This window comes from Hibiscus syriacus, unplaced genomic scaffold (genome assembly GCF_006381635.1).
Source record: "Hibiscus syriacus cultivar Baekdansim isolate YM2019G1 unplaced genomic scaffold, ASM638163v2 tig00116962_pilon, whole genome shotgun sequence".
In the NCBI taxonomy this organism is placed as follows: Eukaryota; Viridiplantae; Streptophyta; class Magnoliopsida; order Malvales; family Malvaceae; genus Hibiscus; species Hibiscus syriacus.
Genome location: NW_024063488.1, coordinates 478035 through 619133, shown reverse-complemented (window position 1 = coordinate 619133; position 141099 = coordinate 478035). Strand labels below are relative to the sequence as shown.

General features: G+C 34.3%; 5 protein-coding genes and 1 long non-coding RNA gene across 11 annotated transcripts; 3 read left to right on the top strand and 3 right to left on the bottom strand.

The window, feature by feature from the left end:
* Nucleotides 1-47529: 47529 nt before the first annotated feature.
* Nucleotides 47530-66098, top strand: LOC120189931 (SUPPRESSOR OF ABI3-5-like). 5 transcript variants are annotated; one of them, XM_039193060.1, is made up of 16 exons: nt 47530-47674; nt 47914-48012; nt 48187-48264; nt 48494-49226; nt 49315-49386; nt 49472-49564; nt 49645-49724; nt 50787-50940; nt 51363-51450; nt 51529-51620; nt 51703-51771; nt 52453-52632; nt 60635-60827; nt 63933-64880; nt 65073-65224; nt 65890-66098. In XM_039193060.1, exons 2-16 carry the CDS (start codon nt 47993-47995, stop codon nt 66067-66069), a joined length of 3132 nt encoding a protein of 1043 aa, XP_039048991.1. In that variant the 5' UTR covers nt 47530-47674; nt 47914-47992; the 3' UTR covers nt 66070-66098. The 5 variants fall into 5 exon arrangements, with proteins under 5 accessions (XP_039048991.1, XP_039048989.1, XP_039048992.1 ...); XM_039193058.1 differs by having other exon boundaries at nt 47531-47674; nt 48187-48227; nt 65040-65224; nt 65890-66069; XM_039193061.1 differs by having other exon boundaries at nt 47532-47674; nt 48187-48227; nt 50790-50940; nt 65040-65224.
* A 20124-nt stretch (nt 66099-86222) lies between these two features.
* Nucleotides 86223-89404, bottom strand: LOC120189932 (protein SET DOMAIN GROUP 40-like). Its single transcript, XM_039193062.1, has 5 exons — nt 89028-89404; nt 88794-88925; nt 88548-88688; nt 88055-88300; nt 86223-86295 (listed from the first exon to the last, which is right to left on the bottom strand). The coding sequence occupies exons 1-5, from the start codon at nt 89343-89345 to the stop codon at nt 86245-86247; spliced, it is 888 nt and encodes a 295-aa protein (XP_039048993.1). The 5' UTR covers nt 89346-89404; the 3' UTR covers nt 86223-86244.
* LOC120189933 lies at nt 87543-90555 on the top strand. The gene is made up of 3 exons (XR_005522584.1): nt 87543-87668; nt 88392-88394; nt 90535-90555. It is a non-coding gene; the product is annotated as an uncharacterized LOC120189933 (long non-coding RNA).
* A 26-nt stretch (nt 90556-90581) lies between these two features.
* Nucleotides 90582-95290, bottom strand: LOC120190129. Its single transcript, XM_039193258.1, has 10 exons — nt 95265-95290; nt 94713-94797; nt 94520-94591; nt 94120-94209; nt 93960-93998; nt 93780-93884; nt 92047-92155; nt 91613-91690; nt 91409-91518; nt 90582-90793 (listed from the first exon to the last, which is right to left on the bottom strand). Exons 1-10 carry the CDS (start codon nt 95288-95290, stop codon nt 90707-90709), a joined length of 801 nt encoding a protein of 266 aa, XP_039049189.1. The 3' UTR covers nt 90582-90706.
* Nucleotides 95291-107364: 12074 nt separating this feature from the next.
* On the bottom strand, nt 107365-111730 carry LOC120190746 (nicotinamide adenine dinucleotide transporter 1, chloroplastic-like). Its single transcript, XM_039193781.1, has 9 exons — nt 111399-111730; nt 111079-111174; nt 110398-110504; nt 109685-109733; nt 109477-109589; nt 108403-108497; nt 108209-108297; nt 108008-108102; nt 107365-107848 (listed from the first exon to the last, which is right to left on the bottom strand). The coding sequence occupies exons 1-9, from the start codon at nt 111487-111489 to the stop codon at nt 107507-107509; spliced, it is 1077 nt and encodes a 358-aa protein (XP_039049712.1). The 5' UTR covers nt 111490-111730; the 3' UTR covers nt 107365-107506.
* A 2530-nt stretch (nt 111731-114260) lies between these two features.
* Nucleotides 114261-117748, top strand: LOC120190747 (lipid phosphate phosphatase 2-like). 2 transcript variants are annotated; one of them, XM_039193783.1, is made up of 8 exons: nt 114261-114386; nt 115058-115278; nt 115395-115482; nt 115580-115689; nt 115797-115890; nt 116429-116617; nt 116730-116789; nt 117490-117748. In XM_039193783.1, exons 2-8 carry the CDS (start codon nt 115063-115065, stop codon nt 117666-117668), a joined length of 936 nt encoding a protein of 311 aa, XP_039049714.1. In that variant the 5' UTR covers nt 114261-114386; nt 115058-115062; the 3' UTR covers nt 117669-117748. The 2 variants fall into 2 exon arrangements, with proteins under 2 accessions (XP_039049714.1, XP_039049713.1); XM_039193782.1 differs by lacking the exon at nt 114261-114386 and adding an exon at nt 114409-114494.
* Nucleotides 117749-141099: the final 23351 nt, after the last annotated feature.

Here is a 141099-nt window from a genome sequence, read left to right as displayed (position 1 = left end):
TGAAAATAATTTGGGAGTCGCCATCGGCCTTTTGGGTCAGGTAGGTCGAATACCTAAAAAAATATCTTTTAAAAGAGTTTTTAAGAAAACATCAATTAAAAGATAAACTGATCTGCATTTTAACCAAAAATTTGTCTTTTTAATAATAAAAAGGGATTCGTTGTCGGTTATGTTTAGGGAAGGATTAGCACCCCTACAACGCCCAAAATTGGTATTTTTTAATTATAAATTGTCTCTATTATTAAAAATTCAAAATATATTTAATTTAAATTTATATTATTTCAAAATTAAAATATATTTAGAAATATTGGAAAAGAACTTCTAGGTATCTTAAGACAGCTCTCTTCTTTGATATTAATAAATAAAAATATATTAAAATTTTAATATTTTAAATAAAACTAAATTATAATTTTTATAATATTTAATCATTTAAAATACCAGAATAGGACATCCAGTTATATTAAGACTGCCCTTTTCTTTGATATCGAAAATAAATAAACATTATTATTTAAAATATATATATATATTTATATGACTAAGATAATAATAATAATTAAAGCAATAAAAATATAAAAGTAATAACAAAATAATATTGTAATTAAATAATGATCAAAATAAAAGAAATTCAAAAATTATAAAACTAAATATAAAGTATTAAAAATAAAGGTAATAATTCGAAATATTATGAAAGATAATGATTAATAGTGTAATTTAACCTAATTAATTAATACGTGATTAAAATAATAATTAATAAACTATGAGGGACTAAATTTGATATTTTCCTAAATATATATAAATACAGTTAATGGTTAAAATATAATAAAATAAAATTTAAACACTAAATTAAAATGATTAAAAGTTAATTTCAGTGACTAAATTGCAAAGTTACAGAACTATAAGGGTTGCAGAAAGGGTTTACCCTTTCTTAAATTACACAGATACCCTCCCCAGAACGACGTCGTTCGGGGAGGGTTTTAAATACCCTAAATGCCTGGCCCGAAGGGCCAAGCTTCTCATTTGCCTCATTTCTTTCTCTCTCAAAACGAGAGAACCAGAGTTCTCTCTGGTTTCTCTCTAGTTTCCCTCGCCGGAGGGAAACCGGCAGCCATAGGCCACCGTACTCCGCCGCCGGCCACCGTAACGGTGGTCGAAATTTACCAAAAACACCCCCAAAGCGTAGATCTAAACGCTCTAAGACCGATTCAGGTCTTTGTTTTCCCTAAAAGACTCCTAATCGGAGTAAATCTATGAAAATACCTTCGGTATTTTCTGTTCTCCGGCGATGTTTAGTGCTTCCGACGGTGGTCAAAGCTCCAAGGGTAAGTTTCTTTCTTCTTTCTTTGTTTTCTGTTTTGGTTTTATGTTGGTTGTGGGTTCGTTTCTGTTCGGTTCTTTCCTCTCTGTTTTTTTTTTCGTTCTATTTTTTTTTTGTCGTTCTCTGCTGTGTGTGGCTGTCTCATTTCTTTCTTGCAGGTGGGGTGGCTTTTATAGCCACCAACGAAGCTCTCGTTGGACCGGTTCCAGAGATGAGTTCTGGTGAGTCACCAAACTATGTGGTGACTCACCCCATAGCTGCGACGTGGACGGCCGGCGTGGTGTTTCTGGAGTCTTCGAAGAGGCGGTGGTGTCGTGGCTACAGCGGGGTGGAACACCTGAAGGCGGCAGCTAGGGTTTGAAAACCCTAGGATTTTCAATCTGGAACCCTTTTGGGCCGTTGGATCTTGCCAGATCCAACGGCTGATGATGCTGACGGCGGCTGGCCTTCTGGGATCTTGGAAACAGCTGGGGGCTAGGGTTTAAAAACCCTAGATGAAACCCTAAATCAGTTTAGGGTTTCCATTTGGGGTATGAGTCGGTTCTGGTTGGGCCTGGGATTTGGGCTTGTAAAACGGGCTTCAAGTTTTGTAATTATTTATTAAATAATAATATATAATATTAATAATAATAAATAATAATAATAATAATTATTATAATAATAATAATACTAATAATAATAATAATACTACTAATAATAATAATAATAATAATTTTAATAATAATAACTTTAAATGAAAAAAATTGATGTCTACAGCTGCCCCTCTTTGCTCATCCTTGTGTTAACAAGAATAGAGCAAAGACGAAAAAGACAATAATTTTTTCATTTGGCTTTTGTTTGAGCAGGATGGAAATGTTGAAAACATCATGCACTGAAGGACTTACAGATGACCCGAAGGCTTTGAAAACATCAAAAAGCTCCCGAAGGCTTTTTTGGAAACATCATGCACTGTAGGACTTACAGATGACCCGAAGGATTTGAAAACATCAAAAAGCTCCCGAAGGCTTTTTGGAAACATCATGCACTGAAGGACTTACAGATGACCCGAAGGCTTTGAAAACATCAAAAAGCTCCCGAAGGCTTTTTGGAAACATCATGCACTGAAGGACTTACAGATGACCCGAAGGATTTGAAAACATCAAAAAGCTCCCGAAGGCTTTTTGGAAACATCATGCACTGAAGGGCTTACAGATGACCCGAAGGATTTGAAAACATCAAAAAGCTCCCGAAGGCTTTTTGGAAACATCATGCACTGAAGGGCTTACAGATGACCCGAAGGATTTGAAAACATCAAAAAGCTCCCGAAGGCTTTTTGGAAACATCATGCACTGAAGGACTTACAGATGACCCGAAGGATTTGAAAACATCAAAAAGCTCCCGAAGGCTTTTTAGAAACATCATGCACTGAAGGACTTACAGATGACCCGAAGGATTTGAAAACATCAAAAAGCTCCCGAAGGCTTTTTAGAAACATCATGCACTGAAGGACTTACAGATGACCCGAAGGATTTGAAAACATCAAAAAGCTCCCGAAGGCTTTTTGGAAACATCATGCACTGAAGGACTTACAGATGACCCGAAGGATTTGAAAACATCAAAAAGCTCCCGAAGGCTTTTTGGAAACATGATGCACTGAAGGACTTACAGATGTGAGAAATAGTTTACTAAGTAAGAAACTATGGAAATTGTTTTCTTACTATTCAACAATTTCATTTTCAGAAAAGATTGAATGAGAAACTATGGAAATCGTTTTCTCATTATTTTTCAAAATAACATGTTGATTGGGTAACATGCCCCAATTCTCAAGATACTACTCATTCTTGTGGATTGCGTCCATCTCTTCTTCAGATGTTTGCGTGATTCCTATATTTTTGGTTTTGAATACCTTCTTCTTGTAAGGTATTTTTTACGTTCTTCGTTCTTCCGAAGATCTGTAAAACTTCATGTTTGAATGCACTCATATGTATCAATGTAATGCATTGTTTATTGTGTAAATGATGTTTTTATGAATGCATGAATGTTGATGCAATTTTTATTTGACTTTAAAGTGGTGAACTTGGTCTTCATTCACTTCATCATTTATTGCCAGGATTACCTCTAGATATCAGTGTAGAAACTTATGCTATCAAGCTTGCATTCATGCAGAATCATCTGATCAACTTATATCTTTGCTGTCTTCTTTGCTTCATGAAAGTCTCAGAAGAAATGTTTCATTTGTGGAACTCTTGCTGTAGTCAGTGCTATGACTTTGATGCCCCATCTTGTCTTGGATAAAACCAACTTTCTTTGCTTGAACTTGTGTAGAAATCCCATAAAATTTTCATCTTTGGAAAGAGAATCTGTCATCTTTAAAAAGAGAATCCATCATCTTTGAAGAGTGTAGATGTAGATATGCCTGACTCAGCAGGGATTAATTAGGAGAGTAGAGTCTGATCTGATTTAATTCTTGAAACATATCACAAGGAGGATTTATTCTAATTCCTTTCATGTCTCCACATCTAATTGGATCTCGAACAAAACAACTTAAACCATATCATGTAAAGATGTTTAACAACAACCTATTATTTGATCTTATTTGGCTCAACTAGTTTCTTGTTATCAAAATTTTCAGCTTTCCTTGGAAAGGAATCTTCATTATATCCCACTTTTAATCTTGGGGTTGAAGAAGACTAACTTCATCTTGGATCAATAAATGGAAACCATATGATCGTAACATTGGTTCGGCATCAGAATAGCAGGTTCGTAAAACATTTGATAGTGCATTCATCCTTTACTGTGGCTTCTGCTCAGATGTTCGTAAAACATTTGACAATACATTCATCCTTTCCTGTGGTTTCTGTTTAGATGTTCGTAAAACATTTGACAACATATTCATTTTTTTGTGGCTTCTGCTCAGATGTTCTCAAACATTGAATCTCTTTGCCTAGTGTCCAAAGCTTTTGAATGATGTCACAAGACCATTTGAGAACAAAAAACTCAGTGGGGATTCAAGTGTAATGTTGGTATGACCAAAAAGTTGGTCAAATTCACAAGATATGCTGGTGTTGAATTGAATAGGAGACACTAACTGATCTTGATATCATCTCGGGTAAAGACAAATGTGATACTGATCACATTTTCTTCTATAATGATCTTTGTAGGAAGTAGAAACACATCAACTGTAGGATCAATGTACAGAAAGATATCCGTGGAATTTTTGCAGCTGGGGATGAAATACAAATGATAAAACCAAAATAGATGAAAACTCAGTTCATCTTGGCTAGCAATGATGATCCCAAATAACAACGGGAATAATAGTAATATAAGTGAGAGTCGAGTCTCCCTTTTCAATGTCATCAAGGAAGCAAAAACTGATGTGAAAAACAGCTTCATAATCTCAATAGTATGGTTGAAACTATTTGCTAGGAATCTCAAAGAAATATTTTCAATTATCACCGACACACAGAAGGCCAAATTCAATGCTGAGATCTTAAGGAACTGAACCCTGGATCAAGTAGTCTACCTGGGGATCATCTTTATTCATGCAACTGTAATGTAGTTTATCAAAGAACACACTGTCATGTGACATACGGTTAAGAAGATTAGGTATTTGAAAACATACTTGCTGAATAAACATTTATTCAACATCATGATCATAATGTAATTGCCTGATGAACGAAGCAATTATGTATAGTCAGCTCGACTGTCACTGTTTCACCATTTTCATTCTTCATATCTTTCTGTCTCATTGGAAATATTTGTTCAAGTCAATGATCTTTACACAGGATATTGTGGGCCTTCAGCATGCCCCAACATTGGCTAGTACAAGTGTTCAAAATGCATCAACAGTTCTGATTCTGATTGAAATGGGTTTTCAGCATGCCCCAGCATTTTGCTGATAAATATTCAGAATATTTCAACATTTCTGATTCTGTTTGAAAAGGGTTTTCAGCATGCCCCAATATTTGCTTCTTATTAATCTGAGTCTTCAAAATACCCCACATGGATCTGTCTGAAGTGAGCTTTAAAATGCCCCAATATTTGCTGATACAGATGTTAAAAGTGTGCTCAACATTACTTCTTGTTGAGATGAGCCTCCAAGAATGCGCAAATATTCTGCTTCTGGTTTACTCTCAATGTCTATTTGACTTGAATATCATGATCCCAAGAGGTCTAATTTTGACAATACACTATTGTAGGTACTTGTGACTTTATTCGTGCCCCAAATCTGTTTATCTTGAATGTTCTCATTATGGTGTTACTAAACAGCAGTGTTGTCTAGTAACTGGAGGAAATCTCTTCATGTTGTCACAAACTTAAGAAGTATTCCATCATTCTAACAGAAACGTCTGAGATATGTGTCTTCTGAATGAGGTGATCATTTTCTGTATCTGGAGGGATTTAGTCAGACAGAGCAGTATAAATAGTTTGGTAATACTTTCCAAGCTGACACAGTGGCTTGTCATCTTTCAGTGAAAGCCATCTCTGAAATATACTTTTATGTGGTAATCAAATGACTAAGGTTATTGACGCACTTCTTATGGTAGAAGATAAGAAGCCATTATGCAATGATCCCAATTACAAGTAAAGGCGAAACTTGGGCTTATGATTTGTGGAAAAGGAAGAAGCAGAGGAAGCTTGAAAAGAAGCTTCTTAATGAAGATGATCATGCGGTTTATCTTTCAATTCCAATAATCGATTCTGGGGTTCCTACCGAATCAGATCATATAACTCAAAGAACACTTCCAGAAGATGCTATTGGGTCTCCTTATTTCTAATATGAGCAAAATTCATCTTTCAAATCCAATGATTGATTTTGGAGTTCATACCAAATCATATCAGATAATTCAAAGAACACTTCCCAAAAGATGTTATGAGCACATTCATCTTCCAAATTCAATAACAGGTTCTGTGGTTCATACCAAACCAGATCAGATAACTCAAAGAACACTTCCAGAAGATGCTATGGGCACCTTATTTCTACTATGAGAACGTGGCACTTGCTCCAGTTAATGTTTGGACTGGAATATCACAGTACTTATTCGATGTATAGCCAGAATTTGTAGATTCGAAGCATTTTCATGCTGTTACACTGAAAATAGGCTATATTCATAATTCTGCCAATTAAGAACAGATTTTCTCTTATTCTGCTTCCTCCATATGCCATACATGATGCTTTTCCATTGACAAAGAAAAGATGGCCTTCCTTCGAGTGTCCAGAAGTATGTTCTTGATGAGTGCTGAAAATGGGATCTGGTATGGGTTGGAAGGAATAAAATTGTTCCACTTGAACCTGATGAGGTGGAAATGCTTCTAGGTTTCCCTAAAAACCATACATGAGGATCTGTTATAGAGACATGTTCCATGGTGGTATCAATGTCATGTCTCTTTTCTCTGGGATCAATGATGCAGAAGTTGCCTTTTACTGTCTTGGCATACTTTTGAAAACAGATGTGCAAGAACTGAATGATGATCGGTTGGAGCAATTGATGAGTAGATTTGTCGAATTCGACCTTGTTGTCGGTGACATCCAGTGTAACAACCTTACTGGAAGAAATAAACATCATCAGGATAAAATAGAAGATTTTTGCTGGTGCATTTTCTTGCAATGACTACCACAATGACTGTCTCTTCTGTTGCTCCAAAATACACACTGTCTTATCCCACTCTTCCCTAACCATGGAAAGGTTTAATTGATGGTAAAACTGGTTATCTCAACTTTTGGAATCCTGTACGGCATACAAATGTAGAATTTGTTCCAATGTCTTATTCTGTGCCATAAGTCCTCAAATTCAAATTCAGCAATCTTCTGAAGGACATAATGGGTATCATCTTGACAAAGAAAGTGATCGGCATAGAAGAAGTATCAATGATGTATCAAGACTTGAGCCAGCGTCACAGTATAACCAGAGTGCAGGTAGTGACTTGTTCATGGTTATAATGTGATCTTCTAGAGAACATAAATTGATAGTTTGGGAAAATAATCTGTCTGGTGATGCTTATCGCCCTCAGCATGAGATAATCTTTCTTGATGAGTTGATAATAATGTCATAGGGAAGTGTCACAAGTTCAATTATCCAGACTTTCTGGCTTCTTGGACCATTTGCCTTCAGAAATGTGAAGTGCTTCATTATTCTGGCCTCGTTCATTCTTTTTCTACTACAGAGGTAAAATAAGCAACAATTACTTCAAGGACTTTCCTCATTTGAGACTGTCCTGTTTGAAAATGTTTTTTCCTCCTTTGTTTATTGAAGAATGAAAGACTTTTACAAAGTATTGCCCTTCTTAGGTTCACAATAGAATCAGATCATAAACAATGAGTTTAATAAATATCAAATAAATCAACTACACTTTTAAATCATTCAAAAATCATAGTCCTATGGCAAGTGTCAAAATTATTGACTGATTTGAGGTGTGGGTGGATTTTGGTAAAGTAGGTTCTTTCAAGTTGGTTCAGTATGTCGCTTCGGGCTTCCACTAACTTGAAGAAATGGTTGTTATGCTCATCTTGTAGAGATGCTTCTCGTTTCCAGAATCTCAGGAACGTTTTTGAGATGTGTGGTACTTCATTAAGAGCTTAAGATCGTCTCTTATGTCGTTGTTGCACCATTCAATATTCGAGCCGCCTTTTCAGGTTTTCAACTCGAATCCTCCTTTGGTTTCAAAGATGTTTTTTTTTTAATTTTATATCTTGAACCCTCCTTTTATCATTTTTCATAACATGCATTAAAGATTTTAAAAACCAATTTTTGCAAATAAAAATCAATCTTGAGAGGCGGAATGAATTCTGAAGATATTCTCTTTTACTTAGAAATCCATGTACGATTAAAATGGACTTTTCAGGTACGTAACGTAGGCCATGGCTTATGGTTATGAAAAAAAGGGATAAAAAGGCCCAAATAAGTGTTTAAGGATCATCAAACCAAGGATCAATTCATTCTGATGCCATCAATCTTGTTTTGTTTGACTTGGATCTGCCTTGCTGGCGAATTTTCCATCAACTGGATCCCTCAAGACTGCCAAATTTTGGATTCATTTCCATTTTCTCATATCTCCAGCATTTCTTGCTCTTTTTGTTTGTACTTGATCAACCTTGTAACTTGAGGCTCAATAAATCACCCATCTTGATTCAATTTTCCTTTTTTTTTCTTTTTTTTTCTTTTTTTTTCTTCTTTCTTTGCTGGATGAGTATAATACTTCAATTGCTTTGATCACCTCCTTTTCCTTTTGCATTTTGGAGGTTTTCCATTATTCTTGATTGGATTGATATTCAAGCACCCTGTATTTGACATACTTTGTAGTTCAAAACTTTCATGACTTCATGGAAACTTGTCTTCGTAAAAAATGTATTGACAATCTTTATTCTTGTGAGCCAATATCCTTTACCTTGCCCCCAATGTAGAGGGTGATCCTTGGTTAGGGTTGAATCAGAAGAAAAATCATTCAGGCTCAAGTGGGGATAACAAATGATATATATATATATATATTAAAGGATAAATGAAACAATGCCGTTCATCATCTCATACACAGAAACCTTTGTAAAAAGAGGTATCCACAGAGGGATGAATATTCAAGATTAACTTTATTTACATGAAAAATGTAATTAATGCATGATATATTTATTTCAATCAATCACTTTCCCCTTCTTCTTTGAGTATGCCCTAATCACTCGAAATTATCATCAATGAGTTGGTCCATGATGCCTCATCTCGTCTCTTCTTGCAATAAGATTCATGGATAATTGAAAGTTTGGTTCTTTTGAGGTCTTTTGGTTTATGATGGTTTTGGAAGGACAAATGTGTGACTTTTGAAGTCGTATATATGGTGGAATGTAGTATCATCAATCAACTCTACCCGAAAAGGTAAACATCTGGAGTAGGTGTCTCAAAAATAGGTGGAGACATTTCTTCGGAATCTTTGTAGTGTCAAGATTTAGTTTGAGTAATTGGCATTGGATGGGATATTGAAGATATAATTTTACCACTTGCCAATAGATCTATAACTCTTGAAAAATTAAAAGAATATTTAATCTACTTGATACTCAATAATTTCAAGATTAAAATTTGATTCCTTGCTCATAATCATAAAAGCAATACATATTTATTTATTGCACAAAAGCGGAGAAAGGAACAAAAAACAAGCTCAAACAAGATGCTGAAAATAGAAAGTACTACAGTGGTAGATAACACTTCCACTTATTTATTTTATTATGCCTCATTACTCCTATAATGGTATGTAATAGGATCAGGGTTCTTTTCTTCATTTGCCCCCCATTTCTTGATCATTTCTTGTGTTAGGACTCTTTTGTCAACAAGTATCTCTATTTCTTTCAACAGTGGCCTACAATTGCTTGTAGAATGCCCTTTTACCCCCAAATGGAAATTACAAACACTATTTTGATCATAGCTATGAGCAAAAGGGTTTAATGTCACTTTAGTTGGTCTTGGTGTGATGTATTGACCTTTAACCAAATGAGGATACAAAACTGAAATGGAAGTTTGGAACACTTCCAAAGTTTTTCTTGATCGCATGACTTTCTTTGGTCGATCCGAACAATTACTTTCTCTTTTTCTTTTGCAGTTGCGGGGATTTTGGATGCGACATACATTTACATCATCAGCTTTTGTTTTCTGATCAGTTGGGCTCTTGGATATGACTTTTGGGTTTTCTTCATTGATTACATTCTTAATTAAATCTCCAGTTGTCACAAGATTCTCGAATTCCTTTGTCGGATTTGCATGCATCAACTCGCGGAAAGGAGCGAGAAGGGAATCACGAAACATACGTGATATCTCTTCTTCTAACATGGGAGGTTGAACTTGTGCTGCCACTCCTCTCCATCTTAGGGCATATTCTTGAAATCTTTCATTGGTTTTCTTCTTTACTCTTCGAAGATCCATACGTGTTGGAGCTAAGCCTTTAACATATCGATATTGTCTCAAAAATGCATCAGCTAGATCTACCCATCTCTTGATCTATTCTTGGGTCAACTGATTGTACCATACTACTGTTGGGCCAACAAGACTATCATGGAAAGAGTGAATTAATAAATCATTAGAACTCAAATATCCTTCCATTTTTCTGCAAAACATTCTCAAATGGATTAAGGGACAACTGGTGCCATCATATTTCTCAAAATCAGGCATTTTGAATTCATGGGGAATAATCAAATCTGGAATCAAGCTGAGCTCTCTTGCTTCTAATTCTTTGTGGTAGGCACTAACAGCTTTCATGTTTCTGATTGCTTTCTCTGTTCTCTTGACTTTCTCCTCATATTGTGAATAATTAATGAGGCTATTCTTTGAGTTTGAGTGGGATGCCCCAGGGTATGTTATCTTTCTCGACTCTTCAATCTGATAGCACGATTTCTCTATAGCAGTTGTATCTTCTTTATCAGATTCCATTCTCTGGATAATTTGATCTGATCCATCTGGTACTGAATCTGAAACTTCTTTCCTTGTATCCCGAGGTAACCCTGTCAATGGTTCTGGCCCATGGTCTCGTAGTCCCTCATAAGATTGCTCCATTGTTTTCATGATGATGGTACAGTAAAATAAATGAATGATCTTGGTTTTTACTGTTACAGAAACCTTTCATGAATTATTTATATGTTTTTATAATTAAAGTACATGACAGTACTTAAATAAAAATGTGAAAAATGCATAAATGAAAAATAAGAATGCAAAATGTGCAATTCAAAGATATAAACATACAAAATGAAAATGCACAGATACAAAATGTAAATGCATGTATGAAAAGGTGTTACTTAAGAGTGATCATCTTAGAACAGATTTCATTGAACACAAAAGCTTCAGTACATCAAACAAAACTTTTACATGTAGGGGACAACTTTTAATCCTAACTTCAACAAAACTTTACATATAGGGAATAACTTTCCCATTTTCTTCTCTAAAACCAAGTTAGATTATCAGCTTATGGGCCATATTGCTTGTCTGGACTGCAGCTTCTTCCATGACATTCTGGGGTTCTTTCATCTCCTATGTTAATTCTTGGAGTTGATCATTTTCCTTTGTGAGAGAACATTTGTGTTCAAAAAGTTTTTGGAGAAGATCTTCATGTATGTTGCAACTCTTTTTCAATTTGGTAACCCCTGATATCCATTCTTCTGGGGTATTTCCTATACCAGCATTTTGAAAGGCTTGACTGACCTTCTGGAAATCTTCATGTATGGTTTCCATTTTGGTGTTCAATTTATCGTTTTCAATCTTCAAATGATGTATTTGAGCTTCAAATCTCAGCAAATCTTCTTCTCTCTGAGCGCCCCTCCTGATATTCTTACCTTTGAAGACTTTTGGTATTAATCTATCAGGACCCTCGGTTACCAAACTAGGTCGATCATTTACCATAAATTGTAAGGTTCCATGATCCAAAAGACTTTGGACTCGGCGTTTGAAGGCAAGACAATTCTCGATGGTATGTCCTTGAGCTCTAGCATGATATTCACAATGAACGTTGATGTCATACCAATTTGGATACGGAGGTTGGAACGGTTTTATATAATATGGATCCACTTCTCGTGCTTCAAATAGCTTCTCATACAACTCTTTATATGATATGGGGATAGTATCAAGATGAGAGCAACCTTTTGTCTTGAATTGAACCTGAGTTTTAGATATCGGGAGCATACTAAACTTTGATGATTTCAAATTACATGATTTCTTCTCTTCTCTGGGAGCTTTTACAGTGGTCACCATTTCTTTGGTATTTCCAGACGATTTGTGAATACGAATGATGACTGTCTGTAATTTCTCAAGTTGGTTAGGATCAGAATTCCCTTGCATATATGAAATTGCAGGATTATCTTTAATAAGCTTTCTCTCTTTCTGTGCAGGAATCTCTTCTCTTTTGGCCAAAACAGATATTCTTTCCATCATCTTGGACATCTGCTCTCTTATCTCACGTATCTCCTTTTGATCTTTAATGGGCATACAATCTTTGGGTGCATAGCTCTCCTCTATCCTTGGAGTTCCCTGAGGATGGCTTTTCTTGGCCGCATCATATTTTGTTTGATCATAGAACTTTTTGTCCATTTATGATTTCTTTCTAATTTGATGAACAGTCTTTTCAGTTAACACCTTTTGTTCATGATCATGCAATGCAAACAAAAGAAAACAATATAAACAAATTAGAACAAAAATAACATGCATATGAAAATAAGAAAAAATATTATGGTTAACCAACTAATTGAAAGAACAAATTTATTTATCATGGTATACAATAAATCCTAACCTCATGCTTTCTAATTCCATGCTTTGTTTGGAAAAATTAACCTAACTGCATGATTTCTAGTTCGCATGCATTTATTCAGGAAAAAAGAAAAGGAAATAAAATAAATTAAAAGCTAGAGCTTATTTCTCCTTTGTGTATACCTATGAACAGAGGTTCAGTATTGTCTTAGATCAGAAGAATTTCTAGGGTTCCTTATATGCAGAGTTTCAGTTCTAGGAGTAAAGGTACTCGAATTGTTCTTGTTGATGCCCCCTTGGGCTGTCAAACCCACAATCCTAGTCCACTACAGACTTTAGCGGATCGAGTTCAATTCGAGGGGATACATTTCTCTATACCTGACACGGAGAATAAATTCTCACGAAGACATAAAGCATATGAACCCCGAAAGTTACTTGCTAGGTCTGACACGGAGAATAAATTCCCACGAAGACGTCGCTTTCACTCCCACTTAAAAGGGACAAACTCAATTATAGAGCTTTATGTTATGCAATGCAAGTGTTGTGTGTGAGGAAAAATATTCAAACCTTTAACAAATAAATAAAATAATTAATACCTAAAAAAACAATATTAATATAAAATAATAAATAATAAAAATTTAAAAGAAAAGAATTAAAAATTAAATAAATGAATTTTTAATTTCTAATTAATAGAGACAATTTATAATTGATTTTAAAGTTTGACAGATCCCCAGCGGAGTCGCCAAGCTGTCGTAACCGGTTTTCGTCCGGGCACGAAATATTATACTTGGCGGGTAAATGGATGTGAATAAATGGTTTTGAAAATAATTTGGGAGTCGCCATCGGCCTTTTGGGTCAGGTAGGTCGAATACCTAAAAAAATATCTTTTAAAAGAGTTTTTAAGAAAACATCAATTAAAAGATAAACTGATCTGCGTTTTAACCAAAAATTTGTCTTTTTAATAATAAAAAGGGATTCGTTGTCGGTTACGTTTAGGGAATGATTAGCACCCCTACAACGCCCAAAATTGGTACTTTTTAATTATAAATTGTCTCTATTATTAAAAATTCAAAATATATTTAATTTAAATTTATATTATTTCAAAATTAAAATATATTTAGAAATATCGGAAAAGAACTTCTAGGTATCTTAAGACAGCTCTCTTCTTTGATATTAATAAATAAAAATATATTAAAATTTTAATATTTTAAATAAAACTAAATTATAATTTTTATAATATTTAATCATTTAAAATACCAGAATAGGACATCCAGTTATATTAAGACTGCCCTTTTCTTTGATATCGAAAATAAATAAACATTATTATTTAAAATATATATATATTTATATGACTAAGATAATAATAATAATTAAAGCAATAATTAAAATATAAAAGTAATAACAAAATAATATTGTAATTAAATAATGATCAAAATAAAAGAAATTCAAAAATTATAAAACTAAATATAAAGTATTAAAAATAAAGGTAATAATTCGAAATATTATGAAAGATAATGATTAATAGTGTAATTTAACCTAATTAATTAATACGTGATTAAAATAATAATTAATAAACTATGAGGGACTAAATTTGATATTTTCCTAAATATATATAAATACAGTTAATGGTTAAAATATAATAAAATAAAATTTAAACACTAAATTAAAATGATTAAAAGTTAATTTCAGTGACTAAATTGCAAAGTTACAGAACTATAAGGGTTGCAGAAAGGGTTTACCCTTTCTTAAATTACACAGATACCCTCCCCAGAACGACGTCGTTCGGGGAGGGTTTTAAATACCCTAAATGCCTGGCCCGAAGGGCCAAGCTTCTCATTTGCCTCATTTCTTTCTCTCTCAAAACGAGAGAACCAGAGTTCTCTCTGGTTTCTCTCTAGTTTCCCTCGCCGGAGGGAAACCGGCAGCCATAGGCCACCGTACTCCGCCGCCGGCCACCGCCGCCGGCCACCGTAACGGTGGTCGGAATTTACCAAAAACACCCCCAAAGCGTAGATCTAAACGCTCTAAGACTGATTCCGGTCTTTGTTTTCCCTAAAAGACTCCTAATCGGAGTAAATCTACGAAAATACCTTCGGTATTTTCTGTTCTCCGGTGATGTTTAGTGCTTCCGACGATGGTCAAAGCTCCAAGGGTAAGTTTCTTTCTTCTTTCTTTGTTTTCTGTTTTGGTTTTATGTTGGTTGTGGGTTCGTTTCTGTTCGGTTCTTTCCTCTCTGTTTTTTTTTTCGTTCTGTTTTTTTTTGTCGTTCTCTGCTGTGTGTGGCTGTCTCCTTTCTTTCTTGCAGGTGGGGTGGCTTTTATAGCCACCACCGAAGCTCTCGTTGGACCGGTTCCAGAGATGAGTTCTGGTGAGTCACCAAACTATGTGGTGACTCACCCCATAGCTGCGACGTGGACGGCCGGCGTGGTGTTTCTGGAGTCTTCGAAGAGGCGGTGGTATCGTGGCTACAGCGGGGTGGAACACCTGAAGGCGGCAGCTAGGGTTTGAAAACCCTAGGGTTTTCAATCTGGAACCCTTTTGGGCCGTTGGATCTTGCCAGATCCAACGGCTGATGATGCTGACGGCGGCTGGCCTTCTGGGATCTTGGAAATAGCTGGGGGCTAGGGTTTAAAAACCTTAGATGAAACCCTAAATCAGTTTAGGGTTTCCATTTGGGGTATGGGTCGGTTCTGGTTGGGCCTGGGATTTGGGCTTGTAAAATGGGCTTCAAGTTTTGTAATTATTTATTAAATAATAATATATAATATTAATAATAATAAATAATAATAATAATAATTATTATTATAATAATAATAATACTAATAATAATAATAATACTAATAATAATAATAATAATAATAATAATAATTTTAATAATAATAACTTTAAATGAAAAAAATTGATGTCTACAATGATCATATAATTATTTATGTGGTTTTAATATAGCTACTTGTCGTTACAAAACAAACACGTAGTTGATGTGATTGTTATTGACTAACGGTGAGTCAGAGGTCTACATTAGTTATCCCGTTTGTTTTATAACAAGTGTCTACATTAAAATCACTTAAATAGTTATGTGATTATATTGCCAAAATTGAATGTATGGTGATCATGTTGACACCAATCTTATAGTTAAATGGTCATTGGAGCAATTTACTCATTTGATAATTGTGTTATAAAAAAATACTAGCAACTAGTTGGTTTAGTGAGATGAGGTACTAAATCCCTTAAGCAATTCTAGAGGTTCGAATCTTGACGTTTGCGAATGGAGCAAATTGGATTGGGAGGGTCACCCTCGCCTCTACAGTATCCGATTCATATTAGTCGATCAATAGATTAAATATAAGAAATTATAATATATAGCTACTTGTCGTTACAAAACAAACACGTAGTTGATGTGATTGTTATTGACTAACGGCGAGTCAGAGGTCTACATCAGTTATCCCGTTTGTTTTATAACAAGTGTCTACATTAAAATCACTTAAATAGTTATGTGATTATATTGCCAAAATTGAAAGTATAGTGATCATGTTGACACCAATCTTATAGTTAAATGGTCATTGGAGCAATTTACTCATTTGATAATTGTGTTATAAAAAAATACTAACAACTAGTTGGTTTAGTGAGATGAGATACTAAATCCCTTAAGCAATTCTAAAGGTTCGAATCTTGACGTTTGCGAATGGAGCACATTGGATTGGGAGTGTCGCCCTCGCCTCTACAATATCCGATTCATATTAGTCGATCAATAGATTAGATATCGAAAGTTATGATATATATATATATATATATATATATATATATATATATATATATATATATATATATATATATATATAAACATAATAAGCTTGGGCTCCAAAATTGTATAATTTTATAATGTATTATTTTAGGCATAAGTTAAATTTAGTCCATAATATTTATACATTTTATTAATTTGATCTTTATTTTAAAAAAATTAATTTTTAGATAGACATAAGTTAAATTTAGGTTAAATTACAAATATCATCATTAAACTTTACTCTTTTTCTTATTTTGTTCATTGAACTTTAAAAGTTTTCGATTTCCTCATTAAACTTAATGCATTGAGTTTTTTTGTCACGAACATTACTCTCTCTCCAATTTTGGTCACTCCGACGTTAACTATTTCACGACATTAAAAACGAAGCCTTTTTTTGAAAACAAAATTTTCATCAAAACGACGTTGTTTTGTATCTATATAACACCCCATTTTAACGCCTTTAACTATTTAACAATTGAGTGACCAAAAAAAACTTAATGTATTAAGTTAAGAGAAGAAATTGAAAAGCTTTAAAATACAATAAGTGAAATAGGAGAGAGAGTAAAATTTAATTACCAAATTTGTAATTTACTCGTTAAATTTATCCATTGTCACTCTTTTAAAGAGTATAATCATTTCTCTTTTAGTAGAAATACAAGCTAAAATATTAAATTTTCACGATGTTAACGTAACAGTTTAGATGAAGTCAATTTGCTATTCATATTATTTTTTATTTTCCTTATAATTTATTGATTTAAGTGTTTAAATTTAAAAAATAATAATATTAAAACCAAGGGTAAACTATGTGAATAGTCTTTTATGTTTTCAGTCTGACAACTTTGGTCATCAATTTAAAAATTAAGGAGAAATTATCCCTAACGTTATTGATTCGTTCAATTTTTGTCCCTCAGTCGTTAACTCCTATTAGATTATAGCCCCTCGACCATGTTAGGGACTTCAACAAAAAAGATTTAAACAAAAGGGAGTTAATGACAAATTAATAGCAGAAAGACTTAAATTAGACTGACCGATAATGTGAAGGACCATTTACCCTTAATTTTTAAATTGATGACCATTTAATGAATTGTCAGAAGTCATGATTTATTGTCAAAGTAAATTGGTTGATGTATAGAATTTTACTATAACACCTTTATCTTGATATAGTTATAAATTGAATCAATGATGTCACATTGATCGTTCAAAATAATAACAATGATTTTATTAATCCTAATTTATTTATTGGATAATCAATTAGTTCAATTGCGACTATTATAAAATATAAAAGTTAAATTTAAGAAGAGTTATGACAGCAATTCCGTTACCGATTTAAAAATGATTACTTTTATACAATTTTATAATGTTTGTGACTAAATTAGCAATTTTTTTTAATTTGATGACTAATGGGTAGTTTCCCTTTTTTATTTTTAATAGTTTTTTTAAAAACTTTTTATATATAATTTTTTAAAAATTCTATCAAATGATACATCAATACTTCATAAAAAAAATAATGAAAATTTGAACGGATGCGTTAATTTATTTGTTTGGAAATCTATAGGATCAATTTATTATATTTTAAATAAAAGATAAAAAATAAGGTAGATGAATTAAGGTGAGTATTTGATCGAGTCGAGTTAAAAAAAATTTGAGTTATTCGAATTGACAAATCATATCTTTTAACTCAAACTTAACTTTAAATTTTTTTGAGTTGAGTCGAATTGTTCGTGTAACACCCCCAACTCATACCCGACCCGGATACGGATCCAAGGTGTCACATTAACTTTTAAAACCATTCACTATTAAAAAGTAGTTGAAAATTTTAAAATTTATTTGTTTAAATGGTGGAACCCGTAATTAAAAAGGAGATATGGAAAATTCAAACTCAAATTGATAATAAAACTTACTAATTTACATAAATACGATAAAGTGTGTTTACAAAAACTGATCAGAGCATATACAATTTAAACATTTATTTACATGCCAACTACATTTAATATAACAAAATGACATACTGTATAAATCGTTTCTGACCTGATCTTTGGTAGAGATATGTTGTCTTGACTGGTTCTAGCTTTGATATTCTTGCTTCTTTGAACCTACGTGCAAAACATTCACATGCTACGTCTTTGACTTAGTGAGGCATATAATACATAAATAAAACATTAAAACATTTAAACTTACTCTTAGCTCTTATAAAATAAAAGCATAGAATAAAGAAACTATAACACATTTCATTTAAAAAAAACATATATTTGTAACACCCTCAACCCGTACCCGATCCGGATTCGAGTCCGATGTGTCACATTGACTTTTCAAAACATTTACTTGTATAAAATAGTGAGTAATTTAAAAATTTTATACATGTAACTTATTCAAAAGATTTCCAGAACTATTCAGAGCTTAAATGATTTTGCAAAACCGATCAGACCATATACTATTCAAAACATTAATTACATGCCAACTATTTTCAATGTACATAATACATCTAATTCAAAACATCTTTTCTGATCTGATATTCGGTAAGAATTAACTGACATGTCTTGCTCCACTTTGCTATTTACTCTTCTCACTTCTGTAACCTATGTGTGAAACAATCACACGCTAAGTCTATGACTTAGTGAGGCAAATAAGCATATAATATAAACTATAGCTTGTAATCATGCATGAACAATTACTGCTATCACTCATACCCTTATTCATGTAACAAATCCCTATAACATCTATGCAATATATCATTACATGTAAGAACATATACACACACATATACTCATTACCCATCATTAGCCTTATTTCGTTATCAATATTATTATCGTTTATATCACTTAATACATATCCTCTTATACCTAGCCTTTTAACCAACATTTGACTCATTTAATCATACAATCCCCATATCATCATATAAATCATATAATATCATTCATAGCATAAAAGCATAAGGGTCACATGTACTATATGTTTGTTGTTATTTCTTTATTAGCCCATGTACAAATGTGAGAACTATAGATATGTGAGTCTATAGAGGTTGTGCACTAATGTTGTCACCACAGCTCGTATAAATGCACCAAAGTGCCACGTAGAATTGCACCGTAGTGCCGCGTAGAAATGCACCAAAGTGCCATATAAGGTTGTCCCTAAGGACCACGTAGAAAATTCCTTAAGAATCATATACATATGCCAAGGATCAAATATGTGTCTTAAAAGACCTCACACATGTTCCAAAGAATACATATATGTCCCGAAGGACCGCGTAGACCCTCGACTCTTGGCATGCCAACTATACCCTAGCTCTCATGACACATAACATGGGCGTTATCATTTATGTCATTTCACATTTTCACATAAACACGTAGTTCACTTTCACATAGCACATAGATTATGTCACATAAGTTGAATAACATATATGTATAATCACGTAGATCACTTTCACATATCACGTAGCTCATATCAACTTTTCATGCTATTTCACATTTCTTGTCACATTGCTTATATCTTATTTTTATGTCTTATCATATATATATATATATATATATAGATATTCACATGTTCATATAATCCTTCATTTCATCACCTAAATGTGTATTCATATAATTCATCTTCCTATATATATATATATATATATCATTTTTCCTATACTTGTATTCACATCATTTATATTCTCCTTCTCATAATCTCATATGTCCTGATTAATAACTTATATCATATATGTATAAAATAACTTATATCATATCATATAACTTATACCTCATTCTATGATATTCACCTAGATCATATCACCTCTGTCATACTTATAAACATATATCACTTCTATTATTTCATTTATATACTAATCTAATCTATTTACCTAATTCAATTCATATAGTACCTATAACTTTTTAATATGACTCCGTAGATTTCTATCATACAACCCATATATCATAATTTTATTTAAATATATGTATCTTTCCCATTTAGCTCATCTTATATGTTCCTATTATCACTTATGTTCAAGTCTCCTATTTGATATACTATTCTTGTATCATCATATAGGTCAATATTATCTATCTTGTTTCAATTCTCATTCAATAATATTATTCTATTTTACTATTTCACATAAATGATCATACTACTATGTACTTGCCCAACTCACATTCTTATTGTTTATATAACCTTTACATTTGATTACTTCATTCATATCATTTCTTCTAAACTTGCTTTTTACCATATTCTCATATTATTACCTAATGTATCCCATATCATGTATTCCTGTAGTCTTATATTCCATTTCTATATATGTAACATCCCAAAAATTCGGGTTAGTGCCTAAAATGAGAAATTTTGGAATTTGAGGATCAATTTAAGGAAATTGATAAGTTCAAGAATTTAAATAGGACTATTTTACTATTGGATTAAATCATAATTATGGAATAAGTAAAGGGCATTATGGTAATTAGTTTAAAAAGATATTTTCTTTCCCTTATTAAGAGTAGACACGTGGGATGTGAAGAGTTATCTAGAACTCTTCTTTTCCTTTTTCATTTATTCTTCCCATGGGTTCAAGCTCAAACCTCAAAGTTGAGTTTTAATTTTTATGATTAATTCTTGAATGTTTAAGTTAGGGTTTATTCCTTGAGTGTTATATAAGCTTAAGGAAAGCTTATAGCTTAAAACACCAAAAGAAGATAATTAAAAAGGATATTTGATTAAGGGTTGAGAAATGAATTTTTGTTATGGAAAGGTTTTTGAAGTTCTAAAGATGGATTTGACTTGTCAAAGGGTTAATTAAGAAGTTAGAGGGGATATAATTGAATTAAGAACACATGTAAAAATTAGATGCAATTCTTTGATTCAAGAACTATGGTGAATTATGTGAGATGATGAAGTGTTATAGTGTTATAAGAATGTTTATACATGTATAGATAAGTTTTAAGGCATAAGGAGGGGTTAATAAGTAGAATTTGAGGTCAAAGTAAGATTTTTTGGGCTCAAAATGTATTTCTGGGTTGTGTGCATCGATGCATCTTCAATGTGAATCGATGCACTCTCAAGTAAATAAATATTGAGTACTGTTGGTGCATCGATGCATGAGGAGTGCATCGATGCATCCCCTTAAAATGAAAACATCGAATGTAAATTGTGTATCGATGCATGGTAGTGCATCAATGCACCTGTTAAAGAATGCATCGATGCACTGTAGAATGCACCGATGCACTTCAATGGGAAATGAAATAAATTGTTATTCAGTCTAAGAAATGATAGATTAAAGTATATTAATTGGATACTGATAGTATATATATATGATTGTTAAGACATCGATCGAAAGTAAAGTTCGGATAGGTCGACAGAGTAAGATACGCAACGGAAACAAGAGTTTAAGAGGGTTCATTGAGACCAGATGAGTACATGATCATAAGTGTATGTTATGTTAAGGAATTAAGACTTACGATGAGTCTAATTCCGATATTATATGATATAAGTATTAAAGCATAAACATGTAGTGATGTGATGTTAGATGTATCATATATGAGAAAATGCATATGTCTAATTGTTGAATGCATCTATATGTGTGAACTATGTAAATGCATGTATTTATGATAATAGGTAATGTAATCATGATATATTGATAATAAGTCATAAGATTACATGCATAGGTAATATGAGTTAAAAGATAATAAATAATATGTTATATACATATGAGAAAAAGGTATATGTGAACTATATGAAATGGAATAAAGAACTATGTGATGTGACCATGTGTGAAAAAGATGAATAATGTGAATTTCATGGGAAAATGCTACGTGAAAGTAAACTACGTGACTGTGTAATTATATGAAATGTGATAAAGAGCTATGTGAAAGAACTATGTGATGTGAATATGTAAATGTGTAATGAGGTAAAAGATAAGGCCTATGTCATGTGTTATGAGAGCTATAGGTATAGTTGGCATGCCAAAAGTCGAGGGTCTACGTGGTCCTTCGGGACATAGTGGTCTTTCGGGATATATGTGTTATATGTGGTCCTTCGAGACATCTACGTTGTCCTTCTGGACAAATTCTACGCGCCCCTGGTGGGATTTATACGACCTGTGGTGATAACATTGTGCACAACCTCTATGTACTCACATACCTTAAGTTCTCAATAGTGTGCATGGGCTTTGAAAAGAAACCATAATTTGATATAATGATATGTGTGTTTCTCGTGAAATGGTACTTGTGATATGTGATATGTATAAGTGATAAGTTAAGATCATATGATAATAATGGTAACAAGTGTATATGGGTAATAGTGATATGAGATGTGATATGGTTATGTATGATACGATCATAGTAATTATTCATGTATTGTTGTGTTTGAAGACATATTATATGTTTATGTTCAATATATGCTTATATGATGGAATTGAATCAATGACAAGAAAATAAGTAAGGATAAATCGGTAAGTGATGGGTTTAATAGATATATAAGTATAATATGTGTTACATGGGATGTTCGTGCATTTGTTAGTTTACTTTATGTATTTACATGTCTCACTAAGTCTATGACTTAACGTGTAAGTGTTTTACACGTAGGTGTGGATAAGTAAGAAGATCAAGCTTCGGATCCGTAGAGCAGCATATCTCCGCACAAAGTTCATATCAGAAATATTTTGTAAAGTATGTTTTGTTATATAATTCGATATGTTGGCATGTAATTAAGTCATTAAATATGTACGCTATGATGGAGTCAGTTAAGGTTTTAAACATGTTTATGTAAAAGAATTACCCTATAAAATAGAAGTTTTAAATTTTCTATGGTTTCTTTTATAAAAGTATGTGATTTGACTAGTCAATGTGACACCTCAGATTCGTATTCGGGTCGGATACGGGTTGAGGATGTTATATTTAATTGTATCAGAGCTAAGGTTTAGCCGATTCTAGGCTTAAACCAAAGTCAAGAGTATTTTGAAAAGGTGTACATGCCAACAAAAAGTGAAAGTTTCTGGTCTGATAGAGTTATGAGTATGTTGTCTTCTAATAAAGTTATATGGTTATGTATTAGATGTCTGATCATGAAAGTTCTCGAAGTGAAAGAAGAAGTAATAGACCTGAGGGTAGTAGCAATTCACCTGCCCTGGCCAGGCATGGTGAAGAGCGAACACCTCCAGTAGTACTAGTGAGAGATCAAGGGATATTTTTCGGGACGTTAAATGTTGTTTTGTCACATTTTCAACCCTCTGCGCCCTCAGCTCCTCGAATGAATATAGCTAAAGAATTGAAAGGTTTAAGAGCACCTGAGTTTAAGGGTGAAGCTGAGAAAGATCCTATTGCTGCGGATCTTTGGTTGAACGATGTTAAGATTATGTTGGATGGGCTCCACTGTTCTGATGTGGAGAAATTAGATGGAATAGTTTCTTTGTTAAGGGACAAACTAGAATATGGTGGACCAATGTCACCATGAGATTAAAAAGTGATCAAGTGACCTGGTTATTCTTCTTGGAAGAATTTAATCGTAAGTATATTGGTGACCAATATATTAGACAGATGAAACAAGAATTTCTGAATTTGAAGCAAGGGAATTATACAGTGTATGAATACGAATGCGAGTTTAATAAGTTAAGTCGTTTTGTTGCTGAGCTTATTACAACTGAGAAGGATGTATGTGACTGGTTTGTAGAGGGTTTGCGCCCTAGGCTAAGAGAGTTGCTGATAGCCTTGAATTTTTCATCGTTTCAAGAAGTGGTTAATCGAGCTAAAGCTCTAGAGAGAGCTCAGAATGAAAGATTTAAAGAACAGAGAGTTCAGAAGTCTAAAAGGATGGGTGCTTCGTCGAGCTTCTTTCTATTCAAGAAAAATAGGGAATGGGATTTTCCAACTCATGATATGTTGGAATCAGATGTTTTTATTTTTAGAAGATCAAATCTCAGTCAAGTCAGACAATGTTCATATTGTGGAAAGAATCATACAGGGGTATGTAGAGTAATCTTCGGAGCTTGTTTTAGATGTGGGGATGTTGGACATTTTATTCGAGATTGTCCACTTATGACTGAAGAGATAGTACATAGAGAAATATCTATAGCGGTATCTCATAGAAATAGAGGTAGAGGTCGTAGAAGAAATCGATCGGAGTCATTCACTCAACATGATATGTAACCAACTGCACAAGTTTCTAATTTAAGGACTGATGAAGATTTCGATGATCCTGAGATGTTGGCAGGTAAATTTCAACTTCGTGGTAAAATAGTTTGATATTAATAGATTTGGGAAGCAGCATAGTATTTAGTAAGCGGTAATTAAAGAGATAATTGAAAGATTTGAATTGAATCAATAAGTAATTATTGTTAAGAGTTGTTGAGTATTATAACGGATTGCTTCATCTTGAGGTAGAGTGAAAATTCAAGGACGAATTTTCCTTAAAGGAGGGGAGATTTGTAACATCCCAAAATTTGGGTCAGTGCCTAAAATGAGAATTTTTGGAATTTGAGGATCAATTTAAGGAAATTGATAAGTTCAAGAATTTAAATAGGACTATTTTACTATTGGATTAAATCATAATTATGAAATAAGTAAAGGGCATTATGGTAATTAGTTTAAAAAGATATTTTCTTTCACTTATTAATAGTAGACACGTGGGATGTGAAGACTTATCTAGAACTCTTCTTTTCCTTTTTTATTTCTTCTTCCCGTGGGTTCAAGCTCAAACCTCAATGGTGAGTTTTAATTTTTATGATTAATTCTTGAATGTTTAAGTTGGGGTTTATTCCTTGAGTGTTATATAAGCTTAAGGAAAGCTTATATAAGCTTAAAACACCAAAAGGAGATAATTAGAAAGGATATTTGATTAAGGGTTGAGAAATAAACTTTTGTTATGGAAAGGTTTTTGAAGTTCTAAAGATGGATTTGACTTGTCAAAGGGTTAATTAAGAAGTTAGAGGGGATAGAATTGAATTAAGAACACATGTAAAAATTAGATGCAATTCTTTGATTCAGGAACTATGGTGAATTATGTGAGATGATGAAGTGTTATAGTGTTATAAGAAGGTTTATACAAGTATATATAAGTTTTAAGGCATAAGAAGGGGTTAATAAGTAGAATTTGAGGTCAAAGTAAGAATTTTCGGGCTCAAAATGTATTTCTGGGTTATGTGCATCGATGCATCTTCAATGTGCATCGATGCACTCTCAAGTAAATAAACATCGAGTACAGTTGGTGCATCCATGCATGAGGAGTGCATCGATGCATCCCCTTAAAATGGAAACATCGAATGTAAATTGTGTATCGATGCATGGTACTGCATCGATGCACCTGTTAAAGAATGCATTGATGCACTATAGAATGCACCGATGCACTTCAATGGGAAATGAAATAAATCGTTATTCAGTTTATGAAATGATAGATTAAAGTATATTAATTGGATACTGATAGTATATATATATGATTGTGTAGACATCGATCGAAAGCAAAGTTCGGATAGGTCGACAGAGTAAGATACGCAATAGAAATAAGAGTTTAAGAGGGTTCACTGAGACCAGGTGAGTACATGATCATAAGTGTATGTTATGTTAAGGAATTAAGACTTACGATGAGTCTAATTCCGATATTATATGATATAAGTATTAAAGCATAAACATGTAGTGATATGGTGTTAGATGTATCGTATATGAGAAAATGCATATGTCTAATTGTTGAATGCATCTATATGTATGAACTATGTAAATGCATGTATTTATGATAATAGGTCATGTGATCATGAGATATTGATAACAAGTCATAAGATTACATGCATAGGTAATATGAGTTAAAAGATAATAGATAATATGTTATATACATATGAGAAAAAGGTATATGTGAACTATATGAAATAGAATAAAGAACTATGTGATGTGACCATGTGTTAAAATGATGAATAATGTGAATTTCATGGGAAAATGCTACGAGAAAGTAAACTACGTGACTATGTGATCATATGAAATGTGATAAAGAGCTATGTGACAGAACTATGTGATGTGAATATGTAAATGTGTAATGAGGTAAAAGATAATACCCATGTCATGTGTTATGAGAGCTATAGGTATAGTTTGCATGCCAAGAGTCGAGGGTCTACGCGGTCTTTCGGGATATAATGGTCTTTCGGGACATCTACGTGGTCCTTCAGGACAAATTCTATGCGCCCCTAGTGGGATTTATACGAGCTGTGGTGACAGCATTGTGCACAACCTCTATGTACTCACATACCTTAAGTTCTCAATAGTGTGCATGGGCTTTGAAAAGAAACCATAATTTGATATAATGATATGTGTGTTTCTCGTGAAATGGTACATGTGATATGCGATATGTATAAGTGATAAGTTAGGATCATATGATAATAATGGTAACAAGTGTATATGGGTAATAGTGATATGAGATGTGATATGGTTATGTATGATATGATCATAGTAATTATTCATGTATTGTTGTGTTTGAAGACATATTATATGTTTATGTTTAATATATGCTTATATGATGGAATTGAATCAATGACAAGGAAATAAGTAAGGATAAACCGATAAGTGATGGGTTTAATAGGTATATAAGTATAATATGTTTTACATGGGACGTTCATGCATTTGTTAGTTTACTTTATGTATTTACATTTCTCACTAAGTCTATGACTTAGCGTGTAAGTGTTTTACACGTAGGTGTAGATAAGTAAGAAGATCAAGCTTCGGATCCGTAGAGCAGCATATCTCCGCACAAAGTTCAGATCATAAATATTTTGTAAAGTATGTTTTGTTATGTAATTCGGTATGTTGGCATGTAATTAAGTCATTAAATATGTACGCTCTGATAGAGTCAGTTAAGGTTTTAAACATGTTTATATAAAAGATTTACTCTATAAAATAGAAGTTTTAAATTTTGTATGGTTTCTTTTATAAAAGTATGTTCTTTGACTAGTCAATGTGACACCTCAGATTTGTATTCGGGTCGGATACGGGTTGGGGATGTTACAATATATCTCAAAGATCTTATCACATAACTTCTCTTTTATATTCATATAATTTCTTATCATATCATATAGTTTATATCATCATAACATATCATATATTCACATCAACCATGAAATAAATATACAATAACATGTCCACACATACAATAACATATAACTCAGACACTCATAATAAAAACATGTTCATGTTCATACTTCATGCGCAATACTATAAAAAATAGACTTGTCGCAAGTCTTATTTCCCATTAAACATCATATATAAAATAATGCGCACTCACCTGGCCTCACTAGTCAATACCGCTTTAATGATTTCCTTTTTTTCATTCGAATCTTAACTTGATAATCATTCAGGAACTTGTTCATGTTCGATATCTACATAATCATACATTGATACATATCAGTATCCCTTTGATATACTCTAATCTATCATTTCTTAGACCAAAAGAAATGTCTATTTCAATTTCCCATTGAAGTGCATCGATACATTCTACAGTGCATCAATGCATTTTTTAACATGTGCATCGATGCACTTCCCATGCATCGATACAAAAATTATCTTCGATGTTTTCATTTTAAGGGAGTGCATCGATGCACTCCTTATGCATCGATGCACTAACTGCATTCGATGTTTTCATTTTTAATGGGTGCATCGATGCACTTCCTGTGCATCGATGCACTTCCTGTGCATCGATATACACTGAACAATTTCTGGAAATACCCTTGATGCATCGGTACACATTGAATGTACATCGATGTACATAGCCCATAATTCATTTTTATGCCCGAAAATCCACTCTTTTCAGCTTAATAACTTCATATATCATCCCCTTTCTTATTCTTAACTTACATACTCATATTCAAACTCATTTCTATTCATTAATCACCTCTTTAACATCAAAATCCTATTCTCCATATGTAATTCAAGAATTACACTAAATTTTCAACATGTTCCAAATTCAATTCTATTGCTTCTAACTTCTTAATTAGACCATTGACAAGTCAAATTCATCCTTAGAACTTCAAAAACCTTTCTATAACAAAAGTTCATTTCTACACCCTTCATATAATTTCCTTTTTAATTCTCTATTCTTGATGTTTAAAGCTTATATAATCTTTCCTTAAGCTTATATAATACTCAAAGAATCAAAATCAACTTATAAATCCAATAATTAAACAGCTGAAATTAAACTCACCTTTATCTGAGGCTTACGGGGAGAAGAAGAAGCTGAAGAAGAAGACTCTGGATAGATTTCCTCATTTCCCACATTTTTATATTCCTTAAAAAAGAGAATAAAAATCTTCTCTTAGAAAAGACCATAATACCCTTGTTACTTTCCACCTTTACTATTAAATCCATGAACTTTTAACTTATTTCGAAATCAAGCACATAGTTTTCAAAATTTGTAATTTAGTCACTGACCCTGAATTTCAAAATGTTACAAATCTCCCCTCCTTTAAAGAAAATTCTTCCTCGAATTTTCACTGAACATATCAATAAGAACCTATCTTCTAATGTTCTCATGCTACCTCCTTTACTTAATCTTTCATTCCTTTATTTCTTTAACTACCTTTTTCCTTTATACATTTATCTACTGTCACTTATCATATACATGGTAACCCATAACCTCAATCCATTTCTATCTTTTCTCTCATTCGATTCTGTATTTTTCCTTTGACCTTTCTAAAATCCATATAATGTCACTCGACACATAGACAGTAACATCCATTTCCATCACTCAACATCATAAATCCATCTCTAACTACCTTATAAGAATAACCAAATTCGTTTTCCATCATCATTTAACCAAAGACACGACCTTAAATCTTCTTTAAATATGATTAAACATACACTTTAAAGAATCATTTCACATCACCTTGCACACTTTTCTTACTTCTATATCAAAATTATCATATACACTTCCATATAACCTTTATTGTATCTGATCCTTTAACTCAATCCTTTTCATTTCTTTATTCCCTTATTCCTTTATTTATTCCTTATACACAAATCATATCTTTCCTTTCATGTTCACATACTCTTTTCCTATCACCTATACTCATCTCTGTGTAACATTATTCATTGCATCCTCATAACTTTGATATCCCCATTTACTTATACAAAACTTTATTCTTTATCCTATCTTGTACTTGTATTTTCTTTTTTAAAGCCACTTTTAAAACATACCAATGCTTATCTCTTTGCCTAAATCATATTTGTATGATCAAAATACATAACCACATCTAGATTCATATCATACTTGATTAACTTCACTTTATCTTTTCTTCCAATCTTATAACTCTATCACCTTTACTCTGACAACTAGTGAATAACATCTGTTCAATTTAGGGCACAAGCCCTAGTCAACCAATCATATACATCATTTCCAATCGAAATTATCTCAAAATTAGTTTATTTAGCTTATCAATTTCACCTCTATTCTCATACATCCTGTAATTTTTGTTGCTCAAACTCAACATTCTGACTTCCTTTGTTTTATAATCTGATCATCGATATACTCATTCTTGAACTCTTCTTATCAATCCTCAGTTTTACTTAAATATACGAATCCTCTGCTTCTTCACTATGTCACATTATTATGATAAAAAAATATACAATTGTATCCTGATCCACCTCATCTTTGGTTGTCTTATCCTGACAACATCTCAAAATATTAAATTTCTATACATTTTCCTTCACATAATCTGGTTAGCCAACACTAACTCTTTCCATCTAAAATGCAAACCCTTATTATATCCACATTCTTGCTTCTACATGGTACTATTCCTTTATTTCAAACTCATAAACTCTGGCTTTATATATCTTATACGCTTGTCATTGATGCACTTATTCTTGAGCTCTTCTATAAGTACTCACCACGTCATTTGATCTTTTTAACGTTCTTATGGTGACACTTGTTCACCATATTCTATCTTATCCACCATATTCTATCTTATCCACAATATTCTATCTTATCCACATACTGACAAAACTAATCCATATCGCTTTTCCGATTCAAAGCAATGAAGATCTTCTATCACTATTCTAATATGATTTCAACTTTTTGAAATCAACCTTTAATCTTATAAGACACTTTCTGAGGTTTCTGCTCTTCATCCTGCCTAGCCAGGGCAGGTGAATTGCTATCACCATAAGATTTGTCAACTATCGATTTATTTTAATTTGATAATTTCTATAATCAATTCCTACTATATTATACAAATCTTATTCTATTAGCAAGACAACATACACCTTACACTATCAGATCAGAAATTTTCACTTTTAGTTGGCATGTACATATTTTTAAACCTCATTTAACTTCGATTTAAGCTTAGAATCGGCTAAACCTTAGCTCTGATACCATTAAATGTAACACCCCCAACCCGTACCCGATCCGGATTCGAGCCCGAGGTGTCACATTGACTTTTCAAAACATTTACTTGTATAAAATAGTGAGTAATTTAAAATTTTTATACATGTAACTTATTCAAAAGATTTCCAGAACTATTCAGAGCTTAAATGTTTTTGCAAAACCGATCAGACCATATACAATTCAAAACATTAATTAAATGCCAACCATTTTCAATGTACATAATACATCTAATTCAAAACAGCTTTTCTGATCTGATCTTCGGTAAGAAGTAACTGACCTGTCTTGCTCCACTTTGCTCTTTACTCTTCTCACTTCTGTAACCTATGTGTGAAACAATCACACGCTAAGTCTATGACTTAGTGAGGCAAATAAGCATATAATATAAACTATAGCTTGTAATCATGCATGAACAATTACTGCTATCACTCATACCCTTATTCATGTAACAAATCCCTATAACATCTATGCAATATATCATTACATATAAGAACATATACACACACATATACTCATCACCCATCATTTCCATCATTGGCCTTATTTCGATATCAATATTATTATCATTTATATCACTTAATACATATCCTCTTATACCTAGCCTTTTAACCAACATTTGACTTATTTAATCATACAATCCACATATCATCATATAAATCATATAATATCATTCATAGCACAAAAGCATAAAAGTCACATGTACTATATGTTTGTTGTTATTTCTTTATTAGCCTATGTACAAATGTGAGAACTATAGATATGTGAGTCTATAGAGGTTGTGCACTAATGTTGTCACCACACTCGTATAAATGCACTGAAGTGCCACGTAGAATTGCACCGTAGTACCGTGTAGAAATGCACTAAAGTGCCATATAAGGTTGTCCCTAAGAACCACGTAGAAAATTCCTTAAGAATCATATACATATGCCAAGGATCAAATATGTGTCTTAAAAGACCTCACACATGTTCCAAAGAATACATATATGTCCCGAATGACCGCGTAGACCCTCGACTCTTGGCATGCCAACTATACCCTAGCTCTCATGACATATAACATGGGCGTTATCATTTATGTCATTTCACATTTTCACATAAACACGTAGTTCACTTTCACATAGCACATAGATTATGTCACATAAGTTGAATAACATATACGTATAATCACGCAGATCACTTTCACATATCACGTAGCTCATATCAACTTTTCATGCTATTTCACATTTCTTGTCACATTGCTTATATCTTATTTTTATGTCTTATTATATATATATATATATATATATATATATAGATATTCACATGTTCATATAATCCTTCATTTCATCACCTAAATGTGTATTCATATAATTCATCTTCATATATATATATATATATCATCTTTCCTATACTTGTATTCACATCATTTATATTCTGCTTCTCATAATCTCATATGTCTTGATTAATAACTTATATCATATATGTATAAAATAACTTATATCATATCATATAGCTTATACCTCCTTCTATGATATTCACCTAGATCATATCACCTCTGTCATACTTATAAACATATATCACTTCTATTATTTCATTTATACACTAATCTAATCTATTTACCTAATTCAAGTCATATAGTACCTATAACTTTTTAATATGACTCCGTAGATTTCTATCATACAACTCATATATCATAATTTTATTTAAATATACGTATCTTTCCCATTTAGCTCATCTTATATGTTCCTATTATCACTTATGTTAAAGTTTCCTATTTGATATATTATTCTCATATCATCATATAGGTCAATATTATCTATCTTGTTTCAATTCTCATTCAATGATATAATTCTATTTTAATATTTCACATAAATGATTATACTACTATGTACTTGCCCAACTCACATTCTTATTGTTTACATAACATTTACATTTGATTACTTCATTCATATCATTTCTTCTAAACTCTCTTTTTACCATATTCTCATATTATTACCTAATGTATCCTATATCATGTATTCGCGTAGTCTTATATTCCATTTCTATATATCTCAAAGATCTTATCACATAACTTCTCTTTTATATTCATATAATTTCTTATCATATCATATAGTTTATATCATCATAACATAGCATATATTCACATCAACCATAAAAATACACATACAATAACATGTCCACACATACCATAACATATATCTCGGACACTCATAATAAACACATGTTCATGTTCATACTTCATGCGCAATACTATAAAAAATATACTTGTCGTAAGTCTTATTTCCCATTAAACATCATATATAAAATAATGCGCACTCACCTGGCCTCACTAGTCAATACCGCTTTTATGATTTCCTTTCTTTTATTTGAATCTTAACTTGATAATCATTCGGGAACTTGTTCATGTTCGATATCTACATAATCATACATTGATACATATCAATATCCCATTGATATACTCTAATCTATCATTTCTTAGACCAAAAGAAATGTCTATTTCAATTTCCCCTTGAAGTGCATCGATACATTCTACAGTGCATCGATGCATTTTTTAACATGTGCATCGATGCACTACCCATGCACTAACTGCATCGATGCACTAACTGCATTCGATGTTTCCATTTTTAATGCATCGATGCACTAACTTGATAAGGGGGTGCATCGATGCACTCCTTATGCATCGATGCACTAACTACATTCGATGTTTCCATTCTTAATGGGTGCATCGATGCACTTCCTGTGCATCGTTATACACTGAATTTTTTTTGGAAATACCCTTGATGACATAGGTACACATTGAATGTGCATCGATGCACATAGCCCAGAATACATTTTTATGCCCAAAAATCCACTCTTTTCAGCTTAATAACTTCATATATCATCCTCTTTCTTATTCTTAACTTACATACTCATATTCAAACTCATTTCTATTCATTAATCACCTCTTTAACATCAAAAATTCTATTCTCCATATGTAATTCAAGAATTACACTAAATTTTTAACATGTTCCAAATTTAATTCTATTGCTTCTAACTTCTTAATTAGACCCTTGACAAGTCAAATTCATCCTTAGAACTTCAAAAACCTTTCTATAACAAAAGTTCATTTCTACACCCTTCATATAATTTCATTTTTAATTCTCTATTCTTGATGTTTAAAGCTTATATAAGCTTTCCTTATGTAACATCCTCAATATCGGGTTAGTGACCAAATTGTAAAGTTTCAGAATTTGGTGACTAAAGTATAAGAATGAAATAGTTCAATGATTATTGGGTACATATGATGAAGGTTATTTTGTAATTGTTAAAGGAAATAAAGGGTAAAATGGTCATTTGATCATTTAAGGAATTATATACACGTGGGAAATGGGAGAAATATCCAGAGTTCTCTTCTCCTTTCTTCTTCTTCATGCGTGGGAGAGCAAGGCAAAGGTGAGAGTTTTATTAGTTGATTATTATTTGAATTTTAAGCTTGGTTTTGATCTTTAGTTGATGGATAAACATAAGGAAAGCTTGGGTTATAGTAAAAATCAAAGAATGGAGGAGTTAAGAGAGATTAAAGATTTGGAGTTTTTATATGAAACTTTGGAAAAGAATTGATAAGTAGAATTTGAAGTTAAATTTGACTTGTCAATGGTTAAATTAAGAGATTTGGAGTGATAGAATTTGATTTAGAACACATTGAAAATTTGGTATGATTTTTGAATCTTATATGGATAATAGGATTTTGAGGTTTAAGATGAAATAAATGAATATAGATTGGTTTAAGTATGTGTACTAGAGTTAAGAATGAAAAGGGGATGATATATGAAGTGTTTGAGAGAAAATGAAGTGATTTTCGAGCTAAAAATATGATTTCTGGGCAAGGGGAATCGGTACCCATTCAAGGGGAACCGATACCCCTTCAAACGACAGAATTCCAGAATGCCAGAGGGGAACCGATACCCCCACAGGAGGGAATCGATTCCCCCCTAAAGGAAAATGTTAATATTGGTTTAATAAGTTCGTTTAAGTTGCTAGTATCCAATTAAAAGGTGTGGGTATCTAATAATTGTCTTAAAATGTATAATTATGTAGATTCAAAGCCTAAACGAGTTCCGGAATCATTGACAAGTAAGATCGATAAAAAGGGAAGATAAGAGATTGAAATGGACTAGTGAGGCCAGGTGAGTGCATATTAATTCAATTATGGTGCTAAATGGAAACAAGACTTGTGACAAGTCTATTTCCTATGTTTAATGCATGAATATATGATTATATGTATATGCATGACATAAATTGTATGTATGCATGATTATAGGTGTTAACATGCTTTTGAATGAATGATATGAAAAGTGAGATAAACAAAGTATGGTTGATATATGGTAATATAAGAATAGCTCATAAGGTTATATGCATAGGTAATATAAGTTATAAGATGAGAATATATAGGAAGATCAAATAAGTTATGAGATAAGTTATGTGACATGATTTATATATATGAGTTTATGTGATATAAAAGTGTATAAGTGAAATAACATGATAGGTGATAAAACTGTAAGTCTATATGATTATGTGTTATATGTACATGATATGACATGCAAGTTACATGAACAAATGAGAAATGGTATAAGTCATATGAAACGATCTACGTGAATACATGCACTTGTGATACAAGTGATATGAAATGTTATAAATGATAATGCCCATGTTATGTGATATGAGAGCTAGGGGTATAGTTGGCATGCCAAGAGTCGAGGGTTTACCTATGTTCTACGGAACATATGGACAGTTTTACCTATGTCTTTCGAGACATATGGACAGTATACCTATGTTCTAAGGAACATATGGACAGTTACCGAGGATCTTTATGACCTCTGGACAGTTACCGAGGATCTTTATGACCTCTGGACAGTTACCGAGGATCTTTATGACCTCTGGACAGTTACCGAGGATCTTTATGACCTCTGGATAGTTACCGAGGATCTTTATGACCTCTGGATAGTTACCGGGGTCTTTGTGACCTCTAGATAGGTCCTTCGGGACATTTATATGAGCTGTGGTGACAGCATAGTGGTGCACAACCTCAATAGACTCACATATCTACAGTTCTCACAGGTGCACATGGGCTAATAAGAGATAACATGGAATGTACTGTATATGATATATGTGTTAGTGATTATTGTATATGCTATAAGATATATGATATGAGCTTAATTGATTATATGAACAAGAGAATAGAAATATGAAAGGTGATAATATGATAATGATAGGAAAGAAGATAATTATATGTATGTGTGGATATGTATATATATATATATATATATATATATATATATATATATATATATATATGAAAGGTGCATAGTAGGAATCATTACATGTATATGTGGGTATGGTGCTTGTACGTGATATGTTAGTAGAAATTGTTCAAGCATGATTACGAGTTAGAGTTTTATTATATGTTTTATGCCTCACTAAGTCAACGACTTAGCGTGTGATTGTTTCACACGTAGGTTACAGAAGTGAGAAGAGTAAAGAGCTAAGAGGAGCAAGACAGGTCAGTTCTGCTTACCCAATTGTCAGATCAGAAAATATATGTACGGTATATAGAGTGTAGTTAGCATGTAGTCTAAAGATATAAATTGTATGAACTCTGATATATTTTGTAAACGTTTTGAATGAGTTAAATGTTATCCAAGTTTTTAAATTACTCACTATTTTATACGAATAAATGTTTGAAAAGTCAATGTGACACTTCGGACTCGTATCCGGGTCGGATACGGGTTGGGGGTGTTACACCTTAAGCTTATATAATACTCAAAGAATCAAAATCAACTTATAAATCCAAGAATTAAACAGCTGAAATTAAACTCACCTTTAACTGAGACTTACGGGGAGAAGAAGAAGAAGCTAAAGAAGAAGACTCTGGATAGATTTCCTCATTTCCCACGTTTTTATATTCCTTAAAAAAGAGAATAAAAATCTTCTCTTAGAAAAGACCATAATACCCTTGTTACTTTCTAGCTTTACTATTAAATCTATGAACTTTTAACTTATTTTGAAATCAAGCATATAGTTTTCAAAATTTGCAATTTAGTCACTGACCCTGAATTTCAAAATATTACAATATTAACATACACTGTTCATTCTTATTGTTTCTAATGAAGTCACCATTGCTCATATAAATTGCATCGAAGTACCGCGTAGAATATGCACCAAAGTGCCACGTATAAATGTCTCGAAAGACCACGTAAAAATATCCCGAAGGACCGCGTAGAACCCTCAACTCTTGGCATGCCAATTATGCCTTTATCTCTCATATCACATACGTTTGGGCTTTACCATTTATACCATTTCACGTAGCATATATCACATATTCATATATTCACATAGATCCATATAACCTAGTATAAAATGTAAACAGTGCATATTCACGTAGTAATGGAATCAAAATCATATTATATACTCATGTAAACATGTATTCAAAATATTTAATAAACTTTCAAAACATGGTTTCAATCAAAACATTGGAAATAGACTCATCACAAGTCTTCTTTCCATAAAACAATATATATAGTAGTATGCACTCACCTTGGCCTCACTTGGTCAAAGCAAAATACTTATAACTCTTGAACGCTTTTATAACTTCGAATCTTCTGAAACTTGCATTCGTACGATATCTACACAATAATATGATCAAAATTGAATATCAAAGTTCGTATTACTATTATTCAATCCTCAATAACTTAAGCTTAAACGAAACACTTAAATCATAATTTCAGTCTGAATAGTATCGACACCCTAGGCCCAGTACCGATACTTCCTCACTATGGTATTGATATTATACTTCAGTATTGATACCCAATCTACATTCTGGAATTTGACTTCTAAAAATGATACTGATACTTGTCCATTAGTATCGATATTGTTTTAAGGATTCATACAATTTTACCTTATGGTGTCGATATTGTTCTTCCAATATCGATACTCAAACTCAGATTTCACCTAATTTTGCTTTGAAGTATCGATATTGTTCATCCAGTATCGATACCCATGCCCAGAATTTACCTATTTCGATTAAAAAATTTACCAAAACTTACCTAAATCCCACACTTTTGACTCCTTTTAGACCTTTAAACTCAACTACACTTATCAAGAGTAACTTATATCACTTTAACATACTTAAACATCCAAAATCCCACATAATCACTTGAAACTAAAAATCATACCAATTTATCAACATGCCCCAAATCTTATTCCAACACCTTAGATTTCTTATTCAAGCTTATGACAAGTCAAATTTCACTTCAAAATCTATTTATTAACCCTTTCTTGTCAATTCACTCAAAAACATTTTTTATTCAATCACCCATAACTTGTAAATCTTTTAGTTTATACTTCTCTTTAAGCTTTTTCAAGCTTTCCTAATACCCCAAGAATCAAAACCACTCATAAATTACAAGAAATAACCAACTAAAAGGTTTCTTACCTTAGCCCAACACGTACGGTGGAGAGGAGGAAGAAAAGATGAAGAAGATAGATAATTCTAGATTTCCCTTTTACTCTTTCATTCCTTTTCCACGCGTATATAACACACAACTTAAGGAATTTTAAATTCATTTCCTTGTCTAACCATTATGACCTTCCATCTTTCCATATCAATCATACACAAAGATATTTCCAAATAAATCCCTAAACTTTTTAATTTTTCAAAATTAACCAAAAAGTTTTAAAATCTTGCACTTTAGTCACTAGCCCATTTTTGGGATGTTACAGTTCAGGTTTCTGTATAAATTTAATTATAATTGTTTATAGTATTATGAATTGAAGACATAAGAATATCATGTAAAATTGAGGGATTAAAATGAAAAAAAACCTAAAATATGTTTTAGGTAGAGGAATTGAAAGTACATAGATATTCTAAGATGATTTATGAGTACGTGGTTCAAATCTGGTAAAAATGAACTTAAAATGCAGGAACAATGAAAGAGTAAGGAAATCAGATACAAAATATAAAAATTGTCAAAATACTCGGCCTAATTTTTGTTTTTTCTAGTAACTCAAAATTTTCAAATTTCAACTCGACTTGAACTCGAAAATCTACTCAATAATTTGAATTGACTCAAATTGTAAAATCCTCAATACCAGGTTAGTGACTAAATTGTAAGATTTCAAAATTTGGAGATTTAATTAGAATAATTGAATGGTTTAAAGATTTATATGAGAAATGTGGTGTAGGATTAAATTGAAAAGAATGAGGAATGAAATGATAGTATGGTCAATTGCAAAGGGAAAAATATTTAATAATGGTATTTATAGATACACGTGGAAGGAATGAAACAAAGTTTAGAGGTTTCTAGAGTTCTCTTCATTTCTCTTCTTCTTCACGTGTGAAGCCAAACAAAGGTGAGTTTTCTATTTAGATAATTTCTGGTTAAATTAAGGTTGGGTTATGATCATTAGAGTATAACTAAGCTTAAGGAAAGCTTAAGTTATCTTAAAATCAAAAGATAAAGGAGTTAGGGAAGATTAAAGGTTTGGAGTTCTTGAGTGAAATCTTGAAATAGAGTTTATAATAAGAATTGAAAGTTGAATTTGACTTGCCATCAATAAGAATAAGAGATTTCTGAAGTTAGAAAAGATTAATAATAAAGTTGAAAGTTTGGTAAGATTCTTAAAATTTAAGAATCATGATGAGATATGGAAGATAAAGAGAGTTTATATGGATATAAGTTGGTTTAAGTAATGGTAGTTGAGTTTAATGACATGATAGGGGGTTTAAAATAGAAGAATTGAGTGAAGAGTTGATGGGTTTCAAGTTTAAAATGACATTTTTGGGTTATGTGCATCGATGCACATTCAATGTGTACCGATGCATCAAGGGTATTTTCAAAAAAAATTTCAGTGTGTATCGATGCATAGACAGTGCATCGATGCACCCGACAAGGGATGCATCGATACATGGTGTAGTGCATCGATGCATACCTTCATTAAAAGTTGAAAATAACTTTCTTTTTAGCCTAAGAAATGATAATTTAAAATATATTGATTAGTATACTGATTAGTATTAATGTACTACTATGTAGATATAAAAAGTAATTTCGTTCCGCAACAAATAAAGGATTAGGATCAAGTCAAAACAAGCAGGTTGAGGTAAGTGCATAGCATGATTATGTTAGTATATTCAATTCTAGACTTGCGATAAGTCTAGATTTAATATCTTGATAATTGATTCATTCAATATTATAAAACATGATATGAATTCATACCGTATGCATTATGTGATATGCTTGAAATTAACATGCCTGAAAAGTTACATGTCTATGGGAAATACTATGTGAATTATTGTAAGTCTATTTTTCATATTAGAGCTTATATATATGAGTGTATGTGTCATATGTGTTTGAATGAATTATATGATATATATATATTAAGTATGTGAAGTGTGTGTGTGATGTGTTTGTTATGATTTATATGTATGCATGAGCAGATGTATTAACATGTTACAATATATATATATATATAAATTGGATAAATATGTGAAATAGTTAAAATGATCTATATGATTACCTAAGAATATGAAATAAGAGGTATGATAAGAACATAAGAAAGAATATGAAATATATAGCATATGAATATGAAATCATATGAGAAAAAGTATATGTGATAAGATGATCATATGAACATGTGATAAAGAGCTATAGGAAAGAAATATGTGATATGAATGTATGAACATGTAATAAGGTAAAAGATAATGCCCATGATACGAGTATGAGAACTGTAGGTATAGTTGGCATGCCAGGAGTCGAGGGTTTACCTATGTTCTACAGAACATATGGACAGAATTACCTATGTCTTTCGAGACATATGGATAGTATACCTATGTTTAAGGAACATATGGACAGTTTACCTAGGTTCTTCGGGACCTATGAACAGTTGCCGAGGTTCTTTATGACCTCTGGATAGGTCATTCGGGACATTTATTGAGTTGTGGTGACAGTATACGTGTGCACAACCTCATAGTACTCGTATACCTTGATTTCTCAATAGTGTATATGGGCTTAAACAAGACATATAAAGTATGTACATGATTGTATTTTAATATGGTATTATTATGATTTACATTGTTTCATATGTGGTACGATTAATGATGATATGATAATATATTTGCATTTGGATAGTAGACTGCATAATTATATTCTTAGTAATTCTTTATTATGTAATTATGCCTCACTAAGTCTATGACTTAGCGTGTAAGTGTTTTTACACGTAGGTTCTGAAGAGCAAAAGAATTAAGAATAGGAAATTGTAGAGCAACATATCTTCACTCAGCGATCAGATCAGAAGTAAAGTCATAGTATGTATTTTGTTGTATGTAGTGTGTTGGCATGTAAGAAATATGTTAGTTACAAATGATCTGATCAGTTGTGTCTTGTTTTGGTCAACTTATATAAAGTAAAAATGTTATTTTAATGAAAGTTTAAAAAAAATTATTCGGTTTTCTTTAAAAGTCAAAGTTTGTAAAGTAATGTGACTCCTCAAACTCGTATTCGGGTTGGATATCGGGTTGAAGTGTTACATTTAATGGTATCAGAGCTACGGTTTAGTCAATTCTCGACATAAACCGAAGTCCATAGTGTCTTAAAAAGTGTTCATGCCAACATAGTAGTAAGAACTTCTAATCTGATAAGAATAATAAGTATGTTGTTTAGCTAATGGAAACATTTGGTTATCTCTTATTAGATGTCAGAACAAGATGGCTCTCGGGGTGAAGCGGGAGATGATAGATTAGTTGAAATTAGTAATTCACCTGCCCTGGCCAAGCAAGGTGAAGGACGGACACCCTCTAGAGTGCCTGTGCAAGATCAAGATGTATTCTTCAGAACGTTGGATATTATTTTGACACGTTTCTAACCTCCTGTATCCTTAACGCAGAGAATTAATGTAGCCAAAGAGTTAAAGGGATTAGGAGCTCCAGAGTTTAAAGGTGAAGCCGAAGAAGGTCTCGTTGCTGCGGACCTTTGGCTTAATGATGTAAAGATCACGTTAGAGGGACTCCACTGCTCTGATATGGAGAAACTAGATGAGATGGTCTTCTTGCTCCGTGGGCAAGCGAGAATCTGGTGGACGAATGTTATTCATAGGATGCCAAATGATCAGATAACTTGGTATTTGTTTTTGGAAGAATTTAAGCACAAATATATAGGAGATCAATTTATCAGGCAAATGAAGCAAGAATTTTTGAATTTGAAGCAGATGAATTGTATTGTGTATGAGTATGAGTACGAGTTTAACAAATTAAGTCATTTTACAACTGAGTTGATTCCAACCGAGAAAGATGTGTGTGATTGGTTTGTAGAGGGCTTGCGCCCGAGATTAAAAGAGATGTTAATCGTGTTAAATTTATCCTCGTTTCAAGAGGTAGTAAATCGTGCGAAAGCTCTTGAAAGAGCTCAGAATGAACGGTTTGGGGAGCAGAGAGCTCAATCTTCTAAAAGAACTAGAGTTTCATCGAGTATGATACCACCTAAGAAAGGTAGAGATTCGGGTTACCGATCTCAAGCACCGTCAGAATCGATGACATCCTCCATTAAAGAATCAAATCAAATGAGAGTTAGACAAACTCAGTCTGGAAAGTCTGGTGATGGAAGAGCACAACAGAGACACTGTCAGATTTGTGGGAGATATCATGGTGGGGCATGTATAGTTGAATTGGGAGCCTGTTTCCGATGTGAGAAAATAGGACATTTCATGAGAGACTGTCCATTGGGGACAGGAGAGCCTGTACAGTCGGAACGATCTGCTTCGATGTCCCAGAGAGGACGGGGTAGAGGTAAAGGAATAAATCAGACAGAATCTTCTACTCAACAGGAAATATGCTCTATGGCTAGAGTATATAATCTCAATATCAGTGAATATAGTGAGGATCCAGAGATAATAGCAGGTATATTTCTATTGTACAGTAAATACGTTATGATATTATTTGATTTGAGCTTGTATAACCATATATGAGTAGAGATTGGTAAGAGAATTGAGAATAGTTAGAAGTCATTTGTAGTAATAATGGCTAAAATAAACAAGATATGTTGGAATTGTTTTATTCGGATTTAGGGAATTGAATTCTCTGTTAATCTAATGGAGCTATTCTTCAAGGGATTGAAAGTAATATTGGAAATGGACTAGTTATATAGTTAGCATGCAAATAATGATGCTAAATTAAAAAGGGGTTCAACTAATCAACTTAGACGGATTGGAAATGTCAGTGTTAAAGAATAGATGTTATGAAGAAAAAAAAGAAGGCTTAATAAGTTAAGGAAATGAAGAATAAGTTATGTTAACTGGAAGGAATATCTATGGATGGTCGGATAAAATATATGTATGGCTTTAAAGAGCTGGGTGGAATAATAAAGTAAGGTGATGATGTCAGTATTATAGTTAAATGATTAGTGTGTTAATGGAAGTTAATGATTAACTGAAAAGTTAAAGGTAATAAAAATGGATAAGTAATTTGTGATTGGAATAAGGAAAAAGATATGATCTATGAGACAAGGAAATAGTGATTTATAAAAGAGTAAATAGATAGGGAAATTAAATGAAAAGGGTGTAAAGTGTGAATTATAAGTGGATATGAAAGTAAGGAAAATGTAGATAGTGTTATGAAAAGATTGTTTGATTTCATAAAGTATACGTTTAATAACATTTGAAGATATTTAAGGTTGTGTTTTGAGTTAAAGGATGTTCGAATAAGAGATTGGTTATAGTTATAAGGTAATTAGAAATAGATTGGGTCTTTGGGGAAGTGAAAGCAAATCATTGATTATAAATTGTAAGGAGATAAAGTAGAGAAAGGATCAAGAGAATATTAAAAGATATGTTCTTATCGGTATGTGTAATGAAAATTCAAGGATGAATTTTCTTAAAAAAGAGGGGAGATTTCTAACATCCTCAATACCGGGTTAGTGACTAAATTATAAGATTTCAAAATTTGGAGATTTAATTAGAATAATTGAATGGTTTAAAGATTTATATGAGAAATGTGGTGTAGGATTAAATTGAAAAGAATGAGGAATGAAAGGATAGTATGGTCAATTGCAAAGAAAAAATATTTAATAATGGTATATATAGATATACGTGGAAAGAAGGAAACAAAGTTTAGAGGTTTCCAGAGTTCTCTTCCTTTCTCTTCTTCTTCACGTGTGAAGCCAAGCAAAGGTGAGTTTTCTATTTAGATAATTTCTGGTTAAATTAAGGTTGGTTATGATCATTAGAGTATAACTAAGCTTAAGGAAAACTTAAGTTATCTTAAAATCAAAAGATAAAGAAGTTAGGTAAGATTAAAGGTTTGGAGTTCTTGAGTGAAATCTTGAAATAGAGCTTATAATAAGAATTGAAAGTTGAATTTGACTTGTCATCAATAAGTATAAGAGATTTGTGAAGTTAGAAAGGATTAATAATAAAGTTGAAAGTTTGGTAAGATTCTTAAAATTTAAGAATCATGATGAGATATGGAAGATAAAGAGGGTTTATATGGATATAAGTTGGTTTAAGTAACGGTAGTTGAGTTTAATGACATGATAGGGGCTTAAAATAGAAGAATTGAGTGAAGAGTTGATGAGTTTCGAGCTTAAAATGACATTTATGGGCTATGTGCATCAATGCACATTCAATGTGTACCGATGCATCAAGGGTATTTCCAGAAATTTTTCAGTGTGTATCGATGCACAGGAAGTGCATCGATGCACCCATTAAAAATGGAAACATCGAATGTCATTAGTGCATCGATGCATAAGGGGTGCATCGATGCACCCGCTTAAAATACAAACATCGAATGAGATTTATGCACCGATGCATAGACAGTGCATCGATACACATGACAAGGGATACATCGATACATGGCGTAGTGCATCGATGCATACCTTCATTAAAAGTTGAAAATAACTTTCTTTTTAGCCTAAGAAGTGATAGTTTAAAATATATTGATTAGTATACTTATTAGTATCTATGTACTTCTATGTAGATATAAAAAGTAATTTCGTTTCGCAATAAACAAAGGATTATGATCAAGTCAAAACAAGCAAGGTTGAGGTGAGTGCATATGTATAGCATGATTATGTTAGTATATTCAGTTCTAGACTTGCGATAAGTCTAGATTTAATATCTTGATACGTGATTCATTCAATATTATGAAACATGATATGAATTCATACCATATGCATTATGTGATATGCTTGAAATGAACATGAGAAAGAATATGAAATCATATGAAATAAGAGGTATGATAAGAACATGAGAAAGAATAAGAAATATATAGCATATGAATATGAAATCATATGAGAAAAAATATATGTGATAAGATGATCATATGAACATGTGATAAAGAGCTATAGGAAAGAAATATGTGATATGAATGTGTGAACATGTAATAAGGTAAAAGATAATTCCCATGATACGAGTATGAGAACTGTAGGTATAGTTGGCATGCCAGGAGTCGAGGGTTTACCTATATTCTACGGAACATATGGACAGAATTATACCTATGTTCTAAGGAACATATGGACAGTTTACCTAGGTTCTTCGGGACCTATGAACAGTTGCTGAGGTTCTTTATGACCTCTGGATAGGTCATTCAAGACATTTATTGAGTTGTGGTGACAGTATACGTGTGCATAACCTCATAGTACTCGTATACCTTGAGTTCTCAATAGTGTATATGGGCTTAAACAAGACATACATAGTATGTATATGATTGTATTTTAATATAGTATTATTATGATTTACATTGTTTCATATGTGGTACGATAAATGATGATATGCTAATATATTTACATTTGGATAGTAGACTCCATAATTATATTCTTAGTAATTCTTTATTATGTAATTATGCCTCACTAAGTCTATGACTTAGCGTGTAAGTGTTTTTACATGTAGGTTTCGAAGAGCAAAAGAATCGAGAATAGGAAATTGCAGAGCAACATATCTTCACTCAGCGATCAGATCAGAAGTAAAGTCACAATATGTATTTTGTTGTATGTAGTGTGTTGCCAAGTAAGAAATATGTTATTTACAAATGCTCTGATCAGTTGTGTCTTGTTTTGGTCAACTTATGTAAAGTAAAAATGTTATTTTAATGAAAGTTTAAAAAAAATTATTCGATTTTCTTTAAAAGTCAAAGTTTGTAAAGTAATGTGACGCATCAAACTCGTATTCAGGTTGGATATCGGGTTGGAGTGTTACACAAATAACTTAGGGTCTGTTTGGTTCATGTAAAAGATTTTCCGAAAAACGTTTTTTCATTTTCTAGTGTTTGGTTGGAGGAAAATAGATCGGTCAATGTAAAACAATTTCCTGATCAACTGAATTTCCTTTTCATTTTCTCGAAAATGATATATAGTTTGATTTTCTGTAAGTCATTTTACAAGCTTTCCACTTCAAAGCATAAATACTCAAAATAATATTATATTATGCATTTAATATTAATATGATATTTTAATATCATTTTAATAAAAATATTAATTATTAACATATTTAAAATATATTTATTAATATTTTTTAGTAATATAATAATAATAATAATAATAATAATATTATTATTATTATATAGTTAGTTATATTATAATAATATATGATATTATTAAATTCTTATTTTATTAATATATAATAAATTATTAATAAAAGTTATATTATTTATTAATTTCTTAAAAATATTATTAAATTATTAATAATAAATAATAGGCTTAAGGGTCACATTTGTCTCTATAATAGACTAAATTTATTATTTTCACCCCTATTGTATTTTCATATCAATTTAGCTCTCAAAGTTGTTTAATTGCATCATTATATACTCTATCCTAACTTAAAACCCTAAATTAATAATATTAAACTATAACCCCATAACCTATAAATCTCAAACCCTAGCTTAAAACCCTCAATTGAGGGTTTTAAGTTAGGATAGAGTATAGAATGATGCAATTGAACAACTTCGAAGTCTAAATTGATGCGAAAATACGATAGGGGCAAAAATGATAAATTGAGTATATTACAAGGACAAAGGTGACCCTTTTGCCTAAATAATATTATTTATATATTTAATATTAATATAATATTCTAATAATATTATTAGCAAAAATGATATTAAATAAATTATTCTAATATTTTTAAAACAATAATATTAAGTTTTTATAATAAATAATATTATTTATTATATTTCATATTTGTAATAAATAATTTTTACAAAATTTATTAACTAGTGGAAAATGATTTACACAACGTCTTCCAAACACAGTAAAATATTTTTTTAGAAAATGTTTTTCAAAAGATGTAACTCGTTTTACGGAAAATATTTTTCAAAATATATTTTCAGTGAAACAAACAGACCCTTAAAATTAAAAAAAATAAGTTTTTTGAGTCAGATATTATAGGCTTAATGTAAAAAATAAGTGCACAAACTATAACTTTACTTTAGGTACCTAAATAATTTTTAGTTAAAAATTGGAGTCTAATGTTACACTTTTAGGTGTTTGGACTATTAACACTGTTAAATTCGACCGTTAAGTAACACGTGTCAGACATATAAAATTTAAAAAATTAATTTAAATTTTTTTACAAGTTTAACCCATGTCACTTAATGGTCGAATTTAACGACAAACACTTAAAAGTGTAACGTTAGAAACTCTAGATACTTAATTTTATCAAAAAATTCTTTAAGTACCTATAATTAAATTTGAGTATAATTTAAATATTTATTTTTATATTAAGTCAATAAAACACTATATTAATTTTAAACATCTAGGGTTTTGAGAAATTATTTAGTTTTATTTTCAGGCAGTTGCAAAGAGCGGATCCAGTCTTTATGGTTTATTTAGCTAACATAAAACGAGTCGAGTTAAGCCTAGCCAGCCCTGAAATCCCTGTAGTACATAAATTGTTATTATAATTAGTCAGAATAAAAATAATATCGAGAATAGAATACTCAATAGTAAAGTCCCTCTCTAAAGGATTTAGGTTTTCGTTTGTAAATTGAAAGGAAATTGGATTGGGCAAATAGGAAGGAAGGAGGAAAGCTGGAGATTGGGAGTGCGGATGAAGTTTTGATTCAAGTTTCAATTGAGCCTCAGCCTCGGCCTTAGGCAGGTAAACAAAATGAAATGCAGATAGTGGGACTTGACTTTGTAAATGAGAAATTTTGTTTTTTTGATTTGTTTGACTGCTCTCATCATTCATCAATGTGGAAAAAGGGAGATGGAAAAAGGGGATTTGATTTCCAGGCCAAAACCGTAGGGGGATTTCTGCTGCTTCAATTGATTCGTGTAATGGCATAACACCCTCTGCTTTCTTTGTGTTTGTTTTCTATGTTTGTGCGTTTATATCAGGAAATTATACGACATTCTCTTCAGCGAAAGAAAGAAGGGAAAAAAATGGACCCTGGTCGCTACCCTGTTCAACAAGGACATGGATGGGATAATAACAGCGTAATTGCGGTTTCCTCCTTTATAATCAAATCAACTATATGGGTTTGGGATCATTCTCTCACCCCCTTATAAACATATGAAACAAAGCCCTGCGGCACTCAGGATATGGACTCTCCATTTGCCTAATTCATATTTCTTTCTCTCATTGACATAGCTTCTCTCTTCAATCCACAGGCTCTTGAGGGTTTTCCTGCTGCTCTTGACCACAATTACCGGTGAGTGCTTGCCCACTGCCCTTTCATCGTCTCCACGGCAAAATTTTACATTGAATTTATTTCTTTTGTGTGCTTCTCTAAACAGGTACACGTTTCACAAGTTATTTGTTGAAATTGCCCTATTTTGTGCTTCCCTTGTGCTTTAATGCTGTTACTACCAGTTTTCTGCTTTCATCTTACTATTGAATTACTTATTTACACCAAGATTTTGTTTCAATATATCACATTTTATCTTTCCTCTTCCTCTCTCTTTCTTACTTCTACAGGGTCAGTGGTTCATATGATGAGAGATGTCTAGATGAAAGGTACTCAAGGGATAATGTGTATTTCAGAAGTTCCTACCACAGAGATTTTCTGGAGAGGGACAACCAATCCGCTCCACCTGCAGCTTCTGGTATCTGGTCTCAATCTAGGAGGACAACTTATGAGGAAGAATATCCCCACAATCGGGATTCTAGGCGTCACCAGAAGCCTTATGCTGATTCATATAGCGACATGGATACATTTCGTGATCACGAGATCACTCAATTTCAAGATTTTGATAAATATCATGGTGTTGACAACTTTTGTGATCATGAATTTGACAGGCCCTCTAGGTTTGGGGGACGAGAACGAGATAGCTCATATGATGATTTTGACTATAGGCCACGCATTTCCCATCAGAGTAGGGACAACAACCGTGAGAGGGATTATGAATATGGCCGACATAGTTATGATTCTGATTATGAAAGAGGCAGTCGGAGAGAAGGCAATTGGAGGAGGCGTGAATCGCGTGATCGTGGTCGCTTGAGTAGAGAGAGAGATCAGAGTCCACATAAAAGACATGAGAGATCTCGATCACGATCCCATGGACGTGATGATCGCCCTAGATCAAGGTCACCTCGAGGTCGAAACCATGGACGAAGCCATCGTGAGGACAGCTATGATGATGGTCGGAGTGATAAGACTGAGAAGTGGAGGGACCGTGAAAAGAAATATCAACGTGAACATTATTCCGTGGTATGCTTCATTTTCCTTGTTCTTTGTGCTTCTGCTACTGCTTTTGTTTTAAGTTGGGAATTTGAGTAAAAGTTATGCTTTCTCTCAGGCACCATCTGCAACTGTTGTTGTAAAGGATCTCTCACAAAAAACAACTGAAGAAGATCTATATAAGATTCTTGTAATATTTTGCTCCTTGTTTGTGTTGAATGTTCTTATTGCCACAAGATATAAGTAATATTTCTTAATTTTTTTGTGGCCATCAGGCTGAATGGGGGCCACTACGCCATGTCCGAGTCATTAAAGAGCGACATTCTGGAATTTCCCGTGGATTTGCTTTTATTGATTTTCCTTCTGTGGTACTCGTCCCATTTAACTAGTCAATGCTTTCCATTCAGTTTTTTTTAATGTCTTATGAGGGAAATTGCTTCTGGAACAGGGGGCAGCAAGCACTATGATGGAGAGGATTGGTGATGATGGTCTTGTTGTTGATGGTAGGAAGCTTTTCTTCGAGTACAGGTAAATTTTCATTCTACAATCATGATTGAAGCTATTCACGTGGACCATTTTTTGGTATTCCTTTGTTGGTTTGATAATAGAAAACAGGTTAATTTGAGGGCAACATGGTTGCTTCAATGTATTGACTATTGACACAGAATTCAAGATATCTGCAAAGCAACAAACAGGGAACACAAGATCCCCTGAGTTCTGACAAAGAGTTTCTTTTATTTAGTTGCAGGAATGCTTCTTATCAATTGTAAATCTTAAAATGGAAACTGAAATAGAGAGCTGATTTGAATATATAAGTGAGCTTTGAACTTTGGATTTATCTGTTATGAGGCCCCATGCAATAGAAATATGAAATTGCTAATATTTTCTCCCTTAGAAAACCATAGATGTCTGTACGCACATTTTTTTAGGATCACTTGTTCTTATTGTTTATTGAGTGATACACACACACATATATTATCTAAAGCTTTTGTACCTTGATGATTTGATATGGTCCTAAATTTAATGAAACGTTCTTTTTCTCCATTTTTTGTTCATTATTCTGAATTTCTGATGACGAAGGAAAAAGAAAGGAAGCTCTCTATTATATAAAACATATATCGTTTTCCTACCCTGAGTTTGCATATGAAATACATTGAAATCTGTTCCGTTGCAGTAGTAAGCCAACTGGAGGCACTGGAAACTGAAATAGAGAGCTGATTTGAATATATAAGTGAGCTTTGAACTTTGGATTTATCTGTTATGAGGCCCCATGCAATAGAAATATGAAATTGCTAATATTTTCTCCCTTAGAAAACCTTAGATGTCTGTACGCACATTTTTTTAGGATCACTTGTTCTTATTGTTTATTGAGTGATACACACACACATATATTATCTAAAGCTTTTGTACCTTGATGATTTGATATGGTCCTAAATTTAATGAAACGTTCTTTTTCTCCATTTTTTGTTCATTATTCTGAATTTCTGATGACGAAGGAAAAAGAAAGGAAGCTCTCTATTATATAAAACATATATCGTTTTCCTACCCTGAGTTTGCATATGAAATACATTGAAATCTGTTCCGTTGCAGTAGTAAGCCAACTGGAGGCACTGGTGGACCTTTTGGTAATGAGAATGCTGTGAAGTTAGGCCTTTCGAATCATAGGGGCATCACAGTACCTTGTGATTGGATGTGCACCATATGTGGGTGTGTCAATTTTGCACGGCGAACTTCATGTTTTCAGGTCGGTATTTCATTCCCACTCTTTCTGGTATTGTTGTCATAAAATTTGAACTGTTTAAAGTGTAGTTAGTGATGCATCATACATTTACATTTATGCTATTTCACATCACTAGGTGAAGAAGTGGTAGCTATAATTTGTTAGCTTTATGTTGCTTTGGATGAAGGCATGCCAGAATGTGATGTTAGAGGCTAGGCTATGGATGCTCATGGATTGCAGATGACAAAAGCTGCTATACACTTTATATTGGTTGTTGAAAACTTGATATGATTATCTACCCAAGTTTCATTACTAAATCCAATTATTGTTTATCTATTTCTTTTACTTGGTGGTGCATTTGTTTAGTGTAAATTTGCTCTTTTGCTGTGATTATGTCCAAAGATTATGCTGAGTCAGTGTGTCCTTTCTCTTGCCCTTTTGTGTAGTGTATTGAACCACGTACAGACAATGCTCCAGCAGCTGACATATCTTTATCACATTCAACATCCTTAGGAAAGAAAGGAGCTGAGTCAGGTCGGTAGTTGCTGTTATTTTTAGTAGACTTGTATCAGTGTTTGTGTAATTGCCACAACATATTAAGTTGACATGTAGGTCCTACTCATGTACTGGTTGTTCGTGGGTTGGATGAAAATGCTGACGAGGAAATGCTCCGTTATGAGTTCTCTAAACATGCTCCAATTAAGGTTTATGTTTTTATCATAATTCTCTTTTGATGGTAAACATTCTTTTATAGCAGCTAAAAAATCTTATGGAATTAATCTGCAGGATCTTCGCCTTGTTAGAGACAAGTTCACCCATGTGTCAAGAGGGTTTGCTTTTGTTCATTTCCACACGGTACATCTTGCTTCTTTATGGCATTGCTTTCCTATAAAAGATGTAAATATCAATGACTTGTAAATAAAGCTGACTTTAATTAGTATCAAATTTGTTGCTAACGTTTAATATTTATCATATTTATTGCACAGGTGGGTACAAATGTTATTTCATGTATTTGAAGAGCTCTTTTCTTTTTACAACAAATAATTGACATTTTAGGGTTTTTGTACATTCATTTCACAACAATATCATAAAAATGGAATGGGAGACTATTCTATTAAAATAGTGGTCTTTTTTCACAACAATATGAAGAATGTTATCAACTCTCTGTGCTTATCTTTAGGCAATGGAGAGAATATCCGCAGCTGTAGGTTGCTTCTGCTGAACTTGTTTCATTAGTGCCACTTCTAACTAAATGTCTTAAAATAAAGCAGAACATCAATATTTGATTGCTGTCCCTGCATCATGGGGTCGTTGGTACTATACAATGCTTATAACTGTGTGCTCTGTTACAGGATGTGTGAAAGCTATGGTTTACTTATATTTTTCTGCCTTTACTTTTTTCCACTATATGATGTTTTACTATAATTATAATAAATTACCCGCTGAAGGGTAAAAAAGAAAAAAATATAGCACTTTTGGTTGGCAAAATTATTTTTAACATATAAGCTATGATTGAAAATGTTTGATATCATGTAGGTTGGTGATGCCACAAAAGCTCTAGAAGCTACAAATGGAACAACGCTTGAGAAGAATGGGCAAATCCTAAGAGTAGCATATGCAAAGAGCATTCTTGGGCCTGGATCAGGGGCATCGGGAGCTTCACAGTCAAGCAGCCTTGCAGCTGCTGCAATTGAGGCCGCAACATTTTCTCAACAGGTATTTGATGGTCTCTTTAGCTTTAATGAAGATGTCAGCTATGATACTGTTTAGAAAATCATATTAGCTGCCATCTACTGTAGTAGCATTTGATTGAACCTCTAACCTCGATCATGTGTTTACAAAATGCATTTATGTGTTTGGTTATCTCTTCAGTATGATGCTTTACATTTATTTCTCCCAGATTGTATTTGTAGGAATTATAGAAATATATGATTATGTAAATATCCTTTAATTAAGGGATTCTGTAAATATTCTACAATCCCTTATTTTAAGGGATCATATCTCCTAGGATTAGTATTTTTCCTTTCTTAGAGTTTCCTACTTTAGAGAGATGATTTGTGTATAAATATGTAATATGTCCTATTGAAAAGAATAAGAAATTATAGAGAATTACTCTGATTTTTACATGGTATCAGCTTAGGTTACGGTTTCTTTCCAACCCAGACGATGTCCACAACTTCTCCTACTCCGGAGATCACTTCAAATCCATAAATTTTTTTTTTGTTATTCTGCTAAATCAGAAGGTAATCTGGTCATGAAAGAATCAGAAGGTAAACTTCATGCTACAAATTTTTTTCTCCTCCCAGTCGTCCCCTAATTGGATCCTCGATTCTGGTGCTACGGATCATATGACTAGTAATAAGGATTTGTTTTGTAATTTTTTTCCAAACTTTGGTAAAGCTGTCAAAACGGCTGATGGTTCTTTGTGCAAAATAGAAAGACTTTGGCAAAGCCTTATTAACTGTCACATATTTAATCAATCAAATGCCTAGTAAGGTTTTACAATTTCAAACACCTCAATCTATATTTTTGCAATACTTTCCCCATTTTAAACCTATCTCCTCCATTCTTCCACTTAAAATATTTGGTTGTACTGTTTTTATCCAAAACATTGCTCCTAATAAGTCCAAGTTAGATCCTAAATCATTAAAGTGTGTACTGGTTGGATATTTTTCACTTAAGAAGGATTATAAATGCTATCATCCTCCTTCAAAACGTTTTTTTACCACTATGGATATAACATTTTATGAGCAGGATCCCTATTTCACTCAGGCTGAAATTCAGGGGGAGACAGAAGGATTTTCACCCACATCAGGTATCTCCTCCTACTCTTCATTCTCAACCTTCAAAATTGCCACCAATTTTGTCCTTACCTACAGATTTGTCACTTGTAACTACTTCCATTGATCCACCGGTAGTACCTATCACTACTTCACCCATACCCACTTTAAATACCCTTTCTGAAAATACACCTACTCCCATTCAAAATATTCCACAAACAACACCAATCAAACAGCTCTGTTTCTATACAAGGAAAAGAAAACATTCCTGAGGCTGTTTTGCAATCTGATGCTTGTCGAGAATTGGATTTGGGTCCAGCTGTCGAAATAGAAGAAGAAATCAGTAAGTCCACTTCCCCTACTCTAGATGACTTTCCTATTGCTATTAGAAAAGGGGTTAGACAGTGCACCAAGCATCCTATTGAAAAATTTGCTGGTTATAATTCATTGATGCCGTCTTTTCAAGCATTTACAACAAACTTGGGTAAAGAACAGGTTCCCACAAGCATAGCTGAAGCTCTAAAGAATTCAAAATGGAGAAAGGCTGTTGAAGAGGAAATTTGTGCACTGGAGAAAAATGCTACTTGGACTGTTACGGACCTTCCTCAAGGAAAAAAGGTTGTTGGCTGTAAATGGATCTTTACTGTAAAGTATAACTCAAATGGTAGTATCCAACGATACAAAGCGAGACTAGTGGCCAGAGGCTTTACACAAACATATGGGATAGATTTCACAGAAACTTTTGTACCTGTGGCGAAGCTGAATACTGTTCAAGTACTCCTAAGTTTGGTTGTAAATTGCGATTGTAAATTATACCAACTTGATGTAAAAAACGTTTTTCTTAATGGCAAGCTAGAAGAAGAAGTCTATATGAAGTTGTTACCTGACTTAAAGTCTGTTGAAGGAAGTAACAAGGTGTGCAAGCTCAACAAGTCTCTATACGGGTTAAAACAATCACCCAGAGCTTGGTTCGAGAGGTTCACTAAAGTCATCCTAAAAAACGGCTACAAGCAATCCCTCGCTGATCACACTCTTTTCATCAATGTAACTTCTACAAATAAGAAAACTATCCTTATTGTGTACGTGGACGACATAATTCTTACCGGAGATGATGAAGAAGAGATTTGCAATTTGAAGAAGTTGTTAAATAAGGAATTCGAAACCAAGGACTTGGGAAAGCTAAGGTATTTCCTAGGAATGGAGGTGGCAAGGTCAAAAGAAGGACTTGTGATCAACCAAAGAAAATATGTACTTGATTTACTCAAAGAAACTGGTTTTCTTGGTTGTAAGCCGACTGATACACTAACGGAGGCAAGCTTGAAATTTAACAAAGAAGATGGGTCCTTAGTAGACAAAGAGAAATTTAAAGATTAGTTGGGAAACTAATTTATTTATCCTTGACAAGGCCAGATATAACATTTCCTGTAAATGTGATAAGTCAACACATGACTAATCCTACTGAAGAGCATATGGCAGCAGCAAATAGAATTCTCAAATACTTAAAGAAAACTCTAGGACACGGTTTAATGTTTAAGAAGACACAAGACAGAACTGTTAAGATCTTTACAGATTCTAGTTGGGCCGGAGACCTTACTGAAAGGAGATCCACTAGTGGCTACTGCACCTTTGTTTGGGAAAACCTTACAGCTTGGAGAAGTAAGAAACAATCTGTCGTTTCAAGAAGTAGTGCTGAAGCTGAATTTAGAGCACTAGCATTGGGAATATGCGAAGGAATTTGGCTACTTAAACTACTGAAAGAACTTGTCACTAATCAAGAAGATCACTTTGAAGTTTTGTGTGATAATCAATCTGCTATTCAAATTGCCAAGAACCCAATTCAACATGATCGGACTAAGCATGTTGAGATTGATAGGCATTTTATTGTTGATCAAGTTAACAAAAAGACAATCACACTTTCATACATTCCTTCAGAAGAACAAGTTGCATACATTCTTACTAAGGCTTTGCCAAAGCCTGTCTTCAATAAATTCCTATTCAAGCTGGGATTATACAATGTATATTCTCCAGCTTGAGGGGGAGTGTAGGAATTATAGAAATATATGATTATGTAAATATCCTTTAATTAAGGGATTCTGTAAATATTCTACAATCCCTTATTTTAAGGGATCATATCTCCTAGGATTAGTATTTTTCCTTTCTTGGAGTTTCCTACTTTAGAGAGATGATTTGTATATAAATATGTAATTTGTCCTATTGAAAAGAATAAGAAATTACAGAGAATTACTCTGATTTCTACAGTATTGTATAAAGGAGTCCTTTCGAGAAAATTGGTTATTGTTGCAGATTTCTGCAAAGTAAACTAAGAGCATAAGACACCGCTGATTTTCCTAAGCAAATGAGTGTAGCAAGCAAGTTGGTGTGGTTTAAGGAGAATATAGTAGTTAATTGGTAGAATTAGGGCTGAACAAACGAGTTAGAGAGATGGAACTTCAGAAAACTTAGGGTTATAAAACATCAGATTATTTCTACTATTCAAGAAAATAATTAGAATAACGAGGCTGTAAATATTTTACTGCTTATTTATATTACGTTTATAAATAAATTTTTAATCCTAGTGCAAGATCTAAAACCTCAAGTTGAGAGGGAAGGCACTATATCTGATAAAAGCCATAAAAGAAGCGGGAAGTACAAATCAAAGGAGAAAATGGAAGAAGCTATTACTCGTAAAATGTGTCGTTATAAGGTGTCATTTAAAGCAATATTTTTCCTCCTTGAGAAAGAGGGGTTATTACTGAACCTCAGCTTGCTGGGTTAGCTTCTAGGCTGGATAAGATTTTCAATTGTGGCATATTTTTTTTTATAAGAAATTGTGGCATATTTCAAAACCCGGTTGTGATTCAGGCCACTATCAAGGAGCATTTCTTTAAAATCTTTAATGTTCAATCTACCTTGGAATTTGAGGACATAAGGTTGAACTTTACCAGAATTTCATTGCAGTAGAGTTTGTTTTTAGAAAAAGAATTCTCAGAGGAGGAAATATGGGAAACTTTGAAGTCATGTGATAGCAATAAAGCTCCGGGGCCAGATGGTTTAAATTTGGGCTTCTTCAAGAGATTTTGGCATGTTCTTAAGGAAGAAATTATGAATTTCTTTCACAACTTTTACTTGTGGAAAGAATGGGATAATGGGATTAATCATACCTTTATTACTCTTATTCCAAAGAGTTCTAACATTGGAGGTCTTGATGATTATAGGCCTATAAGCTTAGTAGGTGGGTTATATAAAATCCTCTCTAAGTGTCTTTCGAGGAGATTAAGGAGTTGTATTTCAGATATCATTAGCCCAACTCAATTTGCATTCATACCCGGTCGCCAAATATTGGATTGTTCCCTAATTGCTAATGAAGGAATAGATTTTTGGAGGAAAAATAGACTCAAGGGCTGTGTTTTCAAGGTTGATTTTAAGAAGGCATATGATATAGTTGATTGGCCTATTCTATTCAAATTAATGGAGAATATGGGATTTAGTTCTAGATGGACTGGTTGGATCAGAAAATGTGTAACAACATCATCTGTTTCAGTTTTAGTTAATGGGGTTCCTTCTGAGGAATTCCCAATGGCAAAGGGTCTTCGCCAAGGTTGTTCTTTATCTCCATTTTTGTTCAATTTGGTAGGGGAATTACTAAATTTGTTGATCAATAAGGTTGTTTCAGAGGGATTATTTTTTGTCTTGGTTATTGGCAGCGAGGATGTGTCTTTTAAATTATCACACTTTCAATTTGCATATGATCTTATCATTTTTTGTGGTGCTTCGAGGATGCAGATTTTGAATGTAAAGAGGGTGCTTCGTGTGTTTGAAGTTATTTTTGGTTTACAATTGAATCTGAAGAAAAGTAAACTGTTTGGCGTTAATTCGAATGGAGATGAAATATAGGAGTGGGTAAATGCTATAGGATGTACAGTTGGTCACTTTCCTTCAGAGTACCTAGGACTTCCTCTTGGGGCTAACAGAAACTCCTCACTTATTTGGGATCCAGTGGTTCAAAATTTCCATAACAAACTTGCTGGTTGGAAGGCATCGTCCCTTTCATTAGCAGAGAGATTGGTACTGATAAAGTCGGTCTTATGTTCGCTTCCAACATATTATTTCTCTTTGTTTAAGGTACCAGCTTCGGTTAACAAAGCTCTTAATTCAGTTATGTCCAATTTTTTATGGGGAGGAGGAAATGGTAAAAACAAGATCCATTGGGTTAATTGGGATACTGTGTGCAAACCGAAGAATGAGGGTGGTTTAGGAGTTTTGAATCTTAATATGATGAACATAGCTCTTTTAGGGAAATGGTCCTGGAGGTATGCCAATGACAGGGATTCAGTTTGGAGGAAGATTATCTATATTAAATATAACATGGATTCATCCTTAATATTGTTTGACAGTAAGGTTCCTCCTAAAGTTTCTTGGATTTGGAGATCTGTGGTGAATAATCATTTCAAAGAAGACATTTTTGGTTCGAAATTTAGAAGTATGCGCAGTCTTCAAGTTGGCAATGGCAAAATTATTCGGTTTTGGCAAGATGTTTGGGCTATGGATCATCCACTCTTGGTCATTTTTCCTAGATTGTTTTCTATTTCCCTAAACAAGAATGGAAAATTAATTGAGTTTGGCGAATACAACACATTGGGATGGGTTTGGGATGTTCAGCTGAGAAGGAATTTGAATGATTGGGAATACGAACAGTGGTCTAATCTTATGGTAGTCATTTCGAATTTCTCACTATCCTTAGATTCTTCTGATGGGTTGCTATGGAAAGGCACTGGAGATGGGGTGTATTCTATTAAATCTTGTGTTACTTACTGTTCTTCGGGTACTATGGGTTTGGAGGAGATCTGTTTCTGGAAGAACATAATATGGAGAGGGTTGCTGCCTCCAAGAGTGGAGACATTTATGTGGCAAGTAGTTCTTCACAAGCTGGCTGTGAAGAAAGAATTAGACAAAAGAGGAGTTCAGGGTATTGAAAATGTGTTATGCCCTCTTTGTAAGATGATGAAAGAGTTTGCCTCTCACTTGTTTTTCTTTTGTTCGGTTGTGTGGTCTCTATGGAATAAACTGATGAAGTATTGGAGGATTAATTCTGTTTTTCATAATAATGCTAAAATCTTTCTCCTAGCCTGGGATGATTTGAATACAAATTCAGCTATTTGGCGATTTATTCCAAGGGTTGTCCTTTGGACCACTTGGAAAATAGGAATTCAATTGTATTCGAAGGGGGGAAGTTTGATCAAGCAGAATTCTTCTTCTTAGCAAGGTTTAGGCTTGCTTCATGGGTTTTAGCTAAGTTCAGAGAGGCTTCTATCTCTAAGGATTTACTAATATCGGATCCTTCCTTGGGGGATTCGTGTTCTTTGCACCCTAAACCGATTGTTTCCAAATTCCCTTGGTGTCCTCCTCCCAAGGGTTTTATTAAATTAAATGTTGATGCTGCTACTACATGTGATTGGAAAAGAAGTGGCTTGGGAGGTGTTTTAAAAGACATTTCTGGTTCGATCTTAGGCTCTTTTAAGGAGTCTGTTGGTCCGAGGCCTCTTACCTTGCTGGAATTAAAAGCTATTCATAAAGGCTTATCGTTTTTGACACTTTTCGAGATCTAATCAATGATCGATTGATTATTAAGAGTGACAGTAAGGTGGTAGTGGATTGGATCAAGAAAGTTGAAATATGCCCAGCCGTTTACGCTGCTATTGTTAAAGAGATTGTTGTTAGGCTTAATGATCTTGAGGGTGTTATTAGATGGGTCAACAGGACAGCTAACCTAGAGGCAGATGCCCTAGGCCCCTAGCTAAGGCTGGTATAGGTTGATTTTTGAATTGTAGGTCAAGACTGTTTTTTATTTTTACTTCTAAGGGACTTGCAGGTTGTTGTAACTCCTATGTAACTTTTCAAGATTCTAATATACTTCTAAGGAACTCTTTTCCTCCTTCCATTGATTAAGGAGCCACCTATGAGCTCCATTAATCATGAAGGGGGTTTTTAATGAGGCCTCTTATTCTTATCAAAAAAAAAATGTGGCATATTTCTAATATTTGGTGTTGTCTTGAAGCTTAAAAGAAGCAATCGTAACGTAGTTCGGATTAGGAAACTGTAGACACCCTACTTTGTTGACAATACAATTGCTTTCGTAGTATTTCATCTCCTCTATTGTAGGAAAACTGCGAAAAGTTTGTATTATCTCTTTTCATAGTTTTATTAACATTTATCCCCTTTGTTTTCGAAGTATACGAGATATAAGATTCATGAATATTTTGGACACCATAGTGAAAACGTATGTTTGTTATTGACTCATGGTTTGCAATGTGAAGAGTTAATCAATTAAAATGTTGTAACACCATTGAATATGACTGATTGATCAGTTTTGTATTATGATATATTAAAGTTTCCATGCGTTTTGTATGGTTAGTTTATCTTTCTTCGGTTGCATTTCATGGTGTGCACAATTTTTCTAGGGTGCAAAAAGTTTGGCATGTAAACACACTTTCCTTGCAGAATACTTTTGGGACATAATCTGAGCAGGTCTGCTCTATTGCAACCATAATTATTCTCTCTAATAGTTTTATTAGTGCTGTTCTCCATATTGGTAGAATTGTTCATATTGACATCATCAGACATGGTGCCTTTATTCCTTATTTGGTTTTGTATGTTGACTGTACTCTTGTACATAACCTACTTTAAGCTCTTTAAGCTAGATGGCAACCCCAAAATGTTCCTAATTAGTTTTTTCAATGATTTGCAACTTTCTTTCCTTCTTTTTAGTATATAATATGTAACATGCCTAGTGATGATTCCTTGAAGGTTCTCTTTCTTTTCTTCTTTTTATGCATTTATAAATTTTCTGTAATTACACAGTACACTGCTTATTTCCTGCGTCCTAGATCATCTTAGTTCCAAATGCTTCTTGGACTCAGTATTGTCATTTATCATTTTAGTATGATGCTGCTGGATGGACACCAAAGGAATATAATCCTGATGACAAACAGTCCACTAGCTGGCAGGAGCAAGTTATTGGTACAGTTCCAGTTCAACAAGATGGTACGGCCTTGCATTCTGGATTTCTATGGGATGAAGCCTCTGGTTACTACTTTGATGCTGCTTCTGGATTTTACTACGATGGAAATACAGGTTTATTTTTGCATTTTCTTCTAGCTTTCTATGACAGTTTTTTATCTATCTTTTTAGGCACATTATGTATCAAAATTAGGATCCTGGAGTAATAGATTATTTAAATTTAACATAAATTTTCTAATAGGGGAATGGAACTATTATATCATTATCAGTTGCATTAATTGGGGGTCCATCTTGTTTGCAACTGCTTTCTTTCTCATAAAATTCTCATTATGCAAAAACCATCAAAGATAATAGGTGTTTAGTGAGAGAAGCTCCTCCTTCTCTCTAAAAATCAGGTGTTTTAGTTAAGTTTTTATGTTTTCATTCCTTTTCATTTCTCTTGATGGCGAGTAAGGTGAGAGTTCAGGTTGGGAAAAATTGTGTCACAGTGATCATTTTCAACATTCCAGAGAGTTTTCATTACCAAGGTCTTTGGATATTTTTCGATAAATATGGCGAGGTGGTGGATTCTTTCATCCCTAATAAAAGAAGCAAGGGAAGAAGTAGGTTTGGTTTTGTTCGTTTCACCAGACTGGAGGATGCGAGGAAGGCTATCAACTATGTTGATAGATCTTGGATTCAAGGTAACAAAATTAGAGTCTTCATGGCGAGATATCATCCTCGTGATGTTTTCTGGAGGAAGAAGTTCTCTGGTCCTTTTTCAGTCGAGGGAAACAGTGTAATGAAGGATGTTAGTAATTCGGAAGCTCCCATTGGTGGTTTTGTTGACGACAGTAAGCTCTCAACTCTCAAAAACAGCTTGGTAGGATGGTGCAGAATTTTTATTAAGTGGGTAGAGTCGTCTTCTTTAGATGAGGAAGTTGCATCCCCGTTATCCAAGGTGAGGGAGCTCGTTGGTGTCTCTCCAGTTAAGTTTCCAGAGCTGGAAGGGGGTTCTGAAGAAGCAGGAAGATCCATGCACTCTCCAGAGGTGTAGTCGGCCGAGAGGTGTTATGAGAATGAAGACAATTTTCTCTGCTGTTTGGGGACTAGTGCTAGAGGCAGCCTCTTGTCGGGTGAGGGTGTGGAGGACAAGGACTTAGGCGAGGCATTGATGATGGGTCCGAGGAGTGCCGTTGTGGGTCAGAGGATGGTTCTTTCGCAAATGGAGGGAGTGGGGGAACACGAGACTTTGCTGGTGCATGAGGAGAGAGAAGCAGTGGATGTCTCTAAGGACACTTGCTTGCCTGCACGTGGTTATGAGGGGAGTAAGGATTTTTTAATTAATTCTCCCATCCTGGATGGTCTCTTAGTGTCGAGAGAATTGGAAAATGTGAGCCTAAAGGATAAAGTGGATCTGTTGGTTCACGTGGAGAGGGAGAAAGAAGTTGCCTTTAGGAAAAGTAGTGAGCCTGCATGTGCTTTTGTTGGCTCAAAGGATTATTTTAATGATTTCCCCATGTTGGATGGTCGGGTTGAGTCAAGGGAGGTGGAGGATGGGATACACGAGGGCTTTTCTTACAACTGCGCATTCATAAATCCAAAGGGTAACGCAAGGCAGTACATGAGACCTAAGGTGGGTTCTGGCAACAAATATAGATCTAAACAATTTTTTCAAGGGAATTTTACAACTCCCAAAAGAAAGTATAGGGGTTACCGAAGCAAGAGCCATCAGAGTAAGGTGCATTGGGAGGAAGAGGTGGCTGTTATTGATGACAGATTCATATATGAATCTGATTTTCCAGCATTGGGGCAGTCTCTACAGAAGGATTCGATCAATTCCTTGCCTTTTGGAAAAAAATTGGGTTGTGAGTCTAATGGCTCAGTAGTGTATCTGTTGTCGGAAGACTTTGGCGGGGGAAGGAGTAGAAGTTTCAGGTGATCTGCACCATGCTTTTTGTTTGGAGCTGGAAGTTCGGATGGTCTTAGCCGACCAGACGAGTTGACGTGGTGGAAAGGCGGCTATGTGCGTGTTTTTTTGTATTCTTATGTGATAGCTCCGTGGCTTTTGAGTTAGAAGTTGGCTTATATGGTTTTAGTTAGCTGTCACCCTTGGCTTTTAGTATGGTTGTTTTGTTTGATTGGGAGTCTATCGGGCCACGTTTAGGTGTTTTTTAGGCTGTTGTTGTTGGTTTGTTGGATTAGGTTGGTTCTGGTAGGATTGTTTGTGGCTGTTTTTGGTGTTTTGTTTATATTGGGGGTGGCTTCCTGGTTGTATCGTGTTCTTTCTATGATTAATAAAATCCTAAGGCACTCTTTTCCTCCTTCCGCTGATTAAGGAGCTTCTCTATAAGCTCCTTTAATCATGAAGGAGGTTTTTAACGAGGCCTTCAATTCCTATCAAAAAAAAAAATTCTCATTATGCATGATCCCCAGCTCAAGTTGTCATTGGTGGGGTGTGGTTAGGTTGAGTCATAGCTTCAACCCTTACCAAGAATAGATAGATAGATGGTAAACTCTGAATAGAACATGAGAATCAATCTGTGGTGTAGAAGTATATGTACTCGTGGTATTTCTCTCGGAGACAGACATGAAGGTATATGCTTATGCTTGACAAATTATGATTGAAAGTGAGCTGTATGTGAATTTGGCTTTGTTGCTCATAGGTTAAGCTGGCAAACATTATATTTGGTGGAAAGTTGGGTTAGGATTTTGGAGTGAATTATGGTTTGACTTCATTGGCACGTGTCAACAACAGAGTAGTTGAAAGATGTAGTGGAGGGTGCATATTTTTCTAAGCGGTCTTTTAAGAGTTTTGCAATTCATTTTCGATGAGACTCAAGGAGAAATTGGATAATATGTAGGTTTTGAGATTACAAAAAGCTCTGATACATTCTTATAAAAAAAAAAGCTCTGATACATAGATTAATGAACCATAGAAGATGATACTTTGTGGCAGTTCAAAGTGTTGCAAAATGTAACAGAAGTTACAAATTCAGCCTCTAAAGAACAATTATCTAACTGAGCAGTCGATGTGCCACGGAACTATTAACTACTAGTAACAGAAAACTTTTATTCTTGTACGGAGGAAGAAGTTGAATGTTTCTATGTCAATGCAAAGATACGGGCAAATTTTTTATTTTTTTCTTTTTTAAGTTCTTTAATTTTGGAGCTAAGTATATGATAATGCTCTATTGTTGCAAGTTTAGAACTAATTTCTTTTAGTTGTTCGACATGCAGGTCTTTATTATGATGGTAACAGTGGGATCTGGTATTCATACGATAACCAGTCTCAGCAGTACATCCCTTGTGATCAGAATGACAACAAAACACCTAATAAGCAGTCCGAGTCTTCCAAGGGAACTGATAGTAGGAAGGTAGTAATATATGCACCGGCTGCTACTGTCACTTCAGTTGAGAAGGCAGCCTCTTTACCTGATGCAGTTCAAGCTGCTGCAACAGCAGCACTAGCTGCAGAGAAGAAAGAAAAGGAAAAAGCAAAAGAGATAAAACTTGCTTCGAAAAGCAGTATACTGGCTAATAAGAAGAAAATGAATAATGTGTTGACAATGTGGAAACAGAGGAGTCATGAAGGGCAGGCAACCCGTTTAACTCTTGATGAAAATCACTTGTCTGCATCATCTGAGGATAGACCTCTGCCATCTGGACAACATGCAAAGGGTAAAGTTAAATTTGATGTGATGGGCCAGAAGGATAGTAATACATCAAGTTCAGGAGTCATTACAACTTCCCAAGCTACATTTACTGGGGGTTTGGAATCTCAAGTAAAGGCAAGGCCTGTAAGCAACAGCTCAGTGGGAACTTTAATGGGAGTAATAAGAGGCTCGGCCAGAGGGGTGGTGAAGTCCGATACCCCATACTCTGGATCATCCGCTGGAGTTTCCAATTCAGCTGTTATTGGAGGTGCTGAAGTTTCATCAACTAATTCAGATATGCCAGCAGTTATGACTCCGTTTAGGACTGATGCATCTGCATTGGGTTCTTATACACCTTCGGCTGTATCTGCGACTGGTAAAAGAAGGTTTTCAGAAACGCCAGTGCTGTCTACTACCAGCAAGGAGCAGTCTCAAACCGGTTACAGAGACCGTGCAGCTGAGAGGAGGAATTTGTATGGTTTGTCATCTTCCACTGGAGATGATCTGCCTGACCAGGAGCTCAGGAATTCAAGTAAGCTTGTTTATCAGTATTGAATGTTAGTCATCTCGAAAATAGGCTTAATATTTCTTCTACATATTGCTTGTTCAAAGGCCATGGCTATATGACTTGATGGCTTCATTGTTGTATTTATAAAAATTTCTATTAATTTGTGAGAAATTCTCTTTCAAGATCGAGATATGGCATTCAAAAAATTCTCCTCAGATTCAATGCCTTTCCCACCTGGTGTTGGTGGTGGACGTGGGGTTGTTCCAGATGATGTTCAAAGCTTTGAGGTGATCACAGCAGAGAAAGCAATTGATGAGAAAAATGTGGGCAACCAAATGCTTCGCAATATGGGTTGGCATGAAGGATTGGTACCATCCTCTCCTTTACTTTTTAGCTGTTCATTTTTTTTTGCCAAGTGCTATTTAATTGCTTGTTGTTTTACCCTGTTGCTGCTTTTATCCTCCTCACCTCAAACGAATAAAAGAAGTGAGCTTCCAACTTTCTCATGCGCCAGTTATGAGGTGCTCATCAAAGGCATATTAACGTGACTTATTTATTTTCCCCTCGGGTACTTCTTTACAAGACATATTAGATGGATATACATGTCCTTTTGAAAGGACCCTCCAATTATAGGGAAAAACTTCTTCCAAGACATGGGATCCCCATATATCACTTTTTCCCCCAAGTCGAAGCAACGGTACTCGAACCCTTCGATTCGTTCTATTATAACAATTGTTCCCAAGCCTAGGCAACAAGGACTCAAACCCTTTGCTTTCATTCATTCTATTAGAAGGGAAATAGATGATAAGCGAACAAAGAGAATGTAGTTTATGCATCAGCACTAGTTACATTGCGATTATCTTTATTTATTTTTCCTAACTGTAGGTAAAATTGAAAGATGGATTCAAGTGGTTACAATAGTTTCTATTTTTCATATTTGAAGCAGAAAGTTCTAACAGCTTTTCTTTTCCTAAATCTGGGGGAATGCTTCGCTTTGTTTTGTTGTTTTTGTGGAAATGAATTGAAAAAAAAGGGATTGGGGAAGGATGGAAGTGGTATGAAAGAACCGGTAAAAGCGCAGGCAACGGATGGTAGAGCAGGACTCGGAAGCCAGACAAAGAAGTTGGACCCAAACCTTGAGGTGCAAGCCGGTGATAGCTACAAAACTGTGATTCATAAGAAAGCACTTGCTAGGTTTCGTGAAATGTCTTAGCAGTCAATAGATAGAAAAGATGTGGAAAATTAGTTGTTTATACATATATTCGTCATTTTGGAAAGAAATTAACATTTATGGCCATTTTAATTTTAATGTGAACTGAGTTGAGCTTTCCAATTAGATTTTAGAATTCAGATCGGACCGAACCCACCGGTTCAATCATGAACCCGTTGGTCTGAGAGTTCCTCCATGGTAATAGAATCGGAGAATAGACCAACCTGCAGGGATCAGTTTGTATTGAGACTTGGTTAACTACAAGATGGATTGATGGGGGCTGTTTGAGGTTCTCATATAAGTTTTTTTTTAATTGATAATTTGATTTCGTTTTCTAAAATTTTAGAAATAAGGCCTCCTGTCATAAAATCATCATGATTAACTACAAGATAATCACTAAATAAGGTTTTATGATTGAAAATTCATGACCCGAGCAGGTTCTCTTGTTGGAGTTGAAATCAGAAAAATAAGATGGAGATTGCTTCCCCTTTCTCAATATTTGCTCCACCGCTTTTGTCGCGTGAAAAAGACATTAGAGGATGAAGGTTTTGGGTCCTGTGACTTTGGATAAATATTTAAGGTTGTTTGGTACGGTGGGGATAGGAAATTTGTGAATTTAATGATTTTATAAAGTGAAAAGACAGTTATAAATTTTAATTATTTGATTAACTCCTATATATAAAGTCAAACCTAAAATTTTAGGTTTAAACGCGTTCTAATGATAATTATGGCCATAAACAGAAAGAGAGAAAATAAACAATGATTGCTTACCGCTATCCGGTTTTAGATTGGACTTGTGGGTGTTTAAAACTGGTCTTAAATTTTTAAAAGAAATTACGCCCATGATCACTTAATTATATAAAACAGTATAAGAGGTAAATTTTGTCCATAATCACTTAATTATAGAGAGATTTAAACTTTCTACTAATATACTAATATTATCAAGTAGACCGGTTAATTATTTGGTTACAAAGAAAAGCCACCGCTGGTTCAGTGGGTTAAGCCATTGTCGAGACCATCTTTATCCCTCTGATAAATGGATAAAACTTCCCATGGGGGTCGTCGCTAGGCGGAACTAGGAATTTATTATAGCCATAGTTAAGTATTTTTTATTTTTATTTTTCATAAATACAATTTTTTTTTTAAATTGAAGAACCTGATAAAATTTTATTTATTTTTTTAAAAAATATATTTTTTAATATTAATTATTATTTAAAAAAATAATTGACGAGGGCAAGTCTCCCATGATGTTCCGCTAGTAATTGGTAGTGCCAGAGACCAAAGGAGCTTTTCCTTGCAAAGTAAGCCAGGCCATCTGCTAAGCTGTTCGCTTCTCGGTTTATATGGGCAATAGTAACACTTCAACTTCGGTTCAGGTGAGCCAGGCCATCTGCTAAATTAGATCAGTTAATTATTTAGACAATATTAATCAAACTATCGATCGTTAACGTCTAATGAAAAAATTGAAGTAACAGATAAAAAGTTAGTATAATTGTAATTGAGTTCCTACAATCATATATTTTATCAATTTAGTCTTACTTTTAATTTAATTTAATAAATCAAATCAATTAATTAAATAACGAGATTGATGTAATTAAATAAGTTGAGGGTAAAATTTATGCAATTAAAAGATAAAGATTTACAGGGGTAAAATTACCCCTTAAATTAAAAAATAATATTTAAAACTACGATTTATATTTTCTTAAACCTATTCCAAATTTTCCATAAAAAAATTATAAATCGCAATTTAACTTTGACGGAACCATAAAAAAAGAAAGCCCACTCGAATCATAGTCAAAGTTCATCTATTTTATCTTTCCCGCCAGCAATAATATTTTTTTGTATGGTATATTAGAAGAGTTTAAACTCAAGTTCAAAAATGTAAATCCTGCAAACTGACTCAAATGGTTCAATTTTACTTCGAGTCAAACTCAAGCTTTTGTAGTAGTATTCGATTGAAATCAAGCCAAATTTCAAATTGGGTTTGAGATCGAACTTCTCTCCATCCAAACTCTGCTCAGCTCAATTACACACATAAAGAATATCGTCATTTTTATAATTTTTAAGATGACAACATATCTTTTAATTTTATCAATCAAACTATAAAACTATTTAAAGGATGTCAATCTAACCATCGGCCGTCACATTTAAATTGACGTGACAATTAAAAAAATTAATAAAATTAAGTTACTGAGCAGTTGAATTGATTATGTCAGTACAGTAGGAAAGACAACGAGCAACAACTGTTTTATACATAAGCCTCCATTGGACTGCTAATTTCCACCTATCTATCAACATTTTAGTCCTCACCAATTCAGTTTCATCCCTTTCCACAACACATGCTGCTTCCAAAATATTATTACTGCCAAACTCACCTTGCAATACTGCACTCGCTTCCTTTACCCACTCCCACCGGTTCTCATACTCCCCCATTTTGTCTATCAAATGAACTAACGACTTGTCTTCTTCGATTGCTGTCGGCATTTCCTTCAACACGGCATCACATTTCTTAGATATCCATTTCATCACACATATTTCATTATCCTTTGAGATCTGACAACCCGAATAAGCTAGGTGTCCGATAGATTTCTTCCGCTGAGACGGTGCAGTTGCCCACAAGCGTAAAGCACACATCATGGCGAAAGATGGCCTCCCATTTTGATAGATGTATAATGAATCTTTAGGCCAACAACTTAAGCTATGCATGTCAAGCTCCAATGGGATAAACACCTTCTCATTTGGATTATCCTCTAGAAGAAATCCATAGTGTTCATGTCGAAACGATTTTTTCTTGAAGGGTGAAAAAAGGTGAGATTTAAAAGCCACATTAATTTTTAATTTACCTCTTTCAATTGATTTTTAATTTAAAAACAAATGTGATTTGAAAACCTCTCGTTTCGAAAAATTTTGGATTTCCTTTATGATCGAAAAAAAAATACAGTTCAAAGAGTCGCCACCAATCTTTGATTAGGGTGTGATTGGGCACCCAAAAATGCTTGTTATTTTAGATAAAAATTAATTTTAATTAAAACAACAAATTAAGGTCTGCGTTACCAAAATCCGAGTTCGGGAGTCGGTTACGTGCGGGGAAGGATTAGCACCCCCACAACGCCCTAAATCGGTACCTAGCCGATTAATTAACGTCTTTGCAATGAACTTTACAAATTCAAATTTAATTTAATTTTTGATCCCATAAAACAATGATGTAAATTTAAAAACATTCAAAAGCACTCAAATAAATTAAATTAAAATTACCGAGTCGTTTTAGAAAGATAAAGAATGTTCGATTATTTACAAATATCGAGACCAGATCTTAAAGATATAACAACCTTTTCTCGATATATTTAAATAAACGAACATTTCTTTTTCTCTCGTTCCCAAATTTTAGGTGACAAATCAATTTTTTTGGTTTCACTTTCGGGATACACTTTTATTTTAAAATCATTAAAAGCAGACCTCAAATCAGTTATGACTGCCCACTTAAAATAATTTTAAATTAAAAGTATATTACCCTTAATCCAATTATGAAGATGTCGAGTTATGAAAATAAGGCTATCATGCAAATTGTAAAAAACGTATGTCATGCCAGAAATTAATTAAATAAAATTACAAATATCATACAATGTGACATGCAAAAATTATATACATATGTTTTAATTAAAAATCATAAATTATGCATATTGACATATTATGAACACATGTGACCTAAATACAAAAACAAAATCATAACATGCTAAACTATAAATTTAAAAAAGGTATATACATGTTAAAATAAGGACTAAATTTAAAAAATGTAAAATTCAGCATACTACATAAATTCAAACCATTTTAACATGAAGGACAAATAATTCAGACCCTAAATTGCTAATAAACCATGAGCATGCATAGGACTGAAATAAAAGAACATAAAATAACATAGCAAATACATAAACTATACGAAGTACAAACAAATAAACTAGCCTAATCTAATGTAAACTAAAAGGAAATGAAGCGTAAATTAAAAATATATAAGTATATATCACTAATTAAAACATGGGTTAAAAACGAAAATGCTTAAGTTATGAGGGCCTAAACCTAATCTATCCTTAAGGTCATGGTGGCTAACAATAATTAACCCTAAAATATTAATATAAAACCTAACTAAAACATAAACCTAAGCTAAATACACCTAAAATAACAATCAGCCGCTTATACCCGTCTCCTTCTTCCCCTCTTCTATTCTTCATCACTTCCATGGTCGAGAGCCCTTATTCAAACCTGTTACCGCCACCGCATGGCCACCAGACCTTGGCGGTCACCTCTCCTCTGGCCACAAGACTCAAACAACCAAGGTAACAGAATCCCATCACTCTCCTTACTCATTTTCTTTATTTTGTTTCGAAATTTTTTGGTTTCATAGAACTAATATCAACCCTTTTTATTAGACGATATAACCCCTGATCAAGATGAAATTGAATCTACGAGACTTTAACTGCCTTCACAACCCAGGTAAATCTCTAATTTCCCCCCTATTTTCTATTTTGGTTTCGAAAGAAAGAAGAAGAAAAAAAAAACAGAAAACAAAATAAATGCTAGAAAGATTTAAGAATGAAAACAAAAACAAAACCTTTTCAAATGCCTTCTCTTTTGTGTATCACTTGATTTTGCCTTTGTTGTTGGGTTGTTAATGGAAATGATGTATTGCCTTCATTTTCTGTTGTTGATGAACTCCTCTCTTTTGTTGTTTTTCTTTACTTTTGCTTCAAAAAATAAACACACGCACACACCTAACACATACTAGGAGTCGAAAAGAATCTGAGGAACACCTCCAAATTAGTTTTTATTGCTTTCGAATAAGAACGGAAAAATCCCTGTTACACTAATTGATTAAAGAATTCCTTTTCACACACTGTTCTCTTTTTTCTTCTATTGTTTTCAAAAACAAATAAAAAATTTTCTTTCCCAATGGTCTCTCCGTTCCCAATTAATCCCCTTGTTGTCTCCTTTTTTTTTCCTTCTCCTGTTCTGTCTCCCTTTTCCAGTGGTTAATCTTTTTTCCTTTCACAAGTTGATGAGTGGTTCCCACGTTCTCCAACTGACCATCTCCCTCTTTTGCTATGATGAGTGGTTAATGCCTCAAACAACCGACCCTCACCTCCACTTTGCTTTTTAACTCCCAATAACCATTTTTTTTAGTTTTTTAGGATTTCACGTGAACTGGGCTTGGTCATTGAATTGGGACTCCAACTACTTTGCTTCGGGTTTGCTCCGACTTAGGCCCGGATAAATCGAGCATCTACAGCTGCCCCTCTTTGCCCATTGTCGTGTAACGAGAATAGAGCAAAGATCAAAAGATGACCGAATTTGTCTGGTCCTAAGAATGTTACGTCAGGATAAATACTTGAAAAATCTTCAAATGACGAGCCTGCTCCCTATTCCTTCAGGAAGTATAAGACTCGAACAATCTTCATAAAACGTGTCTGCTCTCTATTCATTCAGAGAGTATAAGACTTGGACAATCTTTAATAAAACGGGTCCGCTCTCTCTTCCTTCAGAGAGTATAGAACTCGAAAAATCTTCAATAAACAGGTCCGCTCCCTATTCTTTCAGGGAGTATAGGACTCAATCTTCAACGAACTAGTCCGCTCTCTATTCCTTCAGAGAGTATAGGACTCAATCTTCAACGAACTTGTCCGCTCCCTATTCATTCAGAGAGTATAGGACTCAATCTTCAACGAACTTGTCCGCTCCCTATTCATTCAGAGAGTATAGGACTCAATCTTCAACGAACTTGTCCGCTCCCTATTCATTCAGAGAGTATAGGACTCAATCTTCAACGAACTTGTCCGCTCCCTATTCATTCAGAGAGTATAGGACTCAATCTTCAACAAAATTGTCCGCTCCCTATTCCTTCAGAGAGTATAGGACTCAATCTTCAACGAACTTGTTTGCTTCACTACTCTTTCGTGAAGGCTTATAGATGATTTGCTTCAAAGGTCAAACCAGTTATCTTCATCTCGATGCTTTCATATCTTCAATCTTCAACTATCCCTGGGAAACCTGTAGATATTTAAGCCATCATGCGATTATGAATGCCATGATCCTACTCATGCCTAAAATGTATGCAATTATGCAATTCAATGTGTTTTCTTCTTTGAAGGAACTCTATCTCCTTTTGATCTCGATGGAACTCGGCTTCATCTTGGGCACAGAACGTTTGACCAGTTCACCCCAATTAACAATCTCAATTCCATATCTCTCGGCTTAATAGTACCTTGACTTATTTCTTTCTTGAAACCCGTCAGTACCCATGACCAACTTCTTGATCAATGATAACCTCCTTGGGTCATCTTTTAATGGCTGAGATTTTCTTTGAATTTGAGGATTTTAGTTTTCCCATGGCCACACAAGCTTACATGTTTAAACCATTGTCAACTTCAGAATACCTGCATTTTCCAAAACCTTTTGCACAATAATACAAAATGATCTCATGTACTTCAAGTTAAGCCATATATTTTAACCTTTCAAAATAAGATGTTTGCAAAAGGGAAATTATCAAGAAAAGACATCTCTTTATTTATAAAAATACAGAGAATTTTAGGCAACTAAATGGCGAACTTTTAACTGGAAACAGTAAAAGAACAAAAGAGTAGGCGTCTTCAAATATCAATAATGCAAATGCTTTTGAACTGGCACGCCGTTAGAATGTCTCGAGCGTAGCTTCTGTCAAAAAGATCTTCAAAATTATGATGCTTAAGAGTATGAAGCTACTTCTAAACTCCCAAATCTCTACCATTGGATGCCCTAAACCAGTATTGAATCTCATGTGCATTCAATATCTCTCCTGGTTATTTCAATCGAGACTCATTAATCTTTAGTCTCATCCCTGATCACCAACTGTCATTGTTACTATCCATATCAGGAGCTTTTTCCACTTCCAAAATTAATTCAGAACCTTCCACTATGCACAAATTCTGAATTTCAAATTCAACTCAAGTCGCCCTTTGCGGGTTTTCAACTTGAGACCTCCTTTGGTTCCAAGACGCCCTTTTCGGGTTTTCATCTTGAACTCTCCTTTTATTTCTCTTTTTTTTCATTTTTCTCTTTTTTCATTTTTCTTTTTTTCATTTTTATTTTTTCTCATTTTTATTTTTTCTCATTTTTCCTTTTCTTCTTTTCTTCTTTTTCTTTTTCTCATTTTTATTATTTTTTTCGTTTTTCGTTTTTTCCTTTTATTTCTTCTTCAAGCGAAATATCTCTTAACAGCGTCTGAATTCACTGGATATGGTAATTCTGATCCGTCCATTTCAGTTAGGACTAGAGCTCCCCCAGAAAAGGCCTTCTTGACAACATAAGGTCCTTTCCAATTGGGCATCCATTTTCCTCTGAAATCCTTCTGAATAGGCAAAATCCTTTTAAGCACCAAATCTCCCTCATGGAATTCTCGAAGGCGAACTTTCTTACCATGTGCCCGTATCATACGTTTTTGGTACATCTGACCATGACAAATAGCTTTCAATCTCTTTTCTTCAATCAAATTCAACTGGTCATACCTAGCTTGGACCCATTATGCCTCATCAAGCTTTACCTCTGACAAAATTCGAAGTGAGGGAATTTCCACCTCAATAGGTAAGACAGCTTCCATCCCATAAACCAAAGAAAACAGAGTTGCCCCAGTTGAAGTCCGTACTGAAGTTCGATAAGCAAACAGAGCAAAGGGCAACTTCTCATGCCAATCCTTATAAGTCTCAGTCATTTTCTCTATGAGCATTTTGATGTTCTTATTGGCCGCCTCTACTGCCCCATTCATCTTTGGGCGATAAGTAGTGGAATTATGATGCTTTATTTTGAACTGTTTACAGACCGAGTTCATCATCTTATTATTTAAATTCAACGCATTATCGGAGATAATCCTCTCGGGCAAACCTTATCTACAAATGATCTCCTTCTTCAAGAATTTACATATTGTAGACTGGGTAACATTTGCGTAAGAAGCTGCTTCTACCCACTTGGTGAAATAATCTATGGCTACCAGAATGAAGCGATGACCATTTGAAGCTTTGGGCGAAATTTGTCCAATAACATCCATGCCCCACATTGAGAATGGCCACGGAGCTGTCATTACGTGCAACGGATGAGGAGGAGTATGTATCCTATCTCCATAAATCTGACACTTGTGACATTTTCGGGCATAATTGATACAGTCTGTTTCCATAGTTGACCAGTAATACCCAAATCTCATAATCTGCCTAGCCATAACATGCCCATTAGCATGGGTACCACATATTCCCTCATGCACTTCTTCAAGAATCAATTTGGCCTCTTTCGTGTCCACACATCTTAACAAGACCTGATCCAGACTTTTCTTGTATAGAGTCTCACCATCAAGCACATACCCTGATGCCATTCTTCTAATGGTTCTCTTATCATTCTCAGTGGCCTGTTCTGGATAACTCTGATACCTTATATATTGCAAGATATCATAATACCAAGGGTTTCCATCTTCTTCCTCTTCTATATTAAAACAATGGGCTGGATACTCATAAGCCTTCATTTCAATGGGCATCATATTTGAATGCTCGTTCATCTTAAACGCTGCTGCCAGTGTGGCTAAGGCATCTGCCATTTGATTCTCTTCTCTGGGGAGGTAATTGAAAGTTATTTCTTCAAATTCTTCAACAAGCTCCATAACCAACTTACGGTATTCTACAAGCTTGGGATCTTTTGTCTCCCATTCTCCTCTGAGCTGGTATATTACCAAAGCTGAATCTCCATACACCTTGAGCATTTTTACTTTGGGTTCAACAGCAGCTCTAAGACCCAGAACACAGGCTTCATACTCGGCCATATTGTTTGTACAATCAAAATTAAGCCGACTGGTGAAAGGATAATGCTCTCCTTCTGGTGAGACCAAAATTGCCCCGATTCCATGTCCCAAGGCATTTGAAGCACCATCGAAGTTCAACTTCCAATATTTGCTAGTGGATGCAACTACTTCTTCTACCGAAATAGCCATTAAATCTTCATCCGGGAAATCAAAGCTCAATGACTCATATTCTTCTGAAGCCCTGCTTGCAATGAATTCCGCTATAGCACTTCCTTTAATTACCGTCCGGTTTACATACTGGATGTCAAACTCGGACAATAAGATCTGTCAACGAGCTAATCTTCCAGATAATGCAGGCACACCCATTAGATATTTCAAGGGATCAAGCTTGGATATAAGCCAAGTAGTATGATACAATATATATTGCCTAAGCCTTCGGGTAGCCCATACTAAAGCGCAACACAACTTTTCAATGGGTGAGTATCTTGTCTCACATTCAGTGAACTTCTTGCTGAGATAATAGATAGCTCTTTCTTTCTTCTCAGTTTGGTCACGTTGCCCCAGCACACATCCCATTGAATTTTCATAAACTGACAAATAAAGAATCAAGGGTTTGCCTGAGATGGGTGGCGCTAAAATTGGAGTGCTCGACAAATATCTCTTCACTGTTTCAAAAGCTCTTTGACAATCTTCACTCCATTCCCCTGAGTTATTCTTGCGAAGAAGGCGGAATATGGGATCACACTTTTCCGTCAGCTGTGAAATAAACCGAGCTATATAATTCAATCTCCCCAAAAATCCTCTGACTTCTTTTTGTGTTCGTGGGGCTGGAAAGTCTTGAATAGCCTTTACTTTATCTGGGTCTATTTCAATTCCTTTTCGGCTTACTACGAAACCCAACAACTTTCCAGATGTCACCCCAAAAGTACATTTATTTGGGTTGAGTTTTAGTTGGCATCTTCTTAGTCTTTTAAAAAGCTTTCTCAAATTCACAATATGTTCTTCCTCTGTCTTAGCTTTGACAATCATATCATCGACATAAACTTCTATCTCTTTATGCATCATGTCGTGAAATAACGTCACCATGGCCCTTTGATATGTTGCCCCGGCGTTCTTCAGTCCAAACGGCATTACTTTATAACAAAACGTTCCCCACATGGTAACGAATGTCGTTTTTTCCATATCTTCAGGGTTCATCTTAATTTGATTATAGCCAGAGAAACCATCCATAAAAGAGAACAAAGAATTTCCAGCAGTATTATCCACTAGCGTATCTATATGTGGCAAGGGAAAATTATCCTTTGGACTAGCTCGGTTGAGATCTCTGTAGTCAACACACATTCGAACTTTCCCATCCTTCTTCGGTACTGGGACAATATTAGCCACCCATTCAGGATATTTGGCCACTTTAAGAAACCCGGCATCAAATTGTTTCTTCACTTCCTCTTTAATCTTAAGCAGCATCTCAGGTCTCATTCTTCTCAGTTTTTGCTGTACCGATTTACATTCAGGCTTTATTGGCAGTTTGTGAACAACCAACTCTGTATCTAAACCCGGCATATCTTCGTATGACCAAGCAAACACATCCTTGTATTCTTGAAGCAATTCTATCAAATCATGTCGACCTCCAACTAATAGAGTGGTACCAATCTTTACTTCTCTCTTATCCTCATCTGTCCCTAAATTCAAAATCTCAGTAGACTCTTTATGAGGCAAAATCTTCTTATCTTCATTCTCCACCATTCTCAGCAATTCAGAAAGTAGTTCACATCCCTCATCATCATCACAATCCTCGATTTCTCCTTGACATATAGGCTTCTCGAAATCAATCTCCGGGTCAGAGTCATTGGCATTCATATTATTGATATCTGAGCTCCTGAAAAAAAAATAATGAAAGAGAAGATATATATACATATATACATATGGGAGGATCTTTTCCCATATAAATAAATAGAAATAAATAAATACATACATATATACAACAAAGAATGAATGAATGAAATGAATGGGAAAATGTTTGCCATTTGGAACTAACAGAATTCATCTTTTATTGAAAGCAAGAAAAAACAAACAGCTTAACCCTTTACATAAAATCAACTATTGCCCCAGGGTATGAACAATAGGGAGAAAGTTCCAGTGCATTACTCTGTAAAAGATTTGTACACTACAGGCAGTTCTTCCGCGGTCCAATTGTTCAACACGAAGCCCGGTGGTGCAGGATAAATGCCCATAGCTCTCATTTCCTCGGATTCATCATCAGTTATACCATTAATGCCTAAATCTCCCAAGGCATTCTCAACCATCGTCTCAGTGTTCCTTGAATTCCCTTGAAACATATGCCCCCCAGACATGAAAATGTTACTCAACGGCGGGAAGGTCATGGGTTCCCAGCTAAGGTCTTCACCAGCCAATCTGGCCTTTCTGATTTCTTGGCCCTTCTTAATTCCCCTCATCTTATCCCTCGAAGTTGGCTGATATCCCAAACCAAATCGATCTTTTTTAGTAATAGGGCATATGGGATTCACCGGTCCTTGCAACTGTCGGCCTAATCCCTTTCCAACTTTTGCTCCTCTTCCAAGAGTCAATTTAAGCCCCATCTTGGTACAGTTTGACAATCGAGGCTTTGGTATCTTCTTACCTTCGGCCACAAACGTAGCATTGACAAATTCCAACGATCTGAAAGAACACTCGACGGCTTGCTCATCAACTTCAATATACGGAGCAGTAGTAGAAACAGAAGCAATAATGTCCTCTTCAGCATGAATACATACCAACCTTCCATCAATCACAAATTTCAGTCTCTGGTGCAATGTGGACGGAACTGCACCGGCCTGATGAATCCAAGGCCTTCCCAACAAACAATTGTACGTAGGCATAATGTCCATTACAAGAAATTCCACTTCATAAGTTGCTGAACCAATATTCAGAGGAACATCAATCTTGCCCAACACTTCTCTTTTAGTCCCATCGAAAGCTCGAACCACACTTTGACAGGTTCTCATAAGTGTACTATCTAATGGAAGCTTCTTCAGAGTCACTAAGGGCATCACATTCAAAGCTGAACCATTATCAACCAAGACCCGGGACAACACATACCCTTTACATTTAACTGTAATGTGCAAAGCCTTCTGACTACCCATCATCCCAGAAGGGATCTCATCCTCAGAAAAAGATAAAAAATTATCAGCTTGTATATTGGAAACTAACCGATCTAACTTTTCAATGGGCAACTCTTTCGGAACAAAAGTCTGGTTCAAAACCTTTAACAGAGCATTCCTATGGGCCTCTGAACTCAAAAGTAATGATAAAACAGAAATACGGGCAGGCAACTTGTGTAACTGTTCCACAACACTGTATTCACTGTGTTTCAGAAACTTCAAAAATTCTACCGCTTCACTCTCGGTTACTGGTTCATTGATAACAGGCTTATCCTATTCTATCTGCACATCCACTTTTTTCCTTTTATCAACTGCAACCTTCTTCTCAGACTCTTTAGGTGGATTAAGAGAATAACACCTAACGCTTCTAGTAAAGCGTCCCACCTCATCTACTTCCTCATTCTCTTTTGCTACATCTCCCATCTGACAATCATATCTCCAAGGCACTTGTTTATTATCCCGATATGGGAATGGAGATGGAGGTGTAATAACCACTTTCGGGGCTACCTTCTCAACAACTCAATTTTTGGGAGTAATAATTAGGGGACAACTGGCATTGTATACTCCTTTAGACGATCCTTCTGAAGCGCAAACTTCCGCTTCCTCTTCTTCAGCAATCTCTCTAAAGAACTCAATTTCTTTACTGTCCATCATATCTTGTACCAAAGATAAGAAATCAGGACATTGCTGAATACTGTGTCCTTCATTGTTATGATACTGACACACCTCTCCACTGTTAAACTGTTCACCCATCAAACTGGGCTTCAACAATCCTACCTTGACCATCTGGCACCACACCCAACTCATAGGTGATACCACCTCACCAACATTCCTTACAATTCTCTTTCCTTTCTCTTCAGTAATCGCATTAACTCCTGCCCCTGCATGGCTTGGCAACGGATTCTGAGCTATATTTGGCTGCTCACTGTCACCAAAGTTGATGACATTCCTCGTTCTCAAAGCTTGGACAACCTTCTTAAAAGCAGTACAATTCTCAATGGAATGCCCAGGGTTCCCTGCATGGTACTCACACTGAGCACTAACATCATACCATTTGGGAAAAGGAGGTTGCATTGGTGGCACGTGATATGGCGAAACCACATGTCGATCATACAAAATCTGAAACAATTCCTTATAAGTCATCGGGATAGGGTCAAATTGAGGCCTCTCTCTCCTCTGGTCCCTTGCCCCTTGTCTATTATCATTTTGTGTTGACGACCCTGCTCCTTGAGGACGGGAAACAGTGATGTTATTAGAATCGTACTGCCTCACATTACTGACTTTGCTTTCCTTTTTCCTCGTTGGTGGCCTCTTACTAGACTCTCCTCCTTCGAGCTTTCCACTCTTAATCGCCATTTCAATCATTTCTTCTGCTGTAACCACATCAGCAAAACTTCGATAAGGATTATCGATAAGATGCGAGAAAAAGGAGCCTTTAAGGTGTTGACAAAAAGCATATTTGTTTCCTCCTCTTCCAATGGCGGGTGGACTTGCACCGCTACATCTCTCCATCTTTGAGCATATTGTCTAAAACTCTCGTTAGACTTCTTTTCCATTCCTTGCAACATCATCCTGTTGGGCCTAACATCTTTTACATGTTTGTATTGCTCAAGAAAGGACTTAGCCAAGTCTTTCCACGATTTAATATTAGCTTTACTCAGCTGGTTATACCACCGGATTGCCGAGCCAGTTAAGCTTTCCTGAAAGCAGTGTATCAACAATTGATCGTCCCCTATGTATCTGGTCATCTTCCTACAAAACATTGTGATATGTGCAGAGGGGCACCTGGTACCATCAAACTTTTCAAAGTCAGGAACCTTAAACTTTGGAGGCAAGACCAGATCAGGAACTAGACTTAACTCCTTTGCGTCAAATCCATAGACACTGGTATCTTCCTTCATGGCTCTGACCTCTCTTTCTAACTGCTTCCATTTCTCTTCCAACAGATTGTTTTGGTCCTTCTTGGCATCTTCATCAAGGTCTGGAACTTGATGATATTGATGTTCTTCCTGATACGAACTAGATCCAGGCTGTACTTTAACAGAAGCACCGACTGGATTAATGTGCACCTTCCCGACATGAACAGGGGTCACTTGAACATTTTGAGATTGTTCTGGGGTTAACCCTGGATGATGAAGTGGGTCTTCAGTTACACCTTCTGGTATAGGGCTTTTCCCATGTTCTGGATTTCTTCCTTCCAACATACTCGCAAACTTGGCAAACATCTCCTTTTGGGCATTCATCATATCTTCTTGCATTTTCTTGATATTATCTTGTAATTCCGACTGAGCCTTCTCAATTTGGGCAAGTTTGTCTTCCATAACTTTCTTCCTGGTTCTGTAGATATGCTTGGGATTTTCCAGTATTACTCTGTCACAGAGTCATTTTGTTATCGCTGATATTTATTAATGAATATAAAATATATGATTATGAATGAATAAAATGCGATGCAAAAATTAAATGCATTAAAAATGCATATGCAAAATGCAGGGTGTTGATCCTGGAACGACTCCTTAGAACAACTCTTTATATTAGAACGACGTTCAATTACAAAGTTGAAACATATCACAAATAAATTTGTACCATCTCTCCTATTTCTTGTACGTGTGCTAGTAACTCTACAATCTTCTGATTTTCTTCAGCCTCTGGATCCAGTTCTTCAGTTACATCAGCGGCTTCCTCAGATAGAATGACCAAATATTGAGCTATTCCTCGCGCGTGTTCTAGGTAACATGCAATAAAGTCCTCTATTTGCTTAACTCTCGCCTGAGCTCGCTCCCATCGAAAACGCCACTGTATATCCCCCTCATAAGGAACTATCGATAGCTCACTTGCTTGCCTCTGAAACTCTTGAACCATGGTTTCAAGCTCACTCACTTGTTTTTTCAGACTTTCAACCTCTCCCTGGCTCGAGCTACCTTCCTTGTTTCGATATCGTCGTAATGCAATCTCTAAACTTGAAATTTTCTCCTTTAACTTTTCATTCTGGGCTTGACTCTTTTGTAACCGCTGCTCTAAAGAATCCTTTTCTTTCGATAAAATTTTCACTTGGTGCCTGCTTTGCTTGAGCTCTTCTTGACTCTCTCTGGCTACTCTTTTGAGGCTCACAACCTCTTGCCTCAATTCGACAGACTTACTCGAGCTAGAACCTACTTGAGCTTTTACCATTCGCTGATAAGTTGACCGAAGATCGTCAAAGTCTAGCCGAAGTTGCTTTTCTACTTTTTCAATTCGATCTGCTCTACTCTTCTGAATGTCAATCTCCAATCCTTTTTGATACACTTCATCTTCTAGCTTCTGCAAAGTCATTCTCCATTGTCTCCGTTCTGCTTCGAAATCGCGCTTGGCTAACTCTAATGGAGATGGCACCACTCTTAACTGTTCCTCCACCGGCTGAATATTTTCAGGATTCACCATCGGGATATTGTCATTTACTCGACCGCTTCTCCACTGCTCGTACTCTTGAGACAACTCAAGATCATAGGTAAACAATTTCACGCGACGAGTTTGCTTCCAGGCCTCAGCAACCCCTTTAACTTTACCCTTATATTGATCTCCTTTGAATGCAAAATCCGACCCTACCAAGTCCCATGTGGCTGGAATGAACTGCCTTGACCCATATTGTCTGGAAACTAGTAGCGGTGCATACCCAACAAAACCCCATATACCTGGCAAAGGAACCCAATCTCGCTCTCCACATCGGTAAAGTATATCCAAAGAGGTATTCCACGAAGCTCGCCACAAAATATCTCCATCTCTGATATCCTTGAAGATGACCACCCATTTTTCTTCAGTAAAACCCCCAGGCCATTCTTTAGAAAGAAAATCTTTCAAAGGCGAAAACCCCTCTAGAAACACTCGTCCTGGTGCTCTTTCAACATGTTTAAAATGATTCAGAATCCACACTAGCAGCAAAGGCGCACATCCTATAAAGCGTCATTCTCCCTCGCGCCTACAAGAACTCAAAGACCGAAACGTCTCAGCTAGAATAGCTGGAACAGGATCCACGTGTTTGTCTAATCTTTCAAACAGGTCAACAACTGATACGTCTACATATCCTAGCACTTTTGGAAAAATAACAAGCCCATAAATCCCTAAAGCAAACAAGTCAAGCTTCTTTCTTTTATCAGGATGATGAGCAATTACTTCTTTCAGAGCAGCCCAAGAGATGCACTCACTGTCTCCTTTCTTCTTAATGTTTCTGATTACACAATCTTCACTCATTCCGGTCATCAATAGTAATTTCTTCTTAAATGAAGGAGTGACTGGCAGCTTGGTATATATTCTATCTATCTGGGACCTCGGACAACGGACCAATACTTGATACTCCTCTATTGTTGGTGTCAGGTCTACCCTACCAAATGTGAAACAGCTATAAGCCGGATTCCAGAACTGCGCCAATGCTCTAAACAGATTTCTGTCAATAGGAACATCCAGAAGATAAGGAATATCGCCGTACAACTGATAAAACATCTCCTTATCGGCTGCTTCCCATCTTTCCCATATCTCCTTTAGCTCACTTAGATCATTCTGACGCACGTTGACGTGAGTATAACCGAATAACTCTGATACGTATCCAGGCATCACGCTGTCTCCATTGGTCAATTGGGACTGTTCCGACCACCTCAGAACATCTGCATTGTCCTCAACCTCTTTCTGAACCGTTAATTCCATATTACTGGCCTTCTATATGGACATCGACCCCAAATCAACACCATGTAATGGACAATGCAATGCAAAACAGAAAAGAAACAATGCAAAAACAACAAAAGATCGGTTAGTAAACATGAAGCAATTAATTCAGGATAATAATTTGTTCAAAAATCCTACCCACATACGCTGACTACCCATTCATGCTTTATCAGATCCTACCCAACATGATATCTACCCCATGCCTCGTTATTCACAAAAACCTAACCGCATGATATCTAATTCACATACTTGTTCGAAAAATAAACCTAACCGCATGATATCTAATTCGCATGCATTTATTCGAAAAAACGAAAATAAATGACTCAAAAAAGCTTTTCCTTGTGTACCCTCCTCACGGGATTCTTAAGGCTCGGGTTTGGTTCAACCTAAGTTCAGGCTCTACGTTCACTATATGCTGGGTTAAGTTCTAAAGTAATAGGTTCTCGAATTGTCCTTGTCGGTGCCCCATTGGGCTGCCGAACCCTCAATCCTGGCCCATCACAGGCTTTAGGGGATCGAGTTCAATTTCGAGGGAACACACCTCCTTATGTCCATGCGGAGGTGATTACCATCACGAGGACCATAAGGCGTGAGCTCCAGGAGCGATCCATTATCCCATGCGGAGGTGAAAACCACACGAGGGCATAGTCTCTCACTCCTACTTAATTAGGACGGAGCGGGGTTTTAGCTCATGTTATGACAATGCAGCTGTGCAGTGTGTGAGGAAAAGCGAAAAAAACAAACAATAAAAACACTCAAAATCAATTCTCAAAACACAAAATTATTCTGAAATCATTAGCAAACAGATCAGTACAACTATTTAATTGTCAATCAAATTAAATTAAAAAAAATCAAAATACAAACAAAACTTATTAAAAACCAAACAAGGGATCAAAAATCAAATTAAAACGAATTTGTAATTTTCAATTGCAAAGACAATTAATTAATCGACTATCGGCTTGACTCTCTAAAAAAAAAGTCCCCAGCAGAGTCGCCAAGCTGTCGAAACAATTTTTTCTTGAAGGGTGAAAAAAGGTGAGATTTAAAAGCCACATTAATTTTTAATTTACCTCTTTCAATTGATTTTTAATTTAAAAACAAATGTGATTTGAAAACCTCTCGTTTCGAAAAATTTTGGATTTCCTTTATGATCAAAAAAAAATACAGTTCAAAGAGTCGCCACCAATCTTTGATTAGGGTGTGATTGGGCACCCAAAAATGCTTGTTATTTTAGATAAAAATTAATTTTAATTAAAACAACAAATTAAGGTCTGCGTTACCAAAATCCGAGTTCGGGAGTCGGTTACGTGCGGGGAAGGATTAGCACCCCCACAACGCCCTAAATCGGTACCTAGCCGATTAATTAACGTCTTTGCAATGAACTTTACAAATTCAAATTTAATTTAATTTTTGATCCCATAAAACAATGATGTAAATTTAAAAACATTCAAAAGCACTCAAATAAATTAAATTAAAATTACCGAGTCGTTTTAGAAAGATAAAGAATGTTCGATTATTTACAAATATCGAGACCAGATCTTAAAGATATAACAACCTTTTCTCGATATATTTAAATAAACGAACATTTCTTTTTCTCTCGTTCCCAAATTTTAGGTGACGAATCAATTTTTTTGGTTTCACTTTCGGGATACACTTTTATTTTAAAATCATTAAAAGCAGACCTCAAATCAGTTATGACTGCCCACTTAAAATAATTTTAAATTAAAAGTATATTACCCTTAATCCAATTATGAAGATGTCGAGTTATGAAAATAAGGCTATCATGCAAATTGTAAAAAACGTATGTCATGCCAGAAATTAATTAAATAAAATTACAAATATCATACAATGTGACATGAAAAAATTATATACATATGTTTTAATTAAAAATCATAAATTATGCATATTGACATATTATGAACACATGTGACCTAAATACAAAAACAAAATCATAACATGCTAAACTATAAATTTAAAAAAGGTATATATACATGTTAAAATAAGGACTAAATTTAAAAAATGTAAAATTCAGCATACTACATAAATTCAAACCATTTTAACATGAAGGACAAATAATTCAGACCCTAAATTGCTAATAAACCATGAGCATGCATAGGACTGAAATAAAAGAACATAAAATAACATAGCAAATACATAAACTATACGAAGTAAAAACAAATAAACTAGCCTAATCTAATGTAAACTAAAAGGAAATGAAGCGTAAATTAAAAATATATAAGTATATATCACTAATTAAAACATGGGTTAAAAACGAAAATGCTTAAGTTATGAGGGCCTAAACCTAATCTATCCTTAAGGTCATGGTGGCTAACAATAATTAACCCTAAAATATTAATATAAAACCTAACTAAAACTTAAACCTAAGCTAAATACACCTAAAATAACAATCAGTCGCTTATACCCGTCTCCTTCTTCCCCTCTTCTATTCTTCATCACTTCCATGGTCGAGAGCCCTTATTCAAACCTGTTACCGCCACCGCATGGCCACCAGACCTTGGCGGTCACCTCTCCTCTGGCCACAAGACTCAAACAACCAAGGTAACAGAATCCCATCACTCTCCTTACTCATTTTCTTTATTTTGTTTCGAAATTTTTTGGTTTCATAGAACTAATATCAACCCTTTTTATTAGACGATAAACCCCTGATCAAGATGAAATTGAATCTACGAGACTTTAACTGCCTTCACAACCCAGGTAAATCTCTAATTTCCCCCCTATTTTCTATTTTGGTTTCGAAAGAAAGAAGAAGAAGAAAAAAAAAACAGAAAACAAAATAAATGCTAGAAAGATTTAAGAATGAAAACAAAAACAAAACCTTTTCAAATGCCTTCTCTTTTGTGTATCACTTGATTTTGCCTTTGTTGTTGGGTTGTTAATGGAAATGATGTATTGCCTTCATTTTCTGTTGTTGATGAACTCCTCTCTTTTGTTGTTTTTCTTTACTTTTGCTTCAAAAAATAAACACACGCACACACCTAACACATACTAGGAGTCGAAAAGAATCTGAGGAACACCTCCAAATTAGTTTTTATTGCTTTCGAATAAGAACGGAAAAATCCCTGTTACACTAATTGATTCTTGAATACAGGGGAGAAAGAATTCCTTTTCACACACTGTTCTCTTTTTTCTTCTATTGTTTTCAAAAACAAATAAAAAATTTTCTTTCCCAATGGTCTCTCCGTTCCCAATTAATCCCCTTGTTGTCTCCTTTTTTTTTTCCTTCTCCTGTTCTGTCTCCCTTTTCCAGTGGTTAATCTTTTTTCCTTTCACAAGTTGATGAGTGGTTCCCACGTTCTCCAACTGACCATCTCCCCCTTTTGCTATGATGAGTGGTTAATGCCTCAAACAACCGACCCTCACCTCCACTTTGCTTTTTAACTCCCAATAACCATTTTTTTTAGTTTTTTAGGATTTCACGTGAACTGGGCTTGGTCATTGAATTGGGACTCCAACTACTTTGCTTCGGGTCTGCTCCGACTTAGGCCCGGATAAATCGAGCATCTACAGTTCAAGAAGCTCCAAATTTGTGTATGTTCCGTAACTCAAGAGAACCTACATAAAAGATAGTTAGCATTTCAAGTACATGGTCAACAAATAAAAACTGCAAGCAGTGTCCAAAGGGTGAACACAATCAAGAAAAGAACGAAAATCGGGCAATTGTTTCTGTTGTCAGGTGTTATTTTCCATGTTTCAAAAAGGCAACTGGTTTTGACATCAGTTAACGGGTGGAGGACCCAATATGAATAGAAAGCCATAAGAAGCACCAATGCATCATACTTAACAGAACTGGAATGACAAAATTGAGCGTGCTTGATTCCGAAGAAAAACTATCATTACCAATTTTCTAAGGTAATTAAACTAGGAATGACTTGTGGGTTTAGTGTAAGGGGCTATTGCTATCAATAGAACAGAAAGAAAGGAAATTTAATCCATTGCATTTTATAGAGTTCAAGTACTTTCTCCCAAGGTAGTTTGAATTCTCAACCCTCACTAATAAGTCAAAGGTCCTTTTGTCATGTTTTTTGCTTCATACCTAAGGAAAAAGGTTATCATGTAAAACATATAGCACGTCAATGCAAAACTTTATAGCACGACAATGCAAAACTTAGGATGCAATAGAAACTTAACATGAAGCATAAAGAATTTGGATTTTCAGAAAGGGGAAAAGAAAAAGAATTTGAGTTTACATCCCTAAATATTTAAGCTAGACTTGGTAAATCATTGGGGTTGAGGCCAAATACAAAGAATAAGAAGATTATCCGTGGTAAATGACTTGCATTTGCAGCCTGTTAGACAAGTGATTAAACAAATTAGGCTATGCATAATAAAAAAATGAGACAATCTACCAGGAAGATTTCTTCTCAATCTAAAGTATCTTTATTTAAGCTAGACTACGTAAATAATTGGAGTGAGCCTAATACAAAGAATAAAAAGAGTATCCACGGTAAGTGACTTGCATTTGCAGATCATTAGAAAAGTGATTAAACAAATTAGCTATGCAAAATAAAAAATGAGGGAGACATCTACCAGGAAGGATTCTTCTCAATTTAATGTATCTTTATTTAAGCTAGACTTGGTAAATCATAGGAGTTGACGCCCAATACAAGAATAAGAAGATTATCCATGGTGAATGAATTGCATTTGCAGCCCGTTAGACAAGTTATTAAACAAATTAGGCTATGCATAATAAGAAAATGAGGCAGACATCTACCAGGAAGGATTCTTCTCAATTTTAAGTACCTGAAGATTTCGAAAGACTGACATCATACTTGGTGTGAGATTCAACCACAAAACATGGATTCATTTTAAATTCAAAAAATGATTGAATTCAATAGAAAAGCACATTTTGGAACAACAATGGCGGCACAGAAAGGTGAGCTGGTTAGCTTAGACTGCAGCAAGGGTAAAAGATAATGGTCCACAAGGTATATCAGAATTCTCCACCATGCTCAAATAAATAAAAAAGTTGTTTTCGGCAAATTATTATTAATGTGAATTGCAGCTTACCAGGGAAGTTAAGGATTGAGGACTGCAGATAAAAGCTTTTTATTTACAATTATGATACAATAAGGGAAATTTCAGCAAGCAACATATGATTTGCGGACAAAACAAAATAAATTTCTCATATCAGTGAATGCTCATTCTACTTGTCTCATTTTATTAGGCATTGGAATTATGATTTACTGAAGAAAAAAAATGCCTCAGAATTTCATGCAAGATTATGATTACAGAAAAAAAGAACAAAAAGGAAAAGATGAAACTAAAAATATATCTTAATGCTCTGTGAGTAAAATGAAAGAATTCCATGTACCTGCTCCCCTTCATCATAGTTTTTTTTAGCATAGAAGCAATATGCAGCTGCATCTTCCTCGTATCCACCATCAGTTAATCTCTGCGAATGCATATCTAATTCATCTTTTGCATGTTCATTTTTCCAGTTATCTACATCTTCAAAGCTGTCTGATTCTTCAGTTGGTGCAGCATAATTAAACAAGTCTCCCACAGGACATAAGCAGCCAGCTTCATCCCAAGGTACATGTAACGTCCTAGAGGAGATCTTCAACATGAACAGATGTAAAAGGTTTTTATGGTTCAAGTACATCAGGATATAAGAAAGAAAAAAGGCCAAGAAGAAACAAAGCATAGAGAAAGTAAGATTATTAGAAGTAGAGAACACAAGCTGCATGTATATTCATACATTTATGCGTATGCATGTGTGTATTGTGTGTAACAGTCTAAGCTGAAGCTGTCTAACATATATAAAACCAAAAAATAAAAGTGAATCATAAACACTGTCAACTCACAGTTCCAGTAGCCCAAATCCAAGCCCTGAAAGTGAGAAGTGGAGGCTGAAGTTTAAGTTCCTTCATGAGATTGGAAGCCTGTTTCCACTCATATTTAGCTTTTGAGATAGCTTTCTGAGCAGCCCAGATGGCATAATCCACCTAAGAAAGCAATAGCTAGAAAGGTTAGAAAGAAAATCAAGAAATACAAGTGAAGTAAATGTGAGAAAGCAAAAGCAAAAGAGGAAACAAAATCAGCGACGGAACTTGCAAGGCTTGCGTTTCAAGTTCACCGAAAGCGGCGAGTATGGAATAACTACGAGGCAAGTGCAGAAAGTAAGGGTGCCATGGTGAAGCCTTTCCTTTATTGATTTCATATAACAAACAAACAGTGAATATCTGCATTTCAAATGAAATGAGCAAATTGCTTTAGCTTAGTCTCCGGGTTTGGTCGAAATGCAAAATAAAACATGCAGCAAGAACTGAAACTCAAAATCAAACCTGGGTAGGAGAGAGAGAAAGATGGGGTTTGAGTGCAAGAGACAAAGTTTCATATCTGGAAATAAGAGAGTGAGTGGTGATTAAGGCAGATTTTGGGAATTTAAGAAGCAAATCTCCCTTGGTGATAGGACGGAGAGCAGCCACACCTCTTCCTCCGGCGCCGGGGAAGTAAGAGACCCCCATAGAATGGCCCAGCCCCAGGCTAGAACACGATTCTGAAACCTCAATCCCATGCTCTGCCGCCCATTCTAGCAATCTTTTCAAACCTCTTTCCTCTGCCTCCGACGAGGGCTTCATCTTCCCAATCCCAACAACCATGAATTGGATTGGATTTAACTTGACCCGGTCCTAGACCTGAGATCCGCCCACGGCCTTATAGACTCGGGTCTTGTTTAATGAAACAACCGAAAATTAATATTTGTAGTGAATGGGTAAAAACTTATAGATATATTGTTGTTAAAAAGATTGATGCCGTTAGAGAATTTATTTAGAGGACTAGAATGATTTATATTAAGAAGGTGATATTAGTAATAAAAGAGAATATTATATTTTTTTAGATGATTTGATTATAAGAACAATTTATATTATGAATTTGATATTAGTGATATATTGTTGTATTTGGTGATAAAAAAAATTAGGATATGTGGTGTCAATAAGAATTTGATTTCTCATTGTTTGATTTAAATAATTCGAGTTTTATGTATTTTCTTTATTGTTAGGTAAGAAAAAAACACTAAAAGTTTAGTTAATTTCGCTTTTGATTGGTTGATCAATTAGTTTTTAGTACCGTCTAAATGTTTTTGTCAATTAATTTTAAGAATCATCGGATTCTTTTTCTTAAATTCAAACGTTCAAAACCCTGTTAATTTAGTGTTAGAGAGTATTTTCTTTGAAATCTAAATTAAAAAGAGCTCGAAAAGGAGAAAAATATATCTCTATTCTAAACTAATTCAACGATGACAATTACAGATAAAATCAAGATAAGGAAAACCATACTAAGAAGACGAAGGAAAGTGAGAGAACGAAATATTTCGATATAGTTACATCACAAAATGTGGGGGATTGAATGGTGGTGGACAAAGATTCTAGCCACGAGAAAGAAGAAGGTTTTAGGAAAAAAATTAAAAATCCCCGAAACCCAATTTTAGTGTTGACATTAGACACTTAACGATGAAGTGATCATAACCAGTAAAAATTGAAAGTTCAGTATTGAAATTAAAAGATTTTAAAGCCGGTGATCAAAATAGAAATATAGACAAATTAATTGACAAAAAAGGAATCTATCCTAAAGTATAAAGATAATTACAAAGTAAAAAAACTGTCCATAAATGAAACTGATGCAGAGGGCATTGACTATTTGTTGTTTGTCATGTGGAAACAAGGTAAACAACAATAAAAATAACAAACAAAAAATCTTGTCAGGTGACTCACTCACTAAAATTAAATGTTCGATCTGAATTAGTTAAAACGAGAAAAACAACAACAATGTGCATTAAGCCATTAATAGTATCAATAATTTTTAAATAAAATAAAGCAAAAACATCATAGAGAATTCAAAGACTAATTTATTTAAATCTAATCATTTCATATTGAAAACCCAATAGATCAGATATATCACCATAACCACTAAAGAGATGAAAAATAGTCAGAACACCAAAATTGAGTATGAAACAAAAAAATCAAGGGCAAGGAAGAACTGTGGGATCCAATGGTGTAGAGAAATCCCTTTGGCACATGCTGGGCTCAACTCTTACAACACCTTCTCCCTATACATCAACCAATGTGCTTATATTTCATGCTCACAAATAAATAACAAAATAAAAATATAAAAAAACATCATGTTAAAATTTATATCTAACTAAATAACCACTTTAACTCTTTTTTTAAAAGTATTCTAACCCCAACGTTTTATTTTGAGTTAAAATAGACTTTATTTGATGTAGACTATTAATTAACTAATAATCAACGTTTGTCGATTATGTGACACTACTTTATGTATATAAGTGATAACGTGACATATGCTATGTTATTAAAGTGATGATGTAACATGGACATGTGATATGTGTCATATTATCACTTATGTACATGTGCTATGTATCACGTCATTACTTTGGACACATGACATGTACTACACCATCACTTATATACGTGTGGTAGTGCCACATTAATGTTTTGGACACAGAATTTATCACGTCAATAATAAGAATTGATCGTTTATCAACCTACAATCCATCCAACAATAGGATAATTTGACAAAAATATAACGTTAGTAAAATAAATTACTTTTTTGTTAAAAAATAGAAATCAAATAACTATTCAGTTAAATAATATTAGAGGTGATTTTAATTTTATACCTATAAAAATTAATAAAAAGAACGTACCTTTGCAAGATTTCTAAAGTAAGCGGTGGTGTAGTTTCCGGTTGGGAACAAAATCTCAATAAGATCAGCTAAAACCAGTTGGGGTTGAGAGACGGCACCATCCAACCAATCTTTATTTACATGTAAACACAAAAAAAAAAGGGTAAAATTTCTATTATTATAGAAATAAAAAGAGAAAAAAATATTTATAAATAAAAATATTACCAAGGGTAGTTAAATTTTGGATTCTCTTATTATATCTCCATAAGCTTTGGTTTGTAATAAATCCAGAACAAGAATGATCTTGGGAAGTTCTATCGTGCAGTAACTTTAATATACGGTTAAAGAAAGACGGTGTCGGTTTTATTATTATTTTTTAACAAAACTGGTAAAATATTATATAAAACATTATTATTTCTACCTAAAATATTAATGTTTTTTAACATTTCCAATAAAATGCCCAATAATAATAAAACCGGTAAAAAAAATAATAAAACTGGTAGCGCTTTACTTAATATGTTAACAAAATCGGTAAAGCGCATAATAATAACAAAACCGGTAGAAATAATAATGTTTTCGATAATTTTTTACCAGTTTTATTAAAAGAATAATAACAATACCGATAGCACATTTCTTTAGCCGTATATTAAGGATGTGACACGTCATTCTTTTCCAATGATCTTCGATGTTTATGTTTTGGAGGAATGCTGTCTCATTGTACCCAACTGTATCCCAACCATATGTTTCATCTATTACAACATCCACCGTCTGAAATAAATATTGTTAATTAATAAACTTGTTAACAATAACAATAAGAGTAAGGTGGTGTTTGTTTTTACAGAGGTAAAAGGTCTGCAATCTGCGGATCACATCTGCAGCAGAAAAGGTAGACCAAAAGGTTTGCAGTCTGCAAGAAGAATACTGCTTGTTTTTTAACGTCTGCAGACTGCTAAAATAAAATGAAATATAAATAAATTGATTTTTTAAACTTAAAAGAGTTTTGCAATACTGAGATTTAAATAATTGTAGTTTTACAATATTGAAATTTAAATAATTCATACAACTACAATAATAAAATTTTTAGAAAAACAAACACCACCTTATTAATTCTATTATAAGTCTCACATAATCACATGTATTATTAGTTTTATAGAATAAAATTTATAAATGATCATTAAATTATATGATTTTTTTAAATATGCAATTATGTAATACTTTTCATTTTTTTAATATATATTCATAATTTATTTTTATAATTATATGATATTTTTAGAAAATATTTTTTAATTTATCAAATTATTTTATGATTATTTTTATTTAATTGTGATTATATTTTAAAATTCTAAAAACATAATTTATAATTTTTTATATTTTAAAATCTTAATTATCAAACAATAAAATCATTTTTTATTAAGTAATGTGGTTTAAATACTTATATTTTGTATAAAAAGTTTAAATATAATTTAAAAATAACAAATTGAAAAATATATTATATTTAAACTTAAATCAAAATAATTAAAATAAATATAAAATTTTAATAATATATAAAATAATTTATATGATATAAATTAAATATCTATAATATAATATTAAAAAATTAATATTTAATTTATTTAAAAAATTAATATTAAAATTAATATCTATAATATAATATTAAAAAATTAATATTTAATTTATTTAAAAAAGTAATATTAAACTTAAAATCAAATATAATATAAAATCAAATATCTATAATATAATATTAAAAAATTAATATTAAAATTAATATTTAATTTATTTAAAAAATTAATATTAAAATTAAAATCAAATATAATATAAAATTAAATATAAAACCTCTTTGAAGAGGTTAGAAGACGTCTGCAGACATAAGGTCACGTCTGCGCCGCGCAGACCACGCGCAGATGTTAGAAGAACTTTTGTATTCTAAAAAACAAACGGTCTGCGAAGCCCAATGTCTGTGCGTGGACTGCGCGGCGCAGACATAAGAGCTTTACAGACATTTCACAGTAAAAACAAACACCACCTAAGTTACGTATTTATTCGTCCACTTATTCTTACAATTTTGTTTTGATCACTCAACTATTCTTTTTTAAATTATACTTAACATTACGTTTTGATTCCATTTTGATCACACACCATTAAAAAATTAACGGTGATGCCGATGTGTCATCATACGATAATGTCACATCATCATTGAAAAAAATTGTTATGCCAACATTTTTGTTTAATTTTTAACAGTGGATAACAAAAATTAAATTAAAACGTAACATTAAGTATAATTTTAAAAAAAATAATAATAATTAATTGATCAAAACGGAACCACATTAATAAGTGACTAAATATCAGTTTACCCTGACAACAACAATAATAATAGTAATAATAAACAACTTACACATAGGATAGCATGCAAGTCTTCAATATCATCAGGATTAGAGATGTTATATGTAATCTTGTTAATGGAGGCGTCTACATTTTCTCCTTCTGCATCTTCTACATACTGTTTTAATCTTAAATTAAAATTAAATATTACTTTATAATATAAAAATAATCAATTGGATAAGTTATCAAATACCTTTAACTTATATAATCCCTTTGTGAAAGACCATATTCCCTGCATTCATGCATGCAAAGTGCAAAACCTGAGTTAATTTAAGTATGTAAATTATAAAGACCATATGTGTATGCATGCATGTATGTATGGCCGAGGGTCATGTTGTGTAGTCTCTACCTACATTCTGGTATTCCATCCATGCCACTATTGGTTTGAATGTTTTTTCCTTGGCCTCTGCAACTTTAGTTAGGCATGAATAATTGTCTTTTACCTGCAAATAATTTAAATAACAAGAGTCAAACTAAAATTTCATTTCATTTAATTGTAATCTCATAAATAGTATCATTTATATTATTTATTGAATTCATGCTTAAATAAAGAGTCAATTTGATACAAATTTAATTAAAAAATATCAAAAATAACTTCATTTATTAAAGATAGCAAACATTATTTTGAAGATATTATTTTTTTCACATTTATATTAATATTTAAATAAAATATCGAAAAAAAATATTACTTGAAGAGTTGAAATTAACAATATTATTATTAGTGTATAAAAAAAAATGAAAGCAAACACTAACCGTTTTGTAGACTTGATTTGCTCTATTTTCCAAATTTGCAAAAGCCCCCAAGAACTTGATCCATTCTGCTCTCTATCATATAACAAACACAGGAGAACATATATGCATTTGTGTATATACATAGAGGGATGGACCGACCAGTCGTCCCTAAAAACTATATATATATGGGTAAATTAAAAGGAATTAAACATACTTGTAAAGGAGTGTACTCTCCGGTAGCAGCAAAGTTGGCAATGAAATTAATAATGATATGTTTAACAAATAGCAACAAAACAGAACTGGGTGAAATAAATTCATTAACATCTACCAAAATTAAACCAATATAAGGAACTCTTTTAATTATTGCACGTAGGGCTGTAAATGAGACGAGACAGATCGCGAGCTACTCGAGATCGACTCGGTTAAGGCTCGATAAATACTCGGATCGAATGGACTCGACTCGAATTTTTAACGAGCCGAAACGAGTTACTTGATACTCGACTCGAAAAGCTCGTGAGCAGCTCGAAAATATAATATATTAAGATTTTATTTCTTTTAAAAATAAATTATTAATAATATTAACATTTATGTGTTGATTTTTTTTTTAAATATAGTAAGACTTTCATGTATTTAAGGTTCAGGTTTGAGTTTGAGGCTTCAATCTAGTTAAGTTTAAGATTTTTTTTATTTCGAGCCTTTTCGAACTGCTCACACGCTTCAATTCAGGATTTCGAGTTCGAGTCGAACTTAAAATTTTTAAGCTCGCGAGTTCTCGAGTCGAGTGAGCTGCATTTCAGAGTTTTTGAGTTGAGTTGAGCTCAGCGATACTCGAGCTCGACTCGGCTCGTTTACATCCCTAATTGCACCAGAACAGAAGTGGGTGAAATGAGTTACGGTGACCAAAAAACCTGGAAAACTGTTGGTGGTATCGACAGAAAAATTGGAGAGTGGGATGACAAAAGACTTTATCCTTGGCGTGCAGTATTTTGTCCTGCTGGCCATCCTTGTATCACTCTATATATAAAAAGTCGAGTCATTTCAACAAAAAAAATGGCAATGGGAAATAAAGAGAGAGTAGAGGTACCTGGATGAGAAGATAACTATTGCCATCAATGCCATTCTTAATGACCTTAAAAGTCTGACCATAGTAGATATGGTAGTTTTTAGAATCTTCTACTTTAGATGTTGCCTTGCACTTTGACGTTGGCCGCCCCAATGTTCTTCCAACTCAACAACCACACCACCATTACCAGCCTTTTGATCCAGTAACTAGAACCACCAGACATGACGATGATGAATCTTTTTGGGAATGGAGTATTGAAGAAGTGAAGCAGTTGTTGTTTCCTTGTTGGGTGGAGAAGAAGATGATGAAATGAATGAATTGGGGAACTCGTGAACTTTGTTTCTTTCTTTTTATATACCTTTTTAGATGATGAAGAAACCAAACCCGTGAACTGGTGTGTTTTGTCTTTTTGTCGTCTTATGTTTTAACACCTATTTTGTTGTGACTTCCTTACTCCCATTTCCAAATTTTCCTAATAAACATGATCCCACTCCCTCGGCAAAACTGTCATTTTTTTTACATAAAACGGCATTTTTTAGCGCCGCAAAAAACACTTGTGGCGCTATGACAAATGCCGCAAAAAGCGTCGGGGAAAATAGCATCGTTAAAGTTCGCGGCGTTTGATAACAAAAAACACTGTAATAGGTAACGAGATATAATGGCGTTTGTTGCAATAGGTGTTGAGATTTAGCGGCGTTTATCCCATAAACGCTGCAATAGGTGTTGAGATTTAGCGGCGTTTATCCCACAAATGCTGCAATAGGTATTGATAATTAGCGGCGTTTTTCCCACAAAAGCCGCAACAGGTTTTGAGATTTAGCGGCGTTTTTCCCAAAAACGCCGCAAAATACGTATGTATATAGCGACGTTCTTACAAACGCCTAAAAAATTGAAGATATTTCGCTGCGTTTTCCGGATACAAACGCCGCAAAAGGTTTGGTATATAGCAGTGTTTTTCATATAAACGCCACAAAAGGTCTGGTATATAGCGGCGTTTTTTGGATACAAACGCTGCTAAAGAACACAGAATGTAAACAATTTAAATATTTTTTTCGATTACCCCAAATTTATTTTTTTCAACCTGTTCCATTATCCAACAAACATCACATAATAACACCAAACTCTATATCCATAACAAGCAGCATCTAATCCAATATAATAAATAAAAGTTTTCATTAACGTAATATCAATTCAGTTAAACACGGTTCAGTAACATTAACAGACTGTTGATAACATAAATGAGACTATGATGGTGGATTCTGAGGTTGTGTTTTCTGTAACATTTGCATCATATCATCGAGTCGTTTTTCAAATTCTTGACATTTATGCTGATATGATGCTTCTCTCTGTGTCGCTGCTTCTCTTTTGTGATGTCGATGCTTCTCTTTGTGCTGTCGATGCTTCTCTTTGTGCTGTCGATGCTTCTCTTTGTGCTTCCGCTACTACTCTCTCTTCTTTCCTTGCTTCATTTTCGGCTTTCATGTTAGCCATTTGTTGATCCATTTCAACCAACTTTTGTTTTAAACGACTAACTTCTAATTGGGAAGACTAAGACTGTGACGACATGTACTGAGATGAATTGGATCCAAAATATTTGGTGGGAGTAACGAATGATCATTGACAGCGCACCCGACCATATCTTTCAGGACCCAAAACGTCATTAATAGATTGGTTTTCAATGTCATCCTCATTAACAAGACCTTGACTCGAAGCAGTAGCATGATACTCCGCCCTTTTCTCCCTCAATTTTTCCTAATAATAAAGTGAATAACCATATTGTGGCGCTTGTAGATATAAATGTCGCAAAAAGTCAAGTATATAACGGCATTTTTTAATACAAACGCCGCTAAATACCTTTATTTATATAAGATAAACATATTTTAAATATTTTATTTCTGCTCTATATAAACTAAATTTACTATCATGTACTTTAATGTAATTAACAATAACTATACATTTTAATTAAGACAGAAGTTATGCATAAAACTACTTAACAACAAAATACATTATAATTTAGAAACATTAAAGTTATGTATAAACAGTCTTCACCATATTGTTCATCACAATTTAGTCTTCATTGCTCCTTCGAGGGGAAAGCACGTAGGAAAGTTGTTTTCCTAGTTTGACGACGCATCGTTAAGTTTTTCCTCCGTGTAAACTTTATATGGAGAAACTCTTCATCCATTTCACCAAATAAGTCCCCAACCTCCGGTTCACCAAGAAGAGTCCTTGCGCACTTCAGTGCTTCACTTGAAACAAATAACGACCTTCCACCTACAATATGAAATTTGATTGGAGGTGGCTTGGGAACTGAATCAAACATTAAAAAAATTAAATAGATGATAGAAACTTCTACTTGGACTAAAAGTAGAGGCAACATCGTCTTCATTGAGGGTAGATACTGCTTTTGCAATTGAAGATTCTTTCAACGCCACAGAGTTACCAAATTCGGTTCTAAATATCGGGTATTTATTCACTCCTCTATCATCATTATCAATAAGCTTCGAACATCCTACATGAGTGCGATCTATGAAATTTTAGAGTACAAAATAAAAAATATAGCGGCAGAAACTTTAAGCGATGCTTACCTTCAATTAACAGATCGGCCATGGAAGGGTATGGAGCAATATGAGTTCCTTTCGGGTTATCATCGAGTTTTGACGGCAAGTTCGGACCGATAGCCTCTTAACGATAATTTGATCCATCGTCAGAGCAAATATGCCACGTGGACATTCCGACGATAATTTCCCTTACTTAAGGCAACACCTGCTCTTTGTACCACAACCATTTGTTCACGTTTTCAAAAGCTATTATTTTCCTATTCGAAAACTATTATTTTTCCATTCGAAAGCAGAAAAACACTGCTCCCAAGCAGTAAACCAATAAAACACTATGTATAGATATTGTTTTCCTATTCGAAAGCTATTATTTTTCTCAATTACGTTAGTTTTCTGGGTTTTCCCCATTTTCAGAATACGAATAAAAAATAAATGAAAAAGTTCAGTAGTGAGAGAAGGGATCAAACCGTGCAATCGTGAGATAACTGTTCGTCGGTCAGAGGGTTGATTTGGTCGCCGGGACAGACAGAAGACGACTTCGCTTGGAATCGTCTGAGGGTCATTGTTGTACCAAAGAAATCCCTTTTAGGGAAGCAGAGTTGAAATGATATTAAGGATTGGGTAGTAGAAAAGAGGGAAGCACATATTTACCCTTCGACGGCGTTTTAAAAAAAACACCACTATAATACATGTTTTTGCGGTGTTTTAATAACAAATGACACTATTGATGATCCCTATTATGGCATTTTTCTAAAAAACGCCACTATAAACAACCATATTACGGCGTTTATCAAAAAACCGCCGCTAAATTACTACTCTACAACAGCGTTTATTGCATAAATACCACTATAAACAACCCTGTTACGGCATTTTTTATACAAACGCCACTAAATTACTCCTATATTGCATCATTTTTCAAAAAAATGCCGCTAAATTACTATTATTTTGCGACGTTCGTTGAAAAAACGCCACTATAAAGAACTCTATAACGGCGTTTGTTGGAAAAATGCCTCTAAAGTATCATTTTGTGGCATTTGGTTTGTAAACGCCACTGTATCCTGAAATTTTGTTGCGTTTACTCTCCAAACGCCGCTACGGAACACTTTTGCTGTAGTGCATGTGCCCTGCACTAACATTAACACTACCACTCATCCACTTACAAATTATTAAGTTTTTATTTATCTTAGACTGAATTATTTAGATTTTATTAATCTTGGTTGATTACAATATAATATTTGTTCAAAATTTCTTCAGTCAATTGGCTGCATCCACACGATACTATCTTTAGAGGTAAAGCATGTGATTTGTGTTAGAACCCTAATAAATTTGATATAAAATCTAATAACTCCAAATTTATTGTGTCAAATCATTTAAAATAAAAATTAAATATAAATGCACATTTGAATTCATAGATAAATAAAGAAAATAATTTAAAGATTGATATTAAATTCTTAAATAGTGTGGTTTTGATCTTTTAAACTAATATTAGTATGTTAGAGATATTGACCCTATTTTCTTCTAAAGATAAGATGTCGAAGGATCTCAGTTCTGCGATCAGGGGTTCATCCTATCCTCTGATGAAATATTTATATTGTTATATTATCTTGTTTACATACATTTATAACATACTCATACTAATCATAATTACCGTTATATTATCTACTGAGCTTTCTGTAGAAACTTATTGATATGTGGTTGAGGTTGCATATCTTTCCTCATGTCTCTTTATACGTTGTTGAAGTTGCATGAGTTCATCTTATACTCCTCTAGACTAGATTCAGTTTAAATGTAATTGTCTTACACTGCTATGAACTTGTATCTTTTTCATACAGTGCTATTCACTCATCCCCATACCATACTTTACCCACTATTATGCTTGCATGTCGGTTTTGTTCGTTTGTTTTTTGGCACCTCTCATTGATTTTTGTCTAACTTAAACAACATCTTCATGGGATGAAGATGGCTCTAAGAAAGGAAATTGAGAGAGAGAATCATCCTCCTTCTTAGAGAAGCTACACTATAGACTATACATACATGATAATCACGTAACTATTTATTCATGGGATGAAGTATAATGCTTAGGAAGTTGAGACCTAAGTTATTATAGAAAAAATATATAGAAAATATCTAAAATATATGATAATTTTAAATTTTTAGAGTCGCGTCGATCCATCCCTAAATAGAACGTATTAACCCTAAAATTAAATCCAAAACCCTTATTTCCAACTATATCATTAGGAAATGTGACTGAACCCATTATAAATTGAGAAATGTAGCCCAACCCATTCATTAGGAAATCAAAACCCACCAACTTACCTGGTTGAAGCCATGGAACGAAAATAAATTAGTTCTTGTTTACAATTTTTAAAAAAATAAATAAAATCTATATATTAATTAAGGGATTTAAATATAACACTATATTTGTTCCGTGGTCGTAACAACTTCAAAGGTGACATTAACCTTCCTTCCATTTAAGTTGAAGTGAGTTAAATTTTACCAATGAAATGGAACAAAAAACCCCTCTATACATGGTAGCTACTTTGTTTTCCATTTATGTTCCCACCTGCTCGTTAAACCAGTCAACACACTGCTGACTGGACTTTTATCAGTCCAATTTTGCCACGTGTTGCTCACCATTGGCTACTGGATGAGCCCCCACAATAAGCACAAAAATGGAATGCGTTGCTGTTTGAGGGCAAAGTGCATGCATGGTCTCTCTCGCTATTTAATACTGCCGAGTGTTACTCGGTTGAGTTCCAATCTTTTTTCCCCCCTCTCCCCTTGTCTGCTGCTACTTCTCTCTATCTGCTCATTTTGCACCGGAAACAAGCAAGTGAGGCCGTGGAGATGGAGAAGGAGTTGAGAAGAAGCTGCAGCAGCGTTCCTATCCTGGTAGTCGATCGGGACACGACATCCCTTATGTGCCTCGCATCCATGCTAGAACAATATTCCTACAATGGTATGAATCTTCTTTTGGAAAAAGATGATTATGAAGCTTTTATATATATATATATATCATTTTCTTTTCTTTTTCATCTCATACTTTTTGCTTATAGAAATTGATTTTAGTGGTTTTAAAATTTTTTCGTTTATCAAACTATAAGTATGACATGAAAAAAAGTCACTTGTATTAATAAGATCAATAACTCTAGTTTATATAATAATTTTTCCTTTGAAAATTTTTGTATGATCATAATCGATGACGTAATTGAAGTTTAATTGATAAAGTCACGTGATTCTATTAAATTAAAATCAAATAATTTTGCAGTCTAAAAAAGTTGGACCTCTATTGTTTGAATAGAGTTTATTTGTAGCTAATATAATTAAAAAATAGTTTTTAAATATAAAATATCTCCGAAAGTCATTTGTGTGAATTCGAATTTTGATATTTTCCTTAGGAATATAAACACCTTTCTACTTAATCAAAAAATATATCTGATAAGTATATCATAAAGAAATTATTTGTGTTATACATAATGGTAGAAGAATAAAAAGTACTTTAGGTATGATGTATATTTTTATAATTACAATTATTAATAGTAAATAAAAAATATTTGTAACATTTTCTACATATAGACAATTAAAAAATAAATCTTTAAAAAGTGCTGTAAAAATATACAATCATTTCAAAGGATAATATCTAAAACTAAATCAAAATAAAGTTTAAAATATATAATGTATTTACAGAAAATATTAAAAAAAGGCCAAAAAAGTATAATTATCTTTAATACAAGTTTTTAAAAAGTAAAATTTACTTATATTAATTGAAATATACATTATGTATAAGATATGTTTATATTAAAATTTATTTATAATTTAGTTTCATAACAATCAAAATGCTTTTAAAATTAAATACATTTTTATTAATCTTGAAAAAAAATTATTAATTTTAACTATAAATTTTTAAATAAAAAGATAAGATAATAAAAATAAATAGATTTGAACTTTTCACACATAGGGTGATAGGAAACAATTCTTTCAATTATAAGGTAATATATGTTCAGACTTAATCAATGGACAAGTTATGCAATGCAACTGTTCGAATCCATAACATATAGAGAGTGTGACATTCTATTTTACGACTAAGATGATTGATTCATGATAGGAAATAATTTATGTAAATATATATAATTACTAAAATTTTAATTTAATACATTATCATTGGTGTAGTAATGAATTTATATAATAAATTTATGTGCAGTGACGACAACTGAACTAGCAGCGGTTGCAATTTCCATGATACGGAAAGGAAGCGAAAGATTCAAGCTTGTTCTGGCTGACATTTCAAATGATGAAATGAACACTCTTTCATTGTTGATCGTATCGGTTAGGATGAATATCCCCGTCATATGTGAGTTTTTTTTTTTTTTTTATATAAAAACTTCAAATCATTTGCTAAAGTTTTCTTCATCGATGAACTCAACTGAATCGTCTTTCTTTTTTGGCTACATATACATACAAGCAGTGATGTCCAACGAAACAAACCCTAAATTCGCCCAGCAACTCATTGGCTATGGAGCAAGCTTACATCTCCAGAAACCCATTTCCCTGAATGATCTTAAATACCTCTGGCAACATGCGTTTCGAAGGCCTCGAGTCAGCGCTGCTAAAACATTTACGTATTTGCTTGGCACTGGTTTGCCCACCATTAACGATCCAAAGGGGAAGAGCAAGGAGCTAACTCCGACAGATAGGAGCAAAGATGATCGACAGATGCTACCAGTAGCCATGGGAGAAGAAGGCATGAAGTACGGGCATGGAGGATCCATGTCAGAGACATCGTATAAATTTGGTGATAAAGATGGGGAGAAAACTAGAAATGGGAATAGTATTGCATCGAGAATGAATCGGTCATCCGGAGGCAGGCGGAGGAAGACTCGTCTTGTTTGGAGTAAGGAGCTCCACCATAAGTTCGCGGCCGCCATCACTGCATTAGGCGATGAGAGTAACAACTAAACATCCCATTTGCTTAGTCTCCATAAAATCGATCTATTATTAATATACTGTTTCTTTTTTCTGGATACAGAAACTCGTCCGAAGTATATATTGAAGATGATGAACGAGCCTAATTTGACGCATCGCCAGATTGCTAGCCATCTGCAGGTTCCTTTCTATCACTTAGTAAACTGTTCTTATCTTTGTCTCTTTCTTCCACTTCCTAGAACTACGGTTTACTTATGTAGCATAGATATAATATTAAAATTGGGCTCAACATTCTATTTTAACTTTGAGAGAAAATGTGCTATATTTGAGCTGAAATCATTAGGTGATTAAAAGTCAATATCCGCAAATAACATGATAAGTTTTATATGTATAAAGTGATGGCATAATACATGTCACACTATCACTTTAAACATATTGTATGTGTCATATCATCACTTTAAATAAGGGGAAAATGGCTGAGAAAATAGAAGTGAGATTTTTTAATTCCCAAATTAATCCATCCCAGAGATTATTTTCTCATTTAGGGTGAATTGAATAGTACTAACCTAAAGATGTCAGGTGCTCCAATCGTCTTCAAGTTAAATATGAAGATTCCACGACTGCATGACGTCTTCAGGAAAATGAAGAAGACTTCACGATTTTATGGCGTCTTTAAGCAAATGGAGAAGACCTCAGGAGTGTATGGCGTCTTCAAACTAATAAGAAGTCTTAGTTCAAAAAATAATATAGTGGATGTCTTATATGGGAAAATAATTTTTCCCACAACCCTATGTGGGCGAGGGAGCCCTTTAAACACCTTTAAACAAGTGACATGTGTTACATCATCGTTTTAGATAAATGACATGTATTACATCATCACTTTAGACATATGATATTCAAGCTTTGATAGTTGTCAGTTAATTATTTTCATCTAACCCGATGACATTTCATCTTAAAATGAAATGTTATAAGTCAAAGAACTTTAAAAAAAAATAGGGACTAAAATGATTATTCAATTAAATATTATATACAACTTTTTATATTATGGATATTGTATATCAAGTATTCCTCCTGCTGCATGCTGTTACGTGTTGGGTCTAAATAAATAAGATGGTTGAGTACTTAGTCCTAGTTTTCCATTGTTTTAAAACCAGAAACACAAGGCACAAATGAACCGTACGTCCAGAGCTAGCCCCAGAAATTCAGCCGATGCATCTACAAGCATTTATGGCAAACCAGGATTCTTTTACTTGCCTCAAACGCCAGAAGTTACTCTACAATCAACAGGTTCGGCTGTTTGTTTTAACCGGAATCAACAGTGGCATCAGAAGCTGAATTATAGTCTGGATTTTGATCCCATGAGTTCAATGAATCCAACTCTACAATTGCCACCAAGCATGCCTGGATCCACTGGGAATTTGGGAAATCAGATTCAGAACCAAATCTGGAGTCAAACAACAGTAGAGGTAGATAAATCTGGGACAGAAGTGGAGAATAGAGCAGCAATACAATCAGAAAAATGGACACCAGAACAGTCAGCACAGTTGGTTGATTTGCTGAAAGTTCTTGACGATGATGCAGATGTTTGCATGGATCCTGCCATTGAACCAAATCCAGCCGAGGTTGATCAAGTGTGCGAATGGCTGAAGGAAGCAATGCTAGAAAATGATCAAAATCCTTGATTTAGTAGAACCAGCTTGGCTTTCTCAAACATTATTTGGTTAAGGAAAAATTCCCCTCCATAGTACTCTCTCCAACAAAGGTTTTTCTCTTCTTTTATTTGCCTTGTCAAATCCCTAAGCTTCCTCTTTCTCTCCAATTAATGAAGCAGATGAAAATAACTTTATGAACATCTTAATGGAAGCAATTAGCTTATTACTTGTGTTTTCCTGCATATTATTTCAAAGGATTCCTCTCATCCACTTGTTCTTGTTGTTAATGCTACTGTAGCGAATATCACTAACATCTTTTTTATTTTGATTTTCTGTTTACTCCTATGACTAGGATACTAACTCAATCGAGTCGAATCGATTCAAAAAATATAAGTTAGTTGAGTTGACGAATCATATTCTATGACTTAAATTTTATCTAGAATTTTTTCAAATTGAGTTTATGAAATTTGAACTGAGTTAAGTTATTCGAGTTTCTATACAAATTTAATCGTAAATATTTATAATATTATGATACAGATTGATTCTAATTTTACGACTTTATGTAATCATATAAGATATACATATATGTTTATTCATAGTATTTTTCACATTGTAATATTATTTAATAAATCAAATATAATTTAAGATTATAAAATACATTTATAATATTATTTTTAAAATGTATTTTGAATTGATAGGAAAAAAAAAGAATTTGTAGTCAAAAAATTAAATTGAAGTCAACAATCTCAAAGGTAAATGATTAAAAGCTTGTGGTTTACATATTTTTTTCTTTTTTAGGTTGTGGGTTTAATATCCATTAGCAGTAAAATTTTTCTTTTCCTTTCCTCTAAATAGGAATTGTTAAAAACCTAAATTAAATAAATACAATATTAGAATATTAAATTGATAAAATATTTTCTTCTATTAATTATTTGCATTATCCATCCCATCTGACCTTGATTAATCCTCTTAAATGCATTTTTTTTTTGTTTCTTCCAACCACCAAAGAGATCAACTCTTCCTCCACTCCAACACCAACAAAATTAATGTTGATTCTATTTAAGTAACTAGTTATGGTCACCGTACAGATAAGGATGGCAACGGGATGGTTTTGGGTCGGAGATTGATCCCCATCCCCATCCCTATTTAAAAAATTTATATACGTCCCCACTTAAAAAATCGTAGGGATTTAAACGGAGATCCCCATCGGATAATCAGAGAAACCCGCGGGGAAACGGATATCCCCGTTTAGCATAAACGGTTATTTAAACAGGTAATTTTCACCGCGGGAATAATCGCGGTGAAAATTATCCGTTTACCTTAGATGGTTATTTTTTTTAATTTAAATTAAATTTATTAATATTATATATATATATATATATATATATATATATATATATATAATTATTTTTAATATTTATCAGGTCGGGTATTGGGCCGAGTATTCAGTTAATCGGGGCGGAGATTACCAAATCCGTCCCCGTTTAAAAAATTCGGTTTTCCCCGTCCCCGTTTATCATCCCCGAACCCGACCCATTTAATTCGATTTTTGATTTTCCTCGACAGGTTCGATTTTTTTTGCCATCCCTACGAACAGATGCTTTCCCCGATAACTACTTCCCAAAAGAAAGAACATAAAGAACAATAGTTTTTTTTTTCCTTTTGTTTCTTGGTTGCAATGACCATGACTCCAGTCGGACAAAACTTTTTAGATAATATCATTCATTTATTTAGGGTGATGAAGGGAATATTTTCTGAAATAGGGTGTTTGTTATAATGTTTTGATAAATATTAGAAAGATAATGATGTCTTCTTCGGATTACATGCAATAGGAGCACCAAGTCTAACATAATAGTAAAGCATATGACGTCGTATCTTTTAGACGTCTTTCTAAAGACACCATGCAGTACATGTGTCTTTCAATCAACATTATAACAATCTTTCGATACAAGAAACTTAAAACAACCCCCAGGCGCCGTGACCAAAGTAACCAATAAGCTCCAAGTCTCATAGGTTGCCTACTATACACATCAGGTTCTACACTATGTTTGCAATTATATAATTATTTTTTATCATTAATAAACATATACGGTGAATACTAGTTCATCACCATTTCTTTCCATCACGCAAACATATCATAATTTGAGCTCTGAATTTATAATCTCAACAACAAATACAAGTTTAGACAATAATTTAAATTTTGAGTCCTTTCAAATATAACGTAGTAATAATTATGGTGAGCCGTGATAAGGAATAAGTGGGTATGTAAAATGAGATTACAGGATAAATTGTTCAGATCATTTATGACTGAAGGGTCCAAGAAAAACAACCACAAAATATCACCTGAATTTTCCTCTCCTAAAACCCAAGTATATATATAAACCATGCAAATATTTTTTTTAATAGTCTAAGATGATTACAAATATTTTTTTTAATAGTCTAAGATGATCATAAGATAATATCATTCATAATTTTATTTTTTAAACTTATTAATAACACAACTTTAGAAAAAAATAATATTTTTACCATTAATTATTAGAGGAACATTTCACAACTTAAATGTCTCTCACTTAGTGGAATTTGCTTCCCATCAATCAAATTCATTGGTTTATTCCCCTACAAGTTTTGAGCAAGTCATGCATTTACATTAACAAATAAAACAATACCAAAAAAAAAAGTATTACACTTCTATTCACTTATAATATTTGAGTACAAACGATGAGTTACATTTATGAAAAAATTTCTCCAACAAAATCTGAGTACACACTTACCAGCCTCTTATTTGATCCCTACCAAAGCATCTGCTGCGATTTTATGGTGTAATCTTATTTGACCGAGTTTGCGATAATTTATTGTCTTCCACACTTCCTCTGTTATTAGGCCAGGACTTGACATGGCCATCAGACCTTGGGTCCACCTCCGAGTTCTTAGTTCCCGGAGGTAAACCCTTGTTCAGAAATCGGTGAATCATCTCATAACTGGTAAATGTGATGACAGCTGATGGTGTTGTTCTCAGGAGATTAGTTGCACAGCCACGGTAAAAGCCCGAAACACCTTCCTTCTGGAATACCTTTCTAATGCAATCAATCACCCCCGCGTACTGCACCTGAGTGTTCCTCGCCTGCCCTTGCTCTTGCAGCCTTGATCGAACAACCTGATGATACAAAATCAAATATCAATGAGAAAAATAAGCACAACATGATCCATGAAACAAGAGAGTTTTTTTTATATATATAGAAACAAGAGAGTTTCTTCAATGATGGTGATCCCCATTTCAGTTGATTACATATATCAGAGACCAACAAAAACACACCTCATGTGGGTAAGTCATAATAGAGGCCAGGACTTTTGATATTGATGAGGCAATTGCAACATCAGCAGGATTTAGATGGTCAACAGTTGTATTTCCTGCCGAGAGAGAAACATGAAAAATTAATATGATCACGATCACCAACGAATGAAATTATATACAACCCGTAAATTACATAACAGTAAATAAAATTAACTCATTTACCCTTTTTCGCCATATATGATTTGATCTTTTCATATGCTGGAAACTGAATCGCAACATGACTAATCCCAGCCAAAGACGGCAAAACTCCACTGTTTAAAATACAATGAAATGAAAAATGGAAAATTGTTTTAAGATCGCAATTGGTGCAAATGAGCTCAAAATAATTCCAAACAGAGTGAAACCCTATCACTGACCTATACAGCCCTCGAAAGCCTTCCTCGTGTACAATTCTTCTTAAAGCAGAAAGAACACCTGTATAGGGAACCACACCTGTCCTCATTCCTTGAGTCTAAACAAAGACCAAAAGGGGAAAAATGAAAATTAAAGCATAAAGAATGACCATACTTATAAATCCAAAATGATGTCTAATAAATACGATGTCGTGGTAAGTCTAGGTAAATGCAAAAAAAAATGTAATATTACTGGCCATAATAAATTTGGGATTGACGCAAAAACAGGGAATGAAGGTAAACTTATAATGTCCTACGACTGAAAAGTATAAAACAGTAAACCCTTTTGCAAACTTGTTTTCCATGTATGTCAGAAAATTATATGATATTAAACTGATTAGCGCTCAAAACTGAATGGATCTCTAAATTCTCGATAACCACGGTCAGTGGTCAGGATAACCAAGCCAGCTGAAATTGGCCTAGTTCATGTTGTGAAATAATACTGCCACGACCCACAAAGAAACCACAAAAATAAATCAGTCTTCACCCTGACCAAATGATAGAAAATAAATTACTAGTCCAGTTTTATAGCAGGTACAATCCATGAACTCGCAGGATAAAGTACAATAGGCTTTATATAACAATGAAGCTTCAAAGAAAGTTAAATGCTCTGATATAAAATCAGAACTGATCACTCTCATCCATGTGTCCAGAAAAGATTACTTTTATGGTTCAAAAACTATACTTTTATGGTTCAAAAACTATGCCTGTTTGATCATGCTTCCGTAAAAGCATTGGTAGGGAGTTCGACCTTCCAAACCCTAGTCATTAAATTGGTTTGGGTACCTCCAGAAGACAACATATGGAACCATATTTGGCTGCAACAAGAGAATGTACTCCAATAACCAACACTAGGTACTAAGTAGAGCCACTTAATTCTGAATTATAAGTAATGTGTACATCAATATCAAGGTCATATAACACATCTAGTTATGTTTTACGAATGGATTATCATGATTTAAGTGAATAAACCAACAAAATGTGATCCAAACCACAGATAACTTTTAGAAGAACCATCATGCATAACAATGAACTTACTTGGAGTCTTGTCTTTACAACCCACAATGGATTTGTTGTGATGGCTGTGGAAGCCCCAGCACCAGCAGCAGCTACCATATTCGCCCCAATTGTGAGTTGCCCACTGTTATCATCTGCAACATCACAATGCACAACTTTAGTAGAAATTAAAACAACTGAAGCTGGATTATGTAGAAAATAAAAACTTTAGAAAATTTCAAGAACCAACCATGTGAAGTGAGTAGGCCTTTTAGTTGCTCATAAATTGTAAAATACACCTACATATGAAATGAGAGTTTCAGTTACTTTGCAGAAGACACATTATATCAAATAAGTATTTTGCTTTGCAGTTGGAATCAATAATTTTCCCAAAAGTTAACGGTTTATGAACATGGTAGCAGATTAAACTTTGCTTCTACAGATATAATGATAGAATAATACAGGGGCAAGAAATCTCACACAATCCTTTTTCCATGGCATATTAAGAAATTTAATTACAAAGATTGGCTTAAAGCTAGCTTCAAATAGAAGGGGGAGATCATAGAGGAAAGGGATAAACTTCCCCATTGGGGCTTGCAATATAAGGGGGGTAAAAGACGGTCACACAGTAGCATTTACACCAGCATTACATCAGAAGTTATGTGATCTGGAGTCTTCAGTTTATTGTTTATCCTAACATACCCGTGTCTGACACCTCTTGGAACTTCAGTATTCATATACAGGTATGACCACGTGACTCTAAATAATCTTAAATTTTTCCAAAACCATAAAGCACCAACACTCTATCACCAGTCCATCTACCATAGATCACTAACAAGTCAAAAACTTGAAGAGAAACTAGAATTCTGAAGCATAAAGACATAAACTATAATGGAGATAAAAAATCCAACACTCCAATAAGTAGCTTCCAATTAATTGATTTAAGGGTGAAAGGTTACCTACCGCCCAGTTTGGCAGTAGAGCAATTACTGTTGGTGAAAGTCCACGATACAACCCCTTCAAACCTTCATTTCTTATTATATTTTGTAGACTTGTTATGATGACACTACCTGTGTATAGATAAGAAACGAGGCAAAAAGAAGAGTTGCCCATCATCAATGATAGCAACACACACCAATATCATGAACTCAAGAACAAAAAATTTCACATAATATGTAAAATCGAACATTCTTGCCCTATAAAGAAAACTGAAGTCCATATTATAAAAATAATACTAGCTCTTAGCAACACAAATTTGCAGAGACATCAATTTTAGGTGCGAAGCAGCCTAACAGAGCAAGATTTTTGAATTCCAAAGATCTCTTACGAAAATAAATAAAAAATAGCTGACACTTATTCCCATATGTAATGGGGTAAGGGGAGGTAAGATAGTAGGTTGCCCCCAACACCAGGTTGAGAGCAGCTTCCGTGGGAAACCTCCAAATTATGAAATACCCTCCGTGGGACTTGATCCCACGACCTCAAAGTTAAGAACCTTGTGCTCTACCAACTGAGCTGGATGGCCAGTTACTACTTCGAGCTTACAATCCAGTACCATACAAGGAATAAATTCAATATGAGTATTTGTGCTAAACCATGCATCGCCAATAAAAATCAGTTTCAAAAGCTCAGAATCTACAATACCTCTAACACCAGATTGTGAAGTTTGAGGGAGTCCATGCACTTGTAACCTTGTCTTGATTACATCTAAAGGGCACACAAAGGTGGCTGCAATTGCACCTTCAAATTCGAAACCAAGAACATCAATAAATCCAAAATTCCGATCAAATTAAAAGTGACACTCATATTTTCAGTTGTGTTTCCTGACATTCATAATCAAAGAATCAACCTACAAAGCCTTATTTCTGCAACAAAAAACTCCACGAACTTTTTAATTCATTCGCAAGAACTGATAAAAGAAAACCCTAACCGAATACACCAAAGTAACAAAATAAAAGCCTTACCTGCGGCAGCACCAGCGCCTCCGTTGCAGATTATTTCTCGGATGCTTATACATTGAGGATGAGAAGATTGGCCACCTCCACCACTACTCATCTTCAAAAGCCTTTAAAAAAAATCTTACAAACAACTTAAAAAGAAACGAAAAAAGCATCTATGGCAAAAACCCATCAAAGATCTGTATATATAGCATCTGCCCGAAAAAAATCTCCCTCTCTTTCTGAAAAATTTCTGGGTTTTGGCTTGTTTGAAGGGATAAGAGCGTGACTAAAACTTTCACCTTTATTCTTTGAAGGAGTCTTTGGTAAAAAGTTGGAATTGAAATTGAATAGATGACTTTTATTTTTTGTTATTGTTTCTTCTAAGCACAAACGAATAGTAATGGGAAAGTGGCCCAAGAAAACTTCGTTGTGTTTAACAAAATTAAAAGGAATTTCTGAGAAATCGGTTTTCCTGTGCTGTGTTTTTTCTTAGGATTTGCGTCGGTAATGTATGGGGTGCTTCGGCCACGAGATGCATTGTATTGCGTAAGTTTGCTTCACCGGCTTAATTAAATATCGCAAGTTACTAATATTTATCAAAATGTAAATAGAAGTCCGCTTGGCGGCTGGTGGAACTCTACGCTCTCGACTCTCGTGTTTAATTTCATGCAGTTAAGGTTAGAGTGTGATAGTAAATAATTCGAGTTGAGTGCAAGTATTGTTCCGTTTGATTCAATTTAAATTTTTTAAAGTGAGTTCGAATCGATTGAAAATTTTATAAGTTTATAATTGTTAAGTTTGGCTCAAAATTGAAACAAAAAATTAAAGCTCGACTTGAAAGCGTTAGAGTTTAAAATTTTCATGTTCGACTTGAAATAAAAAAATGAAAGCCCAATTCGAACTCTAAAAAAATTGAACTTAAAATATTCTCAAATTTAACTTAATTAAAGCTCAAACTCGTGCTCGATCTAGACTTAAATTCTAACTTGAACCTTATGTTATATTTTTTAATATATATATATATATATTATTACATATAAAGAACACAAATGATCCTTTAACTTTAGGGTATTATTTTTGTTAAGTCCATCGACTATTAAAAATTATAAAATGATCATATTACTATTTATATGTTCTAAACTCGTTATTTCTGTTTAAAGTTTGATGGTTGTTTGGTTTAGAGATTAACATGTTAACTAAGATGTAATAAAATCATATTTTAATGATGTCTATTAGCACCGTCGTTGCTTTCAAGTATTGGCTCGACAACATAATGTTTCAAGAACTAGTTCGACAACATAATGTTTCAAGAACTAGCTCGATGACATAATGTAAACAAAGACTTGATCCACAAAACACAACTCAAACAGTTCTAAAATCATATCTTTATCATATTCTAGTGAGCATGATAACGTCCGACTTAGACAATATCTGATTTTTCTTTTACGAAAAATAACGAATTTGGAACATATAAATAATTGGATGATTATTTTATTTAATAGTTGGCGCTCAACAAAGCAACATCTTATTATCAGATGATCATTTTGTAACTTTTAATAGTCAATTGACTCAACAAAACAACACTCTATAGTTAGGAGATCATTTATGTACTTTTCCCTATTAATAATTTAATTTAAAAAATACCCATATAAACATTATGCTCAAACCCGAAATCTTTAAAATTAATAATCATCCTTAACTATTGATATCTTATGGATTATACAAATTTCATTAAATATTTTTTATAAGTATATTTTTATTCATGCCGAATATGTGACAAAATTTAGTGGTATATAATTTTATATATTAAATTATAAGATAAATTACATATGTAGACATCCATCTATTTTTGTGATTTTATTTTGATTATTTAATTTTATTTCAAAATTATTATTAACATTAAGTTTTGGTTCTATTTTGACTACCAACAATTAAAAATAAATATAATTGTTGAAATTTTAATACTTAATTTTGATATTTTTGTATAATGTGATACTTCACATTTTTTTGAAAAATGTAATTTAGTATTTAATTTTTTTCTTTTATTATAATTAGATATCTAATAGTTTTTAAATTATATATGTTTAATTTTATTTGAGACATATTTACAATTTCAATGTTATTTAATTAAAAAGATAATATATTTTACCTCATATTAATAAAAAAAACATGTTCTACAGTTAAATACCAAATTGCATCGTTAAAATATATATAATTTTGAAAAAAAAATTAATACTTATATACAAAAAATAAAAGTTAAATAAAAGTAGATATTTAACTATAGCGTTAAAAAAGTTTACATTACACATAAAAATCAAAATTAGGTAAGCAAATTATATTTAAAAAATAAAAAACAATATATTTATTATGGATCATTTTAAAAATATGCATTTAATAATTAGGGTAAACTATGCGAATAGTCTCCTTGGTTTTCGATCTCACCCACTTTGATCACCAATTTAAAAATTAAGGGTATATGGTCCCTAATATTATCGATCTATTCGGTTTTAGCCTCTAACATTATGATTCGTTCGATTTTAGTCCCACAACCATTAACTCATGTTCAATTTTAGTCTAACAACCATTAACTCCCATTAGATTTTAGTCCCTCAGCTATGTCACATATTCGTTAAGAGTTAACAGTAGAGTGACTTGGACCAGATGGACCGATAATATTAGAGGTCGTTTATCCTTAATTTTTAAATTGGTGACCAAAATCGGATAGACCCTGAAGAAAATAGACTAATCTCATAATTTACCCTAATAATTAATGATACGTTTTTAGGATAGGATTCAAATATGGTTAATTAATGAAATGGTGGATTAGTTTTCTTACTTAGAAAAGAGATTTTGTTTCTTTTTGTTCTCTTTCTGTGTGTCTGTCAGTCACTAACTCCACGTTATGAATCAACTTCAAAATGTCCCCAAATTAGTTGAAAACTAAAACAAACGCGCTTTTTTACTTTGCTGTTTGCTGAAACTTTGTTGGTTTCTTGAAGGATATTTCGACAGGTAAGTTCATATTCAGTCACTCTCTCTCTTTTGCTTTTAAAACAAACGCGCTTTTTTACTTTGCTGTTTGCTGAAACTCTGTTGGTTTCTTGAAGGATATTTCGACAGGTAAGTTCATATTCAGTCACTCTCTCTCTTTTGCTTTTGGTGATTTTTGTTAGGTTATTATGAAAATTTTGAAGGCGAATACAAGAAAAGAGACGGGTTAAAACCCAAAAAGAAAATGGAGCTCTCTTGTTTTACTTGACTTGTTTGACCATAGTTGAATGCCAGAGTTTGTTTGTCTCTTTGGTTTCCCTTTTTTTTGTATTCTTTGCTTCAGTAAATTCTTTGATTTGTGTTATTTTCTCGATTAAATTGTAAGGCAATCGTCCTTTTGATGCTAGCACTAAAACTGATTCTGAACTTTCTGTTAGATTTAAATTCATTTGGTATAAGGTTCAACGGGATAGTCTTATATTGTTTGTCATTTACTTCCTTCAAAATTAGCATTTTTTGTTGTTGTTGTCTCTAATTTACGGTTTGCTATTCTCTGACTGCTTGTGCTTGTAACCCTTGTTTTCTTATTTTCTATCTGGGAAATTATAGTCTCTACTTATGTTTTTTCAATAGGACATTGACTTCATTTTGTTATAATGAATGATTTCTTTCACATTTTTTTTTAAAATCAGAGAAAATGCCAGAGATACAGTTGGGTGCTCACACTTTAAGGTCCCATGGGGTTCAAGTTGCAAGGACTCACATGCATGACTGGCTTATTCTTTTGCTTCTTGTTGTCATAGAGGCCATCTTAAATGTTATAGAACCATTTCATCGATTTGTTGGAGAGGATATGATGACTGACCTGAGATACCCCTTGCAAGACAACACTGTTCCCTTTTGGGCCGTTCCTGTATGATTCTTCTTCGACATTTTCTGCCATACTGGAATCACTTTTTGGCAAGAGATTTTGTTCAGAACCATTCTATGAAAACACTAAGTATAATTCTATGTTCTTCCTTGAAACAGATGCTCGCGATAATACTTCCGTTTTTTGTCATTATTGTCTACTACTTCATCAGAAGGGATGTTTATGATCTACACCATGCCATACTGGGTAAAACATCATCTACCCTGAGATTCTGAAAATTAATCACCTTCTATATGTTTGTAACTGCATCCAGTAACAGTTGGTGTGCTTAATCATTATTCAGGCCTTCTGTTTTCTGTTCTTATAACCGGTGTTATAACCGATGCTATTAAAGATGCTGTAGGTCGACCTCGTCCAGACTTCTTTTGGCGCTGTTTCCCTGATGGGAAAGGAGTCAGCCTCTATTTCCCCTAATTTTGCTTTTATTTCCTTTTGTCATTTAAAGCATACATAATCAAGAGTCTCGTTTGCCAACATTCATCGGCTCATCGTACATGCAGGTGTTTGACCCTGTGACAAAAGATGTTATGTGTACAGGAGTAAAGAGTGTCATTAAGGAAGGACACAAAAGTTTCCCCAGTGGCCACACTTCATGTACGTATTCTAGTTATTTCCAGCATTGTGACGTGAAATAGTTCTTATTGATTACATAGCTGGTACCTTGAAACAGTTTCCCCCCCTTTTATTCTGCAACAGTTCCACCCCCTTGTAAACAATTTGGAGAATTCAAAAAAAAAAAAAATAGGAGCATTGAAATTCTTATTTGTTCTATGTTTATACTTTATAGCAGTTCAGATAAATGTTTTATATATCTTGAAATTCGAAACAACTTGATTGAATAACTAGTAGATAATTTTCACAAAGACTTGTGGTTTGGATTGATTATCTATCTGTATAACACAATGGGCATGATTAATATCTATGCTCCAACTCGAGGAGCAGTGTTACAGATTTATAAGCTGAATATTAAGGTTGATACATATTGTATGATATTAAGTAGTTAGGCTAGGATATTACTTTACATATTATATGATCTTTATACTTGTTTCTTAGGGAGTTGCATTTATTTACATTGAGTTTATTGCACAGCTAGAAAAATGACTTCATAGTAACTTTGTTCTTAAACATACAGGGTCCTTCGCAGGTCTTGGTTTTCTTGCATTGTACTTATCAGGAAAAATTCAAGTATTTGATCGTCGGGGCCATGTTGCAAAGCTATGTATTGTCTTCCTACCATTACTTGTTGCTGCTTTGGTGGGAATTTCTCGAGTCGATGATTATTGGCATCACTGGCAAGATGTTTTTGCCGGGGCTCTTTTAGGTTTGTCTAGTGGCACTTCTATTCTCTCTCTTCTTCTTCTTCTTCTTCTTTTTGAATTCTATACTCTTGCAATAATTCACTTTTTCCTTTGTGCGGCTAATACTTTTTACAGGGATCACAGTTTCATCATTTTGTTACTTGCAATTCTTTCCACCTCCATATGATGTAGATGGTATGTTTCCCAGGAAACTTTTCTCAACTTTTAGTATTCTTATGAGTTATGACAATTTTCCTTTGGTTTTTAATCGATGAACACCCTGGAAAGGATGCAAGTAGGGATGAGGGGTGGAGCTAGAAATTTTATATTACGGTGTCATAATTTTTATTAAGTTTTAAAATCTTTATTATTAAATCATTTTTTGAAAATGTGGGGTCAATTTCTTTTTTAAGGGTGTCAAAACCTTTCTAAAAGTTGTGTCATTTATTATATATAATTTTTTACCTGAACCCGACAAATTTTGATCCGATCTGATAGGATCTTTTTTTATTTAAATTTCAGGTTCGGGTTTCTTTTTTGAATGATGAAGTTGGGTTTAGGGTGAAAAAACTCTACCCGACCCGAGAAAATAGTATAATTATCCATTGTATATTTAGGGATAATTACAATTATACCATCTCTATATTTTTTTTCAATTAGGTCCCTATTTTGTCTAATAATTTTTTAAAATATATATTTGTGCTGGATCTGATCGGATGCAGATACAAATTTTTACCTAAAAAATTGGGTCGAATTTTCAGTTGGGTGGAATCTCCTTAAACTTGGGTCGAATGCGAGTATAGGGGGTGTAATTTCGGGGTCGGGGTCGGATAGGTCAAAAACCTGACCCGACGTATGAGCATCGTTTCTTATTTGTTGGTAATGGACTATGCAGGGTGGGGACCTCATGCATATTTTCAGATGTTGGCAGAGTCCCGAAATGGCAACACCATCATCAATGGTTCAAATTTACAACAATCAGAGCTGGAGAGTGTACGCGTTGATGGCTGGGAATTGTCACGACCCAATTCTCACGACTCTTTTGACAGACACACCGGGTTGAGGAGCTATTGATGTACTGAATTTTCTGTCAAGTGTAAACTTTTAGACATTATCTACTATATATATGTAATGGTGTCTGAGATTAAAACCAACTATATTGTTTTAATATGGGTTTGCATCGTTCGGAAATCAAATTTGTTCATTCATTTTCAATAGGTTTAATTTATTTGCTGATGAACAGAGCTTATCATTTTTTTTGGGTAACAAAGAGTAAACTAACGATTACACATTGCTATTGTGTTGGTCTTCTTGTAACATCTGTTTCACTTCCTTGGGTGCCTCCATAACAACCTTGCATTTCGAGCTCCACCTATTTGCTAATTTTGTCATTCCATCCGCAACTTGATTTCCAAGCCTGGAAACATACTGAAACTTAACCACCCAGTTCCTTTGCATCAACTCGAGAATGATGTGTAATAGTGTAAATTGAAATGTACCATCCTTACCATGTTTTATCACCTGGACCGTTTCCAAACTATCCGTCTCAACTATAATTTGTCGACAACCAAGTCCCATGCGCACAGTAAACCACAATACACTCCCCATAAGTCCTCTTCTAGTACTGAGCATAGGCCGATTAGCTTGGACTAACTTGCCTGCTAGTTACCCATATGGTTTCGGATCACCCCTCCACACTTTGCCAATCCATTTTCCTTACAACAATCCCCGTCTGAGTTAACCTTAAACCATCCCAACGATGGTGGTTTCCATTTTTCATTGTCTGATAACCGTTGTTCTCTTGTAAGAGTTCTTGTCACCACTTTCTCTAATGCCCTTTTCTTAATATCCAGCCAATGGAGACTGCGTTCTAGTGCTGAACTTTCATCGGATAAAGGGTTATCAAAAGCCACTGCATTTCTATAAATCCAAATATTCCATACTAACTCAGCAAACAAAATATCCCAATCATCATTCTTTTCAATGTATTGAGCAGAATTACACAGGTTCATTGTAATCCAATCGGTAATATTCATTTGAATAAACAATTGCAGTCGATCTCGTTTTACCACTCTCGCCCATGTTGTATGTGCTGATGGACAAAGACGTAGTGTATGGTTTATATCCTCATTCGGGTCACTGCAAAGGGGACAACTGCTATCCAAGTTAAGATGACGATGTTTACGCTCCGCATTAGTCATCACCCGCTCGCAACATACAAGCCATAGAAACGTTTTCACCTTTTGGGGTCCTCAATACTTTGCTATCACTTTCCATACTGTCTCCCAATTTCCTTCATTAAGGTTTGCGCGGATGGAGTAAGCTGACTTCACTGAGAAACTGAGATCATTACTTGGTAACTAGCCAACAATATCTTGTCTGAAATATGACTGTGGACTTCTCTTGGCTGCGATCCAGAGTAGAATATTTGGTGGCAAAAGATGTACAAAGCACTTTCATTTCCAATTCCCTTATCCATCTGCCATATCAGCCACTGTAACTCTTTGCAATCCCACTACTTCGGCAGCTATAACATGTTCGATTAGAGGTCTGATATCATCAAGCCAACCATCAAACCAGAAATCAACCTCACAGCCATTTCCCACACACCATGCTATGTTACGATTGACATCCCCCCAAATACACTCAATATCATTCCACAGCTTAGAACCATTTGATGAATGTCTTACCTCTGGGACACCAGTATCACATTTATATTTCACCATTAGAAAATGAACCCAAAGCTTATTTTTGTTCGTCAAGATATTAAAAAGCAAGTTTCATTAAAAATGCTTCATTTTGAAAGGTCAAATGATGAAATCCCAACCAACTCAGTGCTAATTTGATTGTTCACATTTAAATCCACATTTTTAGAAAAAAAAAACATTGTGGTTTTAGCAATGTTTACCTTTTGTCCGGAAGCCGCGCAAAAACGAGATAGAACTGCCTGAATCAATTGATCTTGCTGCCGACTTGCTTCAGTGAAAAGCACCATATCATCAGCAAACATTAGATGTGATATACCTGGAGCAGCGGTCGCCAATTACCTGAGTTTACTACCAATTGTATAATTTATGTTAAACGTTCCATGCAAAGAACAAAAATATATGGAGATAAATGATCACCTTGACCGACTCTTGGCAAAAGTTGAAATTCATCTGTCATCCTCCATTCCATAATTTGCTCATGCTAGACGAGGCAATACGTTGCATTATTACATGAATCAAGTCCGTCGGAATACCCAGACCACTTAGAGATTCTTTGATAAAACTCCACTCCAATCGATCATAAGCCTTCTCTAAGTCGATTTTAATCGCCATCCATCCTTTTCGTCCCTTTTTACGTCTCATGGAATGGATCACCTCATGAGTAATTATAATATTGTCCACAATCGAGCGACCAGACACAAAACTAGTCTGATTTTCAGAAAATTATCCAATGTGGCAAATAAGGTTTTAGTCGATTAATAATTAGTTTTGTAATTGATTTATACAACACATTACATAAACTAATTGGACAAAATTGGTTAAACTTTTTCGGGATTAGTACCTTAGAGAGTAACACTAACAAAGTCTAGTTTAGAGTGGATGGCCACTACCTCTCTCGAAAATATCTCGAATAAAAGAGAAAACAGACTCTCCAACAATAGCCCAATTCTTTTAGTAAAAACCTGTACGCAAACCGTCACTTCCAGGTACTTTCCATGGAGCCATGTCAAATACGGCCATGTGTATTTCTATATTTGATATGGGCCTGGATAATTCCTCCATTGAGGGAGCACGCACATATAATCCCCTAGGTAAGTCCACAACATCACTTCCCTCACTGGTAAATAACTTTCTGTAAAATTGTATCGCCAATAGTTTAATTTCTTCCTCATTTGCACACCAAATACCATTGTCTAATTTGATAGCTGAAATCTTATGACGTCGACGTTTTTCCATAACAGATGCATGAAAAAATTTAGTGTTCCGTTCGCTATTAAGTACCCAATTAGCGCAAGCCTTTTGACTTCAGAAGCTCTCCTCATACTCTATTACTAATAATTTCGACATCAACTCCTTTTGAATATCCTTCAAGGAATTCGTTTGAAGATCATAAGGAACACAGTCAATGCCTCTCAGTCTTGCTAGTAATTCCCTTTTACGTTTGTCGATATGCCCGAAAACATCAGAATTCCAGGTTTTAACTTTCCCCGTAAATTCATTCAAATTATGATTAAGGCCTTCATCATTGTTCCAAGCCGATTGTAGAAATTCCTGGAAATTCGAATGATCATTCCATGCTGCAATGTACTGAAACGGTCTATCACTTGTATCAAATCTCGCCATTTTGAAACGAAAAAGGATGGGTCTATTGTCTGAACCCAATCTATCCAGATGATGAACATATGCACTAGGAAACAAATAGCATAGTTTACCATTAGCAAGGCACCAGTCTAACCTTTGGTGAAGATTTCCTCTCGTTCAAGTAAAAGGCAATCCACTATAACCCATGTCTGAAATCCCTGATTAAAAAATAAACTCATTAAACGTTGTATTCCCCCGTGCTATTTTCTGCTTTCCACCTGTCCTCTCAACCGGATTAAGAATAATATTAAAACCTCCCCCTAACAACAAGGAATTGTCGTCGCCTATATCTAAATGTTGGGAAATAAAACGAGTAACAAGTAATTTCCCTATAACCAGATTAGTGAGAATGCGAAATAAAAACGGAAAAATAATACCCAAAATTGATAACGATGTTCAGCCAATTTGCTTACGTCTTCGGACTGCTGCAGATCTTTTACTAAGAGAGAAAATTTACAGGTATTTACAAAACACTCACTACTCACAATAAAACTCTCTAGTATTGGGATAAAGAAATGATTTTTGGGATGATTTTGAAGCTAAATGAGCTATGGTATTTATAGTTGAAGGTTAAGGACTAATCTTATAAATGCCTTAAAGTCCAGTGACTAATAATAATTATCCCATTACAATTTTTCAACAAACATCTACCAAACTTTGAAAAACCATTTTTCAAAGAAACATTTACCAAACTTTGAAAACCATTTTCAAAGAACATTTACCAAACTTTGAAAATAATTTTTTCAAAGTTGGTTGTCAAACTTTGAACTTTTAACAATCTCTCACTTGAAGACTTATTTTAATATGTCTTCACACCTCGATCAATGCAGCAGCTTTTCTAGTCTTGTTACTCTAGCATGCCAACTGAAGTTGAACACAACTTCAGTATATCCGTAGTCACCGTCTTTGTCAACATGTCTGCCGGATTTTGAGCTCCACTAATCTTTTCAAGTTTCAAAATCCCATCTTCCAGAAGAGACCAGATAAAATGATATCTCAATTGTATGTGCTTCATCCTAGAATGAAAAGACGGATTCTTTGCTAGATGTATAGCACTTTGACTGTCGCAATACAATATATTGTTTTCTTGTTTCTTGCCTAACTCTTCCAAGAAACTTTGGAGCCAAACCATCTCTTTGCTGGTTTCCGTAACAGCGACATATTCTACTTCAGTTGTGGAGAGAGCAACTATCTTCTGTAGTTGAGAAACCCAACTCACTGCAGTTCCTCCTAGAGTATAGACATACCTTGTAGTGCTTCTTCTAATGTCGACATTTCTGGCTAAGTCAGCATCTACATAGCATGTTAGTATCGTATCTCCACCTTTGAAACAAAGTGATTTGTTTGTGGTATCCCGTAGATATCTGAGGATCCATTTGACTGCTTCCCAGTGTACCTTGCTTGGATTATTCATGTACCTGCTAACAACTCCCACTGCATGAGCAATATCTGGTCTGGTAAAAACCATGGCGTACATCAGACTTCTAATTACTGAGGCATACGGCACCTTCACCATGTGTGCACGTTCTTCCTCCATCTTTGGTGACTGTTCTTTGGAGAGTCTAAAATGAACAGCTAAAGGTGTACTTATTGGTTTAGCATCTTGCATGTTGAACCTGTAAAGTACTTTGTCGATGTACTCAGCCTGTGATAACATCAAAGTCCCCGACTTTGTATCTCTCTTTATCCTCATCCCAAGAATCTGCTTTGCAATGCCCAGATCCTTCATAGCAAACTGCTTCGACAATTTTTGCTTCAAGTTTATAATCTCTTGCATGTCTGAGCCTGCAACGAGCATGTCATCAATGTACAACAATAAAATAATGAAGCTATTGTCGAACCTCTTGATATAGCAACAATGATCTGCTTAGCATCTAGTAAAACCACTGCTACTCATGAAGCTATCGAACTTCTCGTACCACTGTCTAGGAGCTTGTTTTAAACCATACAAGCTCTTCTTCAACCTGCATACCAGGTTTTTGTTTCCTGCCTCTATGAAACCTCTGGCTTCCTCATATAGATTTCTTCCTCCAAATTACCATGAAGGAAAACTGTCTTTACATCTAACTGCTCAAGATGTAAATTCTCTGCAGCAACAATTTTCAACACCAGTCTGATTGTAGACAGTTTTACAACTGGAGAGAAAATTTCATTGTAGTCAATATCTTCTTTTTGCTGAAAGCCTTTGACAACCAATTTTGCTTTGTAGCGTTTGCTCTCATCGTACTCTTCTTTGATCCTGTAAATCCACTTTTTATGAAGCACTTTCTTGCCTGGTGGTAATTCAGCTAATTCTTATGTCTGATTTGACATAAGAGAGTCCATCTCATCTTTCATGGAAGACTCCCACTTGACTGAATACTCCACTTGCATTGCTTCATCATAGCACTCTGGTTCACCATTGTCAGTCAGCAACAAGTAGTGCAAAGAAGGAGAATATCGCTGGGTTGGTTTAGGAATTCTGGAGGAGCGTCTTAGTTCCGGTGTGCCTGGTTCTTCTTGAACTGCTTCAGGACTGATCTGAACATCATTTCTAGAAATCTCCTCGAACTCAACAAATTTATTTGTTTCAACTTCGGTGTTTGAGCTACTTGATTCTATGGTTGATCTGTCTTTGTACATCACATTTTCATTGAAAATGACATCTCTGCTTCTGATGATCTTCCGATTTTCATTGTCCCAAAACCGGTAACCGAACTCATCACCGCCATAACCAACAAAGGCACATTTATTAGACTTAGCATCAAGTTTACTTCTTTCAGTAGAGTTTATATGTACATAAGAAATACAACCAAACACTCTTAAGTGTGAAAGATTTATTTCTTTCTTGCTCAAAACTTCCTCTGGTATTCCGCCATCTAAGGGATTTGAGTGCCCACGGTTGATCAGGTAAGTTGCAGTGTTGATAGCTTCAGCCCATAGCAATTTGGGCAAGCGGCGTGTATCCTTATGCTTCTGGCACGTTCATTTAGAGTTCTGTTCATGCGCTCTGCTACGCCATTCTGTTGCGGTGTCATGGGAACTATTCTCTCCATCTTGATCCCATTGTTTTCGCAAAATTCTCTGAATCTACTATTTCTTTACTCTCCTCCATTATCAGACCTCAACCGATTGACTTTCAAATCAGTCTCGGTTTCCACCATGGCCTTCCATTTTCTAAAGGTATCAAAGACTTTTGATTTTTTCTTCAGAAAATAAACCCACACCTTCCTTGTTGAATCATCGATGAAGGTGACATAATATAGTGAGCCTGCAAGGTAGTGAGCCTACAAGGGATGGAACTGGAGATGGTCTTCATACATCAGTATGAACCAACTCTAACTTTTCTGCCTTGGGTGTCTTGTCAATCTTTGCAAAACTGACTTTCTTTTGTTTGCCAAAGATGTAATCCTCACATAGTCCGACATCTACATTCTTTAGATTCGACAGCTTCCCTTTTGACAAAAGTTGTGATATATCCTTCTCCATCAAGCTGTCCTATAGAAATCAAATTTATTTTAAGGCCAGGAATATGTCTTACTCCTTTCAGCGTCCAGGTGGTCTGGTTTGGCTACTTTAATCGGATGTCTCCTTTTCCGACAATCTTCAAGGTTTCATCATCAGCTAGATGAACATTCCCAAAATCACCACTGACATAGTTCTCCATGATTTCTCGGCATGGGGTGGAGTTGAAAGATGCCCCTGAATCCAAGATCTATCATCCAATCGGACTGTTGACACTTAGAAGCATGGCATCACCTGTCTCCTCTGTCACGTTGGCAGATTCCTGTGCGTCGGTATCTTCTTCGGTGCTCGACAATCTCTTTTAAAGTGACCATTCTTGCCGCAGTTATAACAGGTAAAATCTTTCTTTCCCGTTCTTGATTTTTCCCTTCTGGATTTAGATCTGCCATGATTTGAATTTCTTTTTGAAGTTCTCCCTCTGGACTCCGTGTGCAAGGCTGAGGAGGTTGATGCTTCACCTGATTCTCTCTGTCGAATTTCTTCGCTCATTAACAGATCCCGAACATCGTCAAATTTTAATTTGTTATTTCCCGACGAGCTGCTAACTGCTGTAACAGTAGCATTCTAACTGTCTGGTAGAGATGATAAGAGTATTAAAGCTCAAACTTCATCATCAAATTCAATTTCCACGGAACCCAACTGGGTTGTTGAGCCATCCACAAATTGAATAATCGCCTCATCAAATAGACTTTGTTTGAGGCCGATGGCTTCTCATACATATTGGAGAGAGCCGCCATAAGACCCGTTGTGGTCTTTTCCTTTGCTATGTTGAAAGTAACATTTTGGAATAACGTCAGTCGGATAACTCCGAGGGCTTGTCTGTCGAGAAGAGCCCAGTCTTCATTCTTCATGCCCTCTGGTTGTTTTCCTAAGAGATGTTGATATAGATTTTTCTGGTACAGAAAATCTTCAATCTGCATCTTCCAAAAGCCAAAGTCCGCACCATCGAACTTTTCAATTTTCACCTTCCCTTCGTCTGCAGCCATTGCTCCCACTCGAATCTGGCTTCTTCGGATCGTTTCTAACAATTTGTGCGAACCACTGTGTATTATAACACCTCCGTCGACAAACTCGTATCGCCGACAAAATTTTTACTATTCACGAAATTCACTATTCACATGAATAGTTATGAATAGTAACCTCGCAAAATTTGACAAAATTCACAACCAAAAGCTCTGATTACCAGTTGTTGGGAAATAAAATGAGTAACAAGTAATTTCCCTATAACCAGATTAGTGAGAATGCGAAATAAAAGCGGAAAAATAATATCTGAAATTGATAACGGAGTTCAACCAATTTGCTTACGTCTCCGGACTACTACAGATCTTTTACTAAGAGAGAAAATTTACAGGTGTTTACAAAACACTCACTACTCACAAGAAAGCTCTCTAGTATTGGGAGAAAAAATGATTTTTGGGATGATTTTGAAGCTAAATGAGCTAGGGTATTTATAGTTGAAGGTTAAGGACTAATCTTATAAATACCCTAAAGTCTAGTGACTAAAAATAATTATCTCATTACAATTTTTCAACAAACATCTACCAAACTTTGAAAAACCATTTTTCAAAGAAACATTTACCAAACTTTGAAAATCATTTTTTCAAAGTTGGTTGTCAAACTTTGAACTTTTAACACTAAAGCCAACGTCGGCCATAGATGTTTCCTAATTATTCTATCGGTGCTGGCATAAAATGTAGTCAAGTAAGTTCATTCCCTTATTGTCATACTTCAAAAACGGTCATGAACAAATTGATTGGCCACGTGAATGATCTCTATCTCTACTGTAGAATCCCATAGTACCCAAACACCTCCACTAAACCCGTTCGCCTACACCTGAAAAGAATGAGGGTAATTATGTTTAGTCAAAAGATTATCAGTTATCTTTCCATGAATACGAGTCTCAAACAACGCAACAATGTTTGGCTTGAATTCTTGCATCAACGTCTTAAAAATTGGTCAGAATGTTGGGCTAGCCGCTCCCTGATAGTTCCAAAATATACAAACCATGATTATATATAGAGAGAAATCAAAACACCTTACTGGCCATACACCAGCGCCTCAACCTCTGCGTCTTCCATATCTTCAGCATCCTTCATCGACTCATTGTCACTGATGAGGCCTGCTTCCAATAATCAAGCATCAATATGGCAATTCAATGACAACTCCGGATTGTTTCCAACATCTTCAATTTGTTGCGCTAAGTTGTTAATCCATTCTTGACCTTGTATTGTGTGTTCGCTTGATGATTCTCCCCTTCTAAAACTTTCCTTAAATATTTTCAGCACTCCCACATTTGGAGAAGATAAACGAATTCCTTGCCCTTTATTTTCTTGTATGCCCTTTTCCTTGATGGCAATTGCCTCGTGACTCCATAGTATAATGTTTGTATTGTGTATTAATTTTGAAACAAATTGTCCCTCTACTGAAGCTGAAATTTGTATTCCTTTCAAAGATGAACTTCCCCGTGACCGCACATTCTCAGTATTGTTATGATTATCGACCTTCATTTTTAAACCACGTTGTTTCTTTATTTCCTTTGTTACTGTCAAAGGTCCTTTTCCTTTATTAGGTGCACATTTATTTTGTTTCCTAAGTACTGCGGTACTAGTACTAGCCTGCTGCTCAGGGATAGATCCCATTTCAAACTCTGCTAAAACGACAAACCGAGATACTCTGTCACTAGTTCCTATCCGTCATTGGTCATTTTTCCTTTTACATCTCCTTTTGGTCTTCGATTTCTTTTCGCAACTACCATCCAAGGTCCATACAAATCTTCTCCTTTCAATTCCAACGTTGGACCTGTTGAAATGTCAAAGCAGCCAGGCGGCTTGGGAAGCAAATGGGGGGTTGCGGAGGGGTAATTTTTTTATTGAAAATATAATAGGGTTAATTATATTTTAGTTCCTACAAACTTTAGGGTATTTACAAGATTAGTCATTAAACTTCAACTATAAATACTCTAGCTCATTTAGCTTCAAAATCATCTCAAATCATTTATTTCTCCCAATACTAGAGAGTTTTCTTATGAGTAGTGAGTGTTTTGTAAACACCTGTATATTTTCTCTCTTAGTAAAAGATCTGTAGCAGTCCGGAGACGTAGGCACAATTGGCTGAACTATGTTATCAATTTCGGGTATTATTTTTCCGCTTTTATTTCGCATTCTCACTAAACTGGTTATAGGAAAATTACTCGTTCTCGTTTTATTTCCCAACAACTAGTAATTAGAGCTTTTGGTTGTGGATTTTATCAATTTTTTATGATGTTACTATTCAGGTGAATAGTGAATTTTATGAATAGTAAAAAAAATCTCGGCGATACGAATTTGTCGACGGAGGTGTTCTAATATACGGTGGTTCGTAAGAATTGTCAGAAACGATCCAAACGAAGCCAGATTAGAGTGGGAGCGATGGCTGCAGATGAAGGAAATGTGAAAATTGAAAAGTTCGATGGTGCGGACTTTGGTTTTTGGAAGATGCAGATTGAAGATTTTCTGTACCATAAAAATATATATCAATCTCTCTCAGGAAAGCAACCAGAGGGCATGAAGAATGAAGACTTGGCTCTTCTCGACAGACAAGCCCTCGGAGTTATCTGACTGACGTTATCCCACAACATTGCTTTCAACATAGCAAAGGAAAAGACCACGGTGGGTCTTATGGCGGCTCTCTCCAATATGTATGAGAAGTCATCGGCCTCAAACAAAGTTCATTTGATGAGGCGATTATTCAATTTACGGATGGTGGAAGGGGCATCAGTGGCTCAACACCTAAATGAACTCAACACAATCACAACCCAGTTGAGTTCCGTGGAAATTGAATTTGATGATGAAGTTCGAGCTTTAATTCTCTTATCATCTCTACCATACAGTTCGAATGCTACTGTTACAATAGTCAACAGCTCGTTAGGAAACAGTAAATTAAAATTTGATGATGTTCGGGATCCGATATTGAGTGAAGAAATTCGACGGAGAGAATCGGGTGAAGTATCAACCTTCTCAGTCTTGCACAAGGAGTATAGAGGGAGAACTTCATAAAGAAATTCAAATCGTGGCAAATCCAAATCCAGAACGGGAAAATCAAGAACGGGAAAGAAAGATTTTACCTGTTATAATTGTGGCAAGAAGGGTCTCTTTAAAAAAGAATGTCGAGCACTGAAGAAAGATACCGGCGTACAGGAATCTACCAACATGGCAGATGAGACAGGTGATGCCATGATTCTAAGTGTCAACAGCCCTATTGAATCATGGATCTTTGTTGAAAACATTTTTGATATTTCGATATAACAAATTAAGTTAAATGAATTTTAAGATTTTACAAATGATTTTACAATTTTATATTCGATTCAATTAACCGAATATCAAATTATTACTCCAAGTTTTTCAAGATCAATTTTAAACCTTACTAAATGTGCAAAATTGTGATTTGTACTTAAACTATTTTTGAAACAATTTTCACAAAGTATTTTGAACCAAAAACAAGCCTTAAATCAATTATTCAAAGGCATGCACCGATGCATCAGTCCATGCATCGATGCATCGATGAATTAATTGAACATCGAATGCATTCCATGCACCGATGCACACTCCATGCATCGATGCACTCTGAATATTTTCAAAACGTCGAATGCATTTGATGCATCGATGCACAAGCCATGCATCGATGCACCAGGCTATTTTTCAAACATCGAATGCATTTCATGCATCGATGCACACTTGGTGCACCGATGCATCAAGTGTTCCAACGGTCAAAATATTTGAATTTTACACGAATGCACCGATGCATCCTTGATCATGCATCGATGCATGAGACGCTCCACCTAGAAAAATTAATTGTTTTCACACTTAAACGGCTCTATTGACTCCACTAATTATCACCAACGTTCAGAATTGATTCAAGTGGTATTTAAACAAGTTCTGAAGCCATTGATCAATAACAAGAAACATCAATCAACTAGAATCAAGAGAGAATCAAAGAGAAAGCATCAAACCTCAAGTTTGAGTATTTCAAGCCTATTTTTCATCCAATATTCATTTGCTTTCAAGAACACTTTTGTACTCAATTGTATTTATCCTTGAGTGTTCTTTTCTTTGTTCTAGAATTGTGCAAACATCTTACCTTGTGAGGTTTTCTTGTAAGTTTGCAAATTTGAAATATTCTCTTTGGGAAAAAGAGTGTTCTCAAGAGTTGGGGTATACTCTTGAGGGATTTTGTAAGGTTATCTCTTTGGCCTCAAAAGAAAGAACAAATTAGTGAATTTGTTAGAAAATCCTTAGTGTGGATAGCTAAGGTAGTGGACGTAGACTTTGTTTGAGAAAGTCGAACCACTGTAAATCATTGTGCAATTACTTTAAATTTTCTGCAAAAGCTTCCACGAAATTTTTAATTGCCAATTCACCCCCCTCTTGGCCGATTCCGTAGATCGATTAACTTAACAATTGGTATCAGAGCCTCACTCATTTGAAGGTTTAATCGCCTCTTGAGTCGATTCGGGAAGAGTTACATCGATTACCAAGTCATCAATGGCCTCCACTTCAAATTACGACTCCGGTCTTGATTCGATGCCCGTCAACAAGCCTCCTTTCTTCAATGGAGCTAATTACGCCTATTGGAAGAATAGAATGATGTACTTCATTCAAGCAAGTGACATGGGAGCATGGAATGCCGTAGAAGAAGGATACATCAAGCCTATCACTCATCCAAGGTTGTGGAGTGAAGGAGAGACAAGAATGTTCCAGCTCAACTCCAAAGCCATCCATATTATTTTTTGTGCTCTTGGACCAGATGAATACGGAAGAGTTTCATCGTGTACAACCGCCAAAGAAATATGGGACAAGCTTCAAGTCACACATGAAGGTACATATGAGGTAAAGAAATCAAAAATTGGTATTCTAACGCATAGTTATGAAAATTTCAGGATGAAACCAAATGAAGACATCAAAGCTATGACGGATAGATTTTCAACGATTGTCAATGGTCTCAAATCATATGGAGAGATCATCTCAAATGAAAAGCTTGTGAGGAAGTTAGTCTACTCCCTCCCAAAATCATGGCAATCAAAGAAGACGGCAATCATCGAGTCTAAGGACCTATCGTCCTTAACTCTTGAAGAACTTATCGGTTCACTCCTCACTCATGAGATTATGCTCGAAGATGAGGTGGACCTTGATAAAGTTGAAGAGACACCAAAGGAAAAGGAGAAGAAGAAAAATATTGGAGTTGCTCTCAAATCCACAAAAGATGAGAGTGATTCTAATAATGATGATGATGACGAGGAAATGACATTGTTTGCCAAACGGTTCAGAAAAATGATGAGACCTTACCAAGGAAGAAAATTCAAACGAAACGAAGGCCTCAAAAATGAACCAAAAGAGAAGGACCCAATCATTTTCTATGAATGCAAAAAACCAGGGCATGTCAAATATGATTGCCCACAATTGAAAAGAAAGGGTCAATCAAAGAATAAGCACAAGGCTCATGTGGCTACATGGAGCGATGAAGAAAGTTCTGATGAAGAGGAACAAGAAGTAGCAAACTTGTGCTTGATGGCATTCGGGGAAGATTCTAAGGTAACCTCTAACTCATCCGATTTTGATGATTTATCTTATGATGAGTTATTTGAGGAGTACAATGGGTTGGCTTCGGATTATGATAAATTGTTTTTAAAATATAAAAATGATGTTTCAAAATTGAAAAATGAAAACAAACTCATATCCAAAACCAACAACGATCTTGAAAGTAAAATTAAAGATTTGCAAATCAAACTAGAAGAGTTTGAAAAGAAAAATTTAGATTTGCAAAATTTACTTTCAAAGATCAATGATGATCATCAAAAGAAAATTGATGATCTTAAAACTTCTTTTGATAAAGTTGGAACAAAACATTTTGAAAAAGGTGGAAATTCAAAATCCAACTTTGTTAGAAAAAGTTTTAGAAACTACAATCATAGAGGTCCCCAAAGAACCTCTAATGGAAAAATCATTAGAAGTATGTGGGTTCCTAAAGAACTCATTACTACTAAAGATAAAAATATCCTACACAAATGGATACCTAAGGGGACTAGGATTTTGGAAACTAATGAATATGGACCCAAAAGAATTTGGGTACCAAAAATCAAAAATTAATCTATGTTTGTAGGGAAAGGAGCATTGCTACAAGGCACGGGAAACAAATTCAAATTCATGGTACCTTGATAGTGGATGCTCAAGACATATGACCGGAGACAAAAGCCGGTTCATTGAGCTTAACGCCAAAAATGGAGGAGAAGTGACTTTTGGAGACAATTCAAAAGGTCACATTGAAGGTATTGGTACAATAGGTAATACCTCTTCCATACAAATTAAGAATGTTTTATATGTGAATGGATTAAAGCATAATCTATTGAGTATTAGTCAATTATGCGATAAAGGATTCAATGTCTTATTTGAAATTAATGGTTGTAAAGTCATTGACATTGCATCTAATCGGATTATGCTTGTTGGTCCTAGAATAGGAAACATTTACATGGTGCATTTAGATTCTATTGATATGACTAATTTATGCCTAGTTGCTAAGGATGAGCATGATAGTTGGTTATGGCATAGGAGACTAGGTCATGCTAGTATGAGTGTTTTGCAACGGTTAATTCAAGGAGACTTAGTAAGAGGGTTGCCTAAGCTTAAATTTGATAATGATAAAATCTGTGATGCTTGTGCTAAAGGAAAACAAAAACGAGTTTCTTTTAAATTTATTAATGATGTATCAACTAGTAGAGTATTACAATTGATCCATTTAGATCTTTTTGGGCCAACTAGAACTACTAGCTTGGGAGGAAAACAATATGCATTTGTCTTGGTAGATGACTATTCTAGATACACTTGGGTTCTATTCTTAAGTACTAAAGATGAAGCATTAGAAAATTTCATCACATTTTCAAAAATAATCCAAAATGAAAAAGGTTACTCTATCACTAGTGTTAGAAGTGATCATGGAACTGAATTTGAAAATCTTGGATTTATTGAGTTTTGTAATTCTAATGGTATTAGCCATAATTTTTCAGCACCTAGAACCCCTCAACAAAATGGAGTTGTTGAGAGGAAAAACCGAACTTTAGAAGAAATGGCTAGAACCATGCTTTGTGAAAATAATTTGCCAAAATATTTTTGGGCGGAAGCCACAAATACCGCTTGTTATATTGTAAATCGAGTAATGATTAGGCCAATTTTAAAGAAAACTCCATATGAAATTCTCAAAAATAAAAAGCCTAACATTAGCTATTTTCATCCTTTTGGATGTAAATGTTTTGTTTTGAACAACGGTAAAGAAAATCTTGGCAAATTTGATGCTAAAAGTGATGAAGGAATTTTTCTGGGTTATTCCTTAAATTCTAAAGCTTATCGTGTATTTAATAAAAGAACTTTAGTTGTAGAAGAGTCTATACATGTTGTTTTCGATGATAATCCCCTTCCAAGGAAGGATTCTTCTGTTAATGATGATGTAGGTATTGTACAAGCAAATGACGTTAGACATGACGTTGGAGAATCATCATCAAAGGAAGAAACAAAAGATGAGGAAACTCATGATCCCCTCGAGAATCCAACCATTGAAGAAAGGGAAGTATCTTTTCCAAGAGAGTACAACTATGTCAAGAATGGTGAAATTATAGGTGATCCATCAAAAGGGGTAACTACTCGATCTTCTCTTAGAAATATCTGTAATTATGTTGCATTTATTTCATGCATAGAGCCTAAGAACATCAAAGAAGCATTAAAAGATGAACATTGGATTATGGCTATGCAAGAAGAATTAAATCAATTTGAGAGAAGTAAAGTATGGACATTAGTTGAAAGGCCTAGTAATAAATCTATTGTAGGTACTAGATGGGTTTTTAGAAATAAACTTGATGAAAGTGGTAATATAGTGAGGAACAAGGCTAGACTTGTTGCTCAAGGCTATACTCAAGAAGAAGGCATAGACTATGATGAAACATACGCTCCCGTAGCTAGGATGGAAGCAATTAGAATGTTATTGGCATTTTCATGTTTCAATGAATTTAAATTATATCAAATGGATGTTAAAAGTGCATTTTTAAATGGTTTTATAAAAGAAGAAGTGTACGTGGAACAACCTCCAGGTTTTGAAGATTCAAATTTTCTGGATCATGTTTTAAAATTGACAAAAGCTCTTTATGGTTTAAAACAAGCTCCTAGAGCATGGTATGAAAGATTGTCAAATTTTTTAATTGAAAAAGGTTTTTTAAAAGGAAAGGTTGACACTACATTGTTTTTAAAGAGAAAAGGTAAAGATTTATTAGTAGTTCAAATTTATGTTGATGATATAATATTTGGTTCTACTAATGATGTTCTTTGCCAAGAATTTTCTAAGCTAATGCAAAGTGAGTTTGAGATGAGCATGATGGGGGAGCTCTCATTTTTCTTGGGACTCCAAATCAAGCAAAGAAAAGATGGCATCTTCATTAATCAAGCTAAGTACGTCAAAGATATGCTCAAGAAGTTTGGACTGGAAAATAGGAAACCTCATAACACTCCAATGAGCTCTTCAACAAAGCTTGACTTAGATGAAGGAGGTAAATGTGTAGATGTTAAATTATATAGGTCAATGATTGGCTCCTTGCTTTATCTAACTGCAAGTAGACCGGACATTATGTTTAGTGTTTGCTTATGTGCTAGATTTCAATCATGTCCTAAGGAATCACATTTACTAGCTGTTAAGAGAATCTTTAGATACCTTAAGGACACTCCTAGTTTAGGAATTTGGTATCCTAGAGACTCTAGCTTTAGCTTGCATGCCTTTTCTGATGCGGATTATGGAGGATGCAAATTAGATAGGAAAAGCACCTCCGGTACTTGTCAATTCATTGGAAATATGTTGATTTCTTGGTTTTCAAAGAAACAAAATTGTGTTGCATTATCTACCACTGAAGCGGAATACATTTCAGCCGGTAGTTGTTGTGCACAAGTTTTATGGATGAAACAACAACTTTTTGATTATGGAATTGAAGTAGGTACCATTCCTATCAAGTGTGACAATACTAGTGCTATTTGTCTCACTAAAAATCCCATCCAACACTCTAGAACTAAGCATATTGAAATAAGACATCACTTCATTAGGGACCATGTCACTAAGGAAGATGTAGTTCTAGAATTTGTTGATACTTTGCACCAATTAGCGGATATTTTTACAAAACCCTTAGATAAAGAAAGATTTTGGACACTTAGAAGAGAATTAGGTTTAACTGACCTATCTTCACTTAGTGTTTAAAATATTTTAGCACTTTTAAATAATATTGAAAAATGCGTATAATAATAATTTTTGATTGCATTCTTGCTATTAGTTAGGGGGAGTTTATGATTCTTAATGAAAATTAATTTTATGTTCAAATAAAGTTTGAAGATTAATTTGATTGATTGAACATAATTAATTTTTGATATATGAGTTTCCATTACCATTAGAGCCAAATTATTTAGCATTTTAAGTGTTTAAAACGGATTTTTGACATTTTTGTGCTTCATGCACCGATGCATTTAACAATGCATCGATGCATCCCTTTGAATATGTATCGATGCATCACCATGATGCACCGATGCATACCTTGAATAGGCATCGATGCATAAGACCATGCACCGATGCATCCGTCGGGTTTTGGGATTTTAAAGGCTTATTTTTCTATTTTATCTCAAAACCTAAAAACTCTTCCTCTAGCCGTTCGTCCCTCTCTCTCTCTTAATCTCCATTCTTGCTCAAAATCAACGATTTTTCATCGGAATCTTCAAGCTTTTCAACTCTCAAACCTGCTTCAATCATTAAATCGTGCAAAACAACTCCTCATCCCTCTCAATCCGAATTTTCAAGGTATTTTTCTAAAAACCTCTATTTTACAAATTTATGATTTTAGAACTAGTTTTAATTAGTTCTAGAATGTACATTATATCGGGCATTTATTGTTTGTTGGTTCTAAACTAAATTTTACTACCAATTTCGTCAAAAACAAACAATTTTTCAAAAAAAAAATTCTTTGAATTTCGAAACTTAAAAAAAACGAAAATTAGTAAGATTTTTGATTTAATTGTTTTGTTTTCATGAAAACTATATTATGATTATCAAATATTATTTTTTAAATAGTTTTCAAAACATGCCCATTAGGATATGGTTTAGAGAACCTTGAATTATTGAGGACTCATTTGAGTTTTGGGAATTGATTGTGCATACATGTGTTTCAAATTACAGGTGATATTCCTTATTCCGATTTACTTTAATCATGTCTAATCCCAAACGCCCTAGGACATCCTCTAGTCGGTCTCACCAAAACAGTCCTCCCGTTCCTCAACATCCTCCTCCCGATCCTCCGATGGAGTAGACTTACTTGCCATGCTTTCTTGTTCTTAAAACTTGGATTTGATTTTTGTGGTTTGATTGATACTTTGAACTTGATTAATTGTTGGATGTTTGTTTGAGGATGCTTGAACTTATTATATATATTTGGTTTGACATTTTAACGCTTTCTGTTTATTAATTTTGCATCATTAGAAATTTATGACCAAATTATGCCATTTCACATTTTATTATGAATATTGTTTATGAAAACTAATGGCTAATCTCTCTTTTGATTGTGATCTTAGCAGCTTATTATTAATAAATCAATTGGCTAATGTTTTTTTTTAAATTCTTGTTTAAAACGTTTTTATAGAGTCTTTTTGATTTAACAAAAAGGGGGAGAAAATTTAAGATGTGCTATAGTAAGGGGGAGTAAGTTTTTCAAAATCGATTTCAAAAATAATTTCTTAAACAAATCTTAAAATTACTCAAATGTTTTGTTATATCAAAAAGGGGGAGATTGTTGAAAACATTTTTGATATTTCGATATAACAAATTAAGTTAAATGAATTTTAATATTTTACAAATGATTTTACAATTTTATATTCGATTCAATTAACCGAATATCAAATTATTACTCCAAGTTTTTCAAGATCAATTTTAAACCTTACTAAATGTGTAAAATTGTGATTTGTACTTAAACTATTTTTGAAACAATTTTCACAAAGTATTTTGAACCAAAAACAAGCCTTAAATCAATTATTCAAAGGCATGCACCGATGCATCAGTCCATGCATCGATGCATCGATGAATTAATTGAACATCGAATGCATTCCATGCACCGATGCACACTCCATGCATCGATGCACTCTGAATATTTTCAAAACATCGAATGCATTTGATGCATCGATGCACAAGCCATGCATCGATGCACCAGGCTATTTTTCAAACATCGAATGTATTTCATGCATCGATGCACACTTGGTGCACCGATGCATCAAGTGTTCCAACGGTCAAAATATTTGAATTTTACACGAATGCACCGATGCATCCTTGATCATGCATCGATGCATGAGACGCTCCACCTAGAAAAATTAATTATTTTCACACTTAAACGGCTCTATTGACTCCACTAATTATCACCAACGTTCAGAATTGATTCAAGGGGTATTTAAACAAGTTCTGAAGCCATTGATCAATAACAAGAAACATCAATCAACTAGAATCAAGAGAGAATCAAAGAGAAAGCATCAAACCTCAAGTTTGAGTATTTCAAGCCTATTTTTCATCCAATATTCATTTGCTTTCAAGAACACTTTTGTACTCAATTGTATTTATCCTTGAGTGTTCTTTTCTTTGTTCTAGAATTGTGCAAACATCTTACCTTGTGAGGTTTTCTTGTAAGTTTGCAAATTTGTAATCTTCTCTTTGGGAAAAATAGTGTTCTCAAGAGTTGGGGTATACTCTTGAGGGATTTTGTAAGGTTATCTCTTTGGCCTCAAAAGAAAGAACAAATTAGTGAATTTGTTGGAAAATCCTTAGTGTGGATAGCTAAGGTAGTGGACGTAGACTTTGTTTGAGAAAGTCGAACCACTGTAAATCGCTGTGCAATTACTTTAAATTTTCTGCAAAAGCTTCCACGAAATTTTTAATTGCCAATTCACCCCCCTCTTGGCCGATTCCGTAGATCGATTAACTCAACAATCTTGGATTCAGGGGCATCTTTCCACTCCACCCCATGCCAAGAAATCATGGAGAACTATGTCAATGGTGATTTTGGGAGGGTTCATCTAGCTGATGATGGAACCTTGAAAATCGTCGAAAAAGGAGACATCTGATTAAAGTTGCCAAACCAGACCACCTGGAAGCTGAAAGGAGTGAGACATATTCCTAGCCTCAAAAGAAATTTGATTTCTGTAGGACAGCTTGATGAGGAAGGATATAACACAACCTTTTCAGGCTGTGAATGGAAGATTACCAAATGAGCACTCGTCATTGCTCATGGTAAAAAGACTGGTACTCTCTATCTAACCTCAAATTTAGAGAATATCATTAATGCAGCAGATGCTGATGGAAAATCAAACCTATGGCCCCAAAGGCTTGGTCATATGAGCGAGAAATGAATGAAGACACTTTTGTCAAAAGGGAAGCCACCGGATCTAAAGAGTGTAGATGTCGGACTATGCGAGGATTGCATCTTTGGCAAACAAAAGAAAGTAAGTTTTGCAAAGATTGGCAAGACACCCAAGGCAGAAAAGCTAGAGTTGGTTCATACTGATGTATGGGGACCATCTCTAGTTCCATCTCTTGCAGATTAATTATGTTATGTTACCTTCATCGATGATTATATGAGGAATGTGTGGGTTTATTTTCTGATGAAGAAATCAGAAGTCTTTGATATCTTCAGAAAATGGAAGGCCATGGTGGAAAATGAGACTGGTTTGAAAGTCAAACAGTTGAGGTCTGATAATGGAGAAGAGTACAGAAATAGAAGATTCATAGATTTATGCGCAAATAATGGGATCAAGATGGAGACAACAGTTACCATGACACCACAGCAGAATGGTGTAGCAGAGTGCATGAACAGAACTCTGAATAAATGTGCCAGAAGCATGAGGATACATGCCGGCTTGCCCAAATCGCTATGGGCTGAAGCTATCAACACTGTAACTTACCTGATCAACCGTGGGCCCTCAGTTCCTTTGGATGACGGAATACCAGAGGAAGTTTGGAGTAGAAAAGAAATAAACCTTTCACACTTAAGATTGTTTGGTTGTATTTCTTATGTATACATAAACTCTGCTGAAAGAAGTAAACTTAATGCCAAGTCCAACAAATGCATCTTTGTTGGTTATGGTGAGTTCGGTTACCGGTTTTGGGACTACGAAAATCGGAAGATCATCAGAAGCAGAGATGTCATTTTCAATGAGAATGTGATGTACAAAGACATGTCAACCATAGAATCAAGTAGCTCCAATACCGAAGCTGAAACAAAGGAATTTGCTGAGTTCGAGGAGATTTCTGGAAATGATGTTCAGATCAGTCCTGAAGCAGTTCAAGAAAAACCAGACATACCAGAACTAAGACGCTCCTCCAGAATTCCTAAACAAACCCAGCGTTATTCGTCTTTTTTGCACTACTTGTTGCTGACTGAAAGTGGTGAACCAGAGTGCTATGATGAAGCAATGCAAGTGGAGGATTCAATCAAGTGGGAGTCTTCCATGAAAGATGAGATGGACTCGCTTATGTCAAATTAGACGTGAGAATTAGCTTAATTACCACCAGGCAAGAAAGCGCTCCATAACAAGTGGATTTACAGGATCAAAGAAGAGCACGATGGGAGCAAACACTACAAAGCAAGATTGATTGTCAAAGGTTTTCAGCAAAAAGAAGGTATTGATTACAATGAAATTTTCTCTTCAGTCGTAAAACTATCTACAATCATACTGGTATTGAAAATTGTAGCTGTAGAGAATTTACATCTTGAGCAGTTAGATATAAAGACAACTTTCCTTCATGGTGATTTGGAGGAAGAAATCTATATGATGCAGCCATAAGGCTTCATAGAGGCATGCAAAAAAAACCTAGTATGCAGGTTGAAGAAGAGCTTGTATGGTTTAAAACAAGCTCCTAGACAGTGGTACAAGAAGTTTGATAGCTTCATGAGTAGCAGTGGTTTTACTATATGCCAAGTAGATCATTGTTGCTACATCAAGAGGTTTGACAACAACTTCATTATTTTATTATTGTACGTTGATGACATGCTCGTTGCAGGCTCAGACATGCAAGAGATTATAAACTTGAAGCAAAAATTGTCGAAGCAGTTTGCTATAAAGGATTTGGGCGCTGCAAAACAGATTCTTGGGATAAGGATTAAGAGAGACAGAAAGTCGGGGACTTTGATGTTATCACAGTTTGAGTACATCAACAAAGTACTCTCCAGGTTCAACATGCAAGATGCTAAACTAGTAATTACACCTTTAGGTGTTCATTTTAGACTCTCCAAAGAACAATCACCAAAGATAGAGGAAGAACATGCACACATGATGAAGGTGTCGTATGCCTCAGCGATTAGAAGTCTCATGTATGCCATGGTTTGTACTAGACCAGATATTGCTCATGTAGTGGGAGCTGTTAGTAGGTACATGAATAATCCAGGTAAGGTACACTGGGAAGCAGTCAAATGGATCCTCAGATATCTGTGGGGTACCACAAATAAATCACTTTGTTTCAAAGGTGAAGATACGATACTGATAGGCTATGTAGATGTTGACTTAGCCGAAAATGTTGACATCAGAAGAAGCACTACAGGGTATGTCTATACTCTAGGAGGAACTGTGGTGAGTTAGGTTTCTCAACTACAGAAGATAGTTGCTCTCTCCACAACTAAAGCAGAATATGTCGCTGTTACGGAAGCCAACAAGGAGATGGTTTGGCTCCAAAGTTTCTTGGAATAGTTAGGCAATAAATAAGAAAGCAATTTCTTGTATTGCGACAGTCAAAGTGTTATCCATCTAGCAAAGAATCTGTCTTTTCATTCCAATACGATGCACATACAATTGCGATATCATTTTATCCGGTCTCTTCTGGAAGATGGGATTTTGAAACTTAAAAAGATTAGTGGAGCTCAAAATCCGACAGACATGTTGACAAAGACGGTGACTACGGACAAACTGAAGTTGTGTTCAACTTCAATTGGCATGCTAGAATAAAAGACCAGAAATGTTTTTGCATTGATCGAGGTGTGAAGACATATTAAAACCAGTCTTCAAGTGGGAGATTGTTGAAATGTCAAAGCAACCAGGCGGCTTGGGAAACAAATGGGGGCTGCTAATGGGTAATTTTTTATTGAAAATATAATAGGGTTAATTACATTTTAGTCCCTAGACACTTTAGTGTATTTAGAAGATTAGTCATTAAGCTTCAACTATAAATACGCTAGCTCATTTGGCTTCAAAATCATCCTAAATCATTTCTTTCTCTTCTAATACTAGAGAGTTTTCTTGTGAGTAGTGAGTGTTTTGTAAACACCTATAAATTTTCTCTCTTAGTAAAAGATCTGCAGCAGTCTGGAGACGTAGGCACAATTGGCTGAACTCTTTTATCAATTTCGGGTATTATTTTTCCACTTTTATTTCGCATTCTCACTAATCTGGTTATAGGAAAATTACTCGTTCTCGTTTTATTTCCCAACAGGACCCTTGTATGTTATCAGTGTTTGGTTAGTAACATTTTCATCGTTACCTTTAATATCGTTCGCCTTTCAAAAGTATCCGCATTGTGCCCATAAATTCCACACGAGTAACAGATGTTGTACAAGCCCTCATACTCGAGAAGTTGGA

What these genes read in the sequence shown, in the direction of transcription:
- LOC120190746 (XM_039193781.1), bottom strand. Translation starts at nt 111,489, where the DNA reads ATGAGTAGTGGTGGAGGTGGCCAATCTTCTCATCCTCAATGTATAAGC. An exon ending in AGGCGCTGGTGCTGCCGCAG is followed by an intron (nt 111,175 to 111,398) that starts GTAAGGCTTTTA and finishes TCGAATTTGAAG; the next exon opens with GTGCAATTGCAGCCACCTTT. An exon ending in TTATGACTTACCCACATGAG is followed by an intron (nt 107,849 to 108,007) that starts GTGTGTTTTTGT and finishes TTGTATCATCAG; the next exon opens with GTTGTTCGATCAAGGCTGCA.
- LOC120190129 (XM_039193258.1), bottom strand. Translation starts at nt 95,290, where the DNA reads ATGCAGCTCACTCGACTCGAGAACTC. An exon ending in CAAATCAAGTCTACAAAACG is followed by an intron (nt 94,210 to 94,519) that starts GTTAGTGTTTGC and finishes AATTATTTGCAG; the next exon opens with GTAAAAGACAATTATTCATG. An exon ending in ACTTTAGAAATCTTGCAAAG is followed by an intron (nt 90,794 to 91,408) that starts GTACGTTCTTTT and finishes GTTGATGTATAG; the next exon opens with GGAGAAGGTGTTGTAAGAGT.
- LOC120189932 (XM_039193062.1), bottom strand. Translation starts at nt 89,345, where the DNA reads ATGGTTGTTGGGATTGGGAAGATGAAGCCCTCGTCGGAGGCAGAGGAA. An exon ending in TTTCTCTCTCTCCTACCCAG is followed by an intron (nt 88,926 to 89,027) that starts GTTTGATTTTGA and finishes TTTGAAATGCAG; the next exon opens with ATATTCACTGTTTGTTTGTT. An exon ending in ACTATGATGAAGGGGAGCAG is followed by an intron (nt 86,296 to 88,054) that starts GTACATGGAATT and finishes TCTTTTATGTAG; the next exon opens with GTTCTCTTGAGTTACGGAAC.
- LOC120190747 (XM_039193783.1), top strand. Translation starts at nt 115,063, where the DNA reads ATGCCAGAGATACAGTTGGGTGCTCACACTTTAAGGTCCCATGGGGTT. An exon ending in GTTTCCCTGATGGGAAAGGA is followed by an intron (nt 115,690 to 115,796) that starts GTCAGCCTCTAT and finishes TCGTACATGCAG; the next exon opens with GTGTTTGACCCTGTGACAAA. An exon ending in ACCTCCATATGATGTAGATG is followed by an intron (nt 116,790 to 117,489) that starts GTATGTTTCCCA and finishes TGGACTATGCAG; the next exon opens with GGTGGGGACCTCATGCATAT.
- LOC120189931 (XM_039193057.1), top strand. Translation starts at nt 47,993, where the DNA reads ATGGATGGGATAATAACAGC. An exon ending in TTATTGATTTTCCTTCTGTG is followed by an intron (nt 49,565 to 49,644) that starts GTACTCGTCCCA and finishes CTTCTGGAACAG; the next exon opens with GGGGCAGCAAGCACTATGAT. An exon ending in CCGCAACATTTTCTCAACAG is followed by an intron (nt 52,633 to 60,634) that starts GTATTTGATGGT and finishes TTATCATTTTAG; the next exon opens with TATGATGCTGCTGGATGGAC.